The sequence below is a fragment of the Semicossyphus pulcher genome, unplaced genomic scaffold (genome assembly GCF_022749685.1).
Source record: "Semicossyphus pulcher isolate SPU_LCO1_2020_fin unplaced genomic scaffold, fSemPul1.0.p SCAF_3, whole genome shotgun sequence".
Classification (NCBI taxonomy): Eukaryota; Metazoa; Chordata; class Actinopteri; order Labriformes; family Labridae; genus Semicossyphus; species Semicossyphus pulcher.
The window spans coordinates 20,844,281-20,988,459 of NW_027211704.1; the positions used below are offsets into that span (position 1 = coordinate 20,844,281).

The window sequence follows — 144,179 nt, forward strand, 5'->3', positions numbered from 1 at the left end:
ACCTTCAGTAAGCAAACTGTGACGTGGATGTAAATCTGAATTTGCTTATTTGTGTTAATCATTTTTCTGTTAGTGCAGGCATTAGGCTTCATGTAAAGGCTGCTAAAGGTCAATTATGAGTCCAATCATAAGAACAGACAAAAAGAAAAATCTACTCAAATAAAACGTTCTGTATTCTGCAACAAATATACGACAATCAAAGGACCAAAAACTAAAGGATACAGACTGGCTCAAGGCCACAAACACAAAGGCTATACACTACTTTCAAATAACAGAAGCAAATTTAAAAAAGGATGTAGTTCAAAAGAAACGCTCTTGGGCTGTGTTTACAAGTGTTTGACCTCGGGTGTGTTATTCTGTGTCTATACTGCAAAATGAGGTCTGTGTGTAATGTCACAGTGGTATATTAACCCACATGGAGGAGGGCGGCTGAGTTATCGGCTGCTTTGTGTCAGCACTGCCGGCCGGTGCCCTCCAGCTGATGTGTTGTAGCTCTTGTCCAGTGTTCAGACATGGGGGCTCTTAAACAGGGGGAGATTTATAGTGATGTCAGCAGTGCTCTTGAGTGGGGAAAACATTTGTTGTAGATTTTCACGAGTTGAAGTCAGCAAAAAACATTAGAATTGATGTAGAAAACATTAACAGATAGGTTTCGTCATTTCTTGTTAACCTAATGCAGAGTAATAGTTTGCAATTGTACGGGCTCACCAGAGAGTAGGCGTAAAACAGGTGTTTGCTTATGTGTCCGACAAAAATATTTCCCTGCTCTGTGGGTGCTGGCTGTGTCCTTAGTGACAGGATAGTGTGTTTGAGTGATGGTGCTACAGACAGACGAGTGGAGACGGATCACCTATGCCAGGGCTCCGACACCATCCTATTCAGCCGCTGGGAAATGATAGATGCCCGGGCTAATTTTAAACTTTGTGAACTACATTCCCGTTACCAGAGGCAGTGATGGGCAACTGGGGCACAGCTGGAGGGTGTAGATAGGACCTGCACTCACCTGTGTCTCCACGCTATTCATGCCCTTTCAACTTCCAAACACTTCACAGTGTTTAATAATGATGGGGCGTTAATGATGGTTTGGGGTAGCTGCCAGTGATGGTGCAGTCGGACGGTGGAACAGATGTCAATGATGTTGGCCTGATGTCCAGCAGCTGGATGGTAGCCTACAAGGATGGAATGAAAGATAAACTTCAAACAAATGTATAAATTAGTTTATATACTGTACAAAAAATTACTATATGGCGAAATCACTAGATTGATTACCAATCTGGCTGTGAAGCTTTGTACCCATGTCCTTGCGGCTTTTTAACATGGATGCAGGAAAGTCAATCGTGCAACAACAACTATAGGATGGATTGCCATGAAATTTTGGAAAGACATTTATGGTTCCTAGAGGATGAATCCTACTGACTTTGGTAAAGTCCTCGCACATTTTTTGCTGCCAGCAAGTCAAAGTTTTCACAATCCAGTGAAGCTGAAGTGATTATCTCGAAGATTTTCATGTAAATGAATGTCTGGTAAGTCACTATCTATCGCTGAATGAGGTAACACAATGGTGATTGAGCTTATGAGCTTCTGATGAAAGCCTTTGCATTTGCAGTATTACAGACTGGGTGTCTGTGGCGACTTTCGTGGCAGAGGCAGCGCCCAGTTAGTGACGCGTTTTCCATCACCCAGCAGTGGTTTGTCTGCCAGAGAGGGTAGCGGCTGCTTTCCTGGTCTCTGCAAGTGTTGCGAGTAAACAGTAATCTACTATGGCTGAACAAACAAAGAAAAGATCGATGACTACAGATACAACTTCAAATATAAGTGAAAATCCAAAGAAAAAGAAACAAATTGGACGCTCAGATGAAGGCAAACAGTCTAAAAAGGAAAGCGACCGCGTTACAACCGGAACCAACCGTGGACGTCACACATGCAACACTGTCTGCATATCTGGGAAGTGAAATATTTTAGCAATCAAATTTCTATTATTCTAATGTGTTTTTGAATCACGCTGGTAAAGTTTGTTTTATTTTAAGAATGTCATTATTTTTCGGAGCCTCTCCTTCCTCCTGAAACGAACAAGCCTTTTTGCCATTCAAAGGTCAGACCCTAGCCACGATTTGCTGACAGTATTTTGGAGTGACCGCATAGCCCCTCCCCCACGTGGGATCGAACTGGACTGTCACTCCAAGTTGTAGAAAACATGAGCTGCTCTAGGATCAGTTATTCGGCCTTATATGTACGAGCCAGAATCTCAAGGAGGTATCAGAATGGTAAGTTGAAATCTTGACAACGACATACGGATGCTACTGCTGTTGGTGGTTCTGCTAACTTCACTACAAGCGAGTGCAAGAAGGCAGCCTGAGGTGAATGACGGTGAATGACGATTGGTTGAGTTCAGCGAAAGCAAGGTTCTACGTAGAAACTTGCAGCTGTTCTGAACGGCTCATTTCAGAGGCGACCTTATTACGCAGTTCACCTTTTTGTCAGGTTTGAGCATGTGCAGTAAACAAAACATTTCAGTTTGTAACTCTCTATTGTATTGGTTCTGTCTCGACTGTAAAAGTTTCTGATAACATTGTTAAACATGTAGTGTAGTGCAGCTTTAAAGGTTGTGAAAGTGACTCTTGACCACAATGTTATCTAAGACCTGGTGGCTTTAGAGTCTAGTTTTTACTCTTTACTCACTTCACCATTCATAGAGCCCCTACAGTGTAATACCTCAGCACACTGCACTGCAACAGTCCTGTGTGCTCCGGGACTTACTACCAAGATAAATTCATTTAATTGGATCTCCCGCAAGCAAAGATGTTTGGGAGGGATAAAGCTGCATCACTGCTCCCACCACTGTAGTGGGCATCAGCCAACGCATTTATAGTGCTGACAGTGTTTTAGAATTAGGTTGTGGCTTACACACTTGCATCTTATCTTGTTACTAATGATTCAGCAGAGAACCATGTACCCCATAAACTGACTGGAACAGTGTTTTTTTTTCCTAGTGTAAAACAATAAAGTCTAACTAATAACTTTTTTTCTTATTTTGTGATCTTTCTAATGTTACACAGCCTGATTTTTCAGCTCAGAAACTGTACTGAACTTATAAACAGGGATTTCAATGGAGGCATACAACATGTACAAAGCGTCACTATTCTTGCTCTTCAGCTGTTTTCATTTGCAATAAAGGACCTTTTCTCTATTGTCACACTTGCAACATCACTGCTTAACATTGAAATATTCATTTATTTGTCTATGTATTATGTGACCAAGCACAAAACAGAGCATTTAAACCGCTATCACAGCAGGTCATACACAAGTTTGAGCTTTTAAATGTTGCATATATTGTTATCAATGATTTCCTCTGTAAGAGTTTGTGTGGCAAAAAGTTTTGAATGCAGAGTGTATTGAGTTGTAATGCCCCGGGACCGTGTGGAAAGTGGCTATCTGGACTCATTATCAGACAAATCAATGGTGGCTCCTGATGTTGATTGGTGTCTTTGACTTTGCAATCTATTCCGTGAAAATCTCTATCGACACGTGAAGCAACAGTAACGGATCATGCATAAGAAGCGGGCAGAAAACAATGGTAAAGGAAGTTGTATATAGTTAACTTTTAATGAGGTCTGACTTTAGTGAGAGAATTCAAAGACAAAGAAAGTAGTGCCAAATCCCTTTTGGTGTTTTTTGTAAAACAATTTAAAGCTTGTTTAAACACAAAAGTCCATGCAACTTTTGTCCCAGCCATTATCGATACCGCTTATCCCCTTCAGGGTCACTTGGGGGCTGAAGCCTATCCCAGCTGTCATTGGGTGAGAGGACTGGACTGATGGGAATCGAACCAGTAACCTTTTGGCTGTAAAGTGACAGCGCTTGTGACTTTTGTGTTCTGGCCAAATTGGAAATCGGATGTGAAACGTATCCTTTCAGAGTGAGGATATTGTGTTGCATTCAAAGCTGGTGTAGCTCAGCTGGTAGAGCAGGCGCCCCATATACAGAGGCCACAGTCCTTGAGGCATTGATCGCAGACTCGACTCCCGACCTGTCGATCATTTGGTCCATGTCATCCCCTAATCTCTCCTCCCCACATTTCCTGTCTCTCTTCAGCTGTGCTATAAATCAAGGCAAAACGCAAAAACTAAATTAAATAAAAAAATTAATTACTTATATGCAAGTTAATTTTAGGGGTTTCCAAAGTCCAACAGTCGCTGTTCAGTTTAGCTGAAAAACAAGAAATCCTGACACGTCTACACTTGTTTTCTCCTGTGCCTCAAACATATGTCAGTGGAGATGAATATCACAGCCTGGCCTAAATTCAAACAATAAATCCTCATTTCCGGTAAAACGATCTGTACCCACCAACAAAACATGAAGAATCTGCTCAATGTGCTTTGCTAGCTGAAATGTATAAAAGCCCCAGGTGAGTCCAGTGTGTCGTGGTGATGGAGGATTTCTCCTGGCATGTGCTGATGAAAACGGTCCCTCTGTTCATTAAGGCGCCCCGGTGATCTCGCTCTGTCCGGTTCCTCCGTGTGTGTGATCATCGTGGCACAACCTCCCTGCTCGCCAACAGCTGACGGGGTTTTTAAGGAGACAAATGAGCGCTGACCTTATCAGGTAATAGATGTCCCATAGTGGAAGAATGGGTAATTGTTCTGGGATTTCATTTTGCCCTCTTTGCTGTAGAGCGTTTTTTTTTATGGCAGCAAAGGGGAAAATTCTCCCCTGGTCATCGCTTAATACACACCCACACCACTGACAAACAGGGAGGGAATTTCACCAGGCTTCTCTCTGTATTTGAGGGAGATAGATTTGTCTTGTATAGATTGTATTTGTGGCATTTCCAAAGGTTTCCTCTGTGGATACAGGTGCTTTATGGATCGAAAAAATAAAACAAAAACCTTGAGACGCACAGACAAGAGAGATGTATGAAAAATGAGACTGTCAACTCAAGTCGTTTCAGTTACATTCTTTGCAACATGATCTTTTGTCGACTTCCCACTAACATTGTTTGGTTTATTTCCTTGTGTAAAGTGTACATTTGAGTTAAGCTCTTTTAATACATCAAAAGTTTATCGTATCAAATGTTCCTACTAATTTCTTTTTGTGTGTTTTGGCTTTGTAGAAATCACACTTCCCTACTCTTTTAAGCATTTTGTGTGCAGTTACCAACCTGAAATGGTAAGGGCACCCTCGCATGCTAGTTGCACACGACAAAAAGTGTGGCCTTCATCAGCAATGAAAATTAATTCCTGCGTTAAAAAAAAACTGACTGAAAACGTTCAAGTGTATCAATTGTTTGTGCAGTGATTGGTGAATAAACTTAAGCTGCTTTCCCATTGGTCAAAAACCACGCTAACACCCGGCTTTTTTGCTTACTGGGAAAGGTTACAATGAGCATTCAGACCGGGTCAAATGACTCTGCAGTAGACCCGGGTAATTATCGCCTCGGCTCCGATCAGCATTGATGGGAACACAAAACCTGTGTCGACACGCTAACACCCCCTTTCCAGCGTGATGCTATGCTCCGTCTGTTACTTCTGCGACTCCTTGTCATCTCAGCTACAAATTCCGCCCGTCTCCGTCCGAGCAGCGCTCGAACATCGTTCCAAATTTGTCGGTGCCGAGTTTGATAAACAGACTGAATGAGTTATAGATACAATAAAGACCTAACCACCCTTACATCTTCACTGTTTACTAACCCTGTTTGTGACGTCAGACGGTGACGCAGCAGGAAAGAGACCGACAGGAGTATACTTCACTGGCAATGGGAAAAGAGACAATTGGCATCTATAAGCAGGTCTTCCTGGGTCTGAAAAACCTGCGCCAACACGCTAAATTTAGGTGGGAAAGAAATACAGTTCGGCCTCTTGATCCCTCCTCTCAAAAATCCCACCAAGATGTCCGTTTCTGCCAAACGTGTGCTGCTTGGAAAACCTGATTATCTAGTTTTTAACAGCTGGATGGTATTCGGACACATGGATGATCCTTTTAACTCTGTAACTAAAACAAAACGCATCCAACACATTGCATTGTTTGAGGCTAACAGAGCACATTTCACTTTAAGAAGTCTTATTCTACAGCAGAGGATAAATGTAAGAAAAGTACACCACATCACATCGCGTGGTGTAGCGGGGTTATCGAAGGCTAATGGGATGTCGACTTCTATCAGATCAGCCTGGCTCGTGACCCTGGGTCACACCCAAAAGCTTTACAGGAAACACTGTCACTGTGCTTTCACAGCAGCTTTTAAGATTTACTCCCCTGGTGTCTATAAAGAACACGCTGCTTTTAGCAATCTAAATTGAAAACTGCTGGAGGGGAAAATGATAGTGTGTCACAGGCAGGGAGGTGCCCGCAGTGGAGGGGACCGTAAAGAGGCAGCGACAGGCCGACGTGTTGGCACCCATCAGGGAGAAATGATTACCTCGGTGGGGGCAGAACAGAGGAGAGGAGAGGGGAGGAGAGATTGAAAACACAGCTTAATACTTGACTATTCATGCTGATCCAATTGTTTAGATAAGAGTTTCAAAGTCTACAACAACTTCCCTTGATACACACAGGGGATGTATTACAAAAGGTATGGAGCGCTTTGGCCAAATGCAACACTGCACACGGGCTAAAAGGCTGTCCATTGGTCACTGGGGAGGGTAACAGTCAAAAACAAGCAGGAAGGAGGAACATCACCCAAAAGGTAAATGCAAGTGAAGGTAAGTGGACAGATAAAACTTGGGTGCAAAGGCAGCTATAGTCAGCAACAAAGCAAACAGAGATGAAACATACTCATACCTTTATAATCCACAGAAGCTAATGAGCAGCAGCTGTGCAGGAAGGAGGATCACAAGGCCTGTCAGGTGATCTACACAGGCAAGAAGATCACTGAGGACACCTGGTGGACAGGTGTGGTACAACCAAGCATGGAGATGTCCCGATTCCAAACTAAATATAAAACTGTGTACAGTGTGTACCAAAGTGTTACAGTATATGTGTCTTTAAACAAAAGGAGGTCAAAACCTAGCATGTGGCTGACCGTATCAGGTCAATGTTTGGGGGCGATGACAACATGTTTGAAAGCAGGTGCGCGCTGAGGACGTAGGTGATGACAGCGGACTAGCAGCCCCGCTTACTGCCCGAGCAAAGTATCCAGAGCCATAGAGACAGAGAGTCGCGTCAGTGGAGGTCCAATATGCTCCATGATTCACCATTGCGATGTCGCAACTCTCTCCCTCTCTACGGCTCTGAAAGTACCGTCACTCAGTCACTCAGTCACATACAGACCCGTGTGTAGGGCTGACCCCGGCGGTCAGCCAACAATGTAACTTTATCAGCAGAGAAAACATGTTTCTCTGACAATTTAAGAGATATTTTTTTGTTTGGATGGGTTGGAGATGTTTCACCACAGCTGCTTTCATTGGTTTTCCGGCATAGTCACACAACACATTCAAAACATGCTAACAATAGGACGGACCTGCAGAATCGGGGCGCCGCAGGATACATCATATAATCATCATAAGACAGAGTTATGGCATTTAGAAAGTTACTGTTTTCTTCAACATATTCACCTGATAAAGATCCAAGAGGTATCTAGGATGTCTTGGTGGATTGTATTACCTTTTTTTATGACTTCCAGATATGGTTAACTCTTAAGAAGCATAACACAATAATAGATGATCACATATATCAAAGGTAATTTAGATAAGCAGCCTCTTTGTCAGCACACTGTTTTTCTGCTCTATGGGCAGAGAACTGTTGTGTCTAGTGGGACTCGATGCTGCTTTGTGATCAGCTACAAATATAGAAAATTAATTTGTTCTCCTCCATCGGCAGAACATCAGTCACACAGACAGTCCCAGTCCACCCGGAGTTCACCCGCCTCCGGCCAACTCTCACTGAGGTCTCTACTTCATGAAAAGGTGTAAAAAATAATTGCTCTTCTCTCAACTTGTTCTGTGACTGCGGCTGTAGGAGCACAAAGGTAGCAGCTGGGTGTGTGGTTCATGTATCCAATGTATTAGTTGCAGGGGGGGAAGCACCCCGCACCTCTGTGATTGGACATTTGTTCTTATTAAATCTGCCCTGTGATGCAGTTCTGCACACAAACACTTTCCTAGTGAGCTTAACATCATTACTCTATTATCAACAACTTCCAGAAAGAACAAAACCAAATAACTTATTCCACTAACAAGCGCTTTAGTCGTCTCGTCCAAAAGGTATCAAAACACGCAAAGCTTCATTCAGAGATGAAAATAAATAGATATAAAACCCTGCCTTGCTGTCATCGAGGTATTAGTTCAGTTATCTCTTTATTACTCAGGTTGTAGATTGCAGTGGTGTTGCACTTGACTGCATTACTAAGAGATGTTTTTAGTATTTTTTACAAAAATGAAGGGGGCAGAATATTCGACATATCATTTAAAATAATGCCATCCACCACCCACTTAGACCTCAGAGACAGACAAAGGCTATTTTAATTAGCCCTCATGCTAAGATCAACGGAGGAAAAAGTTGAAGCTGAAAGTTAAACAGAAACCTAATTGAACCCGCTAAGGCCAAACTAAAGGCAAGTTTGACAAGCTACAAGGCTAAGATCAGATCAAGTAGGAATATGGGTATTATCATCTGACTCTTTAATTGGCTGTAGTGATAGGAACGACATCTGCCCATGGTATATTTATAACTCTGTGGTGGACCCAACGTATGTAAACTAGAGGTCGTCATGGGTCCAAAATGCCATGCCTGAACCCAAAGAGACCCCGAAACAATCACGTTTATGCTTTACCATGGCTGCTAACGTTAGCATTTCTAGTTTGCTAACATCCGTGTTGTCCGACTCTTAAAGGTATAATAAAAGGAATTTTCCTAGAAAAATAAAATTCAGACCGACGAACATGGAGAAAGAGCGATGCAGAGTTAGCCTTCTTTCTGTTGGACAGGTAGGTGCCTCAAAACCGGGTAGGACAAGCTAACCAGCAGAGGTAACCGGCGTTAGCATGCTTGCGCAAAGCTAACAGGCGGTTAGCATGCTAGTGCAACGGTAACCGGCGGCTAGCATGTTAGCGCAAAGGTAACCGTGATGCTGTAAGTATTAGCTCAGTGGGACGGGCGTGTTCTCACACGAGAGAATGAGATCGAGCTTCTGGTGACAAAGAGCCCAGGAGGAGGGGCCAGGTTTGAATGTGTTGTTGACAAAATGCAAGGAAAAATCCTACTTATTATACCTTTAACCTCCTGAGTAAAAGTAGCTGGAGCACTCGCTCGGCCAGGTCATTGGTGCCATCTTGTGGCCAAAGTTGTATTCTGAGTCAGAATAAATTGAGATTGTTTCTTAAAACTAGGGATAAATAGGTTTTATCATCTCCATTAGATCAGCCTGTTCAGTGCACATATTTCATTTCATTCTCTTCGTGTTCCCACTTCCTTAGAGCATGAGAAACAGACTTAACAGATTTAAATTCCTCCTGACTTTACCATCCGATCCCCCATAATTCCCTCTTCTGTGGTAATGGGCATGTCTCCAGTCAGCCCAGCTTCTATTAGTGACACTGATTAACCCTGCGGTGTCTGTCTGTTCGCCGCGTGATGGGGCTGGACAGGCACTGGGATGGGAACCGACCAGTCGAGGAGAAAGGCATCGGAGTGCACTTGTTAAAATGTATGAGTTTTATCACATCTTACTGAGGCATCTTCATTTGTTGATTGAAATGGAGATGTACAAGAAAGCAGCCGAATGAGATTTGGTATTGGATTTTTAGCAAGGAGTTGACCGGCCTGCCAATTATGTGTAATCTGAACGATGTGCCTTGAATTTGTTCCCTCTGCAGCTTGAAGCAGGCACACGTTCATCTGAACACACAAAACGAATGCTCTGTTCTTTGGGGAAAGAGAAATGGTGGCTTTGATGGCTGGTTTATATAACATCATTTGAACTCTGGAAGCTAGAGTAAGTTCAGTCGGGAAGGCTACCTGCACTCACTAGCTGTTCTCATTACCTGGTCACATCTGTCCAATATCACTGCAGCACACACTCATTGTTAGCCTATCATATTGCTGCGGTCTTTTTAAATATGGCTTTTCTCTGTCTCCTGTTCATTCATGCCGTCCTTATGTGTGATCCTCCGCCTCCTCATCACCGCCCAGTCTTCATCATCAGCTTCATCATGTAATCAGCCTTAGATGACACCCTCAGCCAACACCTCCACAACAAGTGTCCGGACATGGGGGGATATATGTTGCTGTTGCTAAAGGTCAAGACCCTTAGGGTCTCTCCTGATTGAAATAACATTACGAATAATATCTGAATCTTACTTTGCATATATCTCACCGAAATACTCAAGTTGCGGCCTCAATATGTGTTTGACTGATACAACAATGGATCAAACACGATACGACGAGAGTCAACAACAACATGGCTCTGAGGCTCAGAGCAGTGCTATGAGCACAATGCTAACGTTGGAAAGTTGAAATGGTACAAGCTGATGTTATTACCTTTCCAATTCTAACATAGTTTAGCATGTTAGCATGCCTAAATTTGCTATAATCTAAAAAAGTAGAGCTTAAGGTAATGTGAATGAAATGATGATTTAAAATCATCAGGCCACAGCAGCTAAAATCACAAATGTCAATCTCACTGTGGCACAAAAATCTAGTTTAAAAGTTTTCCCTGCATAAAGTGAAGTATTTCAGCATTCCCCATTTCCACAGAGTTAACCATCAAACCTTTGAATTTTATACAATCGTTAGTTATTAGCATCAATTCAGAAAGGCACTGTCCTCTGAAGACAATATAGTCTCTGGGAGCGACAGACAACTTTGTGGGGCTTCCAGCGTAGCCAGCGATAAAGGACTTCCAGCCAAGACTCCCTTTTCTGTGCACTGCATAGTTTACAGTCGGACTAGCAACTTGAGAAGCGAGAACAGAGTTAGGATGGGACATCTGAGAACAAATTGTTAGCTGGTCTTGCATGCAGATATCTGTATATAGAGATTAAACAAATTAGACATCATCAGATGACTCCTGACTGGAGCCAGGATGACATTGCTCCACGGGTTGCCTTGGATAGATCATTATATCTGAAACACTGTACAAAAGCCAGGTATGGTACAATTAATGAATTCATCTTTGATATTTGCATTTAAAACTCTCCTAAAGGCATCAACACGACTGAGATGTCAAGTTCTGTGACAGGAATTATCTAGCGTCACCCACCAGACACTTTAAGCGACCATGCCCCTACAGAGTAGCATAACTTTGAGCCTTCATATAATTCTACTAGGTGATTATTTATATTAAAAACCCATACAGTTGGCATGATAGAGAATGTAGCTATAGAGACCACAACAGTTTGTTTGTACCAAGCTGTTAACATTTTTATTTAAGCTGTAAAGTTGGGTGTTTTAATATGTGGCCTATTGAGGATTTACTCTGTTTAGGAGCTCGCCTCAAGTGGTCAGTTGGGGAACTGCAGTTTTTTTGCACTTCTGCTTTGGCTTCATTTCTAAGCAGGAGGCTGCTGCTTGTGCAAACTTAACATTATATAGATTCATATCAAACTATTCACATCACACATCACATCACACACCAACAAAGAAACGTCTAATCTTTCTGATTAAAATGGAATACCTACTCGCTACATTAACTTTGCACGGCGGATACAGCGTTATTTCCATCCATCTTTTTCTCAACTACTTCCCCCTTAAATAAATTTCATCATTCATTCTAAAACAAAATACCATTTACATGAAGGCGACAGTCTGCATTCATTGTGTGCCTGAATATGTATTAATTTCACTAAAGACATTAATCATGTCAGACCCATGATGCAGTAATAGCTTAATCATGGATTTGCATTAGGTTTGTTTACATAATCAGTACTTCAGGAGATGATTGATAATATTATGGCATTTATTGTTATTAGAAAACAGCTTAACCAAATCCCAAAATGTAATCTCTACTTTCCAGCTTTTAGCTCGACAAAACCCAGCAATGCCATGCAAAACTATAAAGCTTGCTTATAATATTATATTAAAGGTTTGCATAAGGCAAAACGGGTAACAAATGATCTTCATTTGGGTTTGCTTCAATACATGTAGCCCTTTCCTGCTGAGATGCACCAATTACAAGGTCGGGAATTGAGTAGTGGAAGATGGGAGGTGTTCGCGCTCTTAGCGGCCCAACTTTTTTTATTTCAAATGAGTGGATCGGAGGAATGCTGATGGATTGCTGACTGCATGTGAGAGATGTTCAGCTGCACTGGGTGTACACAAGGTAACCCATGTTGTGGATCTGCTCTTGCGTTATAAATAGGCCCAGAGTTAGTTGAACAAGTTGAGAGATTGAGCCATCATTAAGAATTACATTAGAATTTAATTTGTGCACTGTGTGCAAAAGATTGACCCTTTTGCTCCTGTAGAGACTAATCCATGTTCTTCACCCAAGACATCAATGATGCCGTGTAGGAAATGACAACTACTGCTAATCACTAGTTACTTCCTGTTTGAGGAGGGTACAGTGGTTTGATTTACGCGGAAAACAAGTCATCATTCTACACTCCCATAAAGTGTGCTGATTGTATCTCCCACACAACAGTCTGTATACATCTTTCCATCTTTGTAACCTTTAACTGTATATCATTCTTTTTAGATTATTTAATGCGCTGACATTGCTGTCTGTGCAGCATCAACAGCTTAATCCTGTTGTGAGAGACTGCAGCAGAAAACTAATGTTCATATAAGGCTGAAGCCGAGTACAATCAAACAGTGGATATACATTTGTGAAAGACAAACAGTGAAGACATTAACTACTAATAATTAAAAATGATAATAGCACAGCATTGGTGGAACTACAGTCTAATATTGTTTACATTTCAGTCCCTGGAGGGTGTCATAATTTCCTGTTTGCTGCTCTTGTCAACAGTCAAACTCAATATGTTACAATAATATAAAAATAATGTCACAATAACCACAGGTCAACCTGTGTTTGAAGTCTTTATATGAGAGCATTCACTGGAGGCCGGGCCTCAGAATAAGCTGCTTAGTATGCAGACAGACACCCTGTATTCCAATTGAGGCATCACACTGTGATCCGCAGCCCCTAATCCGCGTTGTTCATGATGACGACTGTGCAGGAATGTGCTTCTCATAGCAACCAAGTGATTAGGCTTTCTTGAAACATCTCACAATTGTATTCAGTGTCACGGACAGACAAACTCTCCATTTTAATTACACTCTGACTCATTCCTTTTTTTCCCCACTTGTCAAATTCGGGAAAGTTATCGCTGCTTTGGCACGGCTGCCACAATTGTGACAATGTTTTCATTTCATACACTGCTTATTTGTTTTCTGCTAAGTCCCTTTTGTAGGCTGTTGTGCGTTTTTGACTAGAGCAAGGCCATATTGTGCAAATCCATTTTGTAACATGATCACAAACAGATGCTCTTTGTCCTTACAGGACACTATGCACATCTCTCTGTAAACCTTGTGTCTGTCTGAAAACCTGGGAAATAAATCTCTTTACAGTAAGAACTTACATATGATACATCATGACAGTTGAACAGTTTTATTTTAAATTATGATGCAGAAGTTGCTTCTTTTCAGGAAGGGTTGATAGTTATGTTTTTTTTTTGTTGTGTCTAAAATGTCATAATCACTATTTTTACTTTAAACATCATCAAAGTTTTATTTTGACAGCTGTAAGATGTCACTGTGACACACAGCAGTCTTATCTCTCATACAGGTGGGAAATGTTGAGTCTTTACACTTATGAGCAAACGTGTGAAGTGTCAGGGAGAGGCTGAAGGCTGATGAAGATCAACCCTGCCTGACCTCACAGCAGCAGTGCTCCCCTGGGAGTTGTGAAACTTTATGACTAATTCAAAGGCCCAGGGTGGATCTGAGCTGTGCCTCATGTCCAACACACAATTACAGCATTATGAGTCATTTTTGTTTTTTAACACAATGTGCAATAACATTGTGATGACAATATGACGCGTGATGAATATATATATGTGGAAATCAGCACAACAGCTGTTCAGAAATTTGTGTCTCCTCAATCTGAAACAAAAGTGTTTTTTTTCCAACTGTTTCCCCGCTCGTTTTCAGCCATCTAATTAACCAAACTCTCAGTCGCCACCAATCAACCAACCATCTGAAAGGTGAAACATCTGGATGTGGATGTAAATGCATGACGTGTTTTTGTAATTGGTTTATTACACATGCCATATTCTGATGACAAATTACGGTTTATTGTGCAACCCTATAACCCGATCTCTTCGCAAGAAAAATTTAAAAAATCCTGATGTTTAAAAATCCCACAGTTCCTATACCCTAATGCCACATTTGTCAGCTAAACAATTAAGCATGCTTTAAAATACAGAACAAAACAACTAAACCTCAGCTTTTTGTGAAACTCCTCAATTCCTTTCTTTCTCATGAAAACATCTGTTGATTATGAGAGGAGCTGCTGAGTGGAAGCACTAAAGCTTCCCTCAATTCCACCTTCAGTTGTCAGCAACATTTTTAATCACTATGAATTAAAAATGTAGAGTTTCTTTGGATACCATTTTGAGTACAGTTTTATTCATGCGATAGCGGTGTTGTTATCTGCCTCCGATACTGCCCTAAGTAGCCTACGGTATGCCAGTTAATTCACCTAACCAATGCAATGAACTGCTTTCATGTAAAAATATCATGTGACGTTAACATGCAACAACAGTGCGGTATAAGTAGAGAGTGACACGTCAAAGCTAGCACAATGTCAGCAATCAATGCCTTTTCTTTAGTCCTGTTCTTGGAGAAGTACTCAGTATCAGCTGATATTTAAGTTAGGTATCAGAATCAGTATTGGGTAGAAAAAAAGTTATCAGAACATCTCAAATATTTAGATTTCAATGTTTGGCCAAGGCTTCCTTATCAACTAAAACACCTCCTACTACACCAACTCCCTCTGACTCAGTGGTCTCCAACTTTATTTCATCTGAGAGCTACTTTGAAAATATTAAAGTGGCCACTCCCCGTGGAAATAGCATGTTTTCTCTTTTTTCTGGGCGTATGACCATTGTCCATCATAAATCTGGCTAAAAAGGGTAATAGCAACGAGCCCCTCACTTTAGCTCAACTAGCGTACAGCATAACTGACCCGACCTGTCGATGGAGGTTGCTGTAACATTGCTGTGATTGGTTTAGTTCAGACGTTAAAAGTAAGGTAGCTCATATTGACAATGAAGGTAGCTAATTTTGATAGGTTAAAAACATAGACTGTACAAATAATGGACGTAATGGACGAAGTCACCCATTGGTTTCTGAAGAAGCGTTTCGAAGCCCGAATTGCGCCGCCGCCGGGGGTCGCCATATTGGAAATGCCAGAGCCGGCTAATCCAGAGGCAGGCAAAGAGGTGGAGCGCGACCGAGCTAAAGCCTATGGCTGAGGACTATGGCTATGAAGCTAGGCTATATGCTCCTCAGCGTAGCTAGCGGTTATTAGCCATAGACTGTATAAATAATGAATGTGCTAGTTTGACTTTGCCAGGAGGAGATTCTGTCGGTGACTGACTGCTGGTGTTTAGTAATCAGACTAAAGAAGTAGCGGACTCGCTGCTCGCTCGCCCGGTGAGAGAGCAGCGAGCCGACACGTAACGGGAAACTTAAAATAACCGATCTTCTCATCACTGCAGTCGGCTGTAATCTCTCCAGGGAAAAGCCAACAACTCCTGACTCCTATTTACTGGCCGACGATTAAATAAATATTTGATAAACACTGCACAGGCTAACAAGCAGCTAAAGCTAGCACAGTACACCTGCTACTTAGTGCTAAAAATATTTCAATACAGTAACACTAACATTTAACTCACCGAAAAGCTGGGGCTCAGACTTCTTGCACAGCCATGAAGTTCCATAAATCCCACAGAGACCGATTATTTGTCCAACTTTGAATGAAAAAATCCCCAAAAGTCTCCAACAACACAAACAGGTAAAGTTAAGCTCAGTGTCTGTGTGTCTGTGTTGACGTCTAGCAGACAGCCAGCAGGATTCACCTGTCAATCAAGTGATCCGGCCCCTATGATTTAAGGCTTAATATAATTAAAACGGGTGTGTTATAAAAAAAAAAAATCCACCCCCCCGTACAGTTATCTTGAACATTAAAATTTGCTATTTATAACAAAACCGTTTTTTGTACCAGGCTGTAAACATGTTTATTTCAGCTGGCATTTTCCCACCTGCTGTAATGTTATTTCTTGTTTTCTGGAGCCAGCCTCAAGTGGCCACTCGAGGAACTGCAGTTTTTTGCACTTCCGCATTGCCTTAATTTTTCAACACCGGAGGTTGCCGCTTGGTTAAAAATTGATTTTGAAAAATTGAGTAATGTCACTTCTAATGTAGTCAAAAGTATGGCAGGTCCTATTGCCGGGGAGGGTAGTTTATATTGACAGGAAGGGTAGCTCTAATGGCAGGGAGGGTAGCTCATATTGACAGGGAGGGTAGTTTATATTGACAGGGAGGGTAGCTCCTATTGATGGGGAGAGTAGCTCATACTGACAGGGATGGACAAAAAAGTTTCACGTGTCAAGGTGACTCCAAGGAAGTTACGATCCAGGGTTCAATTCAGTTTAATCTAATTTACATATTAAAGACAGCAAAAAACACAAAAGGAGGGATTACACTTTAGAGCCACTTCCTGGAATAAGCTACAATACCCTTCCCATAATGATGTGCTTATTTTGCTTAGGGTGGTCAGCTCACTTTTAAACAATCTACACATTATTTAATGGTTTGTTAAATAAGATTAAGGCTCTCTGTAAATAAGCCTGTAGCTCTGATGCTCTTTCATACAATTTGAATATTTGTAACACATTGCATCTTGTGACTGTTCTTAATCCATCGCTAATCGGACTGCAGATGAGTGTCTCCCCGATACAGTCGAGCTTCATTGACATTCTCTGAGCATCTCACCGTACACCAGTTAGTCTGCAGCTGACACATCCTTGATGCATCATGCAATGATCCCTAAGGTTTGATCAATTTCCTCTCCATTTCTTTTTGTTATTTTACCTTTTTTTCTCTGCATCTGCTCTCCTCTCTTTACGGTCCTCTCTCCTCTCCACATTTCATCAATCTCTATTCTGCAGTGCTATCTCTATATCGGATTCAGTGCTCTCCCTCTCTTCATGGCCTCCCTTTTTCACTTTCACCTCAGTGCTCTGCCGTTCCCTCGAGGGAACCACTTAAAGTGATGTTTTATTCAACTTTCAACTGACCGGATGATGCGCTCGTACAGGGGCACAATAGTCTCTGGCAATACAGTATTAAGAATAAACAAGGGAAAAAACCCCTTAGGGTTGAGACAGGTTGACAAACCATGTCATTGATGGCTGTTGTCTAAATCTTCTCTGCTTGTGACCCCTTAAAGGGAATCTTTTCCAAGTTGTTTGCAGATCCAATCAAATCTTAAACTTTCCAAAATGTCTTTGATTGTTCCTAAGGATAAAAGAGAAACCTCGTCCACTGCTCTTCTACTTGCTCATTATTTGAAATAAGTGTATTATGGCAGATTGTGTTCCATCCCTTTTGCTCTCTACACTTTGCTGTTACGTTATTGGTCAATACTACTCGTAGTTCAAACACAATGCAAACGGAAACGCTTCCCGTACTAAAATCTGGCCCTACGCCAACAGGGCACTGTTTGAAAATCATAATTTAAATAGAGGTCTGGTGGGGGTCTGGGAGGTGGAGGCTCGGCCCTCCTCCTGCTTACCAATGGATCAGAAGTGGTGGCAGGTCATTACACACCTGAAAGCTAATCAGAAAGTAGGCCGAGCAGCAGGCCCCTCTGAAGTGATTGCCTCTGTTTTACCTTTCAACCCTCATCTGTACTAATGGTGTTGTCACAGCGCTGGCATTTTTATGGCCACTTAAAGCACATTTCCAATGCAAACACTGCGAGAGGGTGTCCATAATTCAGGGGTCTGTACGGTTCTTGCATAAAAAGGGCATAAATTGAGAATGCGGGGACGGGAAAAGCAGGAGCACATCTTTCAAGTGAAAGGATTTAGCTGCTGCAGGAGAGGTATAACGCTGAGCCACGTAGTATTGTGATGGGATTAAAATGAACAGAGTTTAACGCTTCCTGGCATCCTGTTAAGCTGTTCCTTCCGTGTAAATGTACATGTTTCTTTGTCCATACAGCAACCTGTAAACATGGTATCATCAGTATGAGAACAGGTTTGTTGTATAACAATTTGGATGCTGTACATGCAAATGATCATATGTCTAACTGAAACAGTTGTAACAAATATGCTAGGCTACTAGCTAACCAAGCTAACATCTGCAGGCACCAGACACTTTTTCACATATGATGCAACTCTCACTAAAGTTTGATTCTTACAGGTACCCATACCTCTGACTTTACACTCAGAATTTTGTCAGAGAAAATTCTGGTCTCCGACTGGTATGGTCACCATACTCATCAACACAAACATACATCCATACACACACACACACTCGCTATCAGACACGTGCTGCTCCTTGATATCTTTTGACATGTCATAAAAGCACCTCACAATGGTATTGTTGACAGAGGGATTGACTTAAGTTTGCTGACTGTTGCTTCATCAGTCATAGGCTGCTTCCCAAGTCTCTTAAATTGCATCCATGTTCCCTTCACTTGCGTCGTTCACTTGCGTCTTAGTCCCTCCCACCAGAGATGCATGGAGAGACGCGAGGAAACCAAGAGAGGAGAGAGGAAACGAGGGAATGTTTTTTAAGAGACATGAGACGTCCTTCGATGAAGCGTCACGTGCTGCGACGTCCGTTTGTGATGATCGCGTCAGCTAATCACCGCTGGATCAGCTGTCAGTCTGCTTTAACAGCCGTTTGTGTCTGCACACATGTGCACTGCATTAATTCTAATAAAACACGAAGTAACAGTGCTTTCTCTCTGTAACCTGTTACCTGTGTAACAAACACCTGCACATGAAGAACTGCAGTCTGTGTTCCTGCTGCAGAGCCATACGGACATTTCTTACCAGCACTATGTCTTTATATTATTTGTTCATTATTTACATTTTCGATCACTGATAATCTGATCTGAATTAATTATTTAATAAGCCCAAATACTGTCTGTTCATGAACTATGAACATTATTGATTAGGCTAAAAGTTTCAGGATAAATAGAAATCACGTCACACTGATCAAACCCGACCTGATGATCACTCTCACACGTAAAAAGTGTTACCTGCTGACACAGAGACTCTCCTGCTCCCTCTGAATTCATTCATTCATCTGTAATAAAAGTTAGCAGGGGAATAACTGATCATTATTTTTACTCAGACGTTGACCCAGAAAACAAATCAAATCTGCAGTTATTCACTGCATTTTATATATTTTACGACAAGTTATGATCAATATTTCGTTCTAAACGATCTCAGCTTGTCAGATACCAACTCATTATACCGACGTTGTTTATAGTCTGTTTCAAGGCGCCCTGTAAAGTCTGTTTTAAGGTCCGCTTCTTCCTCTCTGCGATATGAAACTCCGGTGATGTTGTGAAGTTTCACATAAGTCCGATCTGGTGCAGCGTCCAATCACTAACTGATCTGTAATAATGGGGCGTGTCGGCCAGTAAAAGACTTCCGTGGAGGCTGCTCTCGTGTATCCTCGCTTATCGCTCCTCGGAACTCCCTCCTCTCTCCTCGCTCCTCGCTCCTCCGAGCAGCGATAAGAGCTTTGAGACGGTCCTCAATATGGCGGCTCCGGAACTACTTCCGGTTCGGGTGAGAAGCGAGGAGCGAGGAGCTATCAAATAAGAGACTTGGGAAGCAGCCTACGTTGAAACCACTAAAGGTCTTATTAATTCCTCAGCTGTAGTGTGAAGCAGCTATGTGAGCTACTTTATAAGAGGTGAGTTGAGCATTTGATGGCACAGATGCAACTTTATTGAAGCCACTCTGTTTGGTATTACAGTTGGCTTAGCGGGTGAAGAACAGAATTTCATATATTTCAAGGATTTATTTCAGGTTAGAAACTAACCCAAAACTAGCTTAAAGTGCTACTAACTATGGTAGCTGAAGCCCCTTTCACTTATGAACGCCGTCACACATCGCTTCACTGGGACTTTTGTACAAGAAGGCTGACCTGTAAAAAGTCATTTTAAAGTCCAGGTCAGTGGATTCAGCCATTTGCGTTCCACATGCAGCTTTCCCAGGTAATGTCGGGAAATTTCCAGGAATTCAGTTCATGTGTAGAGTGGAGCATTTGAATAGGCTTGATTATGGAAATGAGTCACCTCAGATAAGGGAGGGCACTTAAGAAGCAGTCCCGGGGGCAGATGTAACTGTCAAATTAGTAACTCTTGGTTAGACCTCATTTAGTTGGCTTTGAATACACTCAAGGTCAAATCTGCCATAGCTTTAAGGTCAAACAGACATTTCTTTCTGTCTTCTGCAAGATTTAAAGTTCACAGCTTACACTTTTAAACTGGCATGCAGCTATTCTTGTTCATGGTATTATTAACATGTGGGTTTTTACACACTTATATGAGCTTAGTATCGGCAAATGTGTTGAACTCACGATTAACAATATACTGATCTCTATTTACAGATTCTTCAGAGAAATGTAGAATCTTTTCCGGGACAGTAAATGTTCTGGTTTCCGTTTGTAGTAGGCTGGAACGTATCAGCAGGCTGTGGCGCATTTACCTTCTTATTAATCTCTATAAACAGACGTCCGCATGCTAACAGCTAACAATCTGTTCTCAGGAAGACAGTAGCTCAGTCAGTCCCGGTATGGACGGAGCGTGGAATTGGGCTGGTAGCAGGAGAGGTGCCAGCTCCTTTCGAGGTGTCCTTGAGCAAGGCACCAAATCCCCCACCGCTCAGGGCGCATGTCCATGTGCAGCCCCCTCACTCTGACATCGCTCCATTCGTGCATGTCCATGAAGTCCTGTTTGTGCGTGTGTGTACTTCGGCTTGTGGAGCATGTTTGTAAAAACAGAGTGAAAACCATGAATTTCCCCTCTGGGATAAATAAAGTATCGCTTCTTCTTCTTCTTCTAGATCAAAATTTCAACTTGAGACAAATTCCCCTGACACTGTGTCACCAAAGCCATCCAGTATTTAGATTTCCCGACTTCCTCAAATGCATCTTTATATTACTCTTAACTGCAATATTCTATTCAGAATGTGTTTGTATGATAGTGGATGATGAGAAAAGAGGGTCAGAAATGGAGAGAGCTACACTTTCTGTATTTGCCTAATAAGCTCCTCTAGGATTTTTCTTATTAGCAAGGTTTTTTAAAATAAAGTTTATTTGGTGTAACACTTGTCTTCAGGGGTCCAAATTCTATACATGCTAATGAAAACAAATGCAGATTGTTTTTTGTTTACCTGTCTGATTGAGAGTTTAAGAATCCCACTGAAATCTCAACAAAAAATTTCTCTTTGTATATTATGATGAGGTTTTACTGCCTGCTCACTGTTATTCTTCTGCTGAGTCCCAGCGGTTCCACTTAGCACATATTGCACCATTTATTTTCATTATACTCCGACACTGTGACTACAGCCTAAAACCAGCATCTCATAATCTCTGCGCTTTCTTTGAGTCCTCTGCAAAAATGTTTTTATTTCATGTCAACTTACTGCAGAAAAATTATTTGTTTTTGGAGTTTTTGTTATGAGATTTAGAAACTGGCATTTTATTTTGTATTGGTAAAAAACAAAGAAAGAATAAGAGTTTGGAATCTTTAATCACAGACAGCTTTATGAGTTTAGGCTGCACTTTCAGACCCAGAAGAACAATAAAAGGATCGGTTTATCCTTGAAGAATTGTTCCTTTGCTAAATAAAAGTACAAAGTTGTTATATTTGGTCTTTCATGATCAGCGTATGCATGAAATACGCTGAATATTGCATCTTCTTTTGAATAATTCATACCTCCCCAAGGCGTATGTAATCCTGCATGTGTGTGATTTCGTGCTCAGTATGAATGAAGCTCGAGCTTTTCCATAAATGCCCTCTGCAGTCTGCTGCTTTTATCCTGGAGAGCAGAGCCAAATCCCCACAGAAGCTCTGAAGGAGCAATTACAAGACCTCGGAAATGCAGACTGCCATGCTGCTCTCAGAGAGGACATCCAGATGTGGACAAACTGCCCCGTGTTCGCTGATTTTCTGCCAGCAGGACAAGAGGCGATGACTTTAATTGGGATTCAAGAAAACAGACTCGCATCAACACTAACATTACAACGTGTCCTCACTGTAGTTCTGTCCCACTGATATCAACTCTCCTCTCTACATGTCTGCTGCTGTCGAGCTGCTGCATTGCCAACCCCTCTCCAAAACAAGGAACATCTTTGATTAGCAGTTTTGCTGGGAACAGCATTCCAGTGAACAGGCAGTATCAAATTAAGTACTGTTATACTCAGCATTCAAGACTTTAAGTCACAAGGGCCAAAGTTTAAAGATCAATCAAGGTTAGCTTTCTACCTAACAAGCCAATCACAGCGACTCTGTATAAACTAGTGTCATCCAGCTTTTACATGACGCAGAGGTTGTGTCAGTCAGTAGCTATGGCAACTTGCCGTAAACTTCCTGTACCTCCTTTGCCAACAAAGGCACATACTGCTAAAGAAGCAAAAAGAAGGGAGGCATGGAGGAGAAAAGAGCTACAAAGAGAGCCCTGAATAAAAAGAGGGATCAGACAAGTGGGAGTGGGAGTAGTATTTGAACATTTTGCCAGAAATAAAGTGTACTTATTGGAATAAACTGCGCCTTGCCTCGGTGCCTGTAGATTGATGCACCGCACAACAGCTGCGCAGCACACAACAGTTGCACAACATGTTTTCCATTGGAGTGTTCATGTTGCTTACTTGCTTTAAAAAGGTATAATAAGTAGGGTTTTCCTTGCATTTTTCCAATAACACATTCAAACTGGGCCCCTCCTCCTGGGCTCTTCGTCACCAGAAGCTCAAACTCACTCCCTCGTGCGAGAACACGCCCACCCCTCCGAGCTAACATGCTAACCGACGGTTACCTTTGCACTAGCATGCTACCCGTCCTACCCGGTTTGAGGCACCTACCTGTCCAACAGAAAGAAGGCCCACCAAAGATTGTATATATAGATGGACGACATGACAGCTCCCCTAAAAGTGAAGCCAAAACATTTCGAGGACCTCCTGCTAAAGCCTGCCTCCTCCATGTTAACATGGAGACATGGGACATGAGTCAAACATCAAGAATCAAAATACATGCCAAATCCATTTTTTGGCTACGGCGGTGCCACCGGCCAATCTCTATGACGTCATCTGTATGACGTCACCATCGCAAGATGGCAGCGCCTGTCACGGGGGCTATTTTGGCATCACTTTCGTACAATGGGAGCAGATGGAGACACGTTGTCTATACAGTCATTGAGGCCACTCTGCATCGCTCTTTCGCAATGTTCGCCGGTCCGAATGGGGCCCAGTTGCTAATTTGAACCCACACTCACCTATACGCTGTGATTGGCTCAGGGACCCACAACAGCGCCCCTCCTGAAAACGTCCCGTGCAAAGCAAAACAACAGAATAGATGCAGAGGGAAGGGTCTCACAAGGGTCTGCACACACACTCACCAACACACATGTATAGAGGCCCATAAGTGATGATTAATATTTGCAAAAGTCTTTTTTCTTTTTTCTAGGAAAATCCTACTTACACCTTTAACGTGTTGAGTTAAGCTTTCTCTCCTGTAGTGAAACACTGGCTGCTGGTAGGAAAAACTATATTCAGGAAGACAGTCGGCCTCTGAGGCTTCATATGATCTTTTGGGCGCACTATCATCCATAATTTGTGCCCCTAAAACATTTTCTAATTGTTCACAAAAGATATGAACTTTGCTAAATGGCTACATTTATTGCACCTTTATCCAAAGGGCTCATTTACCCAGTCACACAGTCACACATGGATGGCAGATACCACGCAGGGTGCTGGCCTGACATGTCGGCCATCTTTATACAGTCTACAGAAGCAACAGTAACTGAGGGGGTGGGGCTTAGGAGCGTTGTGTCTGTTTCCTTTATCTTAACCTTCTGTAGACTGAACCCCAAAACAGACAAACCCAGTTAGCAATATTTCTATTCTTTATTGAAGTATTGGGGTTTGTATTCATACATCATACACCCCTAAAATGGCCATGAAGGTATGATACCACAGTCCTGAACTATATCATAGTGTAGCAAAATATGTGTTATGTGAAATTCGCAGTCTGTGACACAGCACAAACATTTATGACTTTCCAGTTATGAAATGACCAAAGCCAGCAGAGTTGTTAACTTCGCAGCCCAGACACTAAAGTTTCTGAGCAGAAATACAAAAACCATCAACTTCCAAACTTGAAATAAAACAGCTTGGCGTACAACCCCCGTGCCTGTTCTGCATTTTATCATCACTATAAAAGCTGGATCTGTACCGATCGTTTCTCCGCCCTGCTGTTGTGCTGAGCCTGGCACGCTGTACTGGAGCCCTTGTTGTTCACACTCGAATCCACTGGAGGGGCAGCTGGAGCACATGCCAGTTTATGGTGTAAGCTTGGCACCGCTGCACATGAAACTGTAATAAAAACCCATCTGTTAGAAGACCGACACTGAGCCAGCCCAATAACTGGAGCCGACCTCTGCTGTGTGTTTATGCGTACAGGTGTGTGTGTGTATGGCTTTGTGTATTTGAGGATTCAGCTGACAATTTAGACACCCCTCTCTTTGGCTGTGAATGCTGCATGTCGAAACCTCTTATTTCCTTTTGAAGGCAAACGCAATGTATAATAGTGTTGTCATGACAACAGGGTATAGTGATGGACTTAAGTAGCTGCACACACAAGCAAATGAAAAAGTGATTGGCTCTGCATAATGCGCCCTGAATGGCGCGCTCTCTTTGGGAATGCTGATGAACACGGGACGAGTCTCATCAGAGAACAAACATGCTGCAGGATCCGGCACACTCTGGAAATCCCATCATCGTACAAATGAAGGAGAATAATACACACTGTATCATTATGTTTCTTTCCTTGAGAAAATAGGTGCCTTCAAATTGGAGGTTTAAAACATTCAGTAGTGTTTCGAGGCAACATAAGGTGTTGCGAAAATACCTGGATTTATCTCCCTGAACACTGAGATCAGTAGACGTGTGCATTCATAAGATTTAAACCTTTCAGCTGTGAGATCTGTAGAGAGGGTCGTAAAGAAGTCCATAAACAGAAAATGCAGGCAGTTCAACATGTCAAAATATGGTCAAATATAACAGTGCTCACATTTCTGTGTGCTGCTGCTGCAGGTTGGATTTACAGTTGCTAGCTGAGGGGGACAAGAAACATCCCCCCCCTGGGAAATCTCCTGGTAAAAGCTTTGTTCTTGAAATGTGTTCATTTTTTTTCTTGAAATACGAAGGGAAACATAAAAGTACAAGAGAGAATACCAATCCCAGAGTTGTATCAACTACAGACACACTCAGACAACTCTTTATAGCAGCCCACCGTAGCCACAAGATGTATGGTAGCAGGAAGTTGCTGCCTCTCAGGTTCAGAACTTGCTTTGAAAAATCTGACAGACTATTTGATGTGGGTGGATTGATAAGTCTTTGCCTCAAGCGAAGGAGTTTAAGTATCTCGGGGTCTTGTTCAAGATTGAGGAAAAAATTTATCGTGAGATTGACAGGCAGATCGGTGCAGCATCAGCAGTAATACGGGTGTTGTACAGGACCGTGGTGGTGAAGAGGGAGCTGAGCCTGAAGGCAAAGCTTTCTGTTTACCAGTCGACCTACGTTCCAACCCTCACCTATGGTCACGAGCTTTGGGTAGTGACAGAGAGAATGAGATTGCGGATACAAGCGTCCGAAATGAGTTTCCTTCGGAGGGTGCCTGGGCTCAGCCTTAGAGATAGGGTAAGGAGCTCGGAGATCTGGGGGGAGCTCGGAGTAGATCCGCTACTCCTTCGCGTTGAAAGGAGCCAGTTGAGGTGGTTCGGGCATCTGGTTAGGATGCCTCCTGGGTGCCTCCCTTTGGAGGTTTTTCGGGCACGTCCAACTGGGAGGAGACCCCGGGGCAGACCCAGAGCTCGCTGGAGGGATTATATATCCCGTCTGGCCTGGGAACGCCTCGGAATCCCCCAGGAGGAACTGGAAAATGTTGCTGGGGAGAGGGACGCCTGGTTCACCTTACTGAGTAGGCTGCCACCGCCACCCAGCCCCGGATAAGCGGAAGATAATGGATGGATATTTGATGTTGGAATTAACACATGATAATACAGGCAAAAACAGGCAAAGTAAGTCTTTACTATCAGTAACAGCAAAAAAATCCCTGAGGAAAAAGTCCATACTCAAACATTGTGTGCTAATGAAGCTCCAGCAGTTTAATACGCAGCCTGTAAAGAAGGCAAGAAATAGTCCCTCCCATAACCCACACAGCTTGATTTTTGATGGAATAAGTGAGAAATGATAAAACTTTTTATTAGTGAGCTTTAGAGATGCTGGTAGAACAATTTTCTACCTTTGGACAAAGGCAGGATAGCCATTTCCCTGTTTACAATGATTATGCTGAGCTCAGCTAACTGGCTACAAGCTGCAGCTTCTTATTTACCATACAGACATTAGAGTGGGATCAGTCTCAGGAAGTGAAATAGTGTTAGTTCTGGTTTCTCTTTACAAGCTATCATAATAATAATAATAATAATCGTAATATGTATATTTTTTAGCGAAAAAACATGCTGGCAGAAGATTAGAGTCGATAAATAATAAATATTAGACCTCACATCCTTGAAATATTGGACTACATCTCTAGCCTATGTCACTTAGCTCGCTAGGAGGAAGGTGAAGTTACTGCTTTACTGATGAAAATTGGTAGAAGATTAAAAAGCAGTTGAGTGCCCACTGTGCTGAAATGCCAAAGGCTGCTGAGAGTGAGAGCAAAGAAGATTGCATCACCTCCTGTGCTAAGAGCCTGCTCTAATGAGGCTGTATTAACACTGCACTGTTTAATGGCCAGAATGGAACCTTCTTGTCCGACCCCCCCAAAGGCTAACAGGCACAAAGAAGGTGTTTATTGTAAAAACTCACAAAGATATTGACTTGCTTATAAAAAGGCATCATTAAGTAGAAGGTAACTGCTGAAAGTCGAGTTTACACATTTTAATTTTCCCTGAATATTAAGCACAATGTCTTCTACATGTGATGCACAGCGCAATTATCACCACCCTGATCTATATTTATTCATTGCATGTTCCTGTCAGGCCACATTAGCCTCAGGAGGAGAGCAGTAAACGGAAACGCGGTTAATGTGCCGCACCATGCTGCTGCTGTAGCCGACATCTCCGGTTGTCCGGCAGCCTGCTAAAATTGTTCCACAAATGAACAGGAAAGATTTACTGAAGCGCAAAGCCATCTCCAGTGAACCAGGAAATGGTGGCGAGGTTTCTGCCGTCATATAATTTTTCCTGAACGGTCAGCGTGCTGACAGGTAGAGACAGAGGAGCGAGGCTGGTCGACGTTCTGCCTGACTGGAAAGTGATGAGTTCTGCAGGGTGTGAAAATACTTTTCCTCCTGTTGAGAACAAGTGTCATGGTGTAATGTTCGTGAATGGTCTTGTGTAGGCAAATGACATTGCATCAGTTGGTGCTACGAATGATGGGTGTGACAATTTTCAGTCTGGTGGTTGTGAGGAACAGCTATGAGGCACCGTGTTTCACCGTGGCATTTTACTTATAAAAATCATTGTGTGAAAATGTTTCACTGCTGGAGCAACAGCAGCAGGGCCAGGGAAGAAGGACTGTTTGTTGCAGGAGCTAAATATTTATGATCATACTAAAGTTAAGAAATAATTTTACTAGAAAAAAAGAGATTCAATTCAATCTATAATTGAAATAGTAGTAACTAAAGTACAAGGCAAGCACACTAAATCTGTATATATAAGACAGATTAATCTAATGTTACTACAAACAGCACGAGACAACTCCAGCTAGCTAGCAGCCGCCTGCCGGTTCACGTTAGCTGGAGGCACACAGCACATGACAGAAGTAGCCGACTTTCAGCTCACTTACAGTGTTCATACAGCTCGATGTGACAGTCAGAAGACATCTTCTTCATTATCCCCCATTTGTTGCAGCAGAATGTCTCCAACAGGTTAGCATCCGCGTTGAAATTGGCCATCTGTGATCCCTGCGACTGACATCACCCACTCCCCCTCGAACAAAAGTCCGTAACCAGCTGTTTCGCACAGACTTATTGTATTTCACTGAAATGACTAGAAGCTTTTAGAGTAGCACTGAATGTGTGGGACAACGTAAACATACAAGACTTGCGAGCAAAGCCACCAATCAAATGGCGCAAGAAGGGGCAAAGGTCAACGATCGTCAACGATCGTCATCACTCACAGAGGCGACAACTTAATGACGTCATGAAAATGAAAATCTTTACCCTGCTGAGATGCTTGCAACACACTTTCAATACACAGTGATTACAGAAGAGGAACAGGCAGAGGATCTGCCTCATGAGGAAGTCTCCCTCTGCTAAAGCCAGCTTTCTCCATCCACCTGACCTCCGAGAAGGCGGTGTAAGCCATGCACGTCTTGCCATTGCACGCCATTTTTCCAACATTCGACTCACAATGTAACCTCACACCTGCTCCATCTTCATGCTAGAAAGACTAGAGTGTGAGAGAGGAGGAGAGCCCTTAGGACTTACATGCTTTTGGAGTTAAATCTCTTTGATCATTTAAGGATTTAAAAAAACAGATTTAAAACAGACACAACTGATTACGTGCGCAAATGTGACAACATTTAAATCCCTCACCTTGTGCAGCTAATCTGTGGTTGTACGCGGTTTCCAAAAGCACAGAGCTCAGTTTAATATTCACGATGTGCTGCACAGCCTGAGAGCTTTGAGATCTCAACAGCAGAACACATTTTGTTGTTTGATGTGGTAAACGGAGCATTGAAGAATGGAGCCATTTTCCTCAGATGTACCAGAGTTCAGGAAGTGAAGAGTTAATGGGCTGTGGTGAATTTCATAGAAAGGATGCACGTAAAATTAATGTAACTTTTTTCCTGTGTAAAAAAACCCAAAGACATTTAATCATACAAAAACATGAATTGTGTAATATAATATAATATAATATCAAAAATATATGCATCGACAAAAGGGAGTACTCCCTTTGTTCTAATACCTTAAAGCAGCTGGTAAAGAAGCGGCTCAATGTGTCAAAGAAACTCAATAAATAATGGATGTCATGAAGCTACTAAGCTGTCTGCTTTGAAATCCACTCCCTGGCTGAGTCATACTCCCAGTTCGCTTCCTTCATTTTTATATTTTAACAGACCTTCGCCATCATCTCCCACACACACAAACACCTCGTGTCTCTGTCTGGGGCTGTCTGAGCCAGTTAGCGCTGTAAAGGTGCTGAGCTCAGACAGGCAGGTGTTCTGTCCGTCTTAGGGACTTACGTCTGCATACATCAGCTTCAATTTCACCCTCAGTTCTCAGGGCTTCACAGCCTGGTTGACACCCACAGGAAGAGAGCAGGCGGCAGCACCAGCTGAGAGGAAAAATAAACAGGCTCTTTTTGACCAGGCACACAGTGGAAATTGACGAGTTTCTCACAGACCTCTGAGGTTAACTGGTTTTCTTTCGTAGCAGTGAATTGATTTCGCAACACTTCGATGGGTGCTATGGAGCAGGCTTTTAGCTGATCACGTCCAAACAAATCATCTTCCAGTGTTGCTCACACCAACAGATGACAGCAGATGCCTTGTAATTAAATACCTCATTAAAGTCGCAGCAAACAAATTCATTTTATGGCCTCGCATGACTCTCATGCAGCTCATATAAACCAGGGTGATCAAAAGAGCAGTTTAAATGTGTTCAAACTTTAATTTTAACGAACATTTCCCCCAAAGAAAATCTAAAATGCATGCTGTGCGCTCCACATGTCAGGCTCCCGCACAGATGGATCAAAGACAGCAGGATAAATGGCTCTCTTCTTTTTGATAATAATTAATTACACACTCCAGATAAAACAAATGCATATGCAGGCACAATAGAAAATGTGAGGGGATAAAACCTCTTGTAATAAAGCCCAAGAGTAACCCAACAGTAGGTCTTTTTACATCAGAGTCTGAAGCATCTATGGTTTGAAAAAATACTTCCAAAGGATTAATTTCCGTCTGTATGACCGTGAGGCGTTTGCAAACCCTCTGCATGCCAATAATGTTAAGAGTGTTATGCCTCATAACACTCACACCAAGGTCACACATCGCTTTATTACGGCGGTAGGCAGCAGTTTATTGGCACTGGCATTGTAGATTTTCCTCTCATACACCAGCTGTTTCTGGATTAGACTGTGTAACCTTCTTTTGATTTTGGCCCTAAGTGTGATTGATACAGTCCTTCATTGGCAAATGCACTGCAATGGCCAAAAAAGTTTTACATCAGGAGAAATATGCTATAAGCACATACACAAATCCAGAAGAAATACCCTCTGACCGCCAGGCCTCAGTGACTACTGTACAAAAAATTAAGTAAATGCTGCTGCTCAGAATAACTTAGGCCGGGGGTCTCCAACAGGTAGCTCGTCGCCTGGATTTTAGTGGCTCTACAATAAATCCGCTGACAATAATTGCACCTTGAAAGCCTCTTCCCACTTCAATTCAATCAAATACACAGATGTCCCACCCCCTCCAATACAATGGCATTGGCCTATCAACAGTCAACAACAAACGGTGATGCTCGAACCAATCACAGCAATGTTGCAGCAACCTCCATCGACAGGTCGGGTTAGTTAAGCTGTACGCTAGTAGAGCTAAAGTGAGGAGTTTGGTGCTTTTAGCCTGTTTAGCCAGATTGATGATGGACAGTGAAGGTGGCCACACCAAGAAAAAAAGCAGAAAACATGCAATTTCCACGGGGAGAGGGAAAGCACACGAATGTGAAGGACAAGCCTGTGTGCCTCATCTGTGGTACCAACGTTTCCATTGACAAAAGAATCAACATGGGGTGACACCAGCAATAACAGCGATGTAATGCAAGTAGCCTAGCTCTTGGCCACTTTAATTTTTTCAAAGTAGCTCTCAGATGAAAACAGCCTGGAGACCCCTGACTTAGACAAACTCGACAACAAGCTAGATATAGGTTTATTTTCAGTCCAATAGTAAACAATCAAGAAGCTCCAGTCCAGCTTCCACTCTAAAAAATGCTGTATTTAAACATACAATAGTTAAAACAGCACCATAATTATCGACTACTCGACTGAACTGGAGACTACTACACTTAACAATACAGTTAGCAGGGTCGTAAGTAAGCTAACAGTTAGTATTTAAGTGTTCTTTAAAAAATAGACCCAACTAACCAGTTTAAACTACCTAAAACAATGATAGATATGCGTTTTAATAGGATTCAAACGGTTCTTAAACCGACGCTGACATCTCAGTGAGATCCTTCCGCCTGATTGACTCTCAGTGTGAGCCGCAGCACCTGTCTCTACGCTTCCTGTCCCTCCGCCTCCGCATCATCATCATCATCATCATCTCCTCCCGCAGAGCCGCGCGGAGCAGCAGTGTCTCTCCCCTCCTGCCCCAGCTTTATGTCTGTGAGGGCTGCTCAGAGCAGGCGGTGGGGGTCTTTTATCGATGTTCTCCACCTAATGTGACTATTTTAATAAATCTGCTTGAAATAGCGACTGAAAAATGGGAGCCTTTGGAGGGATAATACGGATTTTACAGTACGCGGGACTTTACCTTCAACTTAACGCAGCTCTCATCGTCGGACATGGCGAGGTGGATAATCACATCTCCGGAAATGGTGAGTTGTCTTACGCCTGTTTGTTGGTGATGGCTTGATAAGAGACTTTATTTTGTAATAATCACTTCAGAGGTGAGTGAGCGGGTGGGGTTCAGTGGTATATTACACTATATATAGTGGTTATTCTGGTGGTAATTTTCTTATATTCTTTAGTTTCCTGTTGTTATTATTAATAGGAAACGTGGCGTGTTTTCAGTCAAGTTGTCCGCGATTATGTTGATAGAATACGTCGTTTTTAGTCAATTCAATATAACTTATAAATATTACTCTGTCAATAAGTAGAGCAAGTTGATGGATCATTTTGATCCAACTTCACACGAAAGATAACTTTTAATACTATGTGAAGATCTTGGCTAACATATTCCTCATATTAAACATTTAAAGTGATTAAGATGAAGTTTTAACACAGCCTGTTTTGTTTGACATAATCAGTTACTGCATACATAGCTTTGAAAACCTGCGTTCAAATACAAGCTGCTTCAGTATTTTTGTGTCTGCAAAATTTTTTTACAGGTCCAACTGACTATAATAACACAAATATTCCAGTGACCCACATGTTTTTTAATGCATCGTGACTATTACTGCAGGATCTAGAAAGTAGTACCTGCGTAAAATTAGGCTTTGTGTCAGTTTTCTTGCCGCTTATCCTATGGAAGTTGTTTCATTGTTGTCTAGTGTGTGTGTGTGTGTGTGTGTGTGTGTGTGTGTGTGTGTGTGTGATGCTACATTGAAACAAACATAAAAGATCAAACCTCCAACACAGTAGCCAGATTCATAAATCAGAAGAAGAATAAGGCCCAGGATTGTAATGATGGAAATGATATGGAAACTTGGGTCAAGGTTGTGTTTTCGAGCCTAATGACATTTCCCTGTAGGATCCTAAAGGAGTGAAGGGATCTATTTTATAAATATTAATTGGTGTTCTGTGGAAATAACAGGTGGATTTAGAGCTGTGCATTACAGTGATGAAACCTTTCCTTACACCACTTAAATGTTTAATTGTCATTGCTCTCCTTTTTGATAATTTCCTTATCCTGATGGCATCCTCAGATAGCATTAAGACAGCTACTATAAAAACTCCCACTCTTCCCTACATACTTTAATTTAAACAAGGAGTGCCTTGTTTTGCAATGAAAGCTCTTTTGAAAGTAATTGCCATTTTTAACTGCTTCAGTCTTACCTTTCTGCAGCAGCTCCACACATAGATTTCCTGTTGTCTCATTAAAGCGTGTGATAACCACTTCATCACACGGTCTCACCGGTCGTCCCTCGAGTCCTCTCTGCTTAGCGAGTTAGTTTTGGCTCAATCACTATAAATGAATGCGGCGTGCAGCAGCTCCAAATAGATTGACTGTCTTGGGCAGGTTGGAAAATCAATTAGTCGCATTCCTCCCAAAGGGAGTTAATTAGAATTGGCTATAATCGTTGTGTCTCAGGCTGGCCGTAAAGAAGAAGAAACGCCTCAGGGTGTCGAGTCCTAACAAGAAGAAAACTGTGTGAAAAGAACTGTACTGGTTTTTAAACTTGACACAGACAACAAAAATAAAAGCCTTCTATTGATTTTGTTTTAACAGCTGCAGCAGAGTCGTGGTGTCCTTTGTGGTTAAATAATCCTTGAGATTTCTTTTTTTCCGTTTTAATCGTGCTCTTTGATAAATTGGCCGCGCCGAGGGGAGCTGAGCCGCTGTGCAGAGCAGAGAGGCTGGATGCTCTGTGGTGGAGAGTGCTTGTTAGATTCAGCCCTGAATCATTTGTTTCAGACAAGTGCGCCTGCCCCTGCACACCAGTTTCCACTTACGCTGAAGTGAAGATTGAGAAATGATATGTTCTGTGTGGAGAAAAACAACCAGGTTACATTGATCAGGACTTTCTCCTCATAGTGGGCCTTGTGCTGTTTGTGCATGTGTCAGCTTTTGTTCCTCTGGACAACAAAGCGATGATGATGCCACAGGAGGTTTCAGAGTCAGTTCGAGACCCTTCATTTGAGGTGGAAACATGGCGATGTTAGTGCTCTCTTTGGCAGTGTTCTTCCTGTTATCCATCGCGAGTGTAGCGCTCTCACAGTCAGGGGGCGTGTACCGATTCATTAGGCCTCCAAAGTGTCTGAGATCCTCTGCCAGGCCTCTGCTTGGTGTCCTCTTAATGAGGACGGCCAGCCCCAACAGTTTGCATTGGCTTTCAATTAAATGGAGCTCTGACTGTGTGTGTGTGCGTGTGTGTGTGTGTGTCTGTGCGTGCATGTGAGGGAGGAGAGGAAACAGATTGTACAGTCATGCTGTCACATTTCAGGGTGCTGGCAGAGGCTCAGTAGGAGAGAGCAGGAGAGTGAAAGGACAGTTAAACAATGCTCACCTCGATATCGATGGAGAGCAAATTATGGAGTACGTTTCAACATGTCACATGTCAAGTGCCGGCTTACTGTTGCAGTGATGCTGAAATCTCTGTTGTGAAGAGGTAACACATGTCATGAACCGTGCTTGAATTTAACGTTTAGATCTTTTAAACATCTCAATTAAAACGTTTAATGAGCTGCATCGTTTAATGTAAACTTTAGTTTAAGGTTTGTCTGGTTAAGAACACAGACAGTCGTCACAAAAGTGCCGAATTGTTTCACCCAATTCAGTCTCGCTTCTAGCGGGGCCACTGCACTACTGTGAGCAACAGAATCACTGTGTTTGACTAAAGCTGCTGGTTAGTTCTCAGCTCTATTGCTGCTAGATCTGTCAGCTGCCTTTAACACAGTGAACCACCAAATCCACTCTCTCTGAGCTTGGTATCTCAGGATCTGCCCTCCACTGGTTCATGTCCTACCTCTCAGGGAGATCTTTAAGAGCAGGGGTCTCCAACCCTCCTCCTGGAGAGCTACCTTCCTGCATGTTTTAGGTTTCTCTGTACTCTAACACACCTGATTTGAATGATCTGCTCGTGATCAACAAACTGAAGGGGATTGAGTATCTTGGAAGAGTGTCCTAACCACACGGCTTATCCACAGGAGTGCCTCAAGGGTCAGTGCTCGGTCCCCTTCTCTTCTCAGCATACACCACCTCAATTGCAATCAATCGCTACCATGGTTTCTCATACCATTGCTATGCAGACAATAGCCAGCTCTTCCTGTCATTCCCACGACATTACATCCTTGGCATGGATCTCGTCATGCCTTGCCGATATCTCCAAATGCACGAAAGAACGCCACCTTCAGCTCAACCTATCCAAGACTGAGCTCCTTGTCATCCTAGTCAGTCCCTTTATGCAACCACAGATCAATATCCAGCTTGGACCAACCAAACTCATGGCCACTAAGTCTGCCCGGAACCTGGGTGTCATGACTCACGACCAGCTAACCTTTAAGGTTGATGTGGCCTCGATCGCTCAGTCATGCCAATTTGCCCTGGAAGATCAGACCCTACCTGTCAAAGCATGAAACACAACTGCTGGTACAGGCTATCATGATATCACGCATTGACTACTGTAACTCTCTACTGGCAGGCCTTCCTGCATGCACATTCAAACCTCTGCAGATGATCCAAAGTGCAGCAGACTCAGTCTTCAATAGACCTAACACAGCCTGTTGCTCCTTTCTAGATCCTTGCTTGTGCTGCATTAACTCTCAGATGCACGTTGCATTTGCTAAATGAAATCGTAACTATGTAATGAATTGCACAATCCTGTCCTGCCGAACATTTTCCCCAGTTATTGATTACTCGTTTGGTAAATATGTTGTTCTAAAAAGCCCTTTACTGTTCTGATATTTTAAAGCTCAGGGTGTTTAAAAATAGCTAGTTCTGTCTGACCGACCAAAACCCAAAGATCATGATTTCGCTATGATGAAAGATTAAGAAAATTAGAAGACACTGGAACTTGTGGATTTGCTGCTTTCTTCTGTCTAGAGATGACGATAAACAGGAAGGAGACGTGTCACAAACAGCAGTCAGAACCTCAATTGAGATGCATGTGCTGAACGTACGCATGTCCAAAAATGCTCCTAAACGCAACTTTATTCAAAAAGGATTCGCAGCTATAAGGTAATATGTAAAATATCCAAACAGAATATGCTTTTTAGAGACTGCTTTCTTGCCTGTCATGTCTGTGTTGTTCTTACAGTAATTAACACACTTCATCACAGTTATTGTTTAAAACGTTTTAATGATTTTACAACCATAGTGACCTGAACACTGGTATTATGTTATTAAGACTCACTTCATCATTACATAAAAAAAAAAAACGTATAATAATACTGCACCCAATTCAGCTCCCAGTTTATGTCTTTACTTGGCTCGGGCCTGGACGCATCATATAGCACCTCAGCCACTGATGCACTCAGCTGTCCCATCTCATAAAACCAAACACACCATCACTTAAAGGTTCTCAAGGGCATCGTGCAGGAACAGAACATAATGTTGTCTTTCATCCCTGAGGAGCGCAGATGGAGTACGCCTTGCATTCCTTGAAAATGGCTCCGAGCCTCTGGTCGTGTTGTCAACAACACGTGTAGCCACACGCTGGGAGGAAACGCAAAAATAGCCTCCGAGTCTGGGGTCCCAGGAGCTATGAAAAATTCACTCCGCAGGCCGGAGCGTGGAAGGCAACAGGCAGACAGCTGCTCGCTTGATTACCGGCTCCGTGCTTATTTCATTATTTTACCTTCCACCTTGAGTGGAGGCTGAAGGTCTCCCAGCAAGCGCATATTTCCCCAAGGAGGCTCCTGTCTGTTTGACCCGCCACTGATTCTAAACCAAATACAGACTTTCCAGCAAATTCACAGACTAGTTATTTTTGTAACTGGTGTTACTGTGTGTGTTTTTTTGTACAGAAATATCTCAGCACGAAAAAGAAGGACGATAGTACAACATTTTACATCTCCGCTGCAGTATGTGCAGCATCTCTATGAACGGTGGGGTATTAATACAAGTGTAGAAATCTAAAACCAACTTAATTCAGCTGCTAAATAATGTCTCTTCATTGGTATTGGTAAAAACTAAACCCTCTAAACCCGCGCAAAATGCTGTAACACCCAAAGCCTTTTCATATAATCACAAACAAAACATGAAGTTCCTTCTTTTGTTGGTTATCTGCATGCAGATTAAAGCTTTTAAAGATCAAAATAAATACCTGCAGCAGGTCTCTTTATAATGGGAGCTCCTTGTTTAATCCACTGTTCCCCTGGGGCATCCTTCATTATTAAAGCCATTCATCAAGTTAGCCTTTTCTTACAGGGATTCTGTTTACAGCCTATTTACAGTCACCTTGGTGGAAGTTACAGCTTTAAGCAGGATTTTTATGTTTTTATATTTACTGTGTCTGTTTATTTTCTTTCTTCACAATGAATCATTTCTCCTCTTCACTGCCTCAGGATGTGACTCAAATGGAAGCAATGAGTTAATGGCTCTGATTTTAGAAGCAGTCCCTGTTAGGCGGCAACTTTTCAGGCGTTTGCAGTAAAGCTGCTGGTCTTTAAAGGGATCCACGATTCATACTGATGTTCACAATAATGTTTAATCTTCACAGAAGACTATCAAACACCGTGAAAACTACAAAAACGAAAGAAGACAATTTTGGACATTTAGCATGAAATAAATAAAGTAAAATAACTTAGTATTTACTGTGTTCGCCTGGTAGACCAACAGAAATGCAAAATAAAAGACGGGATCAACAAATGCCGCCGTCTCTCTGGCGCTGCACCTCGTCTGCGTACGGCATGGTCACATGACCAACAACAAAACTTTATTGACCGGGACGAACGTAACAAAGGAAATTTACTAATATAATATGTTTGACATGACAAAATAACCAGAAAAGCAGTGAAATTAAATTCTTTAGGACTGCAACAAAGGTAAAATATTACAATAATCATTAAAGAGAAAAAGGGGGTAAGTTTAGTAACTCTCACCATTGTCATGGCAACGTGTGAGGTCAGAGCAGCGTCCGCTACTTGCAGTGAAACTAGAGAAGGATGATTCAAGCTAATAGGGTTTCAGTCCAAATTTCTCTGTTGTATTGGAGGGGATTAGCCAACACTCTGTATTGTATTTTCTCCTTCAACTTCAGTGGTTAAAGAGGAACACATTATGTATTACAATGCCTATTGTTTTAAGTGGCACTTTTGATTTGCCATTTGTCAACAAGTATAATGTGGTTGTTAGCTCGTTAGCCGAACTAGCTCCCAACGGTTTCCCTACCAACACAGGCTGTGCTTCTTTCTTGTCCTTGTTTGTTTTTATGCCCTTACACGTTCGAGCATCGAAAGTCGGACACATTCAGGCTCATTTGTCCAGAGCATTCCTGTTAATGTCCAAAAAAAACACAATTACCATTAACACATTCAACTTCAACTTGAATATCCCAAAGGAATTTTGATCTGCAGCAGGAATCAAGACACAACAGATATTTAAAGGACAACATCAGAAACATGAAAACATAAACTCCACAGTTCAAGTGCAAACAAAGATGCTCCTACCACACTGACCCAGAGACTGAAACAGTTTGTACATCGTTAAGTTAAAGAAAGTGCTGAGCAGTGGCAATAAGCAAAATCCATCCATTCATCATCTATACCGCTTATCCTGTTCAGGGTCGCGGGGGGCTGGAGCCTATCCCAGCTGCCATTGGGCGAGAGGCGGGGTACACCCCGGACTGTCACAATCACAGGGCTAACACACAGAGACAGACAACCTGTCACGCACACGTTCACACCTACGGGCAATTTAGAGTCACCAATTAACCTAAAGCATGTCTTTGGATTATGGGATTTAGCCGGAGTACCCGAAGAGAACCCACACACGCACAGGGAGAACATGCAAACTTCACCGTGCAGCCCCAGTAGGTAAAATAAATTATATAAATCATCAAGGTAAAATAAATAGATAAATGAGTAATAATAAGTAATCAAGGTATACATGAGAGGATAGCACATGAAGGTTTTCAATGGCAACAGGGATAAAAGAAGCTCGAGGCATCCTGGAACGTCGGCCAGAGGGAAGGAGATCAATCACCCGTGAAGTTGGTGGTCAGGACAGTTTAGGATTTGTTGAGCCTTACTGATAATGCGCTTAGTCCAAATATCCTGCAGCTGGGCTTGCTGCACCTTACTTGCCACTTTGACGAGCTTAGCTAGCCTATTTTTACTGGACAATGTGAGACAACCAAACCAAGGCACAATGCAATATGTAAGTAAATTTTGATGCTGAAAAACTAAACAAGCTCACTGAATGTGTATAAGTCCACAGCTCAAAGTAGTCCCCAATAAATTGACTATTTACTCCTGTTTGAGTGACACTTTCTGCAGAACTACAGTGCCCTGCTGTTTTAGGAAACTGTTGAGCTTTTCCTTTAACAATCTAACTACTATATGCACCGTTGCACATTGTTGGTTTTGGCCTCTCATGTAATATGTAAGAAAATATAGAAAACAAAAGCATTATCCTGTCATGGTTTGACAGAAAAACAGAAGCGTGCGGTATTGGTGACAAGCTTCTCTCTATCTCGCTCACACACACACACACACGGACGAGCAAAGATACGGTGTGTCACGCTTGCTTCTCGTCCATGCTAATAAGCCCTCTGTAATTTAGTCATCCTCAAACAGCTCAGGCTCGCTCTAAAGCACGGAGGAAGAGAGAGAGTGAGAGAGGGGATCAATGGATTGACCTCACACTGGCACTCCGGCTGGATTTATCCCGCTCGTTCTGCCTGGGATGTGAACAAAATATTTGAGAGAGGTCTCTGTTGTGTTTGAAAAGTCCAGGAGAATTTGTTTATGTATTTTCCACCACGTTTCTTTGCTTTCATTGTTTTCTCCTCTTTTCATTTTTAATGAGTCTTTGGTGGATAGCAGCAGCAGCAGCAGCTCTGTGTTCTTGTGGCCTTGTTTTTATTACTCTACTCAAAGCAACAGTTAAAAATGCCATGAAGGACCACTTTAAAAATGCATGTACTGCACTTGGATCTTCAAATAACGATCCCCTACCTCCGAGCCAGTACTGCCTTTACGAAAATCTATACTTAGAGAAGGTAAAGTCAAGCAAACCCTTTCTGTGTCCGCTGTATATGATTATAAATAAGACCCACTGTGCTTAAGATTTCTCTGGAAGTCAATTTCCCCTCCCTTCATTGCTAGTCCGGGCCTGTGAGATGCACCAGCAGAGTCAGCTTTGTGTTGATTTAGCATTCCACCAAGGCTATGGGATTGATTTCTGGTGAAGCCTCCGTGATTAAGGAAACAGTCGGATGTCTGCTAAGCAGGCCTGTCAGGCCCCGATGTTGGTGCAGCGCTCACCGGGAGCCAGTCTGTTTGTCAGCAAGTCGTGTTTCACAGGCAGGTTGAAGAGGGCGCCTGCATAGCAAAGTGAAAGGCAATTTGACAACCGTCAGATCGATAAAGCCCTGAGGAGGAGGAGGAAGAGGAAGGACGAGAGAGGCAGGGAGGTGCGGTGTTAGTGTGGGCACAGCGTGAGTTGGTTGTAATGATTCAGGATGTATGCAGAGAGCTCTGGATGTCTGTAGGGGGAAAAATATCAACACCATCATTTCTTCTGTTTTGAACGATAGATCATTTTACGCGCTACAGTTCTGTCTTCTGTGGACGCAGCATTCGGGGGGCAATGAAAGCCGTGGTGCACTGGAGACGGAATATATGACTGACCTTTGAACTTCAATTTAGGTTTAAAAAAGCTTGAATGGAGCTTTTCCACAAGTCAAGTGCAGAGACAGCATCCATTAGTGAAGAAAGAGATGGATGGAAGCTTGTTCTACTGACGGGCTGCACAGACTGCTGTTTACTGCAGCAGAGAGGATGGTTCACTTAATGCACTTGCTGTACATTAGTGCTTAGTATAGTTCGCCTCATTTCCTTAGCGACAACACTTTCCTTCTTACCCGCTTGGTAAAAAAGTCACAGATAAAGCGGAAATAACAGAAACACTGAATTATTCATCATGTCCTCACATTAGAGAACTCATGCAGCTTTCCAATAGCTCACCTAATCATAACAATAACCTGTCGCCCTCACATACACACAGACTCCAGACTGCAGTGTAGTTCACACACGTCCGATTATCCTGCGTGTTGTACAGGTGTCACATCAGGCCTCGTGATCAAATGTGTTGTTTCATGTCTGCCTTTCTTTCTCAATGCACTCTCTAACTGCGTCTTTCAGTCAGGGCCGCAGAACGTTTAAATATTATTAAGATTACAGCAGGTCAGCTCTTCAGCTTGTGATGGAAAAGTTCCTACATGCCGCGAAAATGCATGACTTAGCAGGAAGTGTGATGCACAAATACATTTTGATATTAGAAAAACTAAACGGCAGAGGCAGACCAACAAAAGAGACAAATTTTCAGGACTGGTCGGTGAAGAAGCCTGATGTTTAAAAGATGTTCTCAAGGCCTCAACTTCAACTAAAAAGAAAGACTAAAGAAAGGAACAAAATAAATCCCCTTTTTTGGACAAGTCTTGAATTAGAAACAGCGTTGCCAGGTTGCGCGCCCAATTGGGCTTGTTTTGATCACCTCGGGCTGGAGGAAATAGCATTGGGCTGGTGTTTTGGACTGCTTCTGTCAACATTTGGTGGGTTTTTGAAGACCAAACAAGCTGTGATTTTATGGTCAAAAACAAGATTTTGTGGTTTCCACTCACTCATTGTTTACCCATTTGATTGACATGAGTTATGTTCAGTCCGATGAATCTTCCGTGATCCTATAGTTTCTAAATAGGTTGGACGTTGGTGTCACATTTCATGGCAGTATTTGATCACTTAATTGTGGTTTTGCCACAACGCCAATTTGTGTAGTTGGTTGTCTAACTGTCTAATCTGTTTGGGTTGTGTTAGCATATTTATCTAACATTTTATCTTTGGTTATTTGATGCAGATATGAAGCTTTGCATGCTTATGAGCATTAAGGTTATGATTTGGGCTGGAAACTGTGTCTGATCTGGCAACACTGAGTAGAAAAGGTTTTTAGGCAGATGTGCAAAGCTTGTGAGTTAGCTCTACAGCTCTTGCTTTCAAGTCTGAGCACTATTGTCGCCTAATTGTAGTTATTTGTTATTTAATTATTCTGTCCTTCAGGACACGTCAGGACGCAGAGGGAGTGCAGCTGACGTGAGAGAAGCAAAAACATGATCCCATCACTCATGTCACTTGTGCATGACTTATGTTAAACCTCTCATGGATCAAATTACCATATTAATAATTGAAGGGATTTATTATTTTAATTAGTTAATTATATTTTTTGTATTTTCCTTAACATAAATAAGGGTATAAAAGTTTGATGGGACAGTGAAGATAGACAGAAGATGTGGGGAGGAGAGAGTGGGGACAAAATGCACCAAAGGGCAGAGGTCAGAGTCGAGCCAGCGGCCGAAGCCGACTGGACTTTGCCTCCGTATGGGGATTCTGCTCGACCAGCTTAAGCAGGGTACACACTACAAGATAACTGGGCCGATTTTTGGCCTGACTCCCCCCTTCAGACAATCATAAGCAAAGTCTGAGGTCTGTTGAGTGATTTTTCCGATCCGCTCGGAAAGACCGTCGTGGCCGCACCGATTTCAACGTAAATATTGAACATGTTCAATATTTACGATCCGTTATCCTGCTGTGTGGGGCGAACCCCAAAGACGATCGGGCACGCACTTTGTCACGTGGAACGAAACAATAGCCAATGAGGAAGCAAGCTGACTGAAGAAGGAAGTGCAACAACTGACAAAAGCAAACTGGAAGCATAAAGTAACAACTCCACCGCTTCATCCACAGTTTGTTCTTTTTTCTTCCTGAATTTTCAGTTAAAAATCCAAAAACTATCAACGCCAATTCTTCCTGCTCGTCGTCCGCCATGTTTTGTTTACTCTAAAGTCGTGTTTGACCGTGAGAGTTTTCCAGTTTTGAGAGTCGGGACTTATTGGTGAAAATGTATGTGCTGTGGTTGTGTGCTTGTTAGAGAAGAATCTGTGTGCGCTTGTTTGTGTTAGAGACCTAAATGTTGCTAAATGATGATTGGAGATGCTCTGCCTCCTCCTGGTCCATTAGTTTCTTGTATAAGGAAACACTGTGCATCATGGCCTGCATAAAACATGCACCAGAAACACACAGAAGCCCCATTAATGCAGCATCACCTTTAAACATGCATTTCACATCCACACAGCTGCATTTACACACACACTGTTTGCTGACAACAAGCCATAGGGCACCACACATACACACACATGTGCGGTAAGTCTCCCAGGATGCTCATCACCTGCCAGAGCCAGTGGGCACAGCTCCAGGAGATGTACAGGAGCTACTGTGGGAGCGCGGAGCATCTCTTTATTCCAGACAGACACAGACAGCCCACTCAGCAAGAGAGGAGGAGACAGTGTGGAGAATTAAAGCAGGGGGGCAGGTAAGAGTGGAAATGTGCTAAATGGAGCCTCTAATAGGTCGAAAGTAAGACTGAAAGGGCGACAGAAGGTGAGAGAGAGAGAGAAGAAAGAATGTAATGTGTTTTCAACAACAAGAGGGGAGATTAGCGAGAGAGAGAAAGAGCGACGAAGGGTTTTAAACGAGAAAGAAAGAGGTGGAAAATTGAGAAAAATCTTGTGTTTGCAGAATCAGGGTCTTACCGGCTGGCTGCTGAAATGGGAAAGTGCAGGAATTACCTCGCAGCTCTAAGCCGGTCCTACTGTAGCTCTGGACTCCAGAGTGTATTTGAGGACTCCCTGTGCAGCTTTCTCCTTGACTTGACTTTGACTTCACACAATATGATTTCAAACGGCCGTGAGACTCGGCTAGCTTCATTAATACTCCACCAGTTTGGCTCTGTACTCACTTTTTTTGTTAAGTTGTAGAAAAAGACTTTAACTCAAAGTATAAAAGAGTATGGAGGGTTTGTTTTGGGTGAATAAATGATGACAGAGGAAAAGTGTGATGAAATTATTCTTGTTAGGCCTGTGGTGGGGACTAAAGCAGCCAAAGTCTATAGGCTCAGACGACAGCTTAAGTGCCATAATCTATAGTCATGAATGTGCGACCATGACAGTGGCTGATTTTCCACTTTCAATTCCTCATAATTTTGAAAAACAATCGTCGATTTATGGCCGGAATCGTTTTCTAGTGCGGACCAAACAACTGGACCAAGGTCCCCTGGAAAAGACGGGTCTCGGTCCGTTTCCAAACGAACCACGGTCCGGTTTGATTCTGGTGAGAACATAAACAGACTGAAAGTAGGATCAAATACAGGAGGCAAACCAAAAACACAGTGCATTGTGGGTTGTTAACGGGTGCTGACACATGCAGAGACAGACACGCAGACAGGCAGCAGGATGAGTGGAGGACAGACGTAGGGGAGCGACGAGGAAATAGAAATATGGGATGAGATGTTCAAACTGTTCAGTGAAAAACTAAAGGAGAATGTAACTGATCGATCTGTGGAACATTGTCTGATAAAAGTTAAAAAAAAACCTCACAACAAAACATTAAAGTCCGCGATAATATTGTGTGTGATTGAGGAGTGTGCTCTCTCTCTCTGTCTGGAAATGCTGACCAATCAGAGAGCAGTTTCCTCGCTCATCAAAACTTTTGGTCCGCAGGTAAAGGCTGCCGTGTGAACACAAACCAAACTCGAGGCAAAATGCAACTTTGTGACAATTTGGTCTTTGATTCGGACCAAACAGACGGACTGTAGGTGTGAATGCGGCCTGAGAGAGCTGGGGATCGAACCACTAACCTTCAAATTAAAAGACGAATGACTCTACCACTGAGTCACAGCCGCCTGCAGTACAGAGGTGTAATTCCATAGTTTGTCCACCAGAGAGCGCTGACTGAGATCCACATAAAGATAGTTGTTAATGTAACATGTTTATGTTGCTATCACTAGCACTCATTTGCTGCTGGCTGAATTTTTCATGAAATGGAATCAATAAATCAGTATTGGTTAAGCTATAGTTTACAGGAAGCTTGTGTCTGTTTGATACAGTCCTTACACAAGCAGAGTCTAATTTTATCTCCATCCCTTTTTTCGTGCCCGCTCGTCCCTCCTTTTTGTGTCTTTTACTGCCTGTTCTGCTGCCATCTTTCTGCCTGTTCAAAGTGACAGATGCTGCAGTCGGTGCTCTGCCGCTGGCTGTTCATACTGTATCTTCAGGACAGAGAAGGTGGCAGCCTCTGCATCAAGCGCTAAGAAAACTCCTGATTGAAGTGACACCTTCTGTTGTTCTGTTCATGTGTTTTATGCACAGTGAAGTCTCTGCTATTTCAGGCTTCAGCTGGGGCACCACATGTTTAAAAGACACAAGACATTGTGATAAGTTTAGCCTTACCTCGTGTGCTCATCGTCAGGCATCCAAGAGGAAGAGCTGCAGTCTTAAAAATAAGATGTTGGCCCTTTAAAAGAAAAAAAGAATTTAAGAATTGTTTTAATTTCTAAGCCCCCTTTAAAACTCTCTTACAAGATACTTCAAAAAGAGGTTATTTCCTCAGAAATATGTTGTGTAACACAAAGTAAAATGTGGCATCAAGTCCACATTTTACCTGCGAGGAATTTGTGACATTTAGAGAATTATATCACTTCTGTTGCCAATCTTAGTATATAGTGTGGTATACTGTATATAGTATAGTATTTACAGCTCTGGAAAGAATTAAGAGACCACTCCAAATGTTCCTTAAATCAGCATCTCTCTCTTCATGTCATGTCCAGCCCAATCCAGATCTGAACCCCATTGAAAACCTCCTGAATGTGATCAACAAGCCATCGAACAAAGAGTGGCATAATAACGTCACCCAACAGCGATGTGACAGACTGCTGGAGAGCAGCCAAGACGAATCAAAGCTGTGATTAAAAACCACGACCGAATATTGATTTCTGAACTCTTCCTCAAACAATGTTTAAAATGAACATTAACTTGTTTTCTTTGTATTATTTGAGGTCTGAAACATCTTTTTGTAATCTTAACTAGTGTTCATTTTCTGCATGTAAAAGCCCTAAATGAGAATATTTAGTGTTTCATTCAATAAAACAAAAGTTTTACACAAACCTATATATAGTATAACCAGAGAAAGACATATTTTTGCAGTGGTCTTTTAAGTTTTTCCGGAGCTGTAGTCTTTCTGTTCCTAAGCATTTCATTTCCTACTATCAATGTTTATTTAACACAAGTCTAAAAACATTTACTTACTTAAAAAGCAGTTTCCTTAGCTGACAGACAAACTGGCCACAGGGACCAAACAAAAGCTTTAAATACTTTCTGGTTGAACCACACTGTCACTAGCAAGGCTGAAGGTCAACAGACTTAAATGTTACTGACATCAAACTTTCCATTTAGCCATTAAAATTTACAATAACTGTACAACACGGTCTACAAGCTCGAGTTTATTTAACTAGGCTGGTTTGAAACAAAATACAGAAACCATTGTCCTCCACTATCTGTAAGTCTCACTTGGTGCTAACCAAATTACCAACACCTGGAGCAAGGTGCGTTTATGTTTGCACGTTAATGAGAGCACCATCCTCAACCAGGAAGTGGAACTGTGAGAGAAAAACAATTAGAAATCAAAGAAAACACTTGAACGATAATCAACAGAATAAAGCAAATTAGATAAACGCAAATTACACAACCAGGACCAAATATTTATTCATTCAAATAATTAATTCATAAATAAAGGAGGTTTTTTTTTACCTAAACGGTGGAGTGTGTGAAGCTCACTCAACCTAATTTGGTATTTCTGTTGTAAAAGTTCTCATTGCTTACAGAAGTATGTAAACGTATATCTGAAATATGCTGAACTAATATGCAAATATTCTGTATTAGTCTGGGTGATTAATGCTTCTAGCTTTATATCTGAATTCTTACCCTCAGGTCCACTTTCAATGTTTTGGGTAGAAAATCTTGAGTCAGTTTTTTTACACACCAAAGCTTCAGGTGTTTTATAGCATCCCACTCATGTCTTGCCTAAGTAGTTGACAGGTCTGCTTTATCTTCTACATGATGGCTGCCACTAACATGAGACTGGACAGCATGGAAACCGACCTTATTTCACTGGTTATTTTCAATCTCAGGAGGATTTGCATTTAGAAGAGTGCTAGACTGAAGAGTAAATGAACCAGTCCTTTTCAAGTGGCCTGAGTGTGAAGTTTTCTACCATCAAGTGCTGCCTGTTCATAAAGGATCTCTGTGTTGCCATGACAAAACTCATGTTCAACACCTTATATAAAGAGGGAAAGGACTTAAATCCTGAATATGGAGACATTTCCTTTGGGGTTTATATGTAAGCAAGCTTGTTAATCTTTCAGATGCATTTACATAAAAACAAGTATTTGAATGCTGTCGTGCCTTTCAATGGATGGCTCAGTAGCTTGTCAGGGATGTACAATAAATGTGTTTATTTGTAGTCTCTGTTACTCCTGAAGTGTCTGTGAAAGTAGCAGCATCTAACCTCAAAGCTTTCTCCTGTCTTTCTTCTCCACACACTCACCTCAGTTCACCTCTATCCTTCTGCTTCTTTCCTCTCTTCCTCTCCCCTTCTTGGCCCCTGTAAGGCTCGTCACTACAGTACGTCTCCTCCTGACAAATGAGGCCACAGCCTGGCTGCAAGCATCAGTGCATCCGGTGCACAACTAATGAAGGCCGAGTCAGTCAAACACAAAGTCCTCTCCATTGCACCTGTAATCTCAGCCTTTTTCCTTACACATATTCCTGTTCTTCACCGGATCAGCTTTCACAAGCAGGGTGGAATGTCAACTACATAATGATGACTGACTTCTGTCTTTGCTCATCTGAACTCAATATACTCGGTCCATGTGTGTCTGCAGGGTTCAAACTTAATTTCACATTTATTGCCGTACTATACTATAGCAGTACATACTGATTCAGCCAAAATGTAGTAGTAGTATGCAAACAAAAGCAACATTTACAGTATGCAAAAAATACCCAGATGTCGCACTAATTCGGAAAAAATCTCCAATATACATTGGACCAGTCTACCTCCCACAATGCAAAGCGCTGAAACGTCACAACAGCAGTTGAAATGGCAGACGGCAGCAAAAGAGCAGAAGCAGGCGCTTTAGCTAAAGAAGCAGCTTTTTGCTATTGGTCGGCTGTTGTTTACTTCCGCTTTCCAAACCCGGAACTGCCGCCTGCAGCCTGCAGTATGCAGTATGCAGTATATAGAATGGCATTTCGAACACAGCCTAAAAAAGCTGGGGAGGTGAGACAATCAAGGGGCAGGTGAAAACAATAAGGGCAGGGCACATGATAAACAAGCGGGAAAACACACAAAGGCAGGAAGTGCAATCACAGGAGACGAAGTAAAACAGGAAATGATCTAAACAATGAAACAAAAATGAAATACATAACTAAACAAGACTAAATCATGAAAAGAACAGAATCAATTCATTACAAAACTAAACAAAAATAACTCTCGACAGAACAGCAACCAACTACGTCATCGATACCCATTCAAAGTAATAAATACCTTTAAAAAATAAAATTGTATTTTAAAAAATGTCTTGAAATAAAATGTTACAAAAACACACAAAGAAAAAGAGAAAAAAAAATACACGAGCCCCAAAATAGCTACACTAGTTATCCCATCTTGTTTTATAGAGGGACATGACCACAACAATGCAAGAGAAAAAAAATCACTTGTTCAGCACTATAGATTAATAAGAGTGAGACTGAGAGGGAGAATACAGGAGACAAATGAAACAGGCCTGAATGCAGAATGATTCAAGGTTTCTAAAAATATGAGGTTTCTAAAAACAAAAGTCCCAGTTGTTCCTGAATGTAATTATAGTATCATCCATTAACAGCCTGATTCATGCTTTTCTGTCTTCTTGTCTTTCTTTGTTCTTTCTAGAGAGGGCTTGTCATCCTTTTATGAGCTTTTAAGTTGAAAAGGTTCAACTATCATTTTTTAAAGTGTGTTTTATAAAAGCTGAATGCGTGCTGTTTATAGATGAAAGGTACCTTTGGGTGAGTTGATGTCTCCATTATGCTTAACATCTGTAGATTATTACAAAGTGCCCCCCACACACACACTGACTGTATGCTGAGTCGGATGACACGTGATGGAAAACGTTCTGTTGCAGTTTATTAAATTATTGACCACAGAGAAATGATGTTCTCTGTGTAGGCGGTTGGTCTTATGTGCGTGGGATTGAAGTGCAATGACACTTCAGAATAAGTATCTCAGTACAATGTTCTGCTGCACACATTGACTTTTAGCTCAGTTTATATTCGCCTTCCTTTGAACTTCACTTTATAAAGCTTATCTCCACAGTACCGGGGACATTGGGAGGAGAGTGAAAAGTATACAAACTGTACAGTTTACACCAAGTAACCTAAGCAATATTTTCACAACTGGTTTGCTAAGTTGATAACGTCTCTCTGAATTCCTTTTGCTTTATTTAACTTGTCTGCCAACATCTTGTTTCAGGTTTCACACAGTTCCTCTCTTGCTGGAGGGTCATGAAGCTACTTCATTCTCCTTTGTCTTTTTCTCCTGCAGCCCTCTTCACAGAGGTTCCCCATGACATCACAACGCAGAGCGGCGAGGATGTAGAGATGGCGTGTTCCTTCCGTGGGGCCGGCTCTCCCTCCTACTCCCTGGAGATCCAGTGGTGGTACATCAAGGACCACAGTGACCGACAGGAGAAGACTTCCCAGATCACTAACAATGTAAGATGTGAGGGGAAGCAGTTGTTTGCAGTAAATCCCAACCTCTTCTGCAGATGCAAGGAGGTACAGAAAAAAGCTCAGTTAACCCAAAGAGGACTGTAAATTGGTGTGATGCGGATTTTTAGAAATATTACAATAGGCAGTACGTTATAAAACATTTTAAATTTGTGTTAACACCCTAAACGGCATGTAGCTTAAAAGGCAGTCACCACACACGCTTTGCTTTTCTTCCACACACAGATGGAGTGCAGTCTTTCAGAATACAAATGTCAGACTGACATTAGAATCCCTTTCCAGTACTCAGGACAGTCGACCAAAGGCACTTTGGAGAAATAACACCCACATTAGAGAGGCCCTCAGTGGTATCTGCAATGATGATCATGAGAAAAGAGATACTCGAATTGAGGCTGCTGGACTTCTTGCCAAATTGGACACCTTAGAGGTGATGTCATACTTGAATGGTTTCATGCTCGTCCCCTTTTATGTGACGGGGCAGCGAGACCAGTTTGAGGCGGCCTTTAATGCGATAGATGTCTCTCAGTCATACGAGCACAATCTTTTTTAAATAGGAAATGCAGATGAGAGCTGTGACACTTTAGGGGAGGGTGAAGTTCAAAAAAGAAATACTTTTGTGAATGATAAAATAGTGGCATGCCTTGAACATGGCTTGGACACTAACAAGCATTTAACCAATCTCTGTTCACGTTATTTCAAAGGGGAAAAAGGTTAATGTACTCTCCGCTGCACTTCCTTTTCCCAATTCAAGTCATTCATATTGGATCTGAGGGTGAAAAGGGCCAGACTAAATTGCCTGAGACGTTGCCGGCACTTAATCTGTCGGCAGTGTTCAGATTTTCAGATTTTGCCTGTGACAATCTGTCAGTGTGAGCGGACAGTGTCTTTTGTGACAAGAAAATGAGCTGCAGAGTAGCATGTGCCAAGTACGTCTCAGCTCATTGTCACTCATGTCTATAGAGTTAGACCTAGTCTAGCTATATTTTGACTATCTAGTATAGAGTATAGAGTATGTTTTTTGAGGAGGAAGGAAAGAAAGACACCGTTATAGAAAAGTGGGGTTAATTAACTAATTGAGAGTAAATGTAAACTATGGCAAGCAAGCAGGAGTTAAACTAGCCAAAAGTGACGTTAGTGCATAAACTGTTATAGTTAGCCAAAAGTAACAAATTGTTGAAATAGTTAGAGAAAATTAGCTATAAACTTTTTAAATAGTTAGCCAAACATTAGCGAAAACTGTTGAGATAGTTAGCCAAACATTAGCAAAAACTGTTGAAATAGTTAAACAAAAACTAGCTATAAGCCTTTGAAATAGTTAGCCAAAAAATAGTTGAAATAGTTAGCTTAAAGTAATAAATAAACGGTGGAAACAGTTGGCCACAAGTAATGAATAAATAAGCGACCAGTTCGAAGTTTAATCCAAAAGGCAACTGGACTTGCCTTTTGGTTGAGAGGTGAGTCCAGTAGTCTTTTGGATGAAGCTTCGAATTTCTCTGACCTGGATGACTGAGAACCTTCACAAAATAAGCTACTATCAATAAATAATCTGCTGAAATAGTTAGCTGAAAGTAACTAGTGTTGCTTAAGTTAGCTACAGAAAATGACCCAACTGTTGAAATAGTTAGCATACAGTACACTATTCAATAGAGTTGAAATAGTGAGCTATAAGTAGCCAAATGATGAATTGTAAAACGTTACAAAGAAACTGTTGCTGTAGTTTGCTAAAGTAATGAAGTAACTGTTGATAAAATTAGTTTACAGTAATAAATTTTATTAATGAATAAATAGTTGAAATAGCTCGAAGTAATCAATAAATAGCTAAAATGGTAAGCTACAAGTACCACATAAACTTTTGATATAATTAGCTAAAAGAAATGAATAAACTGTTGAAATAGAAAGACAAAAAACAGAACTATTTTCCTGTATTATTTGGGTATGTACAATCATTGTTCGAAAGCAGGCTATCACTGAATTACCTATGCCAGGGCTATTTTTTCATACTTGATATCTGGGTTTGTTTTACTCAGCAAACCATATTTTTCAACCTTTTTAACTTTAAAGTAGAATTACAAACTCTTTTTTAGCTTCACGTTCATTTCTTGCAGGACTGAAATGCTCGAGCACAACCATGAGCTTATATCAGGCGGAGGGAAATGCAATATTAGCCACGGCAGAAACCCTCTGGCACAGCAACGGAGGGATAATTGCTGATTAGCATTCGCTAGCTCTGGAGGAACAGGTTGACTCTCTCCCATCATGGGGAAACTCAACTCCCCTGTTGTGCCTCTAGACGCTATAATTGGCACTGAGAAAGAAATAGATTTTCAAAATCTCTGTCTGCTGCATGCATAATTCATACCTATGCCCAACAGAATACCTCTGCGCCTCTGCATACACATTAATACACACACACACATGGCTTCTCAGGGGCTTGTTGCTTTAGAGGGTTTGCTCATACACACACATGCACATTTGACACACTACACACACAGAGAAGCATGCATTAAGTTCAACCACTGGAGACAAGGGCAACTATAAATGAACCACAATCCAGGGAAGCTGAAGATATCAAACATTGTTATGTTTTACTGGAAGAAGTTATTTTTAGCCAAAGATGTTTTTTAGAAAAGTGCAGCCTTGATCAGCCTTCTGTTGCTAATGCGTCATCCTTATTTCTGTGCAGGTTGTACCCCTGGAGAAAACATCCAAAGATGCCACCAAAATTAGTGTGAGTTTAAACTTGCAGCAACTAGAATTATACAGTCGACCATCTGGCTTTGAGTAACAATGCTCTTTCTTTTGACCCCATTAGGTGGTAAAAGTTGCCGGCAGCAACATCTCCCACAAGCTCCGTCTGTCCAGTGTCAAGCCGTCAGACCAGGGCACCTACGAGTGCCGTGTCATTGACTTCGGCAGCGCCGTGGCGCAGCACCACCATGTTCGCGCCTACCTCCAGGTGGAGCCTGAGAGGAGACGGGAGAACCACCACCAGCAGCAAGCGGAAGGGAGGGAACTGAGGAGGAGATCAGCAGGCAGCAGCACTGACTGTAACGAGAGCTGCACGCTTTAAAGAGGGCGGCCTGCCTGTCTGTCTGCATGTTCATGACTTCTCTAATGAGGGACGGTCATTAACACACGCGTCACCACCGAGCTGAGGAGGCAGATTTCACTGGACAGTTTGTGTTTCACTGTTTGTATGTCTCTCTTTAATATAGCTGTTTGGATGCCAGCGCTGTTGAATGCTGAAAACAGGCACCAATTATTAACAGGACATATGATTGTGTTCCTTTTGTTGCTCTGTTGATTGTCTTTGTGCTTTTTCAGGTTGCATTAAGTTAAAGTTAATGAAACAATAAGGCAAAGTTTGGCTATTTTGTCTGCGCAGGACTCTTTCAGTTTCTAAGAACCACAATTTTTTCGTACAACATTTCAGTACAAGGCAGAGGAGAGTATGAATTATATTGGACAGCGTAAATAATACACAGGGCGAAGTTCAGTGATACAGAGAAAGTAGACCCTTTGCAAAGTGTCAGTTCTTATCCAAACAAATGAAAGCTGCAGTATTTCAGTATAAATGCTTTTTAAGGAATAAAGACTTTAGCTTTTTTCATGTATATAAACTTTACAAAGTGCATTGTTTTCATTCACGTAATCTTTGTTGAAACACTGTATTTAGCTTTATATATTACGACGGAAATGTTTGGCGAGTAAAAATGTATGCCTTCATCACATCAAAATCAAGATACATACATGTGTATATTCACACTTTGCAACTTTTATTATTATGATTAAATTAAATTTCACTCTGCTACTTAACCAAATGACTCCAGAGACACAGCTAAAGTATGTTAATCAATTAAAGTTTTAACTCCTAACTTTTATGGAGTTTGTCGTTTTAACCTCATTCTCCTCTCGACTGTGTTTGTTCTAAGTGCTGCTGTTTAATATCTGTTCTGTTAAATACATTCATTTTAAATGACTGTTGTCTTTTTGTTCTCTGCGATTCTTCTGTTTTGTTCTCTAATTGTTTGTTTAAAAAAAAGCACAAGAAACACAGGAGGGAGCCTCAATCAATGTTTTATGAGGCTTTACCTTTCCTGTGAGTGTGTGGGTGAGCCAAGTTCTCGTTAGTAGAAATCTGTGGGTTGGCGGCACAAACTAATTGGTTTGTTGATCCCTGTGTGGCCTTAATTTGAACTGTGTGGGGAAATCCCATTTTATGGTGCTTAAACATATTGATTTGGTGCAGAGGAGGTCAAGAGACAATTTATTAGAAAAAATAAGGGGTAGGTTAAAAAAAAAAAAAAAAGGAGGTAGTAGTAGTAGGTTGTTCAGTTTTGACTTTCTCCATTCAACACCATCCACAGATATTTATATCTTAACTGTAATACTCTCACTAATTTAGACATCTGGTTAAAAAACACAGTTGGCTTCTGTGCAACATAACAAGATTATAGGTCAAAACCTAGTATGTGGCTGACCATATCAGGTCAATGTGCGCTTTTGTGTGCTACAAGGACTGTGCTTGTAGCCCAATGACAACGTGTTTGAAAGCAGGTGCGCGCTGCGGACCTAGGTGAGGACAGTGGACGAGCAGCCCCGCCTACTCCCCCGAGCAAAGCATCCAGAGCCGTATAGACAGAGAGTTGCGTCAATGGAGGTCCAATATGCTCCATGATCCGCCATTGCGATGTCGCAACTCTCTCTCTCTACGACTCTGAAAGTACCGTCACTCACTCACTCACTCAGTCACATACAGACCCATGTGTAGGGCTGACTCCGGCGGTCAGCCTGCTGCAGAGGCTCTCCATAGTTTTAAAACACCTGCAGTTACTGTTTTTGGCCAGAAGAGTGCGGCACTCTCACTGCAGGAAAATCAATATTGGCTTTATTTGCTAAGTATGTAGGCACATACAAGGAATTTGACTCTGGATTTTTTTGTGCTCTCAATGTACAGACACACTTACTAAACCGACATACTAAACAAGGACAGGTTAGACAAGGTAACACAGTCACTAAGGGACTTAAACTACTACACAGACCTAGACAGGAGACAATAGAGTAATGGTGCAGCAGAGAGTGCAAAGGTGCAGAGATGGTTGCGAATCAGGTTATGTACAAGAGGTAGATGGTTGTAGTATTTACAGAGAATGTGGATTGACCTTCTATGTAGCGATAATATATACATGATAAATGAATCACATTTGTATGCCATTCACATCATCATTTATGGTAGAAGAATATGTTTTAAAAGATTTTTGACCTTAGTACCAGAGGAAGAACAATTTCACACCCAACCACACAAGCAGGCGTTTCAAACGTGAAACAGGTGGGGGAAGAAGTAGACTTTTAGGAGGAGAACCGTTTGAAATGAATACCTTACGCCATGACTGTATCCATATGTACAGTGGAATGTGGTGAGTACTAGCACACTTCCTGAGGGTGGAGATGCTCTTTAGATTCTGCTACTGAAGCACACAGCTTTGACATGTGTCTCACTTAACTTCTTCTGTAAATAACACATTTATTGTTACTTGTTTGTGATCAGCGGATTACTTATTCACCATACCGCTGACAACAAAGTGAAACTGGCTAAAGCAAGGGGCATCTGGTGTGGTGTTTATGACGTTATGTGTCTAAACGCAAGACTGTCTCAATGCTTTGCATCTGTGCTCTCAGGCAAGGTCAAGGATTGTGTGAACACAAGCTGACTGGTTGAAACATAATGACACAATAATGAGACATAACTTTAACATAACTCTTTTAATTGCATCACTGAAAAAGTATTAAAAAAATAGTACATGGTACTTAAAATGCTAAATATAACTTGACTTCAAATTGAGAAGAAACAGTATATGTTCTGTGTAAAAGTTTTGCATGCTCCGATTTAATTAGCCTCAATGAGAACAAAGCGTTCTCAGGTCACATTGTATTAAACATTGGATGTGGCTCTGTAAAATGAACAGAAATGTACATGTAACTTTCAGCAATATTCACGTGTTTGGAGAAAAAAAAGCATTATTACTGTGTAGGTTTATATTTTAGATGGCTCGACAGTGTTAAAGAGAGAGTACATATACTGCCAGCTAATAGGCTCAAAAGGTGAAACACATTATTTTCCGATGATGACGTTTCTGTAGCCCTTAACGTGACACAACTTGTTGCTGTCGAAGTCCACCACCAGCTTCCTCAGCCCAGAGTGGGTGGGAGTGAAGTAGATCTTCACCTTGGCGTCCTGCCCTGGTTCCACTGAGGAGCCCACCCTGTCAGGTAAATATTTAGAATATTTACATTTGAGACAAACACTGAGAGGAATTTATCTCTCCTCTGATTGCATAAATATTAAGACAATTGATAACATAGGAATCAGTTTTGACTTTTTACGAAGAGAACGCAGATGGAGCTCGAAGAGTAGAGGCCAGAACGACCGGACCATGAACACACCACACAGATACAATAACAGACCCCCTGCTCCTTGCTTTACTCACTGAATGAAATTGAATTAATAAAGTAATAGAGTGATAATTGTCGAGCTATTACAAGCCACCTCACTGGTATTTTATCAGGATTATTATGATTACATCTTATGTCTTCTCTAGTGAAGCCCTGTCTTGGAGTTCTTCCTGAACCAGCTGACTCCTGTGCTGACTAAACAGGGCCACATGCAGCCAGACATCTGGACGCTGACCCAAAGCCAGGATAACAAATAATAAAATATTTTGATGCATATGTCAGAGTTTGGAAGTCGGACCGTTACACAAAATCAATCTGTTGTTGCAATGAAAACATATAACCTTTTTATTTACACTCTCTGAATGTGTCTTGTGTCAAAGTATCAAATTTAAGACTTGTCCTGTGTCGCTTTAAGAGTGTTAATTTCTAGCTGGATAAGAAGGGACTCATACAACCTCTCAGAGATGATGCGTCCCCCGGTGAGGTTGGCCCCCTCGATGCTGAAGCAGCAGTCCTCCAGCCGCTCGGGCAGAGGGTTTTGGAGGGTGATCTCTGCAGCCAGCTTCCGATTCTCCTTTGGTTCACCCAGGATCTGCAGGGAACAGACAATCTGGGTGTTACTCAATGATTTGACTTATACATGGTATAGTTTGTAGAGACTAACAAGGTTGAGATTTTTTGTTTTTGACAATACTGATACATTTTCCAGATTTGATTTGACTTTAAATGTGCATTTGCAGCCGATTATAAACTGTTACCTCTTTGTTAAGTCTATGTCACATGTTGCATGTCATTGTACTCACTCTGACTTTGATTTCAGGGTTGTCCAGCACAATGTTTCTCATTGCCAGCGTCGGCTCCCTGGTGCTGTAGTCCAACAACAGAGCTGCCAGACGGATTAAGTTGTCTTCAGTGAGCAGACCACCGTACTTAGAGTAGTTCAGCCGTAGTGGAACTCGCCTCTCTAGAAGAATGCATTACGATGTATTTAATATTGAACTGACAAAATGATTTATAACTACACACTAAAATGGGGGCTGGGCTCACCTGCACCAGGTGCGAGCTCAACATTGAGCAGATCTTTAAAACCACAGTTTTCTCCCAGGAGCCCAGTGTAGGACACGGCGCAGGACCCAAAATACAGACGACACTTCTTCTCACTCTGCGTGTTGTTCGTGACGACTGCAAACACGTCAAAGTCGCAGCCCTTCCTCATGTCTGATGTCACCTTGATGGCGAGGTGTAGGCCTTGATTCTGCTGCTGGTGGAGCAGTTTGTTTTGGTGGTTGGCCTTCTTGAAAGCTTCTCGCTCTTCATCTGAGCCTGGCAAATGGAAGGAGTAAAATCATACACTGCGATCTAACAAAAATAAATTGCTTGTTTCAGTAAAGGAGCATACACCTTACCATCTTAAACAACGGCAGCAAGAATTGACTTTAAAAACTGTATTTGACTGATATCACTTCCGGCACCGTTCCAGGCGGCAGCTTGCTGGTCGCTGCTCGTCGTCTTTTGTCTTTTATTTATTGTATTAGTACCATGTGCAGCATCAGGAGCAATACAATCTTTTCTTAATTATTGTGTACTATCATGCATCAGATATCATGCACTATCTTTAAAGTCATTCAAGTTCTTACTTCGTAATAACTGTCAACACTGCTGTCAGTTTAACAGCCACCATTACTCCCTGCCTACTTCTGTAAATAACTATTGTAATATTGTTTTTCTATCAGGCACTGTCACGTTTGCATTAACCCATACACTGTATATTTTATATTTTCGCATATATTTGAGTGGTTTTTTGCATCTCTCTCTGTATTTTTGGAGCTATCTGGCACTATAATTTCCTTCAGGAGTAATTAAGTTCTATCTAATCTTATCTCATCTGATCTTATTTCCTCAAACAGCAGCCGCCTGCCCAATAAAAGCAGGTCTCCATGACAACCAGAGGCGTGGATGACATGAACAAATAAAGGCTGGTCCCAAATACAGGCCAGGGAATAAAAAAAGGGTGGACATATATATGTACTCCCTTTGGTTATTATACTACTAGCATAGTATAATTTTTCATTGTTTTGTTGCACAATATATTATTATATTATATGCCGAGTGCCACAAGGTGGCAGTAGCTACATTTTAAGCGCCCTACAGTATTCAACAACACAAGCCTGGTTAAGGGATTCTGTCCACTGAAGGGCTGCTGAGCTTTTAATTTTAAATGGATACATTAAGTGTTATGTTTGCATAAACAGCGTAAAGTAAACTTTATTTATTTAATGTTTAATTGTATAGGGACATTATGCAGCAAGTAAACCGATGTCACACACTACAGCATTTATAGCCTGTAATAATTTGCAATGCCTAGATGGGCCTTTAAATACGTAAAGTCACCAACAAATACACAAGAGACAGTAAAAAACAGACTCGACAACAATCATACAGATATGACAATACATATTTAAAGGACAAAAAGAGGCATGGTACTAAAGACCTGGTACCTACAGTAAAGGGAAAAAATGCTGCGGTGACCACTTGAGGAAATACAGTACACTTAGAGTGAAACATATGCTGATAGAGAATGTAATTATTTACACAGCAAGTGAGCTTGTGTGACCTGCTGGTATGAGTTTGTCTATATTTAAGGTCATGTTTTATGGTGTGTTGTAATAACATTCACTATTTATGGTTCAGCTCTGGTGATGTCTCGTTGGGTTTGCGCTCTACCTTCGGGGTACTTGTACAGATGAGTGATGTCCTCTCTGGAATCGCTGCCCACGCTCTTTGTGCTGATCTTCTGGCCCACCACAGTAGTAGTCGTGACTTTCGACGTGCTGCCGTCTTTTTTCTTCATGGTGGTGAGGACATCGGCGTTGACCTCAGCGAAGACAAACGGGGCGTCGTACTTGAGCATGAGCTCGCCCTCCTTGATGGCTCTGACAGGGATCGGGCCACAGCAGTACACTCCTAAGGGAGGAGGAAAAAGCAGACATATTGATGAGAGATGTACTTTGGGGAGGATGCTCCTCATTGGTTCGTTTGTGCAGCGTATTTGTTACCTTCACTTTTCTCCTGAGGTGTTGGGTCACAGGCCTGCCAGCCGTTGAAATCAGATTTAAAGTCAGGCCTGGTCATCCAGCTCTCCACCCAGCAGTGGTAATTCCTGCAGATACATCAGCTTGATTCTTAATCTTGACAATAAAATTATCCCAGACTGGGAAATATTTAAATCTTTTTGAAAACATATTGATATATTTGAGGTTTAGGGTAGAAATAAAGATCTCAAAGTTTCCACATTAGGGAAATATGTGCTGTTCAAGGCAGATCTTCTCCTGTCTGGATTATGTGTGTAATTCCCTTTACATGTGCCTCAGTCAATCATCTCTAAATTGTTTACAGTTAGTTCAAAATGCAGCTGCCAGGTTATTAAATAGAACCAGTTGCAGCCTCATATCTCCCCGGTCCTTTCACCACTCCAGTGGCGTCTTGTTAATTTCAGAGTAAACTACAAGATCCATTTCTTCCATACAAGGCACTGCATGACCTCATCCCGAGTAACGTTTCCAACCCCTTTGTTCCATATTGCACGTCTCGTGGATCATCTCAAAGCCTTGTATCCATCCCACGCTCAAATTGCAAAACAAAAGGTGATTGTGCCTTTGCTGTTTGAGCCTCCACCCTCTGGAGTCACCTTACACAATCTATCAGATCTGCTGAATCTCCGGACTGCTTCAAAAGGCTTCTAAAAACTCCTCTGTATAGACGTCTTGTAACCCTGCGTCCCTGTCTTGTGTTTTGGTTTCTTTGTGGTTTCTGTTTCTTATTATGCTTTGTTTAAAGTCGTGATTTATTTGTTCTTTTGCGTTCTGATTTTGTTTATTTGATTTAAAACCTACCAGATCATCTCTCTGGATTGAATGAGGTCTCCGTTTTCATTGATGTAGCGTTCAATCACCAGGTTGTTGTTGGTGTCGTGGGCTGACAGGTAGTTGGTGATGACTCTGCAGGGAATGCCGAGGGCTCTGGAAACTAACAGGGTATAAAAATAACTTATGTGAGTACTGTGGTACTAAGAGAAAATGTGTATCATAACTCTGTGTTTACGTATATAGCGTTATGTTTTGTCTGTTAGGGACAAATCAAGTGTGTTTTCCAGTGATAGGCTACAAAGCTTCACTGCGTGCTATCTCACTTGAACAGGCCACTGCAGCAAACACCCAGCACTGTCCGTAGCGAACAGGCTGACAGGCTTGAGTGTCCCAGTTGCGCAGAATCTCCACGCTGCACTTCCAGAACATGGGGCTGACACCGCCTTCATAGCCATCTGTCCATTTTCCCAGCAGCACCCCTTTGTCGTCATTACAATTCACCTAAAAGGCAGAGAAAAGAGGAGTGAAACATCTGTTCGCTTCACAAATCCAAAAATGTCATAGTTGTTACGCACACACAAACCTCTCTATGCACATAACAAGCAGACAGTAAATCTTTTTAAACAGAAAGTGGGTGGAGAGACCAGAAACGAGCTCGACTTACCATGGCACTCAGCACTCTGGACACATAGATGGGATTTCTCCTTCCCGAGCAGTCTTTGCCGGGATTCTTCAGACATTTCGGATTCATATCCAAGATCCTCAGGCACACATCCAGGATCCCACTTTCAAACTGGACAGAAAGATTACCGCTAATTAGTTGTCAGTTAAAGCAACAGAGGTGGAAAAATAATCCAAAGTGTACTCCAAGGTTAAATGGAAACATTGCAGCAGAAACAGGTGCACAGACAAAGCGTGATTAGATGTATAGTTCTGCTAAGCTGTAAAGCTCAGCAGCTGCTTAAGTAATGCACTGCTAATGGCAGGCTAATCAAACGATATCAGATATCATAGAACATACCTCTCACTGTATCTGTCCACTGTCAGATATATATATCTCAGTTTAATTCAGTGTGAAATGTTCAGAATGTTCTGCGTGATTTACTGCGTGTTTGCAGTTATGTAAAACTTCATAAATCACTTGATAAGTGGATATTTTCCAGTTATCAGAGTAAGTTTAAATCAAACTCCTTCTCCACTCTGGACAGCGTTGCCTCCCCTGGTAGATTACAGTACGTGTGTGTGTGTGTGTTGGATGAGGCCGAGCTGACAGCGATAGTGTTGGTGTTGGTACCTGGCCAAAGTTCCAGGGAGTTGGTATGGGATGCTTGTAGCTGCCTCGAAAGATGATTCCATCCTGAGATAACACATACTCCGCCAAACTTTGCTCATTGTCCATGTACACTGCATCTCCTGTTTCCACGAGACACCACAAACAGTACAGTCAATGTCCTCATACATGTCCTACGTCGAACATGACTGCTATGGTGATTGTCCTAATTTCTTGGTAACAAATTTTCTCACCATGCAGGTGGTAGAGTTAGAGTAGAGTAGAGCAGCAATGTAATACAATTAGCTATTGCTTACCTTAAAGGAATGGTTTGTGATTTTGGAAAACTACACTGTAGCGTCAGAAGAATGTGCGCAACACATAAGCATCACGGCAGCATCTATTTAGCAATCTACACCCTCTGCGACTACAGCAAAGATGAGTCTCAAAGTTATCCAATGATAGTTGCGATTCCTGGCCATAAATAGGGGTGGCAGTGATTCTTAATTGTGCACAAATTCTGTCTTTATGTAGGATGTAGAAGTCAAATAGACTGAATCAATAGGATTAGTATACCCAGATGTTGAGGCCTATAAATAACTTCAAAAGGAAACTGAAATGAAATCGAAGTTGGCCAAAATGAAGAGATCACATCGTTTAACATGGATTCCTTGGCATGTATCTACATAGAAGTCAATGGCTTTCTATGCTTCACTGACGCACAGCAGCGGGGCAAAATAGACCTGACGCGTAAAACGAACAGAGCAGCAGAAAATGACTCGTGTATTACGCCCGCCTCCCGCACAGCATACGCGGCTGCTGGAGACCTCAGCATTGACTAACACTGGCACAGTTCTGTCCCGGCATGTGTGTCAAAAACACACTTCAAATGCATTGCCTGTGTAGATTCCCCATAAGACATGAAATCAACGCCACTCTCATATCTGACTCTGATCATTTTAAGCTACTAACACAGACTGGTTAGCTTAGCTTAGCATAAAGACTAGAAACAGCTTACCTTGCTTTGTTAAAAGGTACAAACATATGTTAACTAACACCTCCTAGTTCATTAACTACTATGTTATATGTAATTTGTTGGTAACCTGGCAACCTCCTGATGAGGACCTGAAGTGACTGCTCCTTGCCAAGAAACAATAGTAGAGATGCTGGTAGGAAAATGTTGTAACCTTCATAGAGAGGCAGGCTAGCTCTTTCCCTCTGGTTCCAGTCTTTATGCTAAACTAAGCTAACTGCAAAAGAAGCAAATAATCATGTTTCCCAAAATGCTTATATATTACCAAATAGTTATTACCCAAACTACAACCATTGTCCTATAAAATCTCTTCAGCACTGCTCCTGAAGAGCTCCTGTCACAGGCCCTGTCCTGAATGAAACATGATCATCAAAGCTTAACAGCTTAAGAACGCTACACAAGAGCCACGCCATGACAGCTTGACGTATGGTCTGTTTACCCACCTGGGCACCAGGGGTTAAAGAGCAGGATAAACTCAATCCGCCCTGATCGCCCCAGGGTCAGGGTGTAGCGGCCTATAGGTGCATCAGGGGCAGAGCAGACAGACAGGGCCACCATGTCCCCGGGGGGGCTGGTGACGGCGGCGCTCCAGCGGGAAGTGTCAATGTTTGCAGACAGACTGAAGGAGGCCCTTGTGCCGTACTTCTCGGAGGGTTGAGGACCTGCATGGAGAGGCGAAAATGGTGAGATTCCTATGTAGGGGAAGATTTTAGTGAAACATTTGTGTCTGGGGAACAAAAACTCCCAACTGTGTCTAAGTTTAGTTCAAACATCTCTGGAATCTCGTCTCATGCATCAGCAGTGCAACTGTGTAATGGCGTCTAATTATGACCAAAACTGATTCAGACTTAAGTCCCCATGAGAGACCTCAGTTCAGATGTGAACTATTGTAAATTACATAACTTTAGTCTGCAGTGTAAATTCCTTCACATCTCCCACCCAGCACAGAAAGCTAAACCAAGGTCAGCGGGTTCGATCCCTTCCTTCTCACTGGGTGGGATTAGGGGGCCTCCTCAAATCTATTAAAATATACTTGACTCTAAGAGGTTGATAAGGTTATCTATCATTATACACATGCTTTCCTGTTGGCGAGCAACATTTCCTGTTTAAACAGTTAGATATTAGTGCAAGAAACAGCTGTCTTATCATACTCCACATGAGAGGTTCAGACATATATGAACAGAGGAGACAACACAGATGTTTTTCTACACTTTTCTGAGGGCAAATACATTAGAGGACAGTGTCCCAGCCTCTCAACAATAACATTAAGTCCATTAACACCCAAGAAAAATAAGGGAGACGCTGAGTTTAACAATGGAAAACCCATCACCATATCATACACAGCTGCTGTAAGTGTGATCATTGTAAAATGTAGCATCAGTATCGCTTTCCAGTGAACAAAGGAAAATGACTTCCATTTCCTTTCCCACAATATTGCAGCTGCTTTCCCTTCTCATCTTTGAAGTCACAATAGGTAGCAAAGAAAGTAATGTCAGCAGAAACGCACAGTAGATTCCATAATGTTGACCCCTACTTCCTGATTGAGAGGAAAGAAGCCCAATATTTTTCTTAACCCTATGTTCTTCATAGGCTTGTGATGACACATTTTTCCGACTGTTTGACTGCAGTGCAAAGGTCAATTATGACAGAAATGGCATCGGCAGATATGTCATTTTTCTGCTTTTTCTGCTGCTATTTTCTGCCAAAAAACACCTTAATTATGCCTAAATGCTCGATGATTCCCTAAAAAAGGTAATGCTACGACATTAACTCGCTGCAAGTGTGCACACGCACTGCCTGCATCAAGCCTCCTCCATCCAAGCGTGAAGAAGGGTGCAAGATGTCTGCGGCAGTTTTTCAAAGTTTCCGAAACGGACAGCAAGGTTGATTTCATTGCATGTATTTGTTCTGTGCAACAGGTAAAATTTGCCCTACTTGTGGCTATTGTCAGGATTGTCTCAGGGAGAGCATCGTCCAAGCCCGTCTAAGTTTTATGAATATTACAGTTTTATTTGAAAGAAAATGTTACATACAAATAAATATGACATTTTGTACATAAGTTTAAATACTTTTCTTATATTGCCCAGTGAATGTGTACATTTTAAAAAGCACTGTATTATGTTATTTATGCATCTGCCAGTGGGCCGCTACAATATGAGTAGGCATGATATCACTTCCACCACAGGGGAGACTTGAATTAGGTGGAAAATATGAGCATATCGGATATCGGCAAAAAATCCAACATCATGCATCCCTACTCTGGTGAAGCTGCTTAGTTCTAAAAATTCTTCATAAAGGGAGTTTATAACCCCGTTAAGAGTAAAAAGGTAGGAAAGGATTAGCACCTGTTTCTGCAACACATTCAAGAGAGCTGAATCCTGGTTGGAAGTTTCCGGAGCGAAGGTAGAGGCTGACCGTGAATGGCTGTCCTCTCCTCACGATCAGACGATCTGCACCATTCAGATCGGTGCGGTGGTCCATGTTGTTGAACTCACACTGCAGGTTCCAGCGATCGATGTCCAGAGCTTCAAAGAGGACAGGACATGTAAGAAATACAGCTTTTAACTTAAAACATAACCCTATCAGAAGGGTGGCTATTACAGGTCTTTGATAAACACGATGTAGATGCAGAACAAACATCAAATTAAGGACTGATGGAGTGATTAAGTTACTACCCTTTAAGTATTTCACTGGGCCTGTATTCATTAAAATGTGAAGAACATACACATGTATTATTAGCACTCTAGATGTATTCTTGGTTCCTAATATAACTGTTTCAAATAACATAACATTGCCTTGTTAGAGTGCACCAGGAAACAGGGTATTTAAAAGAATGTACAAGGTCCAACAACTACAATGAACTTCTTTAATGGCAGACTTGTGGTGAATTAACCGGCAAACTGCGGTTAACTTCAGTCTGGATTTTCCATGTTGTGGCGATGAGCGTTGTGATTATGAGTGAACTGCTTTCCTAGCTTGTTACAGGACAGCTTTTATAATACAGTAACTTAATTTTCCTGAGTGATTAAAAATAAGTAACAAATGTTTGTAAAGGTTTATTTTTATACTATTTATTTACTTTTCTGTCTTAGAAGCCCTTACAAATTGGGTGGAATAAAACCGTGGCCTCCAGAGTCCTAACAGTAATATACAGTAAGTCTTGCTTCATAGGGTTTTCTGTAGGGAGTTAACAAGAGGTAAACACAGACAGAAAGTCACTCCCTGTGAAGTGTGCAAACACACAACCACTCCTTCTCTCCAGGGCAGGTTGTGACTAAAAGAATCCCACCCTCTGATTTCCTGTTTGCAGGAAAAGTTAGGGTCCCTCTTTACAATGCTTCCACAATCCTCCTGCTACCTCAAACTGTCTGGGCTGCTCCGTGACATGTCAGGAGGTTAACCTCTCCCAAACTATTCCTCCTTGGTGTGAAGAAAAGTCCTGGGAACAAGCATGAGGTGCTGGTGTCAAGGCTCGGCTAGACTTAGACAAGCAGAGACTTCCTGCTGTTTTACATGAAGTCCATGAGGGACCGTTCCTCTGGATTCCTCTGATCTTTTTTAAAGATGTGGACCATGGTTCGTTTCCTTAATTGAAGACATGTTAGTGTAACCAATTGGGGCAAATGCCTGAAAGATGATTACGCTACCTCATTGTGGGACAGCTGCAGATTGTAGTCAAGGGATTATGAGGGCTTTGCTGTTTGGTCTGTGGATACTCTCCAGTTATTTAGCTCACATTTAATCAGTGCAAAGATCAAATAAATATTAGAATTTTATTGGGACACAGATGCTATTTAAAAGTTTATTGAGGGACTGTCTGGAGAAAGAAATATCTCACTTCAGTCCCAGAAATTCCAAGATTTTTTTTTCACTTTATAAGTTTTATTAAACTCCCTATGCAAGTAAAAAGTCCAATAAAGTTAATCTTGAGCTTATGGTGTATGACCGCAATTATTAAGAAAATAACAACATATGGGTCTGTGACCCAAGCGACGACAAAAACACACCATGGGTGCAATGTGAGACTGATGTCATTATTTCGGCTGCAATTTGGGGGCCTCTTTGTGGCGACAAAAGTGACACAAAATAAAACTCATTTTGATTTTTCCCAAAGCGCGCTGCAAAAAAAATGTGTAGTTTAAGATGAAGTTATTATGATATGGCAGATGGTGTGCGTGTGTACTGTAAAGCCAACTTTGACTTGAAGCTTGCAGTTTGTTCTATAGTGTTCTATAACTTGAAGCGGCACAACTCCCTAATACACAGTGAATGGGCATGGATTCCTGAGCCCTGACCTTGCCTTCCTCACTAACCCCTACATACTGTGCACGCCTACGTCAGTCCAGCCCGCTGACCATGGCCCACACAGCAGAGGACTGTCTCTGTAAGAAGCAATGAAGAAAGCATGAGCCTTTTAAGGAAATCAAAATAAAATGTAGCTGTTTTCATGCGGGTAGTGGCCGGTTCAGTAAACACTATTCAAATCCTCGGAAAAATAAACATACAAACTCCCTTCAGAGGTGAAAGGAGTTCTCAGTCTGGAAGGGAACAACCCGTGCTGACTTCATTGCCTCATCGTTTAGACACTGAATTTCAACTAAAGGCTTTGTGTGCGTCAAACAAATAATATGCTGTTTATTCTACACGCAAATCAGTGTTAGGCTGATTCCAACAGATGTTTACTACTACTAACAATTTATGATGATTAAGATTAAATATACCAAAAGGCAAATACATTTCTTTAATAACATCACCCTAGTCTAGAACCTAATCCAACAGCCTTTCTCAGATAGTCTAGGTATGCTGCACATTTTCCTACACGCAGATCAACTACAATTATAACCTTTCAAGGTGATCCAAAGCAAACTTGGATATTTGACTTCTCTTCAAAGTTTTTAGTCTTCTAGAAGGACTTTTTTAAAGGGTGATGTGTGTGTACCTATAAAGGCAGCAGCAGTTTATTAGTGGAGGCTCCAGCTGCTTTCAGCTGGTATTAAACGTGTCAAAGGTCCCAAAGCAACAATCATCTTCTCAAACATGAGGGTGAGACATTTTTTAGATGCATTTGTCTTCAGATCTCTGGTGAGCGTGTGCCTGACGGAGTTACTCCTGCAGCACTGAGACCAGCGACATTATGATGGCATACCGGGCTGTGATAACACAGACTTCATGTCTACAGCTGAGCATGCTCAATAAGAAGTTTGCTTTTTCTGGTCATTAACTTGCCAGTGAGTGAGTAAAGAAACTGTACACACCGTCAAAATGCACACACAGTGAGTTACATTTTAAGTTACATTAACACCTAAAGCCCATATAAGGAAATGGTTGAAAACTTCAAAGCAAAAACTGCAAAATATGCCACAAAGAATCAACATGCATCCTATGCATGTTTAACCATTTAGCTAGTCGTAAAGCATTAGCAACTTTTCCTATTAAATAACAAATAGATTGCACTAATTATTCTAATAATTTGTTTAGTACAGGTCTAATTAAAAGAATAGAGTCAGGGTACAACTTACCTTGAGCCATGGCTGCTGCTGTGTTCTTCGTTTATACTGTTTTAAGTGAATCTCGCGCTCAGAGGAGAGTGTTGTACCACCCGGCAGAGTTATCTGGGTCTTATTTGTAGTCGTCCTCGTGCTAGTCAGTCTGATGATGGTGGGCGTGACGCGACCCTCCCCTAGCAGAACGCACCCCTTCTCGCGTGTGCCCACACGAACGTAAACGCGCGCACACCTAGATGTAGTCTACTGTACATCCTTCAGTGATTCAGTGTTGACAGACTGTACGTCAGAAAAGTGATGTATTACGTGGTTTCCAGAGAATAAAAAAGTGCCCTCTCTGAACTTGTGTAAAGAAGTTGAGCAGGAGGGCACTCTGTGCCTTATTTAATCGGCATTTAAGGTATAGAGTGAAGTATAATTTCTACATTAAGTCTTAAGAGAAGCTGTTGTTTTCATGAGACAATTATGAGATTAGTCAAAACAAAACATCCGGATCCTAGAAATCATGGGCAGGTTCATAACTGTCTTCTGTAAAATCATGCAGAATGGTTGAGTTTATAAATGTGGTTGAGCTATTGCAGTATTTTTCACAGATGTTTAGGGAGGTTAATGAAAAATAGTTAAAATATGAGGTTGGAAATGTTCTGTATTTTTTTAATCCTCAGCTAAATCACACAAAAAGTAAAACAATTAAAATGAAATAGAAAAATGTAATTTACCTGGTGCTGATGGAAGTCTTTTTCCTGTGTAGGCTATTTAAAGGCAGGAACTTTTACACCATAAACCTCAAAATGGTGTCACATTAATGACATGTTTTTTTCCCTCTAACATGAACATGTGAGCTGTTTTATTTAATTTGAGTCAATCTCACACACCATCCTGCTGCCATGAAATAGCATTTCTTAGCAGCTAAAAATTGTCCATAACAAATGCTCTCTTCACTCTGCTCGGAGTAACTTCTGCTATAAACTACAAGCCCCAACAGCTGTAGGAAATCACTTACCTCACACATTTATAAAGACTTACAAACAGCTGTTTAAATTAGTGAGTTTGGGGCTGAGAGTCACAGAAAGCACATGTAAGTACACAATTATAGAGAGACGGACGTACACAACGTTGGTTTTGTTTTTTTCAGCATTTGTTTACAATTAGAAAATATATATCACCGTGACCTTTAAGAAGGTCATGTCAGCAAATCAATCAATCAAATACCATGACAGTATGTTAGTGTTCTGTCTCATTGCTCTTTTTTCCCCCTATGTATTTCTTATATGCTTTGTACAGCACTTTGGTCAGCTGCTGCTGTTTTTAAATGTGCTTTAGAAATAAATTGACTTGACTTGATTATGTAAGCGTAAACTACTCTTTACGCCCCATTCTGGGCTACCACATACCGAATGCATCACAAAGAAGATCTGCATAGTTCCCAGCACACAAAAGGACAGAGTGTACAATGTTTGATGTCACTGTTAAAGTTTTGTTGTTTTTTTAATTGTCTTTGGTGAAAAGCCTGCAATGGCACCTGTTCTGCTCAATATCAAGTTTCAACAACGACGACAACGACCAATTAAGCACCAAAAAATGTCAATAATTAATTTGTAATTGTAACCATGTCACTGAAAGTTGAGGATAAAGACATTCGTGTGGTTTAAAGCACTCTGGGCAGGCTTTTTAACCACAAACACAAGCCTTGGCTCCAGCGCCAAGCATTACGTCAGGGAAGTGGATTCAGTGATTAACAGAACTCTCTCCAAACCCGCACAGTGGAAATGACTGAGTGTGTTTGCCAAGGCAGGCTTGGCTACTTCAGAGAGACTGTGGCATCATCTATCACCTGGAATCGCAGATTAAATCATAAATGTGTGTGTAGTCTATAGAAAAATGTAAAGGAAGGGGTTTCAATGTTTTCACAATTGAAATGACAAAAGGGGAAAAAAAGGGAAGCACAGGTATTTACTGTTAAATCCCCTTGACAGAAGCCTGTAAAATATATTATTGCTATACTATAATAAAAACACACTTTATAGAAAAGAGAGGAGTCGCTCTGGCAAAGGCAATTGTAACACCATAGAGGTATTAAAAATAAAGATTAAATTAAATCAGCTGACACACATTTGATGTAAGCCTCAGTGGTTTAAAAGAAAAAAAAAAGTATTTCCAAAGAAAGTTCCCTAAAATGGTTAATGGAAAGTGAGACGTTTGCTATATTGCATAAATCCCCGCCTTTGACGTGGAGGGAGGAACCATTAAGAGCAAATCACCATAAGATTTCCTTTTACCGTTTCCTTTAAGTAACTACAGCACTAAGCTACACCAGTGTCTGTGAAACAGTGTAATGCAGCTTAGTGGCTACATTGTTACAATATGGCTACATGTGATTCTCTACATTTTACTTTGATGTGTTTTTCCTTATACGTATAAAATACTTTAATTTAGTCAATCTGTGTTAAATATTTGATCTTATATTTAATCTGTAATGTATCTATATTATATATTTCTTTACAACTGCAAATAACAGACAGATACTAGCCAACAGTTTTTAGGTTAAATAAGTTCAATCTGACTTTTGGTTAAGTGCACTGGAAATAAAACATGCAATGAATGATGCAAATAAAAACACTGATGCGACATATTCATCACTGCAAATAGTCTGTATTTAAAAAAGAAATAGCCATACAGCTGCTACATGGATCATTATCAGCATACCAGTAACAAATTAGTTTATACAAAAGAGCTTTTTAAAGGAAAATACAGAGTGAATGTGTTTTATTTGAGAAGAAATAAGTAAGACACATGTTGTAATTAAGTTGTATAAATCTGTACAATAGTCAAAACATTTAAGACATAATAGACGGCATTATGGTGTTTACTGTTACTCTTCACAGACCATCACAACTCCTCTTGGATCGGGATCCAGCATGCCTGTAAAAGTCTGCACGTTATATATTTCACCAGGATTATTTAGCACCATTCTCCGACCACCGCAGAGTTAAGCATTGTGTTATGAAGAACAGGTAGCAACTCGATAATCCTTTGCATGAGCTGTGAAGCTATGAAGCAACGTCAGCTATGCACATCAAAATACAACACAGGATAAAAGTACAGTACATTTTTAGAAATGTTTCTGACCTATTGGTTTAGTGGTGAGATTAACATGATCTATTTACAGAGTGGTAATGGATTACAGTAACAGCTGCTATAACGGGACATATAACAGTCTCATCGTCAACGCTGGCACCAACAGACTGCTCGCAGAATATCTGGGGTAGCCTCCAAATCTGTAGGAAAGAATTAAATCCATAAACTAACTTTTCCTGTCCAGAACAGCACAGTTTGTTATTCATAATTGATGATGGACTAGTTTAAGGAAGAAGTGATGTGTACTTGCATTATACTCACATTGTACCGCATCTCACAGGTCAAACATCAGTGGATTTTCCAACATTAGTGCTCTGAAAGATTCATTAAAACAGCATTCATTTCATAAATATAAAATGGAAGATGGATAATTGACTCTACAGTTTCAGAAGGGCTGAGATAGTTTATTGTGTTAGTGCTGAATGAATCTGTTTTTTACTTTAAGGTTGCATTAAGTAATTTGCCTTTCTAATGTTTCTAACAATCACTGGTTACGGGCTGTAACAGTACCTTGCCACAGGGCAGATCCTTGGTCTGGTTGGTTGGTTTGGGTGCAATTGGTGGTCGGGATTTTTCTGGGGATCCTGCCGAAGCATCTGGTTTGTGATAGACTGCAGAGGCTTCAGCTGCATGCGCAACTGCTGCTTCCTTTACAGTGACCGTGGAGGCACAGACTGAGGAGGAGTCCTCCACATCTCCTCCAACAGCAGAGTGGTAGCTGTGGCTGGAGCTGCTGAAGCCACTCACACTCTCTCCGGACGACTCTGAGCTGTCCACTGGGACACAGAGAAGACTTGGTTAAACACAAGATCACTGAAGGGATCTAATCAACTAACCAACCTGTGTGACATGTGGTAATAGAGATCTCTGATCTGGAAAGCCAAGGTTCAGCAATAAAGTGCCTATTTAGATATCATTGGATGCCTTTAAAAAATCCTTGACCCAGACTTTTGACATCTGACCTTTGACCTCAGAGGCGAATAAAAAGGCAAAAGTGTTTTTAGGCCTGAAACATGATACCCAGCAGCCTTAAGGGGCCATTAATACCACCCTGTCATTGTTACGGGGTGTACCGATACACCTAATCCTCTGGTCCATTTGGAATACATGACAATAATCTCCTAGAGAAAATAGTGCCTTAGTGTATCCCACTAAACTCACACAATAAGTTCTGACTCCCGCTCTCATGGTCCAGGTCGTCCTCCTCCATAACTCCAGGAGGCGATATGTATCCTCCAAGGCCTCCAGAAACCACCCTCCGCTTCGGCCCACACAGGTACCCAACAGGGGACATGGAGCCCCTTCCAGAGGAAGAGGAGGAAGATGAACTGCTTCCTGAATCGACGGATTTTGGCCGTCCCCCTGGAAGTCCGTCCTGTGAACCACATGATCCCACAGAGGACTGCACCTTGTTTTCTGCAGAGACCAAAAGAGAATTAGCTTTCATGACAGGATGTGGGATGAGTTGGACAAAGAGTGGTAGCAAACTATCTACAGAACCTGATTTACCTCTTCCCATCAGGACATAGTTGACGGCTCTGTCGTTAATAGCTGCATCACTGGGCTGGATATCCATGAAAGGCTTGTTCCCAATACCCATGAACACCCTCTCCTGCATACGGACCTCTAAAAGAACATGCAAAATCACGATTTAACATTTACTGTGCTTTTATTTCGAGGATGTAACCAGTGTGGAATCAGAGGGAGCGTGTTTATGTGTTTGTGTCTTTTAATTGGTACCTCTGTTGTGTACTGCCTGCTCCCACAGGATCCGCTCCAGGTCCTTGGTCCAGGCGTCCTTCACCTCCCGGCTCACTGCTTGAAGTGTATAAGTGTCCTGAGTTTTCCTCTTCCTGAACCAGATCTCAAAGCACAGGCCGCTGTCACCGCTGTTCTGGGTCATTCCTATATCTGACGTCTGATTATACACAAAGACAAACACACATTGTAAGATTGAAGTTTAAATTAAAAGAAGCAGTCACATCACAGACAAGGCTCCATTATTATTGTATTTGGGCTTGTTGAGTGTCATGCAGTGTGCCAGGAGTCTTACTAAAGTTCTGGAAAGGATGGCAGAATAAATATTACGAAAGTGTTGAGCAAAAAGTGAATCTAATCTAACAAGCAGGGGTGGACAGGCCATCTGGAGTTTAGTGAATTTTCACAAATGGAGCCAGATCTGATGGTAGATGTAAGTTCCTAACCCTTTTTTCAGGAGGTTGCAATTCATATCTTAACAGCTGTGTTAATGAATTTCAAGCCCATTTAGGAATAAATTTAATTTAAAGTTCAGTTTTGTTTTCTTTGGCGGCACCGATAAACGGTCATTGCGGGAGCACACTTCCCAGATATATCAGATAAGTGTTGCATGTGTGACGTCCACGGTTGGCTCCGGTTGTAACTCAACCGTCAACTCATTTTCCTCGCTGACGGTCAAATTTGTTTCTTTTTCTTTGGATTTTCACTTATTTTTGAAGTTGTATCTGTAGTCATCGATCTTTTTTTTGTTTGTTCAGCCATAGTAGATTACTGTTTACTCACAACACAGAAAAGCATCAGTGGGCCATAGGCTCAATCACCATCGTGTTACCTCATTCGGCGATAGATAGTGACTTAACAGACATTTATTTAATTGAAAATCTTCTAGATGATTACTTTTAAGTGCAGGGCCAGTCTCTCTTTTCCAGTCCTCATCTTCATCTTAATGATTTAAAAGTTTTCCTAAGTTGTGACAAACATGGAAAAGTACATTTACTCTGTAAAGATGAGTAAAGGTATTGCAAGACAAAAGTAATTCACAGTCTCAGCATGAGTACGTATGCAGGACGTAGTCATGTTCTGACTTGTTGTAAAGAGGATGTGGTGGCAATACTGGGGCCTTCTATTGCTCTTCCTGCTGCATTTACTGATACTCCTGGTGCACTTTAATACATTTGAACTTACATTTTGTGTGTGGTAATACCTTGAATGACTGTTTGTAGATGTAAGTATCATTTCCTACATCCGTCTTCCTGGTCTTGCTAAAGAGGATGAGTTCTTGGAAGAGGAAAATGTGGCGGAAACATTTTTTCTTCCGTAATGTTACCAAGAACTCGTCCTGGCGTATGATTTGACCCTGCTCCTTCAGATTAACCTGCAATGCACAAAAGGAGAACTCACTGAGGCTGGTAGGTGTAGTAAAAAAAACATAAATGACAAAGAAAAATTTAAGATAAATATGTATTTGAAGATACAAGGCCATATAATATACCAATTCAACATATTATGCGCCTCCTTCCTATGGCTTGCAAAAGAGACTACAAAGTTCATTGAATGGTCATCAAAGTTCCTGTATATCCAACTTCATTCCTTCTCTATCAGTACTCAAGATAATGGAGCTTCGGCCCACCATCATCCCTCACACATACACACACACACACACACACACACACAGCACCTCCCTTTTTATTCCATGGAAAATAAGACACAACAGTCATTCTTTCCCCTCTACTCTTCTTTATCAATTAATTAAGAATCATCATGACTGACAAACAGTATCAGACAAAGCCAAATACGCAGGATTACTCTTCACACTACCAATCATCCTTTAATGAAGGATGTCTTGTCTGTACCTGTTCTCCTACTCTGCTTTCATCATCGCTGGAGACATTACTCAGCGTGAATGATGATACGTCATTGTTATCACTCTACAGGCCACACTGTATCTACACATTACACATGAAATCCTCCTATCGAAATATCTTGCTTGGTATGTCAGTTAACAAAATACTCAAAAGTAAAACAAAGCAAACTGTCTTACATCACACTGGTGGATGGCGTCAACGGCTAGCAGGTTGTTGCCATGGCGAAGCTGGAAATGGATGACCTCCAGGGCGGCCTTGACCTCAGCCATCTCTCTGGTTTGTCCCGGTCCACACTCCCTCATCATGTCCTGCAGCAGCAGGCTGTACTTACTGATCCTCTGCACAGGCTTCAGCAGGTATGACCACAGGTCCATCTTGTCCCGGAGCTGCTGCTGCTTTTTCTTGTTGATGAGAAGAGGAGAGAGAGTGCTCAGTGAACCTGCAGCAGGGCTTGAAATGAGCAGCTAAAGCTAACAGGATGATGCTAAAAGTGGAGTTTGGGAATAAGCTAATGTCGTCCAAACATATTCAGTTTCAGCTTTACTTGTCAGTGTTACTACAAAAAAAACATTGCTTATACATTAAACTAAGACAAAAAAACATTAATACAGTAAAGGCTAAGAATCTCAACATTAGCATTGTCACAGAGAGCATATTAGCATGCTAAAGTTGCTGACTTATCTAGCTAAGTACAGCCTCACACAGCTGCTAGCATAGACTCTGATCTTGTTAAAACTCACCATTATCTCCCCTCTTGTTTAAAAAGTTCATGAAGTGGTTTTAAGAAGAGAAATGAGAGAATGAAGAAAAAAAGGGAGGCAGGAAATGTTTCTCACCTTAAAGAAAGCTTGTCCATGATTGATGAGAAGACTATCAGACTGCGGTTTGTTCTTGCTGTAAAGGGCGTACAAAGCAAAGCTCTCCCTCTACAATAAAAGGAATAAATAAAGACTTTTAGTCATCAATATTATCAGTACAAAAAATTAAAAAAAAGTGCGGACTACGCAGCTATGTGAGATAAACACATAGCATAGGTCCACAGTCAGGGCACATCTGGAAGGGCTTTTGTAAACTAAATGATTTAACCAATTATCTCGGTGTTGGTCCAAAGCAGGAAGCTGTGCACCATTAACAGACATCACACAGGCTTACTTCAGACAGAACCTGGTTGCGTCATGGAAACAACAATTAAACGGGATTTAGAAGGAAGATTTTATCTATTTCTTATTTTTCCAGTTAAAAAGATTTTCATCAACTTCTTTTTTTTTTTTTGGCTTTAGCGTTTATTAAATCGGACAGCTGAAGAGAGAAATATTGGGAGTAAAGAGTGGGGGATGACATGCACCAAATGATCGGCAGACCGGGAGTCAAACCGGCGATCAGTGCGTCGAGGAAATAGTCTCTGTACACGGGGCGCCTGCTCCACCAACTGAGCTAAACCTGCGCCTGTTTTCATCAGCTCCAAACATACAGAGCATACTCGTATCCATCGTGACACCTACATGTCTGAGGAAGCAGCGTCCCACCCTGAACGGTTCGTTCACGCTGCTCTCCAGCTCATTCAGGAAGTGATGTCGGTGGAAGTCGTGGAGTTTCTCTAAGTTACCAAAGATGCTCCCCCTCTGGCCCCTGAGGTCCTGAGGGACGTCGGCCCTCTCCAGCTCGGGGAAGTAGTGCTCTCGAACGTAACCCAGAGCCTTTACGTACTCCCTCTCTGTGGACAGCAGCTCCTCCATGATCCTCCGCAGTTTCCTGTAGGAAAGGAGAGGAGGAAAGTAGGAGGAGAGAGATGTCAAATGAGTCATTATATATGTTTAAATGGTGAACAACTGTGACATTTATGAGTGTAACCTTTATATCGTATAAGTGAGGTTTAGATTACAGCTGATGGAGGGGCGTTATTACTTACAAAACATTGTCGCCATTGTTCTCTGTTGATGTGAGTAATGTCTCTGGGGTGCTCAAATCTTTAGGGCTCCGGTTAGAGTCTGCCTCCTCATTACCGTCTCTTTTTGACCGGCAGCTCAGGTTTCCTGACCGTAAACTCTCGTTCTGGGAAACGGGCAGATTTTGGACAGGCTGCAGATTTTGTTCCAGTGGTGGTGTCCTGCTCTGACAGTGCTTGTGTCTTACATTCAAAGGTGTAAAGCCAGAGAGGACTGTCAAGTGTGAGCTCACACATGCGCCCTCGCTTAGGGACCGACCCAAAGGTTGGTGCGATGGAAAATCATCGCCCCCTTCAGTGGAGTCTGCGCTCCTCAGATCTGCCTCGCTCTGGTGCTCTCTTGGTCTCTGTTTGGTTTCTGGATTCAGGTCGCTGTTTTGTGGAAAAACAGGAGACATTTCCTCCATTTTTACTTGTGCTTCAGGTAATTTCTGTGCTTGTGATTCTCCTTTCTCAATCACAGTCAAGTCAGGCTTTAAATGGTGGCTGAAGCATTCAGCAGTAGCGCTTACTTCTTCACTTTCAGAGATATTGACCTCCTCTTTCTGAGAGTTCAGCTGCTGGGTCATGGAACATTCACCCTCCCCCAGCTTGCTTCTTTTCTCCATCTCCTCCATTCCTCCATCTTTCCCTGGAGGGTTCACAGCTGTGGTCTGCTGGATCTGGCTCTTATCTACGCCTTTCTTCTTCTTCTGCATCTCCTCAAGACGCTGCCTGACTTCTTGGCATTGGATCCAGACTGCATTCCACACTCTCATCACCCCAGAGGCCCCAGAGCCCACGGAGCAGGCCTTAGCTTTCACAGCCTGGAAATGCAGGGTGGAGAATTCGCCACCTAATCTCTCCTCATACATCTGGAGTGTGCTCGGGGTCTGAGCGGAGTAACACCCCTGCTCTACCTTCTCCAGAAACTGACTGCATTCTTTGGCCAGGGAGGACGCCTTGGGAAAGAGAAAGAGAAGTTATTTTTCCAGTTTACACAAATCAGTAAGATATATGTAGGCAAAGAGCAAGCAAAGAAAAAAACAGAGGAACATGTCAGGTTGGTGAGATCACAAACCTGTGCACAGAAGCGGTGCACATGCACCAGTGTGTCCAGTTCTTTGTACCTCTGTTCTGCCCGCAACATAAAATCATCAACATTGGATTTAAAAGTGCTAATCAGGGTCCGAAAAATGTCTGTTTCAGGACTGGAATCCCTCATGCCAACAAGTCCATGTGCCTCCATCACAAGGGCCAAGGCTTGCTGCTGTTTTTCCTGTGACGAATGATAAAATGATTAACATTTTTTCAATAGTTTAAACTTTAAGATAAAGAAAGAAAAGCGTTTAAAGAGAAACAAAGACATCCATATAAGGGTAACTTATTTTTAAACCTGGTTTGCTACATTGCTTTATTACCTTAGACTCTTTGAGAAACAGATCAAAGTGCTGCGAGGCCTTTTCAGTGCACACCAGGCTATCATCTGTTACGTAAGAGTCCTTCAGTCTTTGTTCACCTTCTGTATTGAACCACATCCCAGCCTGCAATATGTAATATACAGTTATACAATACAGCTTGGCAAGCTTTGAGCATCTTATTCTTGAGACCAAACACGCTAATGCATTCCAGCTGTTTCAACACATATTTTCATATATAGTGAACCGACTGAATGCGGTAATACCGTGCTGATTTTGACCTCCATCTCTCTGAGTCTGCAGAGGACCTCCAGGTGCTGCAGAGACTCATTTGATCTCATCACCAGCGTGTGGAGCTTCTCCTCCACCTGGTTGTACAGACTCGTCACTGACTCCAGAGCATCTCTGCAACAGACAGTAACAAAGTCTAAGATCAATAACACCAGATATAAAATTCAAGTCATTTTAATCTAATGTCAAGTGTGTAATTGGGGGGGAGGCATTTATGTTTTGCAAATTGCCAAATATGTGATGTAAGTAATAATTTAATCAAGGCAGTGAAACAGAGCGCATAATACACGTGCCCTTTAATTGCTTGTTGCCTCGATGATTGGTGATGCCATATTACTGTAATTACAAAAAAGTCTAGCGTGAATAATGTGTGTAAATTATAATGTACTGTAAAGGCTTTCAGGCATGTATGCAGATATTCATAATTCACACAAATATTGAAATATGTTTTGAACAAAAACATGGAAATGAATCAGTTGATCATTTGATTTTTAGCTGGAACATTATCTTAACAAATTATCGTTTTGCTCTTATGCATCCATTTGAATGACAGCCATTACTATCACAGAGCTGTTTTATGAAGTGGTGGAAGAAGTGTTCAGATTTTCTACTTGAGCAATAGAAGTAATATCACTGTGTAAAACATGATTTCAAAATAAAACTCAAATAAAGTCTAGTGGGAAAACTGTAAGGGCATAATTCACAGATTTGGACGAGAAGCAGACCATAAGTAGATTTAAACGTGCTGTGATACCTGTAGTCCTCAGACTGTGGAAATCTGAACTCCTCTTTCCTCATCCTGGCCAGCAAAGCCCCTCCTTCCCTCTGCAGGGTGACCAGTCGAACGTCCTCCAGCACCTCTTTCATTGAGGCCCTCTGTTCCTGAATGCATTGCTGCACTTCCTGCAACAACACAAAAAACATGACTGACATGGTCCAAAATGTGTGACTCGTTAATGACACACTGTTAAGATGTTTTATTTCACCTGTGCAGTGTCTATCTTTTTGCTGCCGTCCACTTTCTTGATGGCCTTCTGCAGCAAGCAGTCTGCCCCCCGCAGGTCAGTCATGAATGAAACCAGCCTCTGGAATGAATTCAGTTAAAGATTCAGTGAAAGTATACCAAAATATGGAAGAACCCTAAAACGTCAATGGAAGAGACACTACATGTCTGCCATCTGTAGCTGACAGAAAACACGCCGAACACCATCCTAAGGCCGAGAGCAGACTTACTGAGGTATGAAGCTGGACAAACCTACAAACACAGGAGAGTCACCTTTTGGATCTGACTGCCATCATGACACACTAAAACACATTATGGTGGGCCTTATAACTACAGCATGACACCATTCCTCCAGACTTCCCATCATCTACAACAGTGCCTCTGCTTCATAACCTCTTTGGACCAAGACAAACAAAGCTTTATTTGTTACTATGGTCACAGGTTGCATACATCTACAAATAGCGGCCCTTTAAACCAAATAACACATCTGTGTTCTTGGTTTGTTTCCTGTTTAGGGGCATTAAGATGTAAAAACATCAAGACATATGCAAAAAAAAATGGGACGATAACAACTCTCCAGCATTAGTAATTTAACCTATGATGAATACTTTAATTAATCTCTGAGATAGAATTTTTGTCATCCTCCCTTGACTCACTCCGAGATGATGAATGTTTGGATGTGGGTGTGTGGACTTATCCCAAGTGGTGGAACGGCACTTTTGGGGAAACTCCACAGTTAAGCAAAGTGTGTCTGGGATGTGATACCACAGCTGCAGCAGTTCTGTTAACATTCAGTACCTGATGAAACTGCAGCCAATCGAGATGACTGTAAGTAAAAGTCCCTCCCAGGTCAGAGGTCAGCTGGGAGGCTTCGACTGTCTTGTTGAGGGCTTTCATAGACGTCACTGTGTCCATCTGAAAGACAAAGACAAAGGCAGGTTTGGCATGAAGGAGAGAACCTCTTATCTATAGTGTCAAATAAGACTTAAAGTGATAATCTGGAAGATCTCAGTTTCATTATCTTTGGCGGCACCTATGGCGATAAACAATAATTATGGGAGCACACGGGATGTCCAAGATTACCTGGACGGTCTCTTTCCTTTTTAGACTGTTTGCCTTCATCTGAGCATCAAATTTGTTTCTTTTTCTTTGGATTTTCACTTATTTTTGAAGTTGTATCTGTAGTCATCGATCTTTTCTTTGTTTGTTCAGCCATAGTAGATTACTGTTTACTCGCAACACTTGCAAAAACCGGAAAAGCAGCCGCTTAGCTCCGCCTACCCTCTCTGGCAGACCAACCACTGCTGGGTGATGAAAAACGCGTCACTAACTGGGCGCCACTTGTGACTTTTTCCATGACAGTTGCCACCGACACCCAGTCTGTAATAATACTATATACTGCAAATGCGACGGCTTTCATCAGTGGGCCATAGGCTCAATCACCATTGTGTTACCTCATTCAGTGATAGAAAGTGACTTAACATACATATATTAAAATTAAAATCTTCAAGATTATCACTTTAAAGGAGAATATCGAAATAAGCCCTTCCTGACCTGTAACCCTGGCTGTTTTTCAGGCCGAGGACAAGTGTCTTTATCCACCAGCATCACGATACAGTGGACAGCATGGAGAGCTTGCTCCTGTAGAAGGTAGTCAGAAAGTTAAAGACAAAAATGAGGACAGAATGTTTGTGCCATTATTGCTAAATGAAAGATCATAACAGCAAAACAAGTGTATTCTATCAGAACCCTTCCCTCTTAATTGGCCATGAGAACTTATGTACAATAGGCCAACAGTACAGTGTGTGCCCATCTTTTACTGTAAACCTGACAGACATGACCCTCTGACTGACCCCCATGTGCATTTCTTTGCAACCAACACACAATTCTGAATGAACTCTTATTCCTTATTTTGCATTTTCAGACACACATGACTAATCCTGGCGAAGTTTTCCTTATCTGTGAATGTGACGACATGATTGATGGGTGTTTTTGGATGAGTGCAGGTCCACTATTGTTGGTTCGAACGTGTGCATGCAGGTCTGTTGTTTCACCTGAGCCATCAGCAGAGCTCTGTAGAAGTGAAGCGAAGGAGGCTTCTTCCTGGCATTGATGACCAAAGTCATTCCCAATTCTTGAACTTCTTTCCTACAAAAACAATGAATCATGTGAGGATGCATTCAAACATGTTCACTTTATCACCTCTGTCATTCAAAAGCTTTTAGGCTTATTGACTTTATCACTTTTAAAATGTTTCTTTCACTCTCTCCGACATCCCACACACTCTTCTTCACATGTCCTTTTCCACACTTTGACGCCTTCACACACCGCTCTTAATGGCCTTTTCTGGGGTTAGTGTTGTGAGAGCACTCATCAGGCACGGCTGCCAATTCTAACAAGACGCTGCATACCAGACAGCTGGCAGCCAGCCCGGCTGGAGACTGTTGTGGTATGGCTCTTTAGTGGGGACAGAGGAAGGCCAAAGTGAAACGTCTTTTTTTGAACTTCAAAGACCCCATTACACCAAGTATAAACAAATAACACTGTTCAAGGGTTTAAAGTAGACCTCTGGGGGGAGTGTTGACACTGATCTGGCAGAGGGTCAGCACAGGTCAGTGCTTCTGCCAGCTGACCTTAAAGTGCGACATACTTTGCTGAAGTTTTGCAGTTTGTAATATTGAGATTCTGCAGAGAATATATGGTTTTAATAGTTACGTGCCTTTCACAGACACTACTATCAATGGATCTTATAGTTCGGATGCTTCATATAATTCTCCTCTGGACTGTGGAAATGATTTGAATAGTACTCTGCTGCCCTCTTGTGGTCAAACCTTTTAGCTGACAACAATAGTTTTCCTTTGCTGGGAAGATATCACCCACTCATACGTGCTATGGATCAGGCCCACACCCTGTTATGACTCAGACCTCTCTATTACAGATATTTGATACAGAGATGCCCTGTTTGATTGTTTTCTGTACCTTGGTATGGAGTGTAAGTAGAGCACTAATTCACAGAGACTCTGCGCTGAAACAAGAGGGGAAGTCCACTCCTGTCTGCCAGCATGGACCTCCAACACCGCCCTGCCCGTCCTGTCCCTGCTGCCTGAGAGTATACAGGACAGAGGAAAGGTAAGTGACATGTATTTGTTTTTCAAACAGGCTGGAAAAATATCAACACTTGGACAAGCAATGCCAAAATGAATGCTGTAAATCTGCTTCAAATCCACGTCATTTAATGTCTTGAAGTTTTAAATTAAAGGCCACTGCTTTTGACGTTTACCTGAGAGGCTTAAGCACCATTGGATCTTTCACACCTTGATATGACAGGAATATTGCAAAGGTCAAAGGTCTTTAAGGCCACCTAATTCAAACTACTTCACTTAATTGAAAAATTGCCTTGACAGTACTGTAGAAGAAAGTATTCAAACTACTAAACCATAGTACAAAAAATGCAATGATTATTGGGGTTAATGCTCAGATATTTATAGATCACGTACCTGGCAAACAAATAATGCCCAGTTCAAGCAGACCACTGATGCGTCTGAAGCTCGATTCCTCCGATGGTGAACACTGTACAGTGTCTGAACTTCCAGAAGAGAGTAGAACTTGTGGAGAAGACAGCTTCTCTAACTTTGAGTTATGGAGTTTGAAGTCTGATGCATCCGTGGTGGACGTCTCACTCCTGCTTGACTGGGAGTCTGCAGGTCAGAAAACACAAACACAATTGTTTTCCCTACAAAAGCAAAGAAAACTTCACCAACCAAAGTGTAAATAGAGAGCTGAAAAAGTGTGCATATTGTTTCTCATGTCTTGTAAACCATCAGACTGTCTTTTAAATATTTACTTCAGCGTTCAGATTTCATATAAATCGCCAAATTTTAATTTGTCCTGTAACCTTTGCCCTCTTTTACAAACATTAATTATTCAATTCTTCATCAGTAACTCTTAATAGTCAGCAGCTGCACAGCTGTGTGCAGACAGTATTCAAGCACTGGACACAAAACACTGCGGTGGCCCGGCTACTAAGCCTGGCTTTGATTTCAGACGTCCTAATTGGCCTGTCCTTAGAGCTAACAAAGCCTCGTCTGTGCGCTCCGTCTTTACTACTCTAATAGTCCATGACAAGCATGTCTCCAGTCAAGATCTCCACATGCCCCTCTGAGGGCACGAGGGTGCATGCCAGCGAGTGCAGGGGACACAGAAACCTCCTTCTCGCATGTTATTCTGTCTCTCTACATCAGAAGAATGTTCTGCTCATTCTTTTTACCCAACGGGTTCAGGCCCTCGCTTTCATCGGGGTGCAGCATGCTATTTCCGCTCACTCCCTTGGTAATGGGGATAGCTTGAATGCAGCCGTGCTGCCAGAGAACCCAGACAGCAGTGGGAGAATCCCTTGAGGAAGATCATATTCAAGCCTGATCTCTGAACTTTGAACCCTCTTTCCAAAGAGCCTTTATGATCTGTGATCCTCAGAGGAGGACATTCCCTCAAGCACGTGAGGTCACGGTCGAGTTTCAAACAGTCAGTTTGACGTGAGCGTTCAGTGGCCTTTGAAGCATTGAGCAACAGATCATAATAAATGGCTGTGTGCAGTAATAACAATGTACAAACAGTGTGTGGGTGGGAGTTAAAGAGAAGAAAGGGAAGGGAAGGAGAAAGAAAGACACCTTTTTTCGGGGATTTCCGTCTTTCCAGCCTCTGAGTCACCTGATCAAACAGTTCCCCTTTCTTACACTGCATTATGCTGCTGATTGTTTCAGGGCAGATGTCACTGTGGCTCCTGTTGTTGAGCTTATAGAGAATCGGACTCCCTTTAGAGCTTTCTGACACAGTGGACAGAGACCTAACCTTAACTTTGTGTTTCCCTGATGGTTTCACCACCTCTACCTTTTGGTGTGGTTTTACGTTAGGATCACTGTTCTCCAAGAACACTGCTGATCCTGAATGCACACCAGCATCATGTCCTGATTGTTGGGAAATAAGTTTCATCTGAACTTTCTGACTGTAGCTCAAACCAGGGGTGGATTTCAAGACCATGGGTGGGTTCTTCATAAGGTTTTCTGGTTCCAAAGCTTTAGGAAGGTCTTTGATTTGGGACGCAAAGTTCTCTGGTGTTTGTTTACATCCGTGTCCGTATTGGCAAAACTCATTACTCATCTGGGGTTTACTACAGTGGTTACAAAGGCTTCCGAGGTTGTCTCTTTGAGCTTCGAACGCACCCTTGGATCGTATCTCTCCCTCTTCGCAAAGTCCGACCTCCTCCAAGGCGGCTAGGAGGTCTACACTCCCTCTCTCGAAAGGGACCGGGTTTCTCAGTGCTGCCACGTACGAGTCTCTGTACCTACACTTTAAGTCTTCATCAGGGTCCTCATGCCCCAGCTTTCTGTGGCTGCACGGTGTACATGGCTCCTCTGCATACTGAAGTGTGCGTCCACAGGGCGGTACAGGTGGAGGCGGTCTGACTGGTTTGAACAAAACGGAATTGAATGGATTTAGTTGGTCCTTCTCTTTGGCGACATCCACCAGGTCGACGTAATCACCCTCAATCTCTCGATAGTTGGGTCTGTCCCAGGTATTAGGAGAAACCCAGCCCACAGGTTTGATTAAAGGCTTGGAGCAGGATTTCGGAAGTCTCCTTGCATGGTCCATTTTGACAAGTTTGGAGGAAGAGTCCGCAGGTCTCATAGAGGCAGACATCCTGTCTTTTGAATGAAGAAACATGGCTTCCACTGGGAGGGTGGCGGAGTTGAAATGGGAGGGAACTGAGGTCTGTTTCGGTTCAGGAGGAGCTTCCCGATAAGTGGGCATGATGAGTTTAGGCTTGTCTAGAAACTCTGGGATGGCGATTTGAGCCCAGGGCAACTTAATGACTCCTTGATCCGTGCAAAGCAAACAACGTGACAGAGGAGTCCCATGGCGTCCTTCATTGATGTCCTGCAGCCATTCTTCTGTGAAGATACAAGGGTAGGAAGTCTCAGGGACGGGGGTCTCCTCCACTTCTCGACAGCCCTCCTCCAGAAGACTTTTGAGGACGATGCGAGCTGCTTGGTCCCCGAAAGGTTCCACCTGCAGATAGAAGTCTCCGGGACGCAGCAGCAGAGGGTTCACAGGTGCTAACTGGATGACGGTTTTGTCGTGGAGACACAGAGGCCAGCCTTCACAGCGGAAAACCACATCAGAGAATCCAGACTAGGAAACAGAAGTGAGCATTGTTTTAGTGAAATTGTGTTGTCATTTCTTTAACATTAAGAATGGAAAGCAGAAACAACGGCACCCCCCACCCTGAGCTGTGTATGCATAGACAGAGGACAGTGTCTGTGTTCCAGCAATATAAGAACAATGTTGATGGGAGAAAATCAAACAGGTACTTAGACTTTTGAAAATGAACGTAGATATATCCCTCTTCCTACTACTGTTTTTTGATTGACTTCTAATTTGGGGAACAACCATGCGATGGGTTTTGAAGGAACAGTTTCCATCATTTATTGTTTTTGGGAAGGTAAACAGGAAGTATAATGTTGCCATGGAGTTTTAATTTTACATCATTATTGTAATTTTCATTTAAAAACATTAATATGACGAGAGTGTAATTTTTGCAGGGATCTGTACTGAACAAAGATATTTGATACTTTCATATTATGTGGAGGCAAACATCTCCGCAGCACAATATTTACATTATAATGGTATTTTGACTCACATTTTACCTTTAACAAAGAGGAGGCCTCCTCCTTTTATTTGAAAATTGCAGTAGGCCATGTTGCAATTTCGAATCAATTTCGATTAATTGTTCAGCCCTACATGATCGCTATTACTGGTTACTTTAAAACTAAAGAAAATGTGATGATTTACAGAAAATGATTCTTAAGGTTAAAAAAAAGGTCTGTTGTTTTTGCATGATTTCTTTTATCCTTTCTTTTATTCTTTTTTTTCATTGTGTAATAATGTGAGGATATAACAAGTGTAAGACAAAATAAAACTTGGTGTCGTAAGACAAAGACAAGATTCACAAAATGATTGGACATAATCAAAGCAGAAGAAAAAACAAACAAACCACATACAAGAAGACTAACCAGCAAACAAGCAGCAGAGAGGGATTAAGGGTGGGGAATTTTAACTCGATGGTCTTTGAGGAAATGAGCACTGAAATGAGAGTGCGTAACGTGCCTATATGCATGTTGTGTGTTGCTGTGTTTGTCAGTGTAGTGAGGAAGGGGTCTCAGGAGGGACTTGGGTGGGGTTTGGGTTTGAGTCGGGAACTTGGTGGGAACCAGAGACCAGAGCTCCACTACAGATGATGATAGGGTGTGGTTTCTGTGATTTCAAGCGGTATTTATTTATCCACAATGGAAGTCAGCGATAGTGATATCTCAGAAGTGCGAGTCACACTAAATGTAAAAAATATGGGTATCAAACAGAGTGGATGATACATCTATTTTTTTTTTTCATTTAGTAAAAAAAGTAGTGTGACTCTCTGTGTTATCTGTGTTTTATAATCTGACAGTGATATGACTCAGAGAGAAAGTATGATCTCTGACTCAAATGATTGCAAATCGTCCTCCTTCTAACATATTGAAGTAAAATATGCAAAACTCTAATGTTCATGCATATTGTTACAGCTACCTTTTATAAATCAGTGTGTAAAATCAACTGCTGTTTGAACATCTCATGCAGGGTCTAAAAAAATCACTGCAGATGCAACTTTAAAATATTGAGTGCAGATGTATGCACTGAACTGTATTTGTACTCACACATGCTGCCTGTTGGACGCTCTCCAGCAGATGTTTGGACGGGATGAGGAAGTCCAGCAGACACTGTAAAGCATCACCGTGGTAACGTTCCTCAATGGTGCGAAACAGCTGGCCGAGGACGACGGGCGCCGTGGCATCGAAAGGCGGGAAGAGGGCCGAGAGGGCGCTCTGGATGGACGAGTCCAGAGATTCTGGGTTCTGAAAGACATAAAAAGATGGCGGTCAGTGAGATAATGTTTGTGCAATAATAAATTGTTATAATTCTGTGAGACAACACAAGAATATCAGCAAAGACAGAATATTAGAAGCATAACTTAATTGAAACTACATGCAGACAATACAGTTTGACCTTATTCCAAGCATTATTAGGTGGCTTTTAAAATATCATAGCCTATATTATGACATATTTTTCCGAAGCACAATGTCAAAGCCTGAGGAGCTCGATAAAACCCTTAAACTACAATTCCAGATATCAAATTAAAAAACACTTGTCAAGTAATGATCATAACAATACAGCTGCTGTGTCTGTAACGATGGCTTAGCAGAACATCAATGTCAGTGCATAAATAAAGAGCAGTGATCTGCAAATTCTTTTCAAATGAGAATTGCATTGGTCTTTCAATGAAGACACGTGAACATAAAATATTTAATTAAGACAAAATAAATCTTCCATTACAGACTATTTTGTCTGGTATAATTAAAACTGCTGCACTCAAACTGGTTTTGCAGTTATTTAACATTGAATACAATTCAAATCTTTATTGGATGGCTTTTTAATGGCCTCTGTAATTTCCAGCATTAATTTTTATTTTACTGGAAATGTGAATATGCTTTTACAAGATGAACCGACCTGCCAGCAATCTAATGTGACTGGAAAGAGTTGGCCATGGCTGGACGAGTGGAGGAAATAAAGTTAATAAAATACCCCTAAAATTGTTTCAACACATTTCATAGTGGCTACATGCCACCTGCCCTCAAAGAGGTCCAATTATGACCTGCTATTTATCATAAGGTCATCTGAAATACATCATATTTTGTTAATGTGAGGTAAATGTACGTTTTAGTTTGGCTCTCTATCTCTAGTTAACTATGGGTTTTCTGTGATCTGGGCTGTGTAAGTTGGGGTCACAGTTAGTGTGTGTGTGTGTGTGTGTGTGTGTGTGTGTGTGTGTGTGTGTGTGAAGGGTGTGTATTATGAAAACTTTCATTTGAACCTTTGAGAATAAATGCTCTTTATTACAAAGTGACAGGACAAATATTATTCTTGGCCTTTTAGCCCTCACTGTCCTTTTTGGAAACAAAGACTTTTCCGTTTAAGAGTCTGTAACAAAAAGACAAAGTGACACACTTTTCTGCTTGTGTGAGCACTGAATTATTGTGAATGTATCCACTACATCTAAGGCTCTGAGGTAAATCAAAAACTGTCATGTTTGGGGGATCAAGAGGGGGATTGGGGTTGAGGCTCCTCAAACGTTTTTGATCTTTATCTGGAGATGATTAAATCTGTCTTGCATGAGTGTCTGCAACTTGTTTCATGTCTGGCCAGGGTATGCTTCAAGTAAAGTTGTGGATTTGTAGCAGACCAGGGTCAGCGTCTGATCTTTACAAAATGACAAGAAGAGGCAGAAGGCAGAAAAAAAGAAATGCACAGTCCCATTAAAAATGTCTATTAAGATGCATCTTTGTAAAATGACACCATGTTTTGTCGTGAAGCACACTTGGTACTGTTTATTGATGTCTGCACTCTATTACCAAGAACATGAGCCACGTGTGAAATCCACCTATGATACACATAGAAACCTTTGTAATGAAAAGGGGCCATCTTTAAACCATCTTTGGTGAACCAGCCAGATGGCCTGAATCTGAGGTGATAATGTTTTGAGATGTACGGGCTGTCAACATCAACTGCATTTTTGTGGTATGAAGAACAGTTCAAATACTGTACTTTTGAGTTTGTTGTGCAATGTTGATTGAATTTAGCTTTGCAAAACATGATCTTATGGTATTCTTGTGCAAAAGAAGCATCCAAAACTTGAAATGCAGAAAACATGAATGAGCACTATGATCGGTAATGTCGAATCAATGGCAAAAGATGTTACTTCTTTAAAGGGTCTACTTCTCTTTCTAACAGACCATAGATGCTCTGTGGGGCAACCTGTACCAACTTGTATGGAAGTTCATCCAATGTTGAAACATTTCCCTTAAAAAACAACTTCAGCCTCATGCTAAAGCAATCAATTGCTAGACTGACGTTACCACACCCAAAGCTAAACAGCTAGCTTGGCTAAAAATTACCAAAACTCTCCACAAAGTCACCTTTCTAAATAAACTAGAATACAACTGATATAAGTTAATAAACTCTCTAAATATACCAGGTAAATATTTCTGGTTTAGTTTAAATTACGGTATGCTACCTTCTTCTACCTACCTTCTTATTATGATTAGCTTGACATTTAGCCCCTCCATAGCATCTTGAAATGTACAGTTTTGCTATTTAGTCACAAACAGTTAACCTATAGTGCGATAAATGTGTCTTTGTATTCAACATAAAAGGAAAAATAACATTGAGTTTAAAGAAAACAGGACTTGAAACTACACAGCTGGGTGAATCTTGACAGGTCTTAGCCGCTAACCGCAGCAGGCGTACTATTCATAAAATGAGTTCACAGTGGCCTGCTGTGTTAATCTCCTCGCCCCCCACAAAAGAGTCTGTTTTTAGCCCCTTCCTCATTTAGCTTGATGGCCTAACCGAGACCAGAGACCAGAGACCAGCTCTGGGTAAACACAAGTCCAGCAGCTTCAAAGACCTCTCGCTGGTTAGCACTGGGACTATGCAGGCTGTTTGGCTAGCGGATGCTTGTGTTAGCACCTTGGCAGATCATGAAACATTAGGAGAAAAGGTCAGAAAGTTGTTTCATGAAACGATGAATAGTTCAACAAATGTTTTAACTGTGACTCACTCAGTTAAGTCTTTGCATTAACGGTTAGCTAAAACCTTCGGTATGTTGCTTTGTTCGAATAATGTATCTGAAATGTCTTAGCATTAAGCTACCGTTAATCACCAGCAGGTAATGTGGAATGTTGGATGTTAATCAATATCAATATTTGAACATGTATGCTCAGTCTTTGTATCTCATGTAGACATTGAATGTCTTCACTGGAGAAGAATTCTTCCCTTTTCTGATTGTGCACATCTGTCACAACAGATTAGGAAATGGAGAGCAGAATACCTTAGAGGCTGGCTCTTGTGTGCTAATGCATCACAGCTGTTTTAGACTGACTGCAGCCATTCAACTTCGGCATCTACTGTATCTCTCTAAGCTAACGATAAACCTGAGGTCATATACTGTACAACTCAGCTCTGTGTAGTTTCTGTACGGGCCTGAGACATTTAATTTCCCTGTTTGAGTAAGTGTAGCTGAGCGTCTGTGCTTATATTGATACAGACCTGAAGATTTCATTGACATACTATTCCCCAGTCTCACTTTAAATCCATCCATTACTGCAAATCAACTGTAAAGAAACACATTGATATCATAACATTCCTTCAAAATCATTTAAATTTAAACCTCCTTTTGTTAACACTCTCAAAACAAAGAGGGCTAAACGTGTGAGACATCTCCCCCTGCCCTGACTGAAACTCCTCTCCGTGGGTGGCTTGGTTAGTGATATTCATTTGTATGAGAGCCTCTTGAGATTTCACTAAGCACAGCTCAGCTGGACCCTGCTCAGACAGGCCGGTCAGCCAAATTAAGTGAGGATCTGGGAGGGTAGCTTCTGGTGTTCCCTCTGTATTTCATTACCTCTGACAATCTGCCAGATAACATGCCAAACAGAGCTGAGATGAGGAAGGTTCAACGTGAAGTCTTCTTAGGAAAAAGATCTACTGAAAATGTTGCTTTATTTACAATAATTATTAAATAAAGAGATACATTTAAGGCTACGACTAAAGCTCAACTAGCTACAACATGGGTTAGCTAACAGCTTGAACAATATGGTAACAAAGCAGTTTTGAATCCAGAACATTGCAAACTTTAAACACAACCTTGGTACCATATACAGGATGTTCATGTGACACCCTGACTGGCAAACAAACTTTCGTCATGGTACATTAAAAACCCACATGCAAATTGTCTCACTGTGGATGTTGGGCAGATTGTTCATAAGTTAAGCTACGTTTCAAAGAAAAGTACCCAAGACTTTAAGTCCCAGAAGCTTCCTTACAAGGGAACAAAAAGTTCCTCCAAACAGTTGTGGTCTGCATTTCCTTGGATTTATTTGGACCCTGGTCCCTGCATTGGAAACACATAGAGCATCTCCTAGTCCCTAGTACCTGAGGAAAGTTCCTGCAGTGGAAACACAGCTTTAACTGAACTTTACTGTTAATTTAATTACATTAAGCATCCTAGCAACACTACCAATGTATCAATCACACATTATATATGTTCATAGTGTCATCATGTTTTTGTTAGCACCCCCACATTCTCATGGATTCCTCTACATTGCCGGTCCGGGTGCAGGCAGATCTAACACCCATTCAAAGTTAGCAGTTCATGTGTAATGTCCCGTCAAACTCTGGGACTTTAGTCTCTCTCTGTGTTTTTAGCACCTCCTCCCATTACACAAACTCCTGCTTAACAGCAATTTGTTCAGTCCCACATGAGCAGCCAGACACAATCACTCTCCACATAGTTGTAATAACATCATTCCGACCGCATATCACCGTACAGTATCTAACTCTCATTTCCTCATGCTGACAGACATAGAGCTGCTACCTCTTTTTTTTTCAGGTGAACATTCAATCAAACTCCTGAATCTCTATCCTGGTGTGCAGAGACTGTGGAGTTTGATAGACGTCCAGCTGACGACCACATTCCACCGCCGCCTCCTCTTCACATTCAACACAAGGGGAATCCCTCTCTTCCTACTCAGCCTGTGATTTAACCCTAGAAATATCTCCAGTCTCGAACAAAGATCATTGTTTGACCTGAATTGGCATGCTAGGCTGGACAAGAGGCATTTGTTTTAAAGGTTGACTCCCTCTTTGTCTCGTCTCGCCCCCTGGGAGTGTTTGGAGTATTAAGCAGATAATTACAGGTTTCTCCATGTTGCCTCGAGCTTTGGCCAGAGACAGCAGGACCCTAGATTTTAGCCACAGTATAAACAAGCTGTCAAGGTGTGTAACGCACAATGTGTAGCTGTGTCAGCGGCCACAAAAGCCTTGAAAGATTAGGGCAGGAAAGCTGACAAGAATGTCATCATAAAGGAGATCAACTTTAACTTAATGGACAGAGCTCCTGATGGGACATGCTGGATGGATTTGTTGATGTCTTACTGAACTTTTCTGTGTCTGCACCTTTCGAGTTACAACCAAAACATGAGCAGGAGTGACAGTTTAGTCAAGAGCTGCCGGTAAATGCTGAGGAAAGCCTCAATTCTGCATGTTTGGACCTGCAAATATGCGCAATAGTTTCAGGTGACACACAGACAAACTCAGCCTTAACAGCAGCATGTCTAAGCTCTGAGACAGAGGGCTGATGGGATATGACAACTAACGACAGAAAATATTATCACGGGAAGAAAAAAGGGTGAATTTCAAGTGAGTCATGTCCCAGATTTTAGCTTTTTATTACTTGATACTCAAATGAATGTAATCAAAGCACATTACTATTACTGGTTTCACACAAAGTCCAAAGGTAAAAAGAGATTGCGTCTGTAGTAATCATATAAAATCCTCTTCCGCTTTCCCCTCCTTTATCTTTCAGTGTCTCCTGTTTGGCAGTAACACAGTGCTGTCTTTGTGTTTGATCCAAACACTCAGCAGAGAGACTCTCCGTTCAGTAAAGCCATCTTAAATCCTTTTAACCAATAAAAAGGCCTCAACAAGCCCAAACTCCTACATCATTCATAGAGTCACTACTGCCGGGAGTAAACACTGTGTGTGTTCGCATTATTCATTCATTCTTTCATTCATTCATTTCCTGGCTTTCAAGTACTCAAGCGATGTGTGAAAGTGAAGAGGCAACATAAATACTGCAGTGTGTCAGGTTTTGTGTTTAGGCCTTTTGTGATCAGCACTGTATCAGGATGAGCTGAGGTTTGATTTCACAATCTTGTAAGAAAATCAACCAAGTGTTTCTAAATCAGACATAAATCAGTGCTGAAACCCTGACTCACAGCTGCGCAGACGACATGTCATGAAACAGATGTAACATCTAAAACCAGTTCTCTGGAATGATATCTGATATCATGGTTCTCTACACAGTGGGTGCATTCATTAAAAAGACTGATTATCTCCTTTACTGTGATGCCAGGTCAGCATTTTTTTAAGTCGTACCTCATGATCAGGCAGGTGTGTAGTAAAATAAAAAAAAGTTGCCCAATGCTTGATGGTCTGATAAGCATGAAGAGAAGAGCAGCAGGGTTTGTAGCAGGCACAGACGTGGCTTTGAAGCAGAACATATTAAATGTTTACACGTACATGAGACTCCATTCATAATGAACCGCTATTACTTAAAGGGCCAGTTCGCGGATATTCAGCATCAGTCCTATGACGCTATTATGGGGAGCTAATGCCATTATGGTGGGGGGAAAAGATGCAATTTCACTCTGTGCCTTTGGAGGACGCTATCCGATTGTCCAATGGGCCCTGGAAAACCTCTGGAGCTTGCTAAACTACACTTCCTTAATCTAGGATGCCCGCCTCCGATGTCATGTCTCGTTCAAAATCATCAGGTTTGAAATGTAGACCTCAGACCTGAAGATTTTTTAGACGATATACCGGTATATTTTCGTCGTATTTCAGATTCTGTACCGCTCTGACCCGTTGCCTGCAGTGAAAACAGTAGTATTTCACTCCAGTGTCTCTCGCTGCGCCGTTCCTTTCAGAGGGAGGGGAGCATTGCACGCTGGGTGTTGTAGGAATGTAGAATCTGCAAAACCACGAGCTGTTTGTACAACTTTCTCCACAGCTATGGCGCCAATTTCAAATATTATTTCTTCTACTGATTACAGAGAACCCCAGCTTTGACTGACAGTGGCTTTTTCCATGGCCGGACTGCTCCTTTAACATGAATACACAAACTGCTGGATCTCAGCTCTTTTCCCAAATCTTGCATTTTTGCAAACCATCCGAAATAAGGTTTAAATGGTTTGAGTTTTAGGGAGTGTAACAACACCATAATAGCTCCCATAAGTTCAACTCACAATGTTTAAACAGCCAAGAAACTGGAAAGATTATTAATGCAAGTTAAGGTAAAATGAATTGAGCACAAGGGATTTATCGTTAGTCGGCATATGAGCTTTAAGGAGTGCACTAAATACTGACATGTGATGCTCTTCATTTTTGAGCTATGCAAAGTTCTCTGCACGGCATCCTCCACATTTGGAAAGATGCAAAACAAGGAAGGAACACCCACTGCACTGCATCCTTAGCTTAAAAACAGAAACCTGTAAAGGTTTTTTATCTTTCAGCAATTGTTTCAGATCACATAGGTTGTCACTTCATGCTCTGCCAAACAGGTTTGATTGAAGTTGATCAGCAAGTTCTGAGTACAAACAAGCAAAAACCTATCTCATGTCTGGGGACTTGTATCGTTTAGTATCTTTCAAACACAGTCTGGGAAGGAAATGACACTGTTACAGTCACTGTGTTTCTGGAAACAATGCTTGCTGAAAAGTGACTCACAGACGGAGCCTATAGCTGCACAGACGTTTCCCCCCACAACGCTTGGCAGTGGTTCTGTTTAGAAAATACACTGCACAGCCTCTGTTGAGTTTGACCCACTTTTGAAACAGAGATAATAAACACACTGAGAATATGCCTCACAGATCTCCGAACTTTGACTTGCTGACTGAAGCAAAATGGATGTAATTCGGTTAATACAGCTCCATGAGGCAGATGTCTGCAATTATACATATTTTCTCTATAAATCACATCAGGTTATTGTATGGATTTCCCCCCGTCTGCATGTGTAGAAATCTGGCAAAATCACAGCAAGTGGAGCAGTGCGGTAATACTTCCTGTATTATTCGTCTGCCAAAGTGAACACAGACACTTGTATTGTAAAGATTTGTTGACTTGCTAAAGGCAAGGGAAGGAGCTACCGATGGCCGTCCCATGGCTGTTAAAGACAGAGAGAGACAGATGTGACCCTTTAAAGCCAGGTCAGGATGTGCACGGTGAGCCAATAGAAATCTGGACACTCTCACAGAGCTTGTCTGTAGTTAATAGATTTAGGAGGTTGAAAAATGCTCTGTGACTGAATATCTAAATGCCCTGAAATGCTGACTGATAATATGGAGCAGGTTTAAAGGTGGGGTATAATGCTATTTTCAAGCTTCATATTTCACTCTGTTATACCTGTGGAGTAACTTAGCATAATTTACAATAAAAAAACCTCACACTGGTGCTCTGTGCAGGCCCTCATACAGCCTCTGCCTGAAACGACTCAGTCAGCTCTGTCTCTTTAAGAAACCCCGCCCCTACAAGCCCGCTTCTTTGATTGGCCAGCTCTCCGAAGCCCACTGAGGCTGCATTTTATGACGTCACAAAGTGCAGCGTGTAGAAAAAACTGTGTGAAACCTGCCGCTCAAAGCAGCCTGCAGACTGAGGATTACTCCAACATACTTTTACCCACAGATTTGAAACTTCACCCATGTTTGGTCTGGACATCCAACATTGTAACATTATATATATATATATATATATATATATATATGTCTTAAAATGTGAAACAGCATAACTCCCCCCTCTTTAAGTTGTTGCGTGATAGTCTGTAGCTGTTTGAGACTTAAAGCTGCCATAACAAATACTTTAATATCAACAATAGGTCAAATGGTGACACGTAAACAATAGGTCTTGATGGGACTAGATGAAAGGTGTGAGCCTTAGAACCTGACTTTGCAGTTGCCTTTAACTCTACTGTGCGTTCTGCTTTAATGTTTCTGTACAGTCTCACCTCTGTCATTAGCATAATTTATAGAGGCAGATGGAAAAAGGCGACTGTAATGTATCTACACGCCAAGCAGCAACAGTTAGCAACTAGCTAGTATGCATCTATCACCTATTTTCTGTAAAAACCAAATCCAGTTCAGCATTTTCAGTAGTAGTTCAACTTTTCGCGCTTGTCGATGTAACTTCTCCCTTACCGACCAATCAAAATCAAGAAGGGGCGGGACTTCAGATATCAACTTTGTCAACAATAATGGCAGAGGAGAAGCTAATCCTTTTGTTTTTTCAAGGGGACAATTTCCATCTCCAGAGCTGCTGCTAATGCCGGGACACGATTCCTTTACATCGTTTTTATGTTTTCTTTGTTAAATTTCCTTGTATAAAAGCAAATATTAAGCAATTTTAAACAGACTTGACGGGCACTACCAAGGGAAGCGGAAGTGCCGCCGGAGAACTTTTGTAACCTAGCAACAGTACATGCCGGTGAGAAGTGCTCTGAAAGTGAGGTTGGGGACGCTGCCAGCGCAAAGTTAGTGGACACAGGCCCTAAGAGACGGATATTTTAGCCAAGGCTTCCGACACAGAGAGATTGTTGGATGTATGTTCATCATGTAGACACAAACATGACACAAAATAATTGCTGATGTTGCTCTCCTCAGTCTTAAATGCAGGTTTTGCCTTTTAAAAACTAAATCTACCATTGTTCAATTGTTCTTTCAGTTAATTTCTGTTTCTGATGAATCACAGAGGAAAAAAAAACAAAGCAGCAACTCTCCTGCACACTTTCACAATTTGCATTAACTTTGAATGAACTTTGAATTCGGCAACAGACACTCGTACGGCACATAAATAGTATCTGCACTGCACCAGATGGCCATGTTTACAGTACAACAAAGGCAGAGGTGCTGTAAGGCCTTAAGAGGAAAGCTCTTGACCTTGCCGGTGAATGAATGACTCTTGGTTGTATTTGTCACACAGTAACTAAATGCAAATAAAATACACGCCAGCAAGCAAAGGGCTCTGGGTTTTGTATTATTACTGAGTGTTTACCCAAGATAGACACACCTGGTCACGCACACATGCACAGTGCAGTAATCTAATAATTGAGACCCTGCAGGCTGCTGACTGGAAGTTGGAGGGTGGTCAGGGAAAACAACATCAGTCTTGTAATAAGCTAAACAAACATCTGGGGCTGTAAAAGCTGGTCAAACAAGTGCAGCGAGGGAGGACAAAGTACAGTGGTGGCCGTGTCTGGACTTCTTTAAACATCCTTCCTGCTGTCTGTAAATCATTCCGGCATGCTTGGGAAGATGTTACGGCTCTTACTGCTGTCCATATAAAGACGAAAGATGCACTGAATAAACAGAAACCTGAACACTGGAGATTCAATTTAATGCTTCTAAACAGGAAGCCAAATATGCATAACTCTTGTCTCTGCATTCATTGGACCATTTTCACAGAAGTAAATAAAAGTTGAAATAAGCCACATCCACCCAAACAAACAAAGTCTCCATGTTCCCACCTTGTGCCTCACTTGTTGTCATTAATTGGTTTCTGCTGTGGGGAGCCGGGATCCGTCTACTCCTCTCCAGTCGTAAAAAAAACCTCTGGTTTGAACCTTTTAAAGTGCCGAACGGCGAACTGGAGAATTCCATTATGTGTACATGCAAAGTAGTGAAATAATTTATACACCCAAACACTCTCCACTCACTGGAGTATGTGTGCCATCTGCATCAATTAACCACTAATAAAAGACCTTAAAAAGATGCAAAACAAAAGACAACGAGCCTCTCGCTGTCGCACTTTAAAAAGCTTGAGATGCTGTGAGCTGTTGATGTGAAACGGTCCCACCGACTGTGATCAGGGTAACAAAAAGGTTTGCTCCATTGGCTTTGTGGTGCCTTTGTGTGTCACAAACAATAATGTTTCATTAAAAAAAAAGAGGACAAAGAAAGTGTATCAAAGTAGCATGCGTGAAAAAATGCCTCTAAAAGAGTTTTTTAACGTATCAGGCTTGTAAAAGTTCGGTCACACAATGCTGGCAAAGCAACAGAGGGAAAACAAAGTCACTTGTCCAAACCAGAGGCTCACGCTCCCAGTTACTGGGTCAGTGGAGCACTTTAGCTTCTAAACAAGAGAGTAACAACAGACAGGAGTAAGAGAGGAGTAAAACTTTGATGTTACTTTACCATGTTTGCAGCAGTTTCCCCTCAATCACACAGAAAGTTTTTTCATTTTTGCTCCTGATAATCCTCTCCGGAAACCCTTCTTTGGCTCTGAGCTGAGAGACTTGCCATGTTTAGTGCATCAACAACAGAAGTCGAGTGAAGTACATCCACATGACAGTGAGTTGTCCTGAGTGAAACGCAACTGAAGTCACTTCCATTCTTCAAAGACTTTCCGCAAGTCTGAGAGCGTAGCGCAGAAAGCAACAAATTGTTAGGCAGCCTGTTGATCCTCAAGCTCCTCTTTCACTTCTCTTTTGCGTCTCTAGGTGCTCAGAGTGTTTAGGGGAGAGAGAGGAGAGAGAGAGAGAGAGAGGGAGGGAGGGAGGGAAGGAGAGAGAGTCTGAGAGGGGGAGGAGAAAAGCTTTCTCTTTCAGGGGGAAATCCCCCTCGAGGCTTTTCTTCCAGTTTCTTCGCTCTCTCTCTCACACACAGGCTTTATCACATACCCAGGCACAGCCACAGACACAATATGGATGCACGAAAGCATGCCAGTCTGCGCAGACACAATGAATGTGTGTGTTACTGTATGAAATCTAAGACTTCACGCATCCCCACATGCCACTTTGTCATGCATGTAACGCATACATGCACACACACTCCTTTGGCCCAGCATCAGAGAGCTGCAGAGATCCAGCCCCTCGTTTGTGGCCCCTTTCTTTCTATTTTTAATCACTGGAGGCTTTTAGAAGGCTAAGTCAGTCTTTCTCTTCCCTCCTGTCCCACGTAGACCTCCACTGTCTGCTCCGGGCTTTCTCATTTCCTCTCTTCAGCAATTGTCTTCCGGCAGACTGCCCAGTCTTTGACTCATATCAAAGGGAGAGACAGCAGAGGGGCTTCCCTGCAGAGGTCCAAGCCAAACAGCAGGCCTGTGAAGAGAGGGGCTATAACCTCCACATTAGGCCTGAGGAATGAAGGGTTACAACCCCTGGAATACACTTTACATCTGGAGTTGGAAGACGTGTAGAATAAGAAACCTAAGACCTGCTGCTGCAGCGTTCATCACTGAGGCATTCCTTGAGGAGAAAGATTGACAGGCGATCGTTTATTTCTGGCAGCTGAAGGCAAGAGCATGAGCGTGAGTGAGGTGGTTTAAACATACCGCTCGCAGCTGGCCTCAACCGCTGTCTGTTTGTTCGCTCAAATTCCACAAATTACAAGAGGGTACGTGAATATTGTCATCTCGTGTAGAAAGGGAAGAGTTTATTTCTTTTAATCAAAACGTTTCTCTTTGTTCAGCAGGTGAAGTTGCAGCTGGAAGTATGAAACACAAGCCTCAGTCTGTCTCTCTCGTTAACTCCGCGGTTTCCCACTCGGCAGAAACTGCCCGCTCTCGAGCATTCCTCACGTTTTTCTTTCAAAGAAAGAAAGCCATGCTAATTTGTCTTTCGCTCAAAACCACTAAAAATATGTAGGTGACGTTCTTGTAATGTGGCACGCTACTACATTCCCCGGTTTTTCTCCTTGTTTCATTCGCTCCTTCTCAGTCACTCTTTCTAAACCTTTCGCTTACTTTATTCAGGAAATGACCAAAACATGTGTATTCAATAATGCCCAAAAATATCTCCATTTACTCCCAAGTATATGGGATTTAATTGAACCTGTATATAAAGTAGATATGGCAAACATATTAGCCTGAAGTTTCTTCTTCACACACCAAGAATACAGCAACAGAATAGAGCAACATCCATGTATTATCTATACCGCTTATCCTGTTCAGGGTCACATGGGGGCTGGAGCCGATCCCAACTGTCGCTGAGTGAGAGGCGGGGTACACCCTGGACTGATCGCCAGTCAATCACAGGGCTGACAGGACTTTCACGCTCACACTCACACCTACAGGACATTTTAGAGTCACTGGTGAACCCAATCAGCATGTCTTTGGACTGTGGAAGGAAGCTGGTGAACCCGCGCATGCACGGGGAGAACATGTACTCCACACAGAAAGGCCCACTTCATCCGAACCAGGGTTCAAACAAGGAACCTTCTAGCTGTGAGGCGACAGCGCCAACCACTGTGCAGCCCTCACAGAGCAACATTATCACTGTATTTGATTTGAGTTTCTGGCCACCTAGAATATATAAGGCAATATTCAATTTGGTTTTTGCTCTATTTTTGGTCCCCACCAACTCTTAAGAAAATGTATGGCTCTTCAGTTACTAACTGGTTGACTGTTCACCCGCTAGTTGCTAACTTTGTCTGTTTACAGTTGTATTTGGCAGATGTGAAGAACTGCAAAGTGGGGTAACAATTATCTAGGTTATGGGTTCATCACTACAAGTGACACATTTCAAATACAAGGTCTTCCTTGATTCATTTAAAAATGTTGATCATAGCAGATTTTCATTTAAATAAATGTCTGTTAAGTCATTATCTATCACCGAATGAGGTAACACAATGGTGATTGAGCCAATGGCCCACTGATGAAAGCCTTTGCATTTACAATATTACAGACTGGGTGTCGGTGGCGACTTTTGCGGAAAAAAATCACAAGTGGCGCCCAGTTGGTGAGATGTTTTCCATCCGACAGTGGTTGGTCTGCCAGAGAGAGTAGGCGGAGCTAAGTTGTCTCTGCAAGTGTTGCGAGTAAACAGTAATCCACTATGGCTGAACAAACAAAGAAAAGATAAAAAAATAAGTGAAAATCCAAAGAAAAAGAAACTAATTTGACACTCAGATGAAGGATGAACAACCAGAGCCAACTGTGGACGTCACACATGCAACACTGTCTGGATATCTGGGAAGTGTGCTCCTGCAATTACCGTTTATCGCCATAGGTGTCGCCAAAGACAACAAAACTGAGATCTTCAAGATTATAAATTTTAGTCTTATTTGACACTATAGATAAGAGGTTCTCTCCTTCATGCCTAATCTGCCTTTGTCTTTGTCCGTCAGATGGACACTGTTACGTCTATAAAAGCCCTCAAAAAGACAGTCGAAGCCTTCCAGCTGACCTCTGACCTTGGAGGGACCTTTACTTACAGTGACCCCGACAGGTAGCAGTTTCATCAGGTACTGCATGTTAACAGAACTGCTGCAGCTGTGGTATCACAAACCCAGACACACTTGCTTTTCCGGTCTCTGCAAGTGTGATCGATGACTACAGATACATAAATAAGTGAAAATCCAAAGAAAAAGAAACAAACTCGACGCTCAGATGAAGGCTAACAGTCTAAAGAGGAAAGCGACTGTCAGCGAGTAAAATCAAGAGTTACAACCAGAGCCAACCGTGGACGTCAGACATGCAACACTGTCTGGATATCTGGGATGTGTGCTCCCGCAATTACTGTTCAGCCAGTGTTGAACTTCAACACACATCCGTACATAACATGACTACACATATTTAAGGATCCCTTAAATCTGAAATGTGACAAAGACATGTACTGTTTTCAGTGTAAGGGTATTATAGTTTCTGGGTGACCTCAATATTGGGTCTGCCCATGTATCCGTCTGGCTCTATCTGTGACACCAGCTGATTTATGAAAAAGAGAGGCAGTCCACTTTTATTTCGGTTTCACTCATTGTCAAGGTCTAGACGAGTCCAGGCCTTCTCCCCAGCAGAAACGTGACAGTGAAACTAAGGGCAGGGAGGATGAAAGCGGGACACTGCGGGCCGACACTCAGTTCTGATCCCTGCTTCATGAAAACCAGATGGGCTGTCCATCTCGATCAACAGGGAGGGGGTGAAGGGGATGGAGGGAGCTGCTCTGTTCTCTGTGAGTCAGTAGATGTGGAGATTTGATAGGCTGCTCGAAGAAAAAGCAGACATAAACACTCATGCTGTAGGTATACACAGCCAGAACCAGACAAAACCAGACGGAGAAATGTACACAGAGATAGAGAGCAAGAGTTCCAGAGATACGGCCAAAGCCGGGGAAGTTTGCGGGACACACCCGCACGGGTTCATTAAGCAACCGTATAAACATGCGCATGCACTGCTGTTACTTAACTGCAGACATAAACACACACGTTCGCACAAACTTGCACGCAAACACAGCAGGATGAGACCCTGAGCGCTCTGTCTCCCCGTCCTCCCTCCCTCTGCGTCTAATTCCTTTCCAGTGAGTGGGAGACCCCTAAAGCAAGCAGGCAGGACCCCTTCGGAGATTTACTTCAAACCAACACTCGCCCACTTAAACCTCCCATGTACACTCAGCCACAGCAGCCTACAGTCTTGACAGTTTATAAAGCATGACTCACAGTGAGTGTACACACTAATATCGTCGTTAAGGGACGGGAGAATGCCAGCGCTCCTCTCGGCAATCTACCCCCCTGCATCACTCCTTGGATCAATTACCGGACTCCATTCGTTCTCAAGGCCTACATTCATTAACTTTACGTGTCGTTTTCATTTAACGCAAGGGGAGAGCAGCAATCTCAGCACTGGTAATTCATCAGTGGTATCCTGCTCTTGGATCAGACCCAAACACTTTAAAGCAGTCTCTGTGACATTATTATGAAGTGCACTGTCTCAGTGACGGATGTCTGAGTAGCTCTCGGCTGTAATCGCTCTCGTCTTGATGGGACAAGATGAAAGAAGAAAGAAGAAGACAAAGAGGTTAGCTGTCCCTCCCTTGTTATACTTTCCCAGAGCAACTTTATCAGCGTCTGGAGATCTGTGACATCATTTCCTGCCTGACCCCGGCCTGTCAAGATTAGGGGCGCCCGGGCTTGTAATTTTGACTTTCGACAAACAGAAGGGACATGGCTTCTTCCCGCTTCATATCTGTCTACACCACAGATGTTCTTGTGTGTGTGTGTGTGTGGTATTTCTGGATCCTTTCGGAGAGGATTTGAGGCATGTTTTGAGTAGCGTGTCACTCTGTGTTGCAGTAAAGAGAAAATGAGGGTCTTGTGAAGACAAGATGTACATTCAAGGACATTCCAACAGGGTCATTGGGCATGTGTGATCCTGTATGTCTTTCATTATTCATTCAGGTGCCAGGCGAGCAATACATCTTGACATTAAACGTTCCCAAATGTTCCTTTTTTCCCTTGTAATTGTAAATCCATCAGACTATCCAGTTCTACATATCACGCTCCATTTTTATGGCTAATAAAAGACAGGACAGAGAAGCCTCCAGCGTTTTAAATTGCTTTCCATCTGTCCCACTTTAACAGCTCCTTTCCCCGCTGAGAGTTCGTAATGAGACATCACATTTAAATCCAAAGAGAAGGGGTCAATGGGACACAAGTACAACCTTTTGTCAATGAAGCCGGCTCTCATGACATCTTGTATCTTGCTTCTTTACAAACAATAAAAAAGACAAAAGATTCAAAAGACTTCAATGTTCACAAATAAGATCTAAATATTTGAAAAATAGCTAATTGAAAGAAACAGGGCGAAGTGTAATTAACAAAAATAGGGCAAAAACAAGAGTCTCTCCAACCGGCTGTAATATGTGTGATCATAATAGTGAGGTCGTTATAATCCTCTGTTGACGGCTCGAGCGCAGCAGATCAAAAATCCTCCGTCCCCTTGTTTTTACACCAAATCCCATTTACAGTAAATCCTCAATATGAACATCAATCCCTTTTGGAAAACAATGAGCTTTCCCAATGATTCCCATTCAGCTGCAATCTAGCCCGAGTCTGTCTGTGTGAGAGCTTCGTAGATCAAATGCTGGGAATAATGGAGCTTGCACGCTCTGCAGGAGAGGAATGATACATTAAAGACTTCCCAAACTGGAAACATCTTTGCCATAGCCGAGAAGAACAAAGCCTGCTTGTTTCATACTCTTTCTATAGGCTTTGACTGGTCACTCAAATAGATAATTGGACATAAAGTGATCTGACATCAACTCAGTTTATAGTTACTGAACTTCTAAAGAGTAATTCTTTCTCCAGAGACCGTCTTGTTAGTTTAAATCAAACATTTTCCATTCTCAGGAATATGTGAAGCTTTTAATCGACAAAATAAAGGAGGACTCGAGATCATCACATGTGAAGCTCTCATGCTGAATAAGTAGACAACGCTGAGCAGTTCCACATGTTTAGGGTTGGTCCCTGTCTGTCCTTGTGTGTTTCACGAAAGCCACAGTGCTGAGAGTCTTTAACCTCAGCAGGCTGGCTGCTGGGTGCTGGACAAGTTTAGTAAGCAGGTGTTAAATTCACAACAGCGGACAAGCAAGAGAAAAAAAATGGCTGCCAACTGAGGCTCAAGAATGTGGGAAGTCGAGACTTTGGCTCAAGACGTTTTTTCCCTCTGTTTTTAACAAGTTATTCAGAATAGAAGAAGTCTACAGACGCTATAGCGGCCTCTTTAGGATGTAAGGCTCATTGCAGACAAGAAATCCATACAGTAGATGGATGCTAAATGGATTTAGATTTTGGCCATCAGTCGGAAAGCTATTTATAGGACATCTCAGCCCCAGCTCTATACAATCATACGTGACTCTGTCTTTTGCTGCTTTCACAGATTATAGGCAGAATGGAAGGAACAGATGGTTACCCAAAGTGCTAGCTTTGCTGTCATACTATTTAAATAGCATGAGCTAGCTACTTTCGCTGTGTTGAGCTTTTGGAGTGGCTTGTTAAAAAGAGTGACAACATACAAAATTCCTGATGTCTCCAACTTGTAATTACAACCAGGAGGCTGAGGGGAACTACTTTTTCAGCTCAGCTGTGCATAGTTACTGTCTGAAAGACATGACAAGCAGCATTATGTTGTGCTTTGTTAGCCTCAGCTGTATGTAGCTGCTGTTTGATCTGAATGCTTAAATACTATGCTAACTTGCTTTTTGTTAGCTTTACATATTAGCTAGTATCTATCATAATGCTAACGTTTCAATATGGCTGTTATTAGCATGTTGCAGTAAACACAGACAAATTGCTTTTTAACTATACCAAGGTTAGCCTGTTTATGAAGTTAGTATGTGTTAAAGTTTAGAATGTTAGCATGTTATGTTAGCATTAGCATTGTAAGAATATTGTCTTTAAGTGTTCATAGTGAGGACATTTATTTTCTTTGACATCACATTGAGGTTCATCTTCTAGACAACATTAGTTCCACATTCCTGACCAATCATCTGACAACTGAGCTGAACCTGAAGGTGAATATCAGTGGTCAATATTGGCTTGATCTCCAGTAACCTTGCACACATACCACAAAGGGCCTGTGCTGCCAAGCAACAAGTAATTCTACTGTAATAATCCTTTAATCTTTCAGGTCTTTCTCACCAAAAAAGAGTGAAGCCTTTTAGGGAGTAGTAGTAGTCATCAAGACACTGTTAGAGACTACACAGCATTACAGCATTTAATGGATGTAACTCTCCATTCTGTTTGCTTGTGTAAGCAAAGCTGTCGACACAATGGTGTTTTGGGGTAGCTGTATATGAAAACAACGCCTGCTGCCGGGCCATGGGAAACAGGGAGACCTAAACACGCCGCTGAGTCAGAGATAGACTGCTGCACACACAGACAATGTTGTTTCAGGTGAAACGGAGGACAACAGGTGTGTGTGCGAGTGTGTGTGTGTGTGTGTGTGGGAGTAAAGGGCAGTTTGACGGATTCATCTTTATGCTCCTCTTATCTTCTTCCTAACACATGACTGGCCAAAAGAAGACTATTTAGCAGTACAGTGAGATTTTAATGTTTGGTTCTCAGGAGATGCACTAATAAACAGAGGCTGGTTGTCGACAGCCAAGAGATTTATTAGAAAAGGCCTCTTTTCAGATGAAGTGGAAAGCATTGTGGCAAATAAAAACAACTGATTTATGATGTTATTCATAAAGGCTGACATGTGAGTGTCAGGGGTGTTCATTTAGTTGGGAAAGCCCGATACAATACGATTATAATATGCAAGCGATATTAAAATACCACTGAGTCACCGCAGGCGTGTAAATCTGATCTGTCCACTATCCCCACCCCTCCTTTCCCCTATCTTTCCGGCTATCTGTCACATCAACCGTCTGCTGTGACCGCGTCTCTCTGCTTTACCCTCTCTGACCTCACAGCTTTTTCCCCTAAACGTCTCGTCTTCTTGCATTAGTTCCTCCCATCCCCCTCCCTCATAACTTTTATTCTCACACTCAGCTTATTTCTGATCCCAGCTGAACTCACTGTTTTTGGCTGCTCTTCTCACCCTCCTCCCCTCTCCCCCCCTCTCTTTTTCATAGAGAGAAGTCCAGAAGCAGCTGTTGGGAGGTGGCTGTGTCTGAGTGGAGCTAATCTTTCTGATTTATCACTTGGTAACTGGAACTTGATAATTGATCATTCTTTGCTGAGACACTGAGCGAGAAAAACGTGTGCATCATTAATTCACCCTCTCCTCTTTTATTATTATTTTTTTTCTTTTTGTCTCCAAACCCATTTATTCCTTCTTTCTGAGTTAGACAATCCCATTTTCAGTTATATCCGTCTTCCTGTCTTCTTTAATACCATTCCTATTTTGTTGAGGCGTGTCTGCTTACGCAAAACTGTGTTTACTAAATATTCGCTCGGTTTCTCAAAGTTATAACTGTGCCAGCATGACTTGCTTTGTTTGGGTTGAGGTTGTGGGTGCAGCAGATGTTTTGGCTAACCATAAAACCACACCAAACGGAAGGTGGTTGATGGACTACTGGTCCAACCCAAAGCGTCAGCACAACTGTACAAAAATTATTTGGAGGGAAAGGCGGTCAGAATAGAGGACAGAGTTTTTTTCATTATGTATTTTTTATTTGTCTTGATTGTATTTCCTCCTTTCTTTGCATTATAGTGACGTTAATAGTGATGGTGTATTAGGAAATGGGTGCACTGTTGTCACAACAGTTTTAACTCTCTTTTAGAGTTTTATGAATGAGTATGTTTGCACAGATTAAATGTCCAGTTAAGTTATGATGGTTTCAGTTTGTTTGTCTTAAAACAAGTTGAACCAATAACACTATTATATTACTTTGACAAGTTTGGGGGAAGTTGTTTCTGTCCTTTTCTATGTCAAGAGAAGCATTCAAAAATAACATTAATAATTCTACTTTTTCTTCAAAAAGTTGAAATATGATTTTTAAGAGTTCAGAAAGAAAGATTGATGAAAAACATCAGTTATTCTCTCTTTTTGTAACTTTTAACTTTCATTTTTACTCATTTATAACCACATTTGCAGCATTTCATGGAGATATACAGATAATAAAGATATATATCGACATACTTACACTCAGACTAAACACACCAGTGCCCCTTGCCTTTTATGGGCCTCTATCATTGAACTTGCAGTGTAAAAGTCTGACCACTAGGTGTCATATTTCATTAACTGTCACCGTTGTGTTGTGACTGTAATTCGAGAAGCTCGCCTCTCAGCAAGGCCACAGAAAGAGTGGGCTGTACACGATCTGATCCTCATATCATCACTTGACTTCAAAGCATCTGGAATGAAAAAGACGTGAAGTTGTAGTTCAGGCGAGGAGCAGCCTCTCCAAAAAAGGACAAGACGATCCAGTGAAACGAGCGTGAACCCAACAAGGACTGATGATAGGTGTTTCCTCCCCACTGTCAGATGAAGGCGGTCATTTCCCCTGGCAGGATAAATTGATCCAGATGGTATGTGGACTCAACATTATGAGCACTATGACCCTCTCCTCACCTGCCTTCTTGAAAGGTGTTATTATCACAACACTAGAAAACATGTGGCTGGCAGAGCTGTGTGATGCAGGGTTCACTCGCACAGCACACCTGCAGGTCCCCTCTTGGCATAAGTTATACATTCACCAGAGGGGTTCGGACATGATTTTAGGGGGATTTAAAGCATGACCAACATTTAACCTCAAAAATGTCCCCTGTTGGCACGGCAGTCCCCTTTAGGTGAATGTGTAACAACGACGAAGTCCACTGTTTGTTAGGTAAGCAAGAACACACACACACAAGCATACTTACACAGATTTACTCCAACATTTTCAGTGGTTCTGGACAAAAGTGGAGCTCACTGTGTATTAGTGTATTATTATTTTTTATAAAGACACAGTAGAAAGTGAAATGCACAAGATAGTGCACATTGACCAACAGTGGGTGTGTCTGAAGCTTTGTGCGCAAAAATCAACCACCTGCCTGTATGTGAGAGTGTTTGTTTGCAGATACTCAAATGTGCAGCTGTTTAAGCAATCAACCTGACAGGGGCATTAGTAGCAGAGCTCAGTCTTTAAACACGTGTTTACATACAGAAGCTCACGCGCGCACACACACACACAGAGACCCACACAAGTGATGTATGTTTAACAAGGCCCACAGGAAACAGGCTACATACAAATGAGGTTAAAGATTCTTCAGTCAACAGCACATTATGCTGCATAGATCTAACCTTTTAAAATATTGATTTAAAGTTCAGGCCTCTAAATGTCAAGAAGTCCTCAGCATGGTTTATTTCTAAAGTTTAAGACTCTGCTGGAAGCAAGTTTAAGTCAAAGTTTAGTTTTTAACACACACCACACACATTTTCTAGATTTGAAATGAACAAAAGTCTAACTTCAAAAAAGTGTGTGTGCATTTCAGTGTGTGTGCGTGTTTGTGTGTGCGTGTTTGTGTGTGTGTGTCCGTGTGTTCTCGTTTTGTGATGGGTTTACTGACACACCTGTCTGTCTGTGTTTGCTCAGGATTTTAAGGCTTTCCGTTCAAGGAAGCATTGAAAGCTTTTATGTGGGAAATGTGGCCGTGCATCTGCAAGATATGAAAAAAAAAAAACAGCAACTAATAATAGAAAAGCCAGGATTAATATAGACACTGCCTCAAAAATAAAAGGCAAAATAAACTCTGCAGTGAGTTACATTCAGTCAAGGGACAAGCAAAGGTCTACTTTCTGTACTTCATGAATGACTATTTTATCAAAAGCAGTTCAGTTTCAAAGCTGAACAAAAACATTTTACTGTGCTACTCATTAAAAAGCACATTTTCTTTCAAGGAAATAACTTTGATATTTCACCATTAAGTTTAAATAAATAATAATTCAGGAACAGGAGTTGCGTCTTAATCCCAAATAGACACCGTCCATAGTTTATGAACACTGATTAAGTCGGGTCTGATTGCTGAGGTCGTAGAAGCCTAATGACAGCTCAGTCCATCACCAAAGCACTAACATAAAGACGCAGGCATCTTCATGCACGACAGGGGCAGCTGACCCTGAGACAGGCTGCAGGACACTTTTAAGAGGTCATGACCTTTAGTCTCCACGACTCAACATATCCCACAAGTCTAGAAAGAAAACAACAGCTACACACACACACACACACACACACACACACACACATCATTGCCTTTGTTGACGTAAGACAGACTCGTGAACAGGAAAGAGGGTGAAACTGCTGCCTGTGTGCAGGTCGACAGGCCTGAAGGTAGGAAATGTGACCTCCAGGATCAAGTGAACGACTTTTACCACAATGAAAAATACATTGACCTATTTTGCCTTTTGTCTGAACACCCGGCATAAACAGCTCTGTGTCCAACTTTTAAAAATGATAGCTAGTGTCGTCTTTCCCAAGCCATTATTTCTGATTTTGAAGCTTTAAAAAACAACATTCATGCATCTGTTTTTCTCAGAAGATGTGAAACTATGCGCGGACTTTCAAAGATCTGGGCAGACACAAAATAAAACTGAGAGAAAGAAAACGCAGCTTGCTGTATTTCCTCTGTGGGATACTGAAAAGATCTGAAACCAGCTTCCAGACGGGTGAGCAGAAGAAACGCTTCAAAGCAAAGCACTGGAAAAAGCATTTCTCTCACAGAATATATGCTTCAACTGGAGCCAGAAAAATGGCGGTAATTGGCCTCCCAAATGTAAATAGATGCGACATTGTTTCGGTTGCGATGACAGCTTTTAACCAGCCAATCCTCACTGTCATGTCGAACTGAAGATCTAATAAAGTCTAGTGTTACAAAGTGTTTGGCCATTTTTAATGACAGACTGTAAAAAAAAAAGAGTATATAATCCTATGAGAAAATGATCTCCATGCTTGTTGTTTATCACTCTAAATTTCCACCTTATAAGGTTCATTTTCCAGGTGACTCCAGATTGCAGAATATCAAATGTGTTGTGACCCGAACAGCACCTCACGACAGAGATGTGTTATCAATTATTAAAGCTCCCCCTTAAACCCAAAGCCCAGGAAAGCGCAAGCTTCATCAGATCAGACAAGCCTGGAGGCAGAGAGCGTTTCATACTCTCCCTCAATGTTCCCTTACACGCCTGCAGGCCAAAACACACTTCACCCAGCTGAACTTCACTTTTGAGGAAACCACAAATTACCCCTCTTTTCTTCAGTGAACCGAGCCCTGCGTGCAGCAACGTCATAGGTTGACGTCAATTTCTGAGCAACACAGAGCAAAAATAGATTAATAAGGAAAAAGGTTAACATACCTCATACAATTTTCCACCTTTGTGCCCATCTAACAAACAAGATCCATCCTGGTGCTGCGTGAAATCAGCTTATTTGTAGGCCCAACATCTGAGAGCAGGCTGGAACAACATGCAATACCCAGTGGAACAGGTGTAGCCTCGGAGGAAGGGTGGGGGAAAAGAAAGGAAGGGGGCTGGAGTTTATTTGGGGCGGAGGCTATACGGGCCTGTTTTGGCGAGAACCTGCTGCAGCAAGCCTGGTCTTCATTATCCATTTATTCAAAGGCTTTTATTCTGTGTGTTTCTTTTATTCATCTGTCAAACTGGAGGATAAACCCAAAAATAAAAGGGTCATCCAATTTTTTAAAGTACAGTGAGTATTAATGCTGCAGATTCAGGTTCTATAAGAAGAGATGGGTTGAAATTTGCTCTGAAATTATCCTAACTTCCTGTTTTCGCCTCGACCAGAAAAATACTAACCCAAACTTGAATCTGTGTAAAACCAGAATCAAAGTACCTCTGCCCTCGTTACAGAACACACTGGCCTCCATAAGAGAGCTCAGCCGGTGCTAGAGGTTGCTGGAGGTAACCTCTTTTGAATAAATATAGCTGTGTACTATCTCATGCACAGGCCGACCCTGTTCTCGCTGTGCCCAGTGTGCCTGCCTTCCACCCATCACACAAAGTGGAGCTCCGAATTTGGGTCAAGCAGCCCCAGGAGTTACCAGGCTGTCTTGTTCAGGCTGCAGCGGCATCATTGCATGGATTATAGTATGTGTTCTGCTACATTTATCAGAATCACAGGCTTGCTTTTAGTCCTATATGCTCCCCGGTGGAGGGTTAGTACAGCAGAGTAGATACAAGCATGGCCTGCTCCTGACATTGAATCACTTTAAGTGCATTTATCCAAACAAACATGGCAGACGTCTCAACATTCTTAGTTAGACTAATTTAAGTCCAACTCTGCTTTACATTTCCAAGTGACAGTAAGCCTTGACTATTTACCGTTGTGTAAATAGGTGGAAGAAAACAACTCTTGAGACAGACGTTAGCATTTACATCACTGTTAGCAATGTGGTGTTTTTATCTAACCTCTTTAATTAACAATATCACAAATTCTTAAGGATGTGAAATCATATTTAAGGCTTAAAATGTAAAATATTTAATTATTACATCCATCAACCACACTTTATTTCTGCTCAAGAGATCCTGGAGGGGCGACCCTCAGTTACACAAGACAATGAGCCAATTCAAGAGCAAATAAAAGGAACATTTTCAATTGTATCTATTTTAGTATTTGTGTAATATTGTGTATGTGATTGTCTTGATTGTACAGCACTTTGGTCAACTTGCTTTTACATGTGCTTTATAAATAAACTTTAAAAAACAACAACGAAGAGACAAGAGAGGCAGAGAAAAACAAATTAGCTGCCTAAAAATGCAGTAAAATTTTGCAATCTTTTTGAATAAATTCAAATAATTGCAATATGAAATAAAACATACTTGTTTCACAAAGAGCCATAAAACCTTGCAATCTGTGTAGATAACTACATAAATTCAAACAGTAGCTAAAATATAATAATAATGCAGTCATGCAAACTATTACAAAGAGACATTAGGAGCATACGGATTACCGCATGGGCAAAGTGGGCATGTGCCCAGGCCCCCAGAGCCAATAGGGGCCCTTGGCCTTCTGAGTTGTTGTTTTTTTTTGGTACAATTTAAAATAATGGAATGAATGTGGTTTTGAAAATGTAGTATGATAATAAAATCATTTAAATGTTTTAGAAATTATAAGATTAAATCAGTAATGTGTGATGACACAATGACATAAGTACCTACGCTGGGGGTCAAACATACAGCGCGTTTTCCAAATGGAGTTGGGCGCTCAGTGGATCAGCTAAACGAAAACAAAGGAAAGAAAAAGAAGCCAAAGATGCCGCTTTGGTTCAGCAAATTCCATCCATCATCAGTGAGGCAAGATGATGGTACTCATGCAGGTGGTTTAGGTGAGTAGTTTCACTGTGGTTTTGTGTGGTCGTAGCTCTTTACTGATGTTCATTCATGTTGCCTTTTCACGATTTGTTTTAGGTTGTTATATTTTAATTAAGGTGTGTTTTACTCCATAATACTGCAAGGGCTGGCTATTTGAGCTTGCTGTCTCTCCCATAATATGTATATTGTCCTGTACATGGCGGGTGCCAAACAAAACAGACCTAAAATGACAGTCATTGTGTGGTTGTGTGTTGCCCGGTGTTGTTATGTGCGTAATGTGAAGACCGCCTTTGCGCGCGTACTGTTTGCGTGCGTAGACAGGGGCCCGTGGCGAGTTTGTGTCCAGGGCCCGTGGTCATGATGATCCGTCTATGATTAGGAGGTTTAAGATCAAGTTTCTTTTCAAAAAGTAAAAGCGTTTAAATGCAGTTAGGTGTTGTTTTTGGTTACAGGAGTCAGAGGCACTGAAATTAAAAGCTTGTGGAACGTGTAATAACAGCCATTAGAGCGGGTCTGATGAAGCCAACCTGAGTGATGAAGATATTTTAAAAGGGGAAATAGTAATTTTCCAGTCAGGGTATGATATTTTAATATCCTGGATAGCAGATTAACCAAGGCTATCATAGAAAACAACTCAGTTTACCAAAGGCATCGGTGTTAACAAATCATGAAACAAAGTGATAGACTCGTGTAGAGGCGTGTGCACGGCTATAGGTTATTTCTCTAAAAGTTGCAAATAATTTGCCTCTGTCAGCACACAGGATCATCCATGTGATATTTTAATATGCCAAGATATTAATATTCTGTGACTCTCTCAATCATGAGTCTGTTTGTAGAAAGCTCTGGCACATGATACAAGCATACCTGACAGGACATTTTTAACTGAGCTGCCACACATGCAATCTTTTTCCAGTTAAGAGGCAGACGGCATGTTTTCAGACATACATTAATAACTGTAGCTGCAGTAAACAGTGTGCTGTACTGTGCCCCACACTTCAGGACTGTGTCAGCATGAGCGTGTGGAGAGGATGTTATCAGCAGCAGCTCCCTGCTGTGGTGTTCATGCAGAGATGTAGGCCAGTGTATGTCTGAGCTCTACCCGTTACTTTCAAAGTCTTGATGCTGGTTCACAGGGAGGCTACAGACAGGATGTCCTTTTACCCAGCAGGCTTTGCTTTGACTTTGGTTGCCAGTGGATATAGAGTAGAAACCTTGAGAACTGCAGGTATAATCAGATGTTATATTCCTTTAGAATTAATGAACCAATCACAGTGAGATTCAGAACTAGCTAAAAATTCAGATAAATAAATAATAAATGAGTCGTGATGTGTTTCACAACGACTGCTTTGCCTTCAGTTTAATGCTTGCAGGTTTCACAGTGTAAAATCCGGCAGCAGCAGGTGGTTGTTTTCACAGTTAATCTGACTATTCAGTGTTCACATCTAAATTTACTCTTTGCTACCTTTTCTCCCAGATATGGGAGAACTTGCTGAGGGCTTTCACATATTTCCAGCAGAAGTACTAATGAAAGCACTTGATATGCAGCGCTGAAAGTAAGCGTGCTGATTCAAAGCCGTGTGTAACACAAACAGAAACCCTAATGAGTCGAGTTTTGATCTGCCGTAGGAGCTGCAGGTCTGAGACCAAAGCGAAATATTAGGAATTCAGCATTTGTTTGTGCTGCCTTTCAGACCTTATTGATGAGATATGTGTGTGTGTGCTTACCCACCCATGACTACGCTTCCTCTGTAGGAATACTACTCGTCCTGCGGCTAACGTCGACTTCAAAGATGTGTATTTTTGGAGAATATGACTCATTTCCTCTTGTCAACATGGGGTCGTACATTCAGGAATATTGTTTGAGGCTGAAACACTTTTGTCTGCTGTATGAATGAGAAATCCTGTTATTGTTCTGTGTGCAATAAAATCATACTAATTATATTAAAGTACATTACATTTTACAGCATTATAGCAGAACACTGTTCCCACAGGCTGTCTGCATCCCTCAGCTTAACCTTTAACCAGCGTCTCCTGAGAGGTATTTGTGTATGCATGGGGTTCAACCTCACTTCCATCTCACATGTTAATAAAAGCCTCACCACAGGCCCAATCAATGGAGACAGTCCTGCTGTGCACTATGCCACTGAGGATAATATCTGATGTATTACGGAGGGCTGGGAAATCAATCAGTGCAGTCAACTCGCTGATCTTTTGATGCCAAACACGTACAAATACAAATTATCTCAGTGAAAACAAGCTTCAGTCAGCCTTGATATTTCCTACAACTTACTAATTAACCACAATGGATGAAGGCCTCATGCAAGAGATCAAATCAGAGACAGATTTATTTACCAGTACAGCCAGCAGTAACGTGCAGAACATCAGACAGACTGAAACTGAAAGTACAGACATTTCAGACATGTAGAGGTCAAGAAGGTCACAAGGAAAACGTCACAGTCGCTCTCCTTCCAGCATCACAAATATGATCGCCTAGATGGCAAGCAGAGATTTTCTTCCAAAAACAAGATGCAAGCAGACAGAAAGGATCTGTTTACATGTCAAGTCAAGTCAATTCAATTTATGTGAATCAGAAATCACAGACTTGCCTGAGGGAGAGTTATTATCTGTGCTACATCGAAAACCATCTTTCTGCAGAGTCTCAGTGTAGATAAGGAGAAACTTATTGAAGTCATCCATCCATCCATTATCTATACCGCTTATACTGTTCAGGGTCACGGGGCGCTGGAGTCAATTCCAGCTGTCAATGGACGAGAGACGGGGTACACCCGGGACTGATCGCCAGTCGCTGTCTGACGTCACAAATACGCCCAAAACAGGTTTAGTGAACAGTGAAGATGTTACGGTGGTTAGGTCTTTATTGTACCTATTACTCATTCAGTCTTTGTATCAAATTCTGTGCCAACAAATTTGGAATGATGTTCGAGCGCTGCTTGGACGGAGACAGGAGCATGGCACTGCGCTGGAGAGGGGGCGGAGATTAGCACTGTCCAGCACTGGTTTTGTGTTCCCATCAATGCTGATCGGAGCCAAGGCGATAATTACCCAGGTCTACTGCAGAGTCATTTGACCCGGGTCTGAATGCCGATTGTAACCTTTCCCACTAAGCAAAAGCCGGGTGTTAGCGGGTGTTCGTGGGTTTTTTGACCAGTGGGAAAGCAGCTACAGAGACAGATAACCTTCCATGCTCACACTCAGGCAATTTCATAGTCACCTATGAACCTAACAAGCATGTCTTTGGACTGTGGGAGGAAGCCGGAGTACCCGGAGGGAATGCACACATGCACGGGGAGAACATGCAAACTCCACACAGAAAGGCCCCGTATGTCTGATCCGGGATTCGGACCAGGAAACATCGTGCTTACTGAAGTTGAAGGGATTTATTTAAAGTAACATTTTAAAAAAGGATTGCTTATATGGTAAGTAAAAGTAATTATTGATCACTCTACAACTAATGAGAGATCTTAGAGCTTGCAGTAGAAGGTTAAATAAAGTTTGAGCATCATATCAGTTAATATTTTATTGACTTTTCCAAACAAGTTCTTGAAATGAGTAAGATATGCAAATGAAAAAACTGCTTCTGCTTTTGCTGCATAAATTAAGCAAAGCTCCGTACTCGGTCGCACGTAATCACTCTTGATGCAAATTGAAACAGTTGATTCTTAGCTTGTAAAATGTGAGCAAACACAAACACACACTCACACTCCGATGCTACCCTGGATGACCCTGCCTGTCTATTTATATCACTTCATAACCATTACCCAAAGACAGGAATCTTCAATAAAAGCCTGTTTTAACACTGCCTGGCTGTCTAAACAGTCTTCCTACTCTCCTGGAGGAAAAGCTGCTGAGCTTAAAGTCATGTAACTGCAAAGGAGGGAGGAGAACAAACTGTGCAGAATGAAAAAAAAGCAGGTGCAAAGAGGATTGCACTAAGTGAAATCCAGGACACTGCAAAGGTGTGGAACACATGAGCAATAGCAGCCTCTAGTGGATCACGAGGTCTGGGTGGGTGGGCGGCTGCTCGGTGGAAACACTGTCATGGGGAGATTGTTGAAGAGTGTGTGTGAGTAAGTGAGAGAGGAGAGAGAGTATGGGGGTGTTCAGACATCAATTTTATTGTGAAGTCTGCAAATACTGTAAAAGTGTGGGCGTGTGCCTGCAGAGCTCGGAAAGTTGTTTCACAGAAATGTGGATGCAAGGACAAAAAAGTGCGTGTGGGTTTTACGTGGGAGTGTTCAGCTAAAATTTGAATGAATTTGATTTCCACTTACAGTCATCAAAAAGAGGATTGCCTGATGGTGGAAGTGCGGCGCTGGAGCTGCAGTGTATCATGGGAACTCAGAGCTGTCGACGCCTCCTGAACTTCAGAACACGGCTGCAGAGTTTTACATGTGGGCGCCAGCAGCAGATGCAGCGTTAACATCTGTCCTTGGCATTTACACATGCACATGTCAAGTTTTATGAGGAGACAACTTCCAATATGCTAATACTCTCCGAGTGTTAATGCGTTAATGTACTGTGTGTCATATGTCACATGCGTGTGGGTGTTTGATCATTAAATCTCTGCAGCGGCGAGAGTAGGAATGATCTCATCTCCAGAGACTGCACGCTTCGATGCTCTGTGGAGGGATGAATGAGACCCTGAGAAATCCCTTCTATCAGATGTCTGCTCCCTTTTTCATCTTTTATTTAATCATGGAAAGGTTGGACAGTTGGACGGCAGGTTCAGAAATCTGTGCCTTGTTTGTTTGACGACACCCACTGTAATTTTAGATCGTATGTCATGTCTCTCAAATCAAACCACAAGATCAAATTTATGATGCAATCTCACTTTCAATTGGATATATAATATTGTAAATGAAAAACTGCACAAGAGGAAAAACAGCATGATTTAAATAATTGAGTCCCCGGGGAACAGAGGGCTAAATACGGACACCAAGTCATCAATAGCCGGGCCTCTTAATGAGACGCTTCCAGAGATGATCACGAGTTAATTGTCGGAAATGATCTTCACAGACTCTGACACCCACCTGCATCTGAAGAAAGATGTCGTTTTTCCTATTATGCTTCCAAAATAGTCTTTGGTAATGCTTTTCCTAGGCAGTACCGTCTTAGACTCGCTGGCCACACACACTCACACACACACTAATAATATAATAAAAATGACTGTTTAAAGATGATCCTAGACGCTTGTAATTCTCTCGTCCTCTTGCCAATGCTAGCTGACAGGGAGAGTCATGAGCTAGCTCTGTTACGAGCAGGTTGTCATTGGGGTTAACAGTGAAGGACACAAAGATAATAGGGAGTGCTAATCAGTTGTGAAACCTAAAAATATCAGAGAAAATATCTTCTAAATAGCACAAACAGGAACTTAAGTGCTAGCAGGCTGTTCTCATTAGCATTGCTGCTAAACGGATAAACAATTCACAGTGGCTAAATTAACACAAAAGAGACATACAACTATAAACAATGACTGAGGCAGATCATCATGTAATTAATGTTGGGTTAACACACTCAAAGAAAACACAACAACAAACAGCGGTCTGTGTATCAAGGTAACAGTTATGCTGAAGGTGTCTAAAGGTGTCTGTAACATGCTAAAGCTGTCCTGAAAAGTTTTTGGCTGTTGAATTATAAATTTGTAAAACTACACACTTTACTTACTGATCCTTAATTCTTACCTGGGTCTGACTGTGCCCTCGTTCACTGTGTTTAGAAACACAAAATAAAACTACAGTGAGAGAGCCTAAAAAACACGTATTTGTAATAGCTAACTGTTAACCATTTAGCTCTACATGCTAATGTTGTTTTTTGTCAGTTTATGGTTGAAACAGTAAAGCAGGTGAAACAACTTGTATTGAAACTTAAAGATACAAATACCAAACGGAAAAAGAGAGCATTGAACAAGGTAAACGGTTATTCAGTCATATTTCTTTGAATATAGCTTTAAACAGCACATACTAATGTGCTAATGTGGTCGCTACATACCCCTAGCAGGTAAGCTGCTTACATTAGTTAGCAGAGTTACTGATTCCTCAACCTAATCAAACCATTAATTATGGTTGTTTGTCTAAATAACACATATATTAGAAAAAGTATAAAGTAAAGAAGTATCATAACTGCATCACATGGAGTTTTCATTGTATTTAGGTTGTAGCATAACCAGAGAAAATGCTGTTTTAGAGACTAAAAACTCATAACCCTGCAAGGCACTGCAGGTTTCAGCTTCATTAGCATCAGAACTTTTAGAATGTTAAATGTACCAGCTGTTAGAGGACGCAGCAGAAGTAATTGTGCCTTTAGAGATTAGGTTTTTACTCTTATATCACTGAAACTGTATTTGGCTCGTTTGCATTCGATGCACTGTTGGGAATCCCTTTGGGAAACAGCAGTTTACACTATAAAGCAGAAAGGATGCCAGAGGAGAGATGGAAAGATAAAGACAAAGAGAGCTACACAAGCATGCATTAATGCAGGCCCACACAAACACACACATAAGCAGTGTGTACACACAGACACTTATCACAGGCTCTCAGATTCTCTTTGCACTAGCATTGGCACAGACATGAAAAGCTGAAATCTCTGGAGCAAATCCCACACAGACATGTTTTCATAACATGTTTAGAACTTCTGTGAGGATACCACACAGGCTCAGGAAACAATCCCACCAAGGTTACTGTCACTGATAACTGCAATCACATGGACTGTATACATATATCTGCAATTACTAGACACAATATATATAGGCCTGTGACCTATATATATATATATTTATATATACATAGGTCATTTGTGCAAGTAGCTTATTACGAACCATATGTTTCGAGATAGGTAGAAGCCTCTTGTGGCCTTGGTAAGTATAATTGGAGAAAGGAGGATGTCAGATGACAAAGTTTAAAACACAAGTTGTAGCTGGTTGGAGGGTCTGTTGCTGTTGCTTTGCTATGAGGATGTGTTGGCAATAACTTTAATCATGTTCTGAAGTAGAAAATAAATCAAATTAATTTAAACTAAAATCAACACCAGAGCCAAACTGCTTAAGGCAAGCTTAAAGGACTATATAAAGTCAGAACATAGTTTACATTACGGTTAGAAATATGCTTAGGTCAAAGGTCAGGGATGTGCCAGTGAAGATAAGAATTGCATTTCATTACTTAGTGGATGCTGTTGCCTAAAGGGGTTTACAAGATTGTATGTATCTTGTGCAAGGCAATGTCAGTCAACATGTGGGCAGGAGGAGATGTGGATTGAGCCACCAAACCTAAGATTGACAGACACCTGAGCAGCAGCCTGCAGAGACTGACTGTAAGTCAATAAAATGTGCTCTCAGTACACTAGTACAAGAAGTGTGTGCAGGCGATGAACATGGCATTTGTCCAAGCTTATTAACACATACAAGGTCACGCAGGACGTCAGTGACATGATAACAAACCTGTCCAACACTGTAAAAGATGTAGCACTATTGTCATTAGACTGTGCCATTAATAATTTTTGTAGATATACAATAAACACGATGCCAGGGTGCAAACAGGAAGTCAGTACCAATGCATGTCTTCTTCTCCTACACCTTCTGCAGCATTCCTGTGTATTTAACATTTATCATGTTGCTGCTTCAGGAGTGATAAATGTATTATCACAAAGGAATAGAAACACTTTGCATGAATGCATCGAGGTTTTTAATGCCTTGTAGGCCTGAATAATGGATTGACGCACTAGTGCAGAACAGACACGTAGTAGCCTATATATTTATAATACATAACAGACTGCTCAGAGAATGAACTGGCAGCTGGTGCTGGTTTTCCCAGCAGAGTCATGACTGGCAATCACACATTCATGTGGATTTTATCCACATTTGTGCCCACAGACAGTAGTATTGTGTATTCTGTGTTATCTTATCTGTGTGTTTAACTCAAACCAGAATTACTGAGTAGTTTGTGACAGCCTGATACTTTTCTAAATGTTGTTGCAAGCAAAATATTTGTATTGTTTTTGCGAGATCAGTCACTGCAATATTTATAGTCACACAATAGACTACCATATCCCCATTTTAACACTGGATTCTAATGCGCTTCACTTTACATCTTCAGTCTGAGCTATAACATTGCTAAATTAGTTAAAGGCTTGTATGCTGGACAGAGTTGTCCCCATTTGGCAGAAAGAAAAATCCCCTCAATACGACAGTTAATCCTACAATGTTGAAGAAGATACATTTCTTGTTGCTGCTCGTTATAGGGGTCAAAAAAAACCTCCCAGCTTTGTTAGCTTTGCACTTTAGCAGCCGTGCTAATCCCTCAGTCTCCACCTTCTATGCAAAGCTGCTTCTGCTCCCATTTGGCTGATTTCATTCTTTTTTCCCCCCATCTCTAAATGTCCATGCTAGCATTAAGGAACCATCTGTGGCTGTGTTTCATCGGCCACTGGCTGCAGGCTCTGGTTTTTAAATAGAACCCAATGGAGCTTGGTGAAGCTTTGGAAATACGTATGTGCATGTGTGTAAGCATGAATATCTGGTTGTACTAGAGGATCGTTATTTTTAGGATAATAAAATATTTGTTTTTGTAAGCTTAACTCTCGGCACACATCCTGATCAGCTGCAGTAAAAACAGCTACATTACCTCAAGAACCTTACCTACATTATGAAATCACTTAAAGATGGAGATGGCTTCGGCCAAACAAATACATGCATAATTACATATCCTGATCTGTCATTACTGTAAAATCCTGTCTCTGTGTATTTTAAAGCTGTTTGAGTGTTTTGGCATTATGGTGGGCCTTTAAATGCTGGATTTCCTTTATTCTATGTCATTGTTTCACCCATTCCCCAGCCGCCAATGCAGACTTTTTTAAATGCAGGGCTTATGTGTGGGTATTAAGACCAATGTCCAATTTACTTCCTGCATGCTTCCTTATTTTTTAAACCGATAAAGTTATGAGGAGAACATGGTAACTTCACGCAGAATGATGTGTTGCATATAGCTTTTTCTTGTTCTTGTACTTTCCATGAAGCTAAAGTTAAAGCTTTAATGATGTCAGAAAATATCTGTGTGTGTGTGTGTGTGTGTTTGTGTGTGTATGAAGGAGCTCAAGATGTACAGTATAAGGGGATTATGTGTGGGAGGGAGAAGTCAAGGACGGAGAGGAGAAAGACAGAAATTGAGGTCAAAACTCAATAAAAACATTAAATAACATCACTCAATACCACATTACAAGCCTGCAGCATAACTCATCTGTTTTAATACGATCTTTACAGGTGCTGGATGACCTCTAAATATCTCTCTTTGTCTGTCACACACGTAATCCTCATGTGTGTTTATTAAAGGGTGCATGTGTGTCTTAGCACTTTGAGTTTCTGGACGTGTGTAAAGACAAATTTGTGCCATGTGAGTGTAAGAGTGTCTGCCTTGAATGGATTCACAGATCATGCAATAGGGCACGACATGCACAGAGAGACACATGCTTGAGAACTCCATGGAGAGTCTATTTTGTCTGAGGGAGAGGCGGCACTTTTTTCTGACATTTTTTCTGGCGACATTTCCGGTCTGAATGGGGCGAAGAAAGAGAAAAAGAATCGCAAGAACAAAACAAAGCAGCAGTCCAGCTCGTCGTCTCCACTTCACCCACTTGGGTAGTTGTTCTTCCTTCGCTCGACTCTCGCGCAGGAAATAATTGGTGTGACCTCTGGGAGTCTAGCACAGATCAATTATGTGTGTTTTTGTGTCAGAGCCGTCTTGTTGCAGGCTGGCTGAGGCAAAGGTCAGAGAGGCGGCAGGTGGAGCACACTTGGCGGTGTAGCACTGGGTAGGTTGTGTGTCAGAGCAGCAGATAAAAAAGAATTGCATTGTGTTGTGATGTCTGTAATCATTTGTATAGGATATTTGCTGATCATGGTGGTATGGAAAGTCACTTACAGACGCTGCTGGAGAATAAATTGTGCAATATGTTGCAGTAAAACAGAACGGTGAGTTGTGACGGCTCAGCACAAGCAAAGTGGGCTACATTATGGATAGCGGGGAATTTTCACTTACATGTTGTCAGAAACAAAATTGGTTTAGTGTACTGTGTAATAGAAAAATATTACTGTCTGTTCCCATTTGTTTTGATCCAAACAGGAAGTAGCTTGCTCTATAGAGGCAGAGAGATTAATTCATGTAATCCATACGGGGAAATCAAACAAATTGCAATTCATCTTTGAATACTATACAGCATCATTACCATTATATTAAAAACAAATCCCACACAGGTCATTAAAAAGAGGGTATAATGGTTCCCCGAGCACTTAAACCTGATTGCACAGAGTTGGAATCCTTGCACAGATATGACTAAAAGCCGAGGCTGAGGTTCAGTCTGAGGCAAAATCCTCCACCGGGCATCATTAGCCATCGCCTTCTCCCACTGGCCCATAAACTCCCCTGTGTGCCCGTCCCCTGGCTTCAGCTCTCATTTGTCTGCCTTCACTCCAGGGACCAGAGTCATGGAACGAAGCCTGGATAAGACCAGAATCATGTCTGCAGAGTCCTGCTGTGACCTCCTGTCAAACCCTGAGCTCGGAAAAGCTCAGACAATACATCCAATGACTGTTTTGGAGTATATAATGAGCATAATTAATGCTGAATGTATACTGTATTGTGTTGTGATTGCTCGACATATGACAGGCTGGATTTGAAGGTTAAATAGCTACAAAGGCTCAACGTTTTTCACCCAAATGACTGCAAAGACCTTTCTTTTGTACGCTCTTTATGCTGGTTTCAATGATGGAGGTTATAAAAGGTGATGTGAATATGCAATAGGTAGACCCCACACTTACATGATACTTGCATACCATCTTTTAAAAGTGCACCACTCGAGGTGATAATGAATCAAATGAGCAGAGAGACATTTTTAGACCCCGTTTGTATCACATTTGAGAGGTGTTGACAGGGCAATATATAGCACTGATTATCCACTGGGTGAAATTACACATACAGAGTACAGCGTGATTATTACCTTAGACAAACTGTGACACTGTGTAATGTGCACCTTACAGGTGGTGAGTGCCTATTATCGGATTGAGAAGTACTCTGACAAGATCGTTTGATGCCTATTGTGTGTTTTGCATTGAAGGTTGCATTCCCGCAATCATAGAGACGGTGCGATTGAGCCGCTTGTTTTACTCAAGATAAACAAAGTGCACAAGGAAACACTGCAACACAAGCACGCTGCATTGAATAGAGATGATGTGGATTAGGTAGTTGCACTTAATAAATAGTGTTGCATCCATAACTTTTATAGAATTAGTGCTGACGTCCATCCCCATTTATAAAAAATCTATTTTGGTTTCATTCCAGCGACATTGGCCTGAGCGTGTTGATTACTTGATCCTCTCCACTGTGCAGGAAGCTCTAAATTTGAAATCCAATTACGCTCTGAGCAAAGAGGCCTCACTACTGACACCAGCTGACAGCTTATTCAGATGGTAACATTTAGCAGAGGTGGACAGGTGCATCAGTGTGTGTGTGTGTGCGCGCACATATGTGTGTGTTTTTTCCATTGACTTTTAAACAGCATTGACAGTGTCTGCATTAGAATGAGCGATCTGACAGGAGGACAGGCGTTTGGCAGGGATAGCTGCTGGAAAGGAGTTTGTCATAACATTGTCAGAGCGCAGGGAGCGAAGGCTAATTTAGAAATAAAGGGCTTCCGTTAAAGTGATTGTATTCCATAGGCAGAAATGTGCTTTTAAATGGATGCAGTGCTAAATTAAAGGTGTAGAGGAATGTGGAAATGTATGTTTGTATACATCAGCCGTATCATTATGAGCACTGACAGGTGAAGTGAATAACATTGATTATCTTGTTACAGTGGCACCTGTCAGGGGGTGGGATATGTGAGGCAGCAAGTGAACATTTTGCCTTCAAAGTTGATGTGTTGGAAGCAGGAAAAGTGGGCAAGAGTAAAAATGTGAGCGACTTTGACAAGGGCCAAATTGTGATGGCTCAATGACTGGGTCAGAGCATCTCAAATCTGCAACTCCTGTGGGGTGTTCCCGGTCTGCGGTGGTCAGTACCTACCAAAAATGGTCCACGGAAGGAAAACCTGTGAACCGGCGACACGGTCAAGGCTCAGGTGTCAGAACACACAGCGCACCACAGTTTGCTGTGTAAGGCGCTGTGTAGCCGCAGACTGGTCAGAGTGTCCATGCCGACCCCTGTCCGTGGCTGAAGTGCCTACAATGGGCACGTGAGGATGGAGCAATGGAAGAAGGCGGCCTGGTCTGATGAATCACGGTTTCTTTTACATCATGTGGATGGCCGGGTGTGTGTGCATCTCTTACCTGGGGAAGACACGGCACCAGGATGCACTATGGGAAGAAGGCGAGTCAGCAGAGGCAGTGTGATGCTTTGGGCAATGTTCTGCTGGAAAACCTTTGGTGCTGTCATTCATGTGGATGTTACTTTGACACGTACCACCACCCCTAAACATTGTTACAGACCAAGTACACCCCGTCATGGAAACGGTATTCCCTAATGGCAGTGGCCTCTTTCAGCAGGATAATACGCCCTGCCACACTGAAGAAATGATTCAGGAATGGTACGAGTAACACGACAACGAGTTCAAGGTGTTGACTCCAGATTCCCCAGATCTCAATCCAATCGAGCATCTGTGGGATGTGCTGGACAAACAAGTCCGATCCATGGAGGCCCCACCTCGCAACTTACAGGACTTAAAGGATCTGCTGCTAACGTCTTGGTGCCAGATACCTCAGCACACCTTCAGAGGTCTGGTGGAGGCCATGCCTCGACGAGTCAGGGCTGTTTTGGTGGCAAAAGGGGGACCTACACAATATTAGGCAGGTGGTAATAATGTTATGGCTGATCAGTGCCCAGCCAAAAGCGAGACAAACTGACAAATGCTACATGTGTTGAATTGAACCGGTTTATTCATGTATATCTAGTTAACTATATCTACAGTTAGCTAACTATTTTTAATAGTTATTTTCAATAGCGAAAAGAAAAATTTCACTCATCGTTCTGGTGAAAAAACACCAAAAATAAACTAAACTGCAACTTCAACAAATTCGATTTAGTTGATTAATCGTTTCATCGACAGACAGAAAAATTAATCTAGAACTATTATGAAAACTAATTAATCATTATCGAGTTTCAGATTCTCAGATTTGAATATTTTCAGTTATTTTCTTGGACACTAAACTTTATTCTTTTTTCTGTCATTTGATAGACTAAATAATGGGCAATCAGTTCCATCCATCCATCCATCCATCAATTATCGATATTGCTTATCCTGTTCAGGGTCGCAGGAGGCTGAAGCCATTGGGTGAGAGAGCAATCAGCTAAATTAGATGAATCAATATTGTAAATACTTGTGAGTTGCAGCAGTTCAGACATACCAAATTACTTGTACTATCTTCCTTGTACTGTTTTTCTTTGTCTTCCAACACAAGTGAGTGGATTGCAACTTGTAAAGAAAAGTTGTCGTGTAAATTACGGATTCCTTCCCTTTTTTCTTAAGGAGTCAGCGCTCAGAATACAATGACACAAAGCTCTGCCCTTCACTTTTGTTTCTGTGGTTAATGAGCTGCCAGGCCCACTCTGACACAGCCTGCGTTTAATCAGTGTTGTCAGGGACGTTGACAAGCAGGTGCAGACATTACACATAAACAGAACTGTTTCCTTAATTAGTCCAGGCCGCAGTCACAACAGCGTTCACGGAAAAGAGTAAAAGGTCCTTTCCTTTCTGTGAAATGCTGCTATTACTTCTGGAATCTCCTGATTTTTTGTGTGAAACTTTATCTGATTTTAGTAAGAAGAAGCAAGGAAGCAAAGTCAGTACACAGCTTTGATTGTGTGTGCGTGCCTGTGGGTGCATGTGTGTATATGAGAGAGAGACCATCTGTTTATCAGCTGGACCATCACATGACTTTCTGCTCTGTCACAGTCATTATCTGCCCTTAATTTCAATCCATTAATGAAATGCAAACATATTTACCTCTAGCTCTGGTGTGGACTATAATTGCATTCAAGGCTGCTGTTGCAAATAAACTAAATTAGCCAAAGTGTTAATTAACTTTCTTTAATAAATATAGCTATACGCTGTAATACATGCAACAATTACTTACTATCTTGTAAAGCTAATGCTGTGGGAAAACTCAAATAGATGCCTATTAAGGTGTTTGATTACTTGTGATTACACTGCCTGTCTCTCGTGTTTGCTGTGCACATAGCACCCTCACGCCCACAGAAAAACCTCACCTCCCCTTCTAATTAAGCAGGTAATCCTCCGACATATTCCCTCCTCACACGGCGCAGATGCTGCACAAAGACATGCTTCGAGAGGGAGAGAGCTGTAGGGAGCCGCTTTGATTCAAACACACGAGTCAGGCTTATCTGCAGGCTCATGTTGCAGACATTATCAGAATACCCGAAGAGGTGCCAGCCATGCAAGTCAGGATATTGAACGCTTTAACCATCAGACCAGCCTCCTGTAGTGCTTTCTTAGCAACTCCTCGGCATTAAACATTAAAGCCCCTGGAAACCCAAATCCACAGTAGCCCTCTAACTTCGCTTCAATCCAAGACTCAAATGTGTCAATAAAGTTTTTGGAAACTTACATACATCAGTTATTACGGCTCTCTACACCTAGCATTAGCATCTACCTTGCGCCAAGAATGGACAGGTGCTGAGCGTCGACCATCGTTGTCTATTTTTGGCTGTCCGAGTTTATTGCCAGTGTATTATGAGCGTAGGCGGGGTGAGTTAAGTTCCGTAACAATATAGCACTAGCTTATGCTAACGCTCATTCATAGCTTTGAGAACATATAAGGGCATTTCAGCGTTGCATGCGTATGCTAGCTACTATCTATGAAAAGGAAAGCAAGACATTTTGAAACTCAACATTTTCAGAGGACAGAGCCTCTGCTTCCTCTGACTCACACAGCTCAAACAAACCGTTTAGGGGCTGCACTACATTGATTGGCACATGATTGTCGTGTGCAGAGCCCAGCAGATGTCAATCAAAATGTGATGAGGCAAATCAACACAGTCTTGAGAAATGGTCTTAAAAGCCTGATGATTTTTATTGATGCTTAACAAGACTCTCAACTTTGACATCACACATGCAATTGTAATATTTCAAATGTAATTTCGACGGCCTTTAAGACCTCAATGATGTCAGAAATGTAAATGTTAAATGCGAAGTCACATAGTCATCATTTCTTGCACCTTACTCAGAGTGTGCAGAGATTCGACTCTCTTGGAGAAAGTGTCCAGTGAACAGCAGCTGAGTCCCGTCATTACGGGTTCAGTCTAAAAAAGATTTGCCTCAAAGTAGTTGAGGGCAGATCTGATGAAAGAGTGATCAATGAGCAGCAACTCGCCCTGCTTTGGAGAAAAGTGGATATTGTAGTTGGCAGACATGTATTGATTGAGAGAGAGAGAGAGACAGGGCAATACTTTGGAAAAGATCCACATCATATTATTGCACACGCAGCCCTTTAACCCATGTTTTTTTTTTACTGCAAACGTTGGCTTATTAAATCTTACCTCAGATAAAACTGTCCATTCACAACATGATTTTTATACTCAAACTTCAAGCAAACTCTGAAATCACTCCAATCTTTCTTAGAAAATCTGTCACAGAATGTATTGTGCTACTTTGCTAATAAGAATTATGAATGGGATTCTCGTGTGCATTGTGTGCACACAGAAAGAGCTCTTGTCTACATCCAGCTTTATAGTACATGACGGTAAATGTCGACCTTTTAAGAAATACTTGTATTTTCTCCCTGGCCTTCACCTCCCGGGGATGAGAGCGATCAAATGTGACAGGTGGAAGCCGGCCTATAATAAAGCAATAACCCCGCGGTCCTCCTGATGCTGCTTTAGCTTGACTAAACGTTGTTTGAAGTCTCACCACACATTGTAAGCCTTCCTGTCTTTTTCAGTGTATATACAACGGTGTGTGTTCTCTTTGTGTTCTTTGTGAATGAAATCATTCTGCTACAGTTCAAGGACACTAACCTCGGCGTCTGTTCCATCAGAATTTAGAGCGACTGACATGGTAAAAGAAAAGGTGGCAGCAGGAACAAGAGCAAAGTGTTTGGCCTCGTTAGGATACACAGGGAGCTGTCCATGGTCCTGAATCCATTTCATATCTCTCCCTCTTTTACTTTCTTTCAGAGCAGCTTGGCCTGTGCTTTACAGGCATGACATACAGACTGCATACAGCGCTAAAGCAGAGGGTGACAAAATGAATTACACTCCCTGCACAGAAAGAGCAGTCTGATAAGAACAGATGGGCAGATCTACAGTGTTGATTTGTATGCAGTATGGTTGCCTGTTCCTCTTTAATGTAAGACAACAATCAACACATCTAGCAGAAATAACATTGGACTGAATAGATTCTCTCTCTCTCACACTTGGTTGATTTCACTCCATATACCGTTTGTATTGGCTTTACAGGAAATATAATAAAGGAGGGAAATCCAGACCAATACCCTATAATTATTTTGTTTGATTTAACAGTTTGCTATGAATCATGTTGCACTTTTGCTTGACGTTTTTGAATGCATGTTTTACGGTTTAATGTATTTTTACTTCGGTTCAATGCAGCCACTGGATGCATTTCTTTCTGCACAGTACTCTATTAGCAGTCCTTGAAAATAGCATCTCATGCTACTCCACTGATTTTACACGTCAAGTTCAGTTATATATCATTAAGAGGAGAACTACTCAGCTTATGAAAAAAGCTATTAAATGTTCTCTGTGCCTCTGGTTACCTACCTACTTATCCTCTTATTTGACACATTAACAGTGCTGCTGTTGCCTATTCGCTCCTAGGACTTCACCACTCTTTCTATACCCACAGTTCATACAGGTTGGTAAAAAAAAAAAGGTTTTCTCCTCCACAGCTCCATAAACTGGGGACAGCCTACGGCAGGAGCTGAAGCTGTCCAGTTTGATTCCGCTCAGGGATTTTTAATGCACCTTTAAAAAAGATGGAGTAAGAATCTGTGGGGATTTGTTCCTGCACATGGTATTTTTAAATTTGACAACCATTTGCCACTTTTAGACATCTCTTTTTTTAATGTTGAAAAATAAGGCCATCTCACACAAAGAGTTGCATTATGGGAAATGTAGGATCTAGTGTTTGATGGAGCTTTACTCATAGTCTCCCAATTCAAATGGAAGTGCAGCACCTACTTAAGCCTACGAGTTCTTCTTTAATACAGACTTGATGTTTACTGTTATGCAGTAGATTACAGGCCGTATCATGGGTTTGCAAAAACATTTTCAAATCAAAGATGATTGAATGAACACATTTCTATAACAGAATATAGTTTAAAAGGTTAGCTGTGATGCTAATTACAAAAAACGAAGTATGTGCTTAAAAACAGAAATACAAGTGGATACAAATAACTAATGAATGATTGGTAACCTAAATACACTGAAGCCATTCACTTGTGATTTGCCATGTCTCTCTCTCTCTCTCTCCACCACCCCCCCCCTTCTCTCTCTCTCTCTCTCTCTCTCTGGAGTTTGTTGGTTGGTTGCAGCAGCATCTCAGTATCTAACCCGGCTCGTCTGACGGACGGAGGCAGTCCTCCTCTCCATCTGTCTATTTAGGTATCTGCCTGTCGACTCCACACGTAAAGGTGAATATAAAGCTCGGTAATGGAGACCGCTGAGGACCGGGGCTCGTGCTTTTCTCCCCGCCGGAGACACACAAACTCACCGGACAAATAAGCCGACTGATACCGGTCTTCAAAGGGAAACGCCGCCACTGCTGCTGCTGCTGCTGCTGTTTACCACAGTGACGCTTGTTAGTGTTTTCTTCTTCTTCTTCTCCTTCTGTTTTTTATCGGCACGTCTTCACAAACAGATGCCCTGCTCGGGAAGTTACGGACAAAACACGGATAAATCCTCCAAGTCGTCTTCTCCAATTTTCACCAGAAGGTAAAACGGCTCCATAGTGCCTAAAACTGTTGAATTTCTGCTTCTCGCTAGTGTCTAACAGCCTACACGTCGCCCACTGAGTGTATGTGTGTTTTAGATATTAAGTCAGATATGTCAGACAGGAGTGAACATTTCGTGCAAAGTGGGTGGTATGGTGACTCATGCTGATTCAAACGCTGTTTTTGGACTCAGTATTTACACTGCGTCTATGCGGGTTTAAAACACGCACATACACACACAGGCTATAGGCTGCTTCTTGAAAATTCACAGTCACTCTCACAGGACGCGGGGCTCTCTGGTGTGTATGTGGTTATTAAACAAAACAACAGTGGGCGATGTGTCCGTGTGATGTTGTGATGCAGCTCCTCCTCCACAGTTTCATCAGCATCATTTTTGACAGGTAAAGGGATGCATGATGGAGGTTTTGGAGGATGGGTGGTGTTGTCAGATTAGTTTAATAAGATGTAAGTCACAAGTTAAACGGTTAGTTCTCTGCTTATGAATGAAAGGCTGTAGTCAAAGGAGATAGGCTACACATTATATTTGTTCATATGGTGTCTTTAGACATAATGAATAAGACTTCTCTTAAAATTTGCTATTGGATGAGAGTCTTGCTTACAGAGACGTCCTCGAAGTTTATTGTATTTTAAAGTTATATGTCGCACATTTCCAGGCAAAAAGAGCATCTGCTGTATTAGAGAAATATGAGCCTTCTCTCCACCAAAATGTCAGGTGGTCCTGAGGGAACAAGACTGTCCTTCTCTCCTCTATATTGAACACCAAAGAAGCCTCATTTCATTGATTAAAACACTCCAGTCGTTACACTCTTAAGGGCGATTGTGTGAAATTGTGAGAACCGCAACTGCTGTGTGTTTAAAATAGGATGAAAGACATTGTAGTTAGTGGTAGATTTGTTTTTGTTTAACATAATGATACACTTGGGGGTCGTCCAAGTGATAAAACCGACCAATGGCTGCCATGTGACCTCCAGCGCATCCTAACATTTAGCCTGCTCTCCTTCCAGAGACGATGATTTAGCTCAGTCTCCCATTCCCGTATTTACAAGGTCAGTTTCACCACAAACTCACACATGAATCACACATGCAGCTCTGTCCACTCAGCAGTCACTTTCGCACAGCTCAGCTCAGAAATATTGAGGTTAGACAGGAAGTTATCAGAAAACACAAGCAGGAATTACTGCCAAAAAATAAAGGAAGAAGAAGAACGTGGCTATCTGTGTTTGGCACTCTAAAGGAAACAGCTGATGCAGATCCAGCTGTGCTCAGCCCGGGATACTAATCAACAGAATCAATAGTATTTTTCCCTGACTGTTTAATCAAAATATCTCCAGCGTGGCTCTCCTGCGTGGATGACAGGAGACAACAGGCTTGGATCCTTCACCAGGCTGCAGTTTCTTTCATTCCATCAAATTAACAATGGATTTAGGTCTAGCTACCCTTTTAGCGCAGCTTTTGCAGTGACCTGAAAAGCAGCCTAACTGCTGCGTTAGTGGCCTCAATTTGCTTCCACTGCAAAAAAAACCCAAGCAGAGTATGCTAACTCATAGCCATTTATGTCCATCTTCTCTCTCTTGTTCTCTCGCTCTCTCATCCACTTTCACACACTCTGCCTCTCTCTCTCTCTCCCTCCTGCTAGTGTGCACTCACTCAAACTGTGTCTCATCGCATCTCGTCACTCTCAGCGGCACTCTGCCCTCGCTGCTTGCCTCCGTCACACATGCACACACACAAAAAAAGAAGCAGAGCAGCCCCACAGCCATGTTGGATATTATTTGATACAAATCTGTGATCTTTGCACATACCACTCGTGCATTAACGCGTGTCACTATTTTATTGTTTGTAGTTTCTTGCGTTCACTTTATGACACTGCACTTCTTCTCTTGTTGATGTTTTCTGCTGAACATGACGACCTCTTCGACCTCAGGACAATCCTTTAATTTGGTCGCAAACGAATGTCCCCGTTTCATGTGAAGTGTTGCATGGATAGAAAAAGTAGCACCAGAGTAAAACTTCCCCAGAGGTACTCCAAGGCCAGGTCATTTCTATTTTCTCTATTGGCGCAGTGGCTTCGTTTTAAAGTGATGGTATAGCGCAGAGGGCCATTTATAATGTATAGAGCCGTCCTGTATTAAATATCTGCAGAGTCGGAGGTGTATATTGCACTGCTCAGTCAGGGGGCTACATTACACCATATTGCATCAATATAGGGATGAAAGCAATATGGAGAAAATAGGAAAAAAAACATCTCCGTCCTGCCAGGATTCTTTGATTTCTCTGTGTGAGCTACAGTTAATGTTTAAGTAGATGCTTTAATGTTACCGCAGTGAAGATGGCGTCTCAAAGAAACTTTTGAAAACAAAAAAAAGCTGATGTCACCGGTGCTGAAATTCAAGGATGAAAACATAACAGGAAGTCTGCGATCAAGTATCAACACACTGTGAGGCTGCAGGAACAGATAAAGTAGCAGAAGTCTATATTTAAACGGCCGCAGCACAGACGAGATGTCGTCACTCTCCACATTTGGAAACTGTTGTCTGCAGAAGAAACCGAATCTGTCATATCTCCGTGTGCTTTCTCGACGCGTTCTGATAAAGCCTTTTTTTAGAAACAGATCACAGCTTCGCTTCTATTTACAACCTTGTTCAGGTTGTTTTGGGTGAAGAGCGTGCGCCTGTTTGATATGAGAGCAAATAGAAGGAAGATGACTTTTGTTTATGCGCCTTTCGTCGAGGTTGGCAGGTACAAGCAGCAATGTAAAAACTGAATTATTTACACTGTGAAAATGTCAACTGACTCCCTTTTGCTCTTTGTTTGCTAAAGAGTTATGAAAAGTTGTATGTTGGGAAGCAAGCAAACTCTCCTTAAGATAAACTAGATGAGAAGCAAGAATGTACCGGATTATGCTAAGCAAGTCCCTATCAGACATTTGTCTAGGACTATGCAGTGATTGCGGATAGTAGAAACAATCTGCTGATTCCTTAATGTAACACTGACAGTCACAAAATGAGTCTAAAAAAAAAAGATCAATTGAGTGTCCCTGCTGTACTTCCTTCGCCTTGTTCCGCTCACTTTTCTCTTGCCTGCTTCAATCTGTCAGACCATCAGATGTCAGATATCAAAAGCACAAACTAGCTGATGTCTTCACTTTAAAAAAAACAAGCCTTTCGGAAAGAGTTTGCACCCCTACCAGTCCAAACCTCCCACTTTGAAATCCCCCTTGAAATCAAAGCAGTGTACTTGGAGCTGATCTGACATCAAGTAAGACACTTTTGACATCAATTAAATCCTCCACTACGTGTCCAAAAAGCCCAAGACTATCCTCTCTAATTAAACCTCACGTCTCACTTCCCCAGAGGCAGCAGGATTACAGGACTGGGTGCCAAACCCTCTTTTCACCTGGCCTGCAGCTAATAGCCAAGCTAGCCGTGCTGCGCTGGGATACTAAGGCCTGGCACGGGCTCAGATTGGCAAAGGGGGAGCTTTACCACTGAGGCTGTTGTAATTCCGAACACAACATGACATGCCTCCATGGTTGGTGTGACGCTAGGAAACGCTCGTTAGCACTGCAAAGAAGGAGCTGGTTGGTGCTCCTACGAGTCAAGGAATTAAGGAGGAATTACAACCCAGCTGTCAAACGGAAGGATTCTGCAAAGGATGGAGGATTATTAGTGATGTTCTTGAACATTTAATGGCAGGGTTTTTACATTGATTACTTCCTCAGTTTTTGTGCAAGGCAAATATGGTGTCTGCAATTTAATTATGGAAGATAGTTAAAGTATGTGCATTTTAAATTTGGTAGGGGACCGTATACATGCATGTACATATTGTTCAATCTGCATATCACTGCATTTGGCTCTAAATATAGGCAGGGTCTTAGCTAACACTGCGTTTCAGTTAGAATTTTATGTAACAGGGTCATAAATGTACCTTTATCTTTCACTGTCTTGTGGTTAGAATTACACAAAATCTACCAGGTAATAGTTTAGATGTTACTTTGAGGACCTCCAAAAGACTCTTCTTCTGTGGTTATTTCCATATGTTCCTTTGCCACGCCCTTCTCCTCTTTTGTACGATCCCTCTGCGATAGACGTGGGTGTCATTTATTTAGGCTTATTTATTATCCTAATCCTTTGTTATCATACTGTATGCGGATATTTTTATTTCCCACAAGGTTATAACATCTGATGCTAACTGTCGATATCAGGGCTGGCTCTAGAGATTTTAGTGCCCTAGGCGAGATTAGAATTTCGTGCCCCCTTCCCATTATCAGTACTGGCCCATAAGTCCTTTGAGCGCCTGGTGCTCTCAAGGACATCACAGACCCCCTCCTGGGCCCCCTGCAGTTCGCCTACAGAGCCAACAGGTCTGAGACGACGCAGTCAACATGGCCCTACACTTCATCCTCCAGCATCTGGACTCAGCAGGAACCTATGCCAGGATCCTGTTTGTGGATTTCAGCTCTGCCTTCAACACGATCGTCCCGGCTCTGCTTAAGGACAAGCTCTCCCAGCTGAATGTGCCCGACTCCACCTGCACGTGGAGCACAGACTTCCTGTCCGACAGGAGGCAGCACGTGAAGCTGGGTAAACACGTCTCTGACTCCAGGACCATCGGCACCGGCTCCCCTCAAGGCTGCGTTCTTTCTCCTCTGCTCTTCTCCCTGTACACCGACAGCTGCACCTCCAGTCATCAGTCCGTCAAGCTCCTGAAGTGCGCGGACGACACCACCCTCTGGTGGGGATGAGTCTGCCTACAGGTAGGAGATTGACCATCTGGTGACCTGGTGTGGTGATAACAACCTGGAGCTTAATGCTCTGAAGACAGTGGAGATGGTGGATTTTAGAAAGACAGCAGCCACACCCGCCCCCATCACCATCAGCGACTCCACTGTTTCCACTGTGGAGTCTTTCCGATTCCTGGGGCCCATCATCAGCCAGGACCTAAAGTGGGAACTTAACATCGGCTCCCTCATCAAAAAGGGACAGCAGAGGATGTACTTCTTGCGGCAGCTGAAGAAGTTCAACCTGCCAAAGAAAATGATGGTGCACTTCCACACCGCCATCGTTAGTCCATCCTCACCTGCTCCATTACCGTCTGGTAAGCTGCTGCTCCTGCCAGGGACAAGGGCAGGCTGATAAGTATCATCCACTCCGCAGAGAGGTGATTGGCTGCAATCTGCCATCTCTTGAGGACCTGTACACCTCCAGGACCCTGAGGCGTGCAGGTAAGATTGTGGCCGACCCCTCTCACCCCGGGTCACAGTCTCTTTGAGACCCTCCCCTCTGGCAAGAGGCTGCGCTCCATCAGGACCAAAACCTCCCGACACAAGAACAGTTTCTTCCCCTCTGCTGCCAGCCTTGTCAACAAGGCCCCGACCCTCCTCCACCCCCCACGTGACATGGACTCTCATCCAGTCCCTCAGTCACTTAACACTTAACGAGTGTTAAGTCTGTAATTCGGACTATGCGTTACATTAATGCACACTGGACTTATATTGTCTATACGCTGCACTATTTTTAAATTAATACTGTAAGCTCTTTGCACTGTTCAATATCCTGCACACCTGTACAGTTTTTAATCACACCTGTATATATTTTGTGCTATTTATATTATACATATTGCTTTTTATATTTTTATTCTTATTCCTATTTTTTATCTTATTCTATTTAAGTCTTTTACTTAATTTTATTCTAGTTCTGTGCTAACTGTTCTGCACCAAAATCACCAAAACAAATTCCTTGTATGTGTAAACCCACTTGGCAATAAACACCGATTCTGATTCTGATAAGTCTATATTGCCGATGCTTTAAGCCGGCCCTGGTCAATATATTGATTTCATTAAACTGGAATGAAAAAAATGGTTGTTTTAAGAGTGATTGTTGCTAGCTCAAAGTTACAGCAGACTAAACCAATTTATATTGGAGCTGGAGCGGGCAGTAGAATTAAAGTAATAATCTTGAGGATTTTCATATAAATAAATGTCTGTTAGGTCACTATCTATCGGCAAATGAGGTTACACAATGGGGATTGAGCCTATGACCCACTGATGAAAGCCTTTGCTTTTGCAATATTAAAGACTGGCTGTCTGCGGTGACAAGTGGCGGCCAGTTAGTGACGCGTTTTCCATCAACCAGCATTGGTTGGTCTGCCAGAGAGGGTAGATCGGAGCTAAGTGGCTGCTTCTCAAGTGTTGCGAGTAAACAGTAATCTACTATGGCTGACCAAACAAAGAAAAGATCAATGACTACAGATACAACTTTAAAAACAAGTGAAAATCCAAAGAAAAAGAAACAAACTCGACACTCAGATGAAGGCAAACAGTCTAAAAAGGAAAGCGACCGTCAGCGAGGAAAATCAAGAGTTACAACCGGAGCCAACCGTGGACGCCACACATGCAACACTGTCCGGATATCTGGGAAGTGTGCTATAGGTGTCGCTAAAGAGAACAACACTGAGATAACAACTTCAACATGTAGGTTCTGTTTCACTCTGTGTTTATCAGAATAATCGGTTGTTAAACATCAAAGAAATCCTGGTGTCACAGCATCTTTCTCCTCTAACCAACACAACGCAAAAGTCCACCGGTTTCATCGACACAAGCTCATCTCCAGCTTGAAAAGCACATTGCGCTAATGCTAATCAGTCTATGAAAACACCTGGTGATGCAGCACCACACGAGGCTCCTGGTCACACTTAGTGAAAGATAAACCAGGTACAATGATTTGTCAAAGGTTGTCTGCTTCCTCTTAGAAATGCCTGTCGTGCATTGAAATAAGCACCCACTAAGGAGTTTCTTTCCACCGTGGCACTTCACATTTTCCTGGACGGCTTACACTCTGTGGAACGTCAAGGATAATTATGCACTTCTCTATGCACAGATCCGCTAATTACCAAATAAAGTTATGCAAAACACCCACCTGAGGTCAACAAAGGTGAACGTAGGAGAAACTAAAACCCTTCTGTATAGGTATTTATTTCAATGCCAGCAAGAGTAAAAAGCATGTTGTGTGCGGGCGTCTCTTGAATTTGTGTTTAATGGATAACGTTGTAGTCTGGATTGCCTGTCAATCACTGGGCCAGCTGGAACAAGTCCCTGTTGGGCTCTAAGTCCAGGGAATTGTACAGCCAGTCTCAACAAATGGATTAGGATGTGTCAGGTAGCTGTTTGATTTGTGTAAACACGTCATTCATCAGCTCAGATATCTTAAAGCGATCAACAGACAGAATACCCAAATAAATGTACCTATTTTAATTCCACCTGGATTCAGTGCCCACGTGCAGCAGCAATTATCTGTCCTTCATCAGTGGAGTGATCATCAGGAGGCCTTTTTTCATTTTCTGCTGTTTCTCTGAGAGCCGACCTGTTGATCAGAGTGTGCAAACAGCCGTGACTGAAGGAGGTCAATGCAGTGTGAAATGTTGTTATGATGGATCCATGTCAGGTTTACGTTGGTGTGTCTGTATACATGTGCGTGTGTGTGTGTGTGACGGCAAGTGCCGCTTTGTGTCTGTCTGAGCTGTGGGTTGTGTCTGATTAAGTGTCCTTTGTGTTGTAAGAACTGTTTTGGTTAAAATTATTTTGCTTTCAAAAATTCAACCAAATTTTGAAGAGAGTGAATCAAATTTTTGCTGCAATCAGTTTTCAGTTTGTCGCGCCGGAGCTTTCACTGGCTGGAAGATTGGAAAAACTGTTCTGGAGGTTGTCAGGCAAAAAAAAAAAAAACACTAAAAGAAATTGCTGAGAATTCCTCAGGTTTTTCCCGACAGCCAAATGGTTACAGGGCGGACTTCTTCCTTCTACATCCTTTCCAATAAAGGCAGTAATGCCCATCGACAGATCTGAAAAAACAGATTCCATGTTCCACATAATGCTGAAAAAATGCTGCCAAAAGCAGGTTAGAAAGTAAGAAAGTCTTTCACCTGTTTTCAATCCATGTTCAAAACATTGCATGATGATTTTTACATAGAAGATAGCATGTAGCTGGAATGGAAGGACAAATACATTATTCATATTTGAGTATGCAAATGATTTTGTCGGGGAGAAACTCAGAGGATGTGCGCGAACTGACAAAAAAGGCTCAAACTTTGATTGACTTTGGGAGAAAAGAAAAATGGGAAAGGGAAATTGCATGGCTTCAATAACTGGCTGAACTTTCTTGGTTTCAAATTCTTTCATAAATGCATCAATGGTTGATTTATAATAACATGAAACTATGTCATGTTGACACTACTCGCAGTGTAACCATGAGCTGTTTTTGGAACTGAACAGGATGTTCTTCTTCGCACTGTACACGCATTTTCTATTTCCGTTTCTTCCCTTCTTTTCCAAATCTTTCTCTAATTTTTTCTGCATCTGCCTTTTTATCCTCCGACTAGCATCCCCCTATGACCCCCCTCACGCCGCTGCCTCTTCCTCCCTCTCCACAGAGCCTCCTCTTAACAAGGCTGTTCCACACTCGGGCCTGCATTAAGATGCAGACCCCTCTCTCTCTCTCTCTCTACCGTTCTCTCTCAGTGGCCTTAATCCTCTCCTCCTCACTGCTATGAATGATAGCCTCAGCCACTAGCCCCCAGTGTCTGGCAGCCACAGGCCCATTGGTAAACATAATGGGGAGAAAATGGCCGCAGTGAAAAGATGCGTCTCGGTTAGGAGAGGTCAAGCTGTCAGCTGCTCGATCATAACCTGGCTGAGAAATGGCTCGCTGTCAGGCCTGCAGAGGAGCCTGTGGAGGGTGTGGATGGTGGAAACGAGCGTTGTCGAACGCTTTAAGGTACAACTCAAGTATTAAGTCGGAAAGTCACAGATTGTCTTGGTTTACACAGTCTATTTCTATAGGGATATTATTACGCGTCTGTGTAAACATGTTTTTTCTCCTTCCCTCCAGGAAGTCTGATTTCGCAACAGTTGACTAAAATCTAACCAATCCCTGTGCATCTTTAGCTCCTGACCTTTCACCAACCAGAGTCTCTGTCGCTGATGTGTGTGTCCAGGCAGATTTCAAAGAGTCAATGTACAGTGAGACAGTCATCCCCCCCGTTCTCTTATGAAGTGCACAACAGCAACGCGTAGATTCTCCTTTTACACAAGACGTGACATTTATCAGTGTTTAAACTCTTTAAACTTGATAAATGTCATTGATTATCAACTATTATTATTTTGTTCTCGCTATTTTTACTGATTCTGAGCTTAGAAGATGTTAAAGCTTTGAGGAAAAAGTCCCCAGATGCTCTACTTATCTACAAATAAAACATATTTTGTTAGAACATTTGTAATCCAGAGCTTTTTTGATAAGGTTACGGAGAACACCCACCACAGTTGCTGCTATTTTTGCAATTATAATGAAAAAATGTACCTCAAAACATCATAACTTGCAACTTATTAAAAAAGCTACCTTAGGGCGCCGGTTTAGCTTCGTCTGAGGCAGAGGCAAAGTCCTTGACGCATCAGCCACAGGTTCGACTCTGACTCACGGCTCTTTGGTGCATGGCTTCCCCACTCTCCCCTTCCTGTTTCATACCAATCTGTCAGCTGTCCTATCTAATAAAGGTGAAAAGGCCAAAAGAATAATCTTAAAAAAAGAAAAAAACTCACAACAAGGTCTCAACAATCCCAAAAATGCCTGCAAAAGCCTAGAGGGATTGTTTTCCTGTCTTTCTCAGTGGTGTCAGAACTTCATCCTCCTTTCAGGAACGCCGCCCTCATAACATTTTCCAATGTTTCCCTCCCTGCAGTGCGAGAGAATTGTTCCTTATTAGCAGTGAGACCACTTCCCAGCCGGATGGAGCCTCATTGAGATGCGAGGCGTCCCCACAAAAGGGCCGAGCACAAAAAAATGAAATTAGAGGACAGAAGAACACGCAGAGAGCAGGCTCACCTCTGTGTTCAATTTACGTGTTAAATCTACTCTCAATGCCTCGGTAATAATCAGCTCTCTCTTTCACACACACACACACGCACATTGTGTTGAGATGAATGGATTCACTTTATACTGAATCCTGCATAATAATGTCATCTGTGCTGCCTGTGCAATGCAGGTGGGGAACTGGTTTCACTTCAAACGACTTTGAACGTTTCGTTTGACTTTTTGGGAGTTTATTACGCGAGTTAGCTAAAAAATGACAAAGTGAAACATGACTTAAATGTTCTCTTACACACCGTGTTAAAATGTCAAAGTAGGATTGAATCACATATTTTAAACTTTCTGATAAAGTCTCACTCAAACTCTTAAACACACCTGCATGCACACTCTCACACACACACACACACACACGATCTCTGGCCTCCACATACACTCTAAAAATATCTGGAGCGTCCTCAAACTAATTTGAGGGTTGACCTCAGCATCCTCAGTGATCCGTAACATGCTTTTAAACACTTTTATGACTCTCTTATTGCTCTCCATTGCCCACAGAAGTAACCACTCTCCCTCTCTGCATCTCTGCATCTCTCTATTTCACTCCGTAAGTGCGAGTGTGTGTATGTGCGTTTGAAATAGAGACTAAACTACATTAAGTCATAATTTCTGCATATCTTTTACAGCTAAAAGCTAGACTACTCAACCGTATTCATACTGAATAACAAGGAACCACACACAAGGCATTCAATGGAGATCTAAAAAGCTGCAACTTCATTAAGTACCAATACAATACAACAAAAACACTCTGCCTGCTGCTGTCTGTGCTTTTATCTATATAACGTAATGGATGAGTCCTACTTTATTTAACTGTTAATTCGGCCTGTTTTTTCCTGTTGATAAAGTTTGAGCTTGTAGGGTGCAGCTGTGGGTCATCAAAGATGGCTTTCACTGCCATTCAAATGATAAAAGATGACATCACTTCCTGTCTACATGAAGAAGTTGCACTTTTTCATCCGTATGTACAACAGCTATAGACGTTAGCTGCGTCTCAATTCAGAGGATTTCCTCTTTGCGTCATCAGCTGTTCCCACCCTTACCATTGCGTCACAAAGCGCCACTACCATCGCCTAGCAACAGGCAGCTAGCTGGCTAACCTGCTAACATAACTGACGTCACCTAACTTAACCTATGAGAGATAATTTAAAGTTTCAAGGCCCGTTTCGTTTTTTAATATTTGCAACCGTAGCTCTCCAATCGAGTGGAAACCAAAAACTTAGAGAGTCCGCCATCTCGTTTGCATTTAACGCACGATGACTCTCGGGATACGCTGGGCCGCATATGATGCGCCCACTGGATCCTGGCCCGGCAAAAGGAAGGAGCCTTTGAAGGAGCCTTCAAAATGGAACAGCCTTCGACGCGCCTCTGTGACACAAGCAGCCTTCAGATACGTCCTTTGAAGGATGCAGCCCCTGAATTTGGACACAGCTATCTCTTTCAGTTGCAAATATCACAGATTAAAACTTACAGTGCATGCTCCTGGGGTCAGCCATGATGCATGATTGCAGGCTCTGACTGTGTTATTTCTCCTGTGGTTCTTATACAGTCTGGCACAACTTAATGGCACTGAAGGAACCAAGCTACAAAAGGATACAGAGACAGTTTGGTTTCTCTCGATGAGACACAACTAATAGATGCTACTTAATGTTAGCTTTTCTTTTAATTGTTATATTTGGTGTGGTATGGGCAACTAAATGTTAAACATGAAACTAAATGTGCCTCATGCTCTTTACTTTATTCTTTTTGTGCTCTTCTTCTAATATATACTGTATATAAACCCGCCCTGGCTTTCGTTATATGTTGTTTTGGAGTAATTACTGCAGTCCTCTGCAGCTCAGACCTGCGGGTGACTCATAAAGGATATCACCCAGAGAGAGGGAAGGAGGAAAGTGAGAATGCTGGAGATAAATACAGACGGAGAAACTGCCAGGCTCAGATGCCAGATCCTGACAAACAAATGAGCAGTGATTAGCGCTAAAGCTCAGGAGACATAAACACACACCTCATGTGGTGTGTTAACAAATGCATACATCAGGGCCATATCTTTTATCTGGAAGTACAATGAGAGCTCGTCTCCCTACACAACTCATGTCAGGTTCTCATCCTCACTTGTGTTGGTCTCTGTCGGCGTCGATCAGGGCTCTGTTGGTTAATAATGACAGACGCCCACCAAAGAAACATTTAAGAGCTGATGTCACTTTAACTTTGACACCTGACAGTCTTTAAGCTTTGACAGTGGAGCAGTGTTTATATACTGTGTATCGGCATGCCTTTCTTTGTTGGTTTTGATTTAAAGATATAATCTTGAAGGTTGTCATGCAAATAAATGTCTGTTAAGTCACTATTTATCACCAAATGAGGTAACACGATGGTGATTGAGCCTATGGCCCACTGATGAAAGCCTTTGCATTTGCAGTATATAGTATTATTATGGACTGGGTGTCTGTGGCGACATTCAGGAAAAAAATCACAAGCGCGACCCAGTTAGTGACGCGTTTTCCATCAGCCAGCAGTGGTTGGTCTGCCAGAGAGGGTAGGCAGAGCTAAGTGGCTGCTTCTCAAGTGTTGTGAGTAAACAGTAATCTACTATGGCTGAACAAACAAAGAAAAGATCGATGACTACAGATACAACTTCAAAAATAAGTGACAATCCAAAGAAAAAGAAACAAATTTGACGCTCAGATGAAGGCAAACAGTCTAAAAAGGAAAGCAACTGTCAGCGAGGAAAATCAAGAGTTACAACCGTAACAAAGGGAGCCAAAGAGAGTGGACGTCTGGTTAAATTGGGAAGTGTGCTCCCGTAACTACCTTTTATTGCCTTTAGAGAGATCGCCAAAGAGAACGCAACTGAAATCTTCGAGATTAGACCTTTAAAATAACCACTTTACACAACAATTCATGTTTATCTTGGTTTAAAATTACAAAAGGAAAATATCAGAGAGATACCAGAGGCTTTTGGGAAGTCAATGTGTTGTATTGACACATTTCACATATTCTCATTCTCATGAATTTGTCCCTTTCTGGCCATGCACGTGGTTAACTTTATGGATTCGATGTTGGACTGTTGGTGGATTGGTCGGACAGTCTACCATTTTAGTGACATCTCTCAACATCTGGAGGAATGGTTGCCATAGACTACAGAGCTGGGATGATACCTTGACTTTACATTTAGCTCCACAAGTCGGGTAGTTTCCACTAATACTGTGAAATATCTCACCATCTACTAGATGGACTGGCACTACATTTTGAATAGACATTTGTGGTTCCCAAAGGACCAAGTCATAATAACAAACTGGGTTTTGTGGCTTTGGAATAGAGCTAATATGCTAATGCTAACACACAAAACTTAGATAGTGAACATGGTACACATTATAACTGCTTTTCAAAGTTGAATCCAAAAGGTTTGAATTCAACAACTTTGCATAACCATGACTTGGATGACTGACAAACTTTACATTATAACTGCTTCCACGTTAGCATGCAACATTTACATTTAGCTCAAAGTGACAGGCAGACAAGTTCACGGACAACGATACATCTGTGGTAAGAAATGTCGGAGATCATGTCCAGTGCTCCTCTCTAACCGGCCTTCAACAAAGCATTCATCACCACTACAAAGACTTCATTATTAAGGTTTGGGGTCTGACATTTATATACTTTTAACAGATCAAATTAAAACTACAGGAACTATTAGGAAGTACACTTCTTTTCATTAAAAACAAGGTCAAATGAAGACCCCAGTGATGAGGTCACTCCTCAGTAACCCGACAGCCACCCACAAAGGTCACTCTTATTTTGAAACCTTAGCCTTACATCACTTGGTGTTTATCCGTTCACAGAAGATTAACAAGGTTATCAATGCCAGTCAGATCATAAGCAGTCTTGATTGAATGGCCTGAAGCGACCTCGGATTATCTGAGTAGACTGCAGCTAATTATATCATCCAGTTTTTCTGCAGCGTCACAGTAGCTCAGAAGCGGAGAGCGAATTCATGCTAACCTTCCTCGCTGGCTCTCGTCGGGCTGAGTCATTGACAACTTGTCAGTGCATTTGAGAAGTTGTGAAGGGAGGAATGAGCCCTCTTAGCACA

The 144,179-nt window shown here is 41.9% G+C and overlaps 3 protein-coding genes across 3 annotated transcripts; 1 reads left to right on the forward strand and 2 right to left on the reverse strand.

Moving 5' to 3' along the window:
- The first annotated feature begins 31,607 nt into the window (after nt 1-31,607).
- On the forward strand, nt 31,608-53,395 carry LOC138606375 (V-set and transmembrane domain-containing protein 2-like protein). Its single transcript, XM_069678841.1, has 4 exons — nt 31,608-31,786; nt 49,260-49,429; nt 52,128-52,172; nt 52,257-53,395. The coding sequence occupies exons 1-4, from the start codon at nt 31,672-31,674 to the stop codon at nt 52,512-52,514; spliced, it is 588 nt and encodes a 195-aa protein (XP_069534942.1). The 5' UTR covers nt 31,608-31,671; the 3' UTR covers nt 52,515-53,395.
- Nucleotides 53,396-55,199: 1,804 nt separating this feature from the next.
- On the reverse strand, nt 55,200-67,662 carry tgm2b (transglutaminase 2b). Its single transcript, XM_069679021.1, has 13 exons — nt 67,586-67,662; nt 64,412-64,591; nt 62,510-62,728; nt 61,058-61,176; nt 60,428-60,556; nt 60,087-60,264; nt 59,791-59,923; nt 58,954-59,057; nt 58,622-58,861; nt 56,945-57,220; nt 56,701-56,861; nt 56,353-56,489; nt 55,200-55,707 (listed from the first exon to the last, which is right to left on the reverse strand). Exons 1-13 carry the CDS (start codon nt 67,593-67,595, stop codon nt 55,557-55,559), a joined length of 2,037 nt encoding a protein of 678 aa, XP_069535122.1. The 5' UTR covers nt 67,596-67,662; the 3' UTR covers nt 55,200-55,556.
- A 2,544-nt stretch (nt 67,663-70,206) lies between these two features.
- quo (quattro) lies at nt 70,207-86,877 on the reverse strand. The gene is made up of 23 exons (XM_069678289.1): nt 86,716-86,877; nt 83,635-85,156; nt 82,465-82,665; nt 81,947-82,070; nt 81,022-81,115; nt 80,522-80,608; nt 79,766-79,882; nt 78,951-79,049; nt 78,719-78,867; nt 77,940-78,078; nt 77,677-77,799; nt 77,337-77,534; nt 76,241-77,217; nt 75,834-76,083; nt 75,168-75,257; nt 74,508-74,732; nt 73,671-73,841; nt 72,449-72,626; nt 72,218-72,334; nt 71,870-72,124; nt 71,219-71,484; nt 70,970-71,022; nt 70,207-70,848 (listed from the first exon to the last, which is right to left on the reverse strand). Exons 2-22 carry the CDS (start codon nt 84,773-84,775, stop codon nt 70,990-70,992), a joined length of 5,034 nt encoding a protein of 1,677 aa, XP_069534390.1. The 5' UTR covers nt 84,776-85,156; nt 86,716-86,877; the 3' UTR covers nt 70,207-70,848; nt 70,970-70,989.
- Between the last annotated feature and the right edge of the window lie 57,302 nt (nt 86,878-144,179).

What these genes read in the sequence shown, in the direction of transcription:
- tgm2b (XM_069679021.1), bottom strand. An exon ending in CTTTAACCCCTGGTGCCCAG is followed by an intron (nt 61,177 to 62,509) that starts GTGGGTAAACAG and finishes TCGTGGAAACAG; the next exon opens with GAGATGCAGTGTACATGGAC. An exon ending in ACCTCAGGAGAAAAGTGAAG is followed by an intron (nt 58,862 to 58,953) that starts GTAACAAATACG and finishes CTCCTCCCTTAG; the next exon opens with GAGTGTACTGCTGTGGCCCG.
- quo (XM_069678289.1), bottom strand. Translation starts at nt 84,775, where the DNA reads ATGCCCACTTATCGGGAAGCTCCTCCTGAACCGAAACAGACCTCAGTT. An exon ending in ATTGGCTGCAGTTTCATCAG is followed by an intron (nt 79,050 to 79,765) that starts GTACTGAATGTT and finishes AATTCATTCCAG; the next exon opens with AGGCTGGTTTCATTCATGAC. An exon ending in AACAATGGCGACAATGTTTT is followed by an intron (nt 76,084 to 76,240) that starts GTAAGTAATAAC and finishes CCTTTCCTACAG; the next exon opens with GAAACTGCGGAGGATCATGG.
- LOC138606375 (XM_069678841.1), top strand. Translation starts at nt 31,672, where the DNA reads ATGGGAGCCTTTGGAGGGATAATACGGATTTTACAGTACGCGGGACTT. An exon ending in TAATCACATCTCCGGAAATG is followed by an intron (nt 31,787 to 49,259) that starts GTGAGTTGTCTT and finishes TTTCTCCTGCAG; the next exon opens with CCCTCTTCACAGAGGTTCCC. An exon ending in AAGATGCCACCAAAATTAGT is followed by an intron (nt 52,173 to 52,256) that starts GTGAGTTTAAAC and finishes TGACCCCATTAG; the next exon opens with GTGGTAAAAGTTGCCGGCAG.